Raw genomic sequence first — 106,754 nt, 5'->3', positions numbered from 1 at the left:
ACTTGAATTCATGACTCTGAGGTTGAGACCTGAGCTGAGATCAAGAGTCAATGCTTAACTGACTGAGCCACTGAGGTGCCCCTCATCTAACTTTTAAAGAGTAATACCAGTGTTACTTGAAATATCTCAGCCCATAGACTATGATCCCCAATTTACTTTATGAAGTCAGAGTAAGTTTTAACTCCAAAACCAAATCAAAGTAGTGGAAAAAAGAAAACCCCAAACCAGTCTTACCCATGACCTTAGAAATAAAAAATTATAATTAAAATAATAGCAAATGGAATTCAGCAGTATACCTAAGAACAATGTATTATAATGACCAAGGAAGAATTACTCCAAGAATGCAGAGTCAATGCAGTAATAGGAAATACATCAATAAAATTAATAGTATGAAAGAGAAGATGCCATCAATAGATGCTGGAAGATATTTAATTGGATTTTGCAAACATTTCCAATCTAATACAAGTTAAATTGTAGCATGTAATAACCACTTAAGAGTATCTTTACCAAAACTCTATAGCATATATTATGTTAAAACCATTTTTTGAAGATTAAGAATTTAATAGTATTAGAGATAAGGGTGTTCACTGCTGTCTATTTTTACTAAATATTGTCTTAGAAGACAATGGAAAATAAATAATTGGTATAAACAAAAAATGTAAAACTTTTCGCTGATATGATTTTATATCAGTAAATGAGACTAGTAATTGTTTTGAGTTAAAAGATAATTTTCTGAGAAGACAGTATAGAAATTAAAAGTTTCTCTCTGTAAACATCTAATAACTTAAATGCACTACTTTTGGAATTACACTAAGTGTCTGTGCCTTTTTTTTTAATCTTATGTGAAATGATCTTAAAGTCCTTATGGAAGAACATTTATTCTAACAGTCTAAACAAGAAAAATATGAAAAAGAAAATTGTATACCAGATGTCAGAATATAATATGAAGTCACTTTAATAAAGTATTGGCAGAGGAACCTGTTCATTTCAATGGAACAGCATAGAAAATCCTGAAATAGATGTTTATAAAGAATTCTGTTACAATTGGCTTTTAATCAGGAAGAAAGTAAAGTTGGGCTAGCAGCCCCACCCATATAAAAAAAATCCAGGTGGATTTAAGATTTAAATTTTTTTTAAAGATTTTATTTGTCAGAGAGAGTGAGCACAGGCAGACAGAGTGGCAGACAGAGGCAGAGAGAGAAGCAGGCTCCCCGCTGAGCAAGGAGCCCGTTGTGGGATTCGATCCCAGGATGTGGGGATCATGACCTGAGCCAAAGGCAGCTGCCCAACGAGCACCCAGGCGTCCCTAAGATTTAAATTTTTTAAATAATAAAGTTCTTAAAGGAAAATGAAAGACTACATGTACAATCTAGGAGTTAGATTAACTTTATCAACACAGGATAAAAACTATTAAAAAATAGGGCCCTGGGTGCTTCAGTACATTAAGAGTCTGACTCTTGATCTCAGCTCATGAGTTCAAGCCCTACATTGGGCTCCATGCCGGACATGGAGTCTACTTAAATAAAAATTTAAAAATAGGAAAAACTTGACTATGTAAAACTATGATCTTTTGTATGGCAAAAGATGCCATCAAAAAAGTCAATACATTATAATTTGGGGTGAAATATTTGCAAAGCCAATCAGTGGAGAAGTGCTTTTCAGATTGACAGGAAGGAGATAACTCAATGGCAAAACATGGTAGAGAATATGAATAGAAAGTTGTAAAAAGAGCAAATCCAAGTAGTTGGTGGGACTATCAAAAAATGTGTTGCCTTGGTAGTTGTTGGGGAATACAGATTAAAGTCATAATGAGATAACTATGCAACCAAACTGACAGAAAATAGCAGGAATGCTTTTTGCTGTCCCCAACAAAGGTTGTTCTTATACCCTGCTGGTGGACACACAGATTCAGCTCTTTCGAAAAACAATCTGGCAACATCTTTTATAACTTAAAATACTTATGCCACTTTGGGGAATCTTCTCTTAGAAGTAAAACCCCAATACATAAAGGACAGATGAATATGTGTATTACGAAATTGTTCCTACTGGCAATAAAACACTAGAATCAAAATAAATGCCCATCAGTAGGGAAACTGGAAGAGGGGAGAAACAGTATATCCATTCCATAGATTGTTTATATAACCATTAAGGTGGAAAAATTAAACCATGCTAGTGGACTTGAATAGAATTCCACAGTGTTTCCTTAAAAAAAAAAAAAAAGCACAAGTATATAAAATAGCCTGTTCCTATAAATCAGTGACAGAACTCCTCTAGCTATTTGAGTGAAAAACATGTATCCATATACGTTTGTTTATGATTTTCTATGCATGATGAAAAGTATGTAAGAGTATACATTGGGTTAGAGGGAGGTGGGTGATGCAGGTTGGTAATGAGGGAGTCAGAGAGGGAAAATGAAAGCCAAATAGAAAAATATATATATACCAAGTATGATATCTCAAATGTGTGATTAAGTAAAATTATTTGAGTGGGGAACTAGAACTCTGCTAATTTGTTCATGGTATACTGTTAAGTGAAAAGGGCAAATTGCAGAAAAATGTATATTAATCTATTTTTTTTAAAAAAAGTAAAACTCCTGTATGTGTATATATATGCATGTATGTTTCTATGAACAAAGAAAAGTATGGATGGATTTACAGCAAGGTCTTAATTAACATTGGTTATGTTGGTGGGAGGAAGGGAAAAATAAGCAGTTGTTTATCTATCTTTGTATTGTTTTACTTGTTAAAACGTATATTACTTTTGTAAGTGAAAAACAAAATAAAGGGGGGAAATGTTTCAAAATGCAGGAAGCATTGCAAGTGTTTCTGTTTTCCGACAAGGTCATGACACCATGACCTGGTCTACTGTCATTCCTCCAGCTCAGTCCTTTGGCTGTCACCAAAGTAAAAGTAAATGTCTCTGTGTTTCTGAAGAGCAAAAGTAAATACTTTGAGAAACTCCCAAGTATAGAGAGGTTTTTTGTTTTTATTTTGAAATAATATTTGATTTAAAAAGTTGCAAAAACAGTTCTTATATAGTCTTCATCCAGTTTCTCCTAATGTTAATGTCTTATATAACCTTTGTTATAATTATCAAAACCAGGAAATTAACATCAGTACAAACTAGTAATTACTGTAGTCCTTGCCACTGATTCCAGTTCCTGTGGTAGATTTACTTGTTATTTCTCTTTAGTCTCCAATTTGTGACAGTTCCCCAGTCTTTTCTTGTCTTTCATTACTTAGTTTTTTTTTTTTTAAAGAATACCGGCCAGTTATTTTGTAGAATATTCCTCAATTTGGGTTTGATTCAGTATTTTCTCTGACTACATTAAGGTTATGCATTAATACTACAGAAGTAATATATCCTCAGAGATAATTCCAGAGGACACACAATGTTGATGTGTCCTGTTGGTGATGTCACCACTGATCACATGGTTAAGATGCTTAGATTTCTCCACTCTAAAGAAAGGTACTATTTCTTCCTTTGTAGTTAATAAATCTCTTGGGAAGATAATTTTCAAAGCGTTCTTTAAAAATACATTCGAGCAGGTCCTAGCTCCAGAGATTCTGTTTGATTAGCTCTGGCTAAGGGTTCAAACATCTCTAGTAATTCTGATAGGCAGACAAGAGCGGACTTTGGATGTGCATCACACACGTAATTGTTAGCCCTGAAACAAAGCATCATCCTCACAGAAGCGATAGTAATGAGAAACACTGAGCTATGACATTTATGAATACTGGTCTCTGGTAACCTAGGTGTGTTAGTCATCTAGTGCTACCTAACAAATGATCAGAGACTTCGTAGCTTAAAGCAACACACATTTACTATCTTAGAGTTTCTCTATCAGGAGTCCAGATAAGGCTTAGCTAGGTCCTCTGATTCAGGGTCTTACAAGGCTGTAGTCAGATATTGGCCAGAACTGTGGTCTATCTGATCCTCAACTAGGGAAAGATCTGTTTGCAAGATCACATGGTTAGACTAAGGGCCTCAATCACTTGCTGGCTTTGGGCCAGAGGCTACCCCCGATTCCTTGCCATAGGGGCGTCTCTGAAGTCCAGCTCTCTAGAGAGGGTAGAGGGGCTGGATACAGAGTTGTTCATTGATCACACCTACTGAGGAAGCCTCCATAAAAATCACAACAGGACCGGGTTTGGAGAGTTTCCAGATTGATGACATTCACATACTAGGAGGGTGACACACCCCAGCTCCACAGGACAGAGAAGCTCCTGCACTCAGGATCTTCCTAGACCTAGTCCTATGAACCTACCCATCTGGATGTTCATCTATGTCCTTTATCTTATCTTTTTATAATAAACTGATAAACAGCAAGTAAACTGTTTTTCCTGAGTTCTGTGAGCCGCTCTAGCAAATTAATCAAATCTTAGAGGAGGGCATCTTGGGAACTTCTACATTATAGCTGATGGGTCAGAACCGTAAGTAACAACCTAGATTTGTGATTGCTATCTGAAGTATATGTGGGGGTTGGGGTAATGAGGGGACAGTCATGTGAGGCTGAGCACTTATGAGACCTGGTGCTATCTCCAGGTAGACAGTGTCATAACTGAGTTAAATTGTAGGCCCCCAGGTGCTGTCACAGAATTGCACGGGGTGGGGAAACCTCCGTACATTTGGTGTCATAAGTTTTATGAGTGTGGTAGTGATATGAGAGTAAAGGAGAAACATAAGGAGAATGACATTTTCCCAACATACCTTGTAAACAGCAAAGAGCCTCTTGTATTCCAAAAAAGAAACCTAAAATTTTAGTGTACATGAGAAGTGTTGGAGAATCATTTCCCTTACATTCTCACCTTCTGGTTGATTCTACTTTAAAAACTTACTTTGAAGCTAATTAAAGTAAAAACAAGCCCGTGGAGTTGGGAGTGGGGACATTGACCTGATAATACGGGATGCCACAGACTCCTAGTTAATAGTAATATGACCCAATATAAATTAAAACAGAAGCTTCCAAGGATTAAAATGTATTATATAAACTGTAATTTATAGAGGGGTGATTATCTCTGCTACTTCTCCATTTGACAGCCTAATTTTGCCTGCCTTAAACCTAGAAGAAAACAAATAAACACATAAATATATAAATAAAACATAAGTACATAAGTACATAAAGTGAATGAATGATGCTTCATGGTGAATTTACTACAACCTTAATGCTGTGGTCCCATCCATTAGAGGCCCCATACCCAATATCCGGTATTATTAAAACCACTGATTCTATTTATTCAACAACTGGTAAATATTTTGCTCTTATAGATTTGGCTAATGTGTTCTGTTTAATGCCTATTTCCACAGCCTCTCACTTGCAGTTTGTCTTTGGCTCCACAGGGACATTATAAATCTTTTCCAGGCTACCCAGGGGGTACCTCAAAACCTTTGTCATCACAAACTTTGCAAACAAAATAACTACCTGCTTTTCTCTAGGAGTACAAAGTATGGCACTACATTAATGACATACTCCCGCAAGGAGACTCACTTGACACACTCATTACAGGCATACAAGTCCGACATGTTTTAGTCCTTGTGGGGGTCTGTAGTCTTTATTTGTAAATTTTACTTTATCTAAATGATTTTGCCGTGGGTAAATCAGCCCTCCTTAAATGGGTCTCTATTCAACAAATGGCTTAAAATCTCCAAGTTAAAGTCAGCAGGCACTCTTATTAGTGTCCTCAGAGATTTCTTCACCATAGAGGCCGTGGTAACTTCTTCTCATGCCTCCTGGAGTCTGAGGACCCCTTAAAATGGCCATAAGTTATCCAATGACTTCTGATGCAAGAAACTGCTCGTCTTGGCCTCATGCTACACACCATTAAGACAACCAGGGACTGTTTACATATTGGGCTCTCCTAGAAAGAAAGGCATTCACAGACCCTGATGTTGTGACCCTCCACACCCAGCTTCTCATTATGCTTTTGGTAACGGAAACTGCCTCACAAGCTTGACACAGCTCCTGAGACCTCCTTAAGGCAGGATGGAGCCAAATCTGGACTAACATATGCAGTATAAGACTACAATATACTTGTCAGGACACACCTTATTTCTTTCAGAGTTCTAGGCATTACTGAGAGTAACCAAGGCACGTAATTCACTTCTGAGACTGCAAAATACTGGGCACTTGAAAGAGGCATTCAACAGAACTTTCCTGTCCCAAATAGGTCCCAGATAGTCAGTTTAACTGAGACATAATGGTGTCCTCAACTCTTTTTCAAATGCCAGTCTGACAAACAGACCCCCAAATGGGCCTCTCTCTTCCCCTGGGACTTAATCTCTTAATTCAAGTTTCCTTGGCTAATTTATACCTCATACCAACTCTAAAAAACTTTCTCTCATCACTGTTTCTTGTATTTAAAAGGGAAATGTGGGGCATCTGGGTGACTCAGTCAGTCTTGATTTCAGCTCAGGGCATGATCTCAGGGTTGTGAGATTGAGCCCTGTGTTGGGCTCTGCACTGGGCATGGAGCCTACTTAAGAGTCTCTCTCCCCCTCTCCCTCTGCCCTTCCCCCTGCCACCTCTCAAAAAAATTAAAAAATAAAAAATAAAAGGATACTGTGTCTTATCTCCATGTATATAAAGACTCATTATATATGAGGTCCTTTAATAATGTCTCTTTCTGTTTTTTTTTTTTTAAGATTTATTTATTTGAGAGAGGGAAAGAGCACAACCAGGGGAAGGGGTAGAGGGAGAAAGAGAAGCAGAGTCGCTGCTGAGTGCAGAGCCTAATGTGGGGCTCTGTCCCAGGACCCTGGGATCATGACCCAAGCCGAAGGCAGGCACTTAACCAACTGAGCCACCCAGGCACCCGTGTCCCTATCTTTATACGTTTTTTTTTTTTTTTGCCATAAGCACTGGAGGCCAGACTGAGGGCACAAACCCTCTTGAGATCTATTAACCATAGATTGTTTCATGAGCCAACTAGCTGCTAATCTGACATGGGACCCATTTGAGCTACATTTCCTTCATAATACAAAAAACCTGTGAAGTGCAGCTGCACAGCATCCTGTTGTCTTATCACTATTGGTCTGGGTGATTTCACTGGTTTACAGTTCAAGAGGCCCCAACCCTCCAAAAAAGCCACACTTTCAATAAAACATGGCAAATGCTAAGATTCATATCAATTCAAGTGGGTACCCACTTAGAAATGTCATCTCAGTCCCACATCCCAGATGATGCCACTTTGTTCCAGGAGCTTTCTGTGGAAGACGACATCACCTAATATGACATCACCCCACCCCAAGAATAAGATGTTTTTGCCCCTTCACTGCAGACAGTTATGCCCAGAACACCAAAATCTTCACTCCAGTGACACCTATGGACTGCCTCTCCTAAGGCAACATACTAAGGACATTTATTGCTTCTCCTCCTTGATATTAGGAATCCATTGTGTATCCTGAGCTCATCGTGTTTAGCTCATTATCTTCATATACTCTTTGCTCCCTGCCAAAATTTATACCTCTGGAGTCCCATGTGTAAAGGGAAATCTGATGAAAGTCGCTACTATTTGTGCCATTCTAAAAATTAATGGAGATCATTGCTTTCCCCAGGAGGCACCCATCTCGTAGTAGTCAACTCCTTGATTCGCAGATGAGAGGACCACTCGCTCCCCAGGGCTTTCTCCTGCTATCCCACCTCCAACTTTTCACCTTATCTGCCCTGCATCTCCAACCATAACTATTTGGTTACATACAAATACCACTAATTGTCACATATACTTCGCTAAATTATCAGTTCGTATCCTCCCAACAACATGATTGCTGGGCCTGAAGCCTTGAACCACAAAATACATTGAGATACCATTGTCAAAAAATACCTGTACATATATACTTGACTAGGTATGTATATTTTGTTTCTATGATTTTTGAATAACTTGGTTAGTTCATATGAATGGAATATGGTATTTGTTCTTTTGCAACTGGCCTATTTAACATAATGTCTTTTGGGTTCATCCATATTGTAGCATGTGACAGGATGTCCTCTTTCTTAAGGCTGCATGAAATTCCATTTATGTAGATATTGCATTTTCATTATCCATTCATCTATCAGTGGACCCTTGAGTTCTTTTAACTCATTGAGCATCCTTATGATAGTAACTCTGAATTCTGTGGCAGCTCATATCTGTTTATTTAGGTTTGGCTTTTTAAAGATTTAATTGGTTCCTAAATGTGTCATGGTTGCCTGCCTTATTTTTGTTGTGGACATTCAGCATCTGAAGAAGCAGTCAGCTGTCTCGGACTCTGTGGTCTCCTTTACTACAGGCAAGACTTTTCCCACATAGCCTGGCTAGAGATTCTGGAGACCTCTCAAACCTTCTCTGGGCGTGCATCCTTCCAGGGCTTGTGTTGTAAACTACTTGAAAAGGTTTACTGGTTTCTACTCAGGCGCTCCCCCTTGTGTCTGTCTATGATATTGCAGCTTACCTGTGGGGCTGTTAGTAAATCATGGTCTGGGGCTCCTCCTAGTGTTTATTAGTGGTACTGTAGACTCTAGCACACACTTCAGGTCTTTATTCTCAGAAATCCCCTCAACCTGTCGCTACATTCCTGTCAGTACTTGGATACAAGCAAGACAGACACTGGTCCCCTTGGGTAGGCCCCCTAAAAGTCACTTAGAGACTAACATTCTACTCCTTTCCATCCCCAGAGAGAAGATGGGAGTTGGGGATTTCCGATCCAATATGCCTTGGTTTGGGGGCAGGTGGGTATGCTCTGATGAGAAGAAACAGGGAATATCAGAAACTTCCTACCAGGCTTCTATGCCCTTGGCCTTGTGCTTGCCTGGGGTGTAAGGACCTCTTGACTGGTTTCTGGATTTCTCAGTTATTTTGCTGATTTGTTGTTAAATCTGTGTCTTCCTATTCCACCATCTTGCTGATGTTACCTTGTGTGCAAGTTTCTGTGTGATTACAAGTTTCAACTAGCTTGTAAACAGCAAGGAGCATGATTACTGGATTGTATACTAAGAGTATGTTAGTTTGCAAAAAACTGCCAGTCTTCCAAAGTGGCTGTAACCATTCTGTATTCCTATTAGCAATGAATGAGGGTTCTTGTCCCACATCTTAGCCAGCATTTGGTGTTGCCAGTGTTTTGGAGATTAGCCATTCTTACAAGTGTGTACTGGTATCTCATTGTTCTAATTTACAGTTCTTTCTTGACTTGATATTGAACATATTTTTGTAGGTTTATTTGCCAATGTGTCTATCTTCTTTGGTGATATGTCCAGATTTTCGCCCATTTTTTAAATTGGGTTGTTTCTTTATTGTTGAATGTTAAGAATTCTTTGTATATTTTGGATATTAATCCTTTATCAGATATGTCTTTCACAAATGTTTTCTCCTTGTATATGACTTGTCTTTTCATTCTCTTAACAGTATATTTTGTATAGTAGAACTTTTTAAAATTTTAATGAAGTATAGCTTATCAATCATTTCTTTTACGGATCATGCTATTGGTGTTGTATCTAAAAAGTCATCACCAAACCTAAAGTCATGTGTATTTTCTCTTATGTTATGCCCTATGAGTTTTATGGTTTTGCATTTTACAATTAGAATTATGATCCATTTTGAATTAATTTTTGTGAAGGCTGTAAAGCTCTGTGTCTAGGCTTTTTTTTTTTTTTAATTTTTATTTTTTGGCATGCAGATGCCTGGCTGTTCCAGCACCATTTGTTGAAGACTTTTTCCTCATTGTATTGCCTTTGCTGCTTTATCAAAAATTAGTATATGTGAGTTGGTCTCTTTCTCGGCTCCCTAATCTGTTCCATTGACCTATTTTAGTATATGTGAGTTGGTCTCTTTCTCGGCTCCCTAATCTGTTCCATTGACCTATTTGTCTATTTTTTCACAAATACACTATCTTTGTTACTGTAGTTTTACGGTCTAAGTCTTGAAGCTGGGTATTGTCAATCCTACACTTTTGCTCTTCTTCTTCAATATTGTGTTGGCGATTCTGGATATTTTGCTTTTCCATATAAAATTTGTAATTTCAGTCTTGTCCTTTATAGATTTTATTTATTTATTTGACAGAGAGAGAGACCACGAGTAGGCACAGAGGCAGGCAGAGAGAGAGACTGGGGGAAGCAGGCTCCCTGCCAAGCAGAGAGCCCAATGTGGGGCTCGATCCCAGGACCCTGGGATCATGACCTGAGCCGAAGGCAAGGGGTTAACCCACTGAGCCAACCAGGCGCCCCTATAATTTCAGTCTTTTGGTGAAACTGTTCTACTGGACTGTGAACTTCCACCAGTTTTCAGTTCCTCTCTCCCAATGTAGGACAGTGGGGTGGAGTTGGGCATTTCTCTTCCACAGGTCAGTTAGATGCTACTAAACCCCAGTAGATTACTGGGGGCATGCCTTGTTATGACTGCTCTAGGTAGGTGTATTTCAAAATAGTGAATTTCCCCTCCTCCTGCCAAAAGCACAGTGGGGATTCTTCTTCAATCTTTACTATGAGAACTTGGTTGGCCTCCTGCCGGTAAAACTCATAAAAATGGGGGGGGTGTCCCCTATGACTGGGAAACCTTGGAATCTTTCATTCTCGGGTGTGTCCACACGGAGCCTCTTGCAATTTGTCCATTTTATAATGTTTAGGTTTTTCTACCCCTGTACTTATTCACACACAGCTTTCTGCCATTGTGTTTCTGCACTGCTAATTTTTTTGTAAGGACATGTTTTGATTCCCTTCTCATTTCCTTTTGTGTATTCTACAGGAATTTTCTTTGTAGTTACCATGGGGATTACTTATAATATCCTAAAGTTATAACAATCTATTTTAAATTGATACCAACTTCAACTGCAGATGACAGCTCTACTCCTTTACAGGTTGGTATCTTTTTTACTGATAACACAAATTACATCTTTATATTTGTGTAGCCATTAAGATTAAATCTCATTAAGGAATTTGAGTTGCAAACCAATATTACAGTAGTTTTTATGTTTATCCATGTACTTATCAACTATCTTAGTATTTTTTAAAATCAGGCATCTTAGTATTTTTAATGGTTTCCAGGTACTGTCTAGCATCTTGTAATGCCTGATATTAGGAAGATGGGAAATGCACTATCCCCAAATTCCTAGCTTACCTGTAATATCTTCCTTAATTTCACCCTTTGACTCATGACTTTTGCCAAAAAACAAAACAGAAATCCCAAACATACACACTTCCCAAAGATGTTAACAGCAACTAGGAGCACACAGGATTTCATGTTAAATTTGTTTGATTTATGGTCATATAAACCAGTTAAATGGGTTTTGTCTTTTTTTTTTTTTTAAGATTTTATTTATTTATTTGACAGACAGAGATCACAAGTAGGCAGAGAAGCAGGCAGAGAGAGAGGAGGAAGCAGGCTCCCTGCCGAGCAGCCAGCCCGATGTGGGGCTCGATCCCAGGACCCTGGGATCATGACCTGAGCCAAAGGCAGAAGCTTTAACCCACTGAGCCACCCAGGCGCCCCAGTCTTTTTGTTTTTCTTAACTGCATTGTTTTGATATGCTGCTGTGCATCGTGAGATGTCGGATTAGAAGGTTATAGTTAAGATGCAGACATGGTACTTGGAGGAGGTACCTCATAAAGTTACTCATTATATCCACATTGATTTTATATATAGCATGTAACATATTATGTTTTTAATAAAAATATGTTATAAAAGATGATGCTGGGACTTGCTCAAATTCTAAACTGTTATGGAGTTTAGATATATAAACTCCAGAATTTGCCACAGAATTATCTTTCATTGCATTTCAAGAATCCCTCTTTATCCAACATCTACTTGTTTTCTCAGTTTGGATAGCACAGAATACTAAGTTAACCAAATCAATAGGACTTCTGTTTTTTAGCAAGTGACTATCTAGAGCAAGAATTGACAATTTTTTTCTATAATGGGGCAGATAGTAAATATTATAGGCTTTGCAAACCATTTTGTCTATTACAGGTACTCAATTATGTTATAGCATGAAAGTAGCCAGACAATATATGAATTTATGTGGTTTTAATGACTTTATGAAACACTGAAGTTTGAATATCATATAATTTCAGGTTACTTTTTTTTTTTAATTTCAACCACTTTAAAATGTAAAAACCATGCTTAGCTTGCATGCCATACAAAAACAGGTAGTGGTCTAAATTAGTTTGCTCTCTCCTGATTTTCAGTGTGATAGTAAGGTTTTATTTGAAGTATTTGTTTTCTGGGACGCCTGGATGTCTATCGGTTAAGCGTCTGCCTTCAGTTTAGGTCCTTCCTCAGAGGAGGGCCTGCTTCTGCTTCTCCCTCTGCCCCTTCTGCCTGCTGTGTGTACCTGCACTCTAATAAATAAGTAAAATATTTAAAAAACAAAAAATGAAGTATTTGATTTCTGATTTCAGGTAATGGGTTCAGATTGTGAATACTGGTTTTAATTTAATAGACTGAAGAATAAATTTGTGCTTTTAGTTCTATGATAATAAATTATGTTTTTGTGATCTAGTTATTTTGACATCAGCAGTATATAAGATTCATAAAAACTGATGGTGAGCTTGTTAGCTCCTTCAATTTGGAAGTTCCTTAAATATTTGATAAATTTTGGCCATAACACTTGGTTTGGTTTTTGATCAGAGTGCACCTATTTGACTACATTAAAACTTCTTCCCCCCTGCACTTATCATTTTACTCTATTAAGGGTTTATACCTCCTAATTCTGACAAATTACATTTTTCTACAAATATTGTATTCTTTGTCTAGATTTCCAATTATTAGTAAATATGATAATCTCCTAATCATGTCCATATTTCATGTATTCATCTGACTTCTATTTTTCTTTCTCAGAATTACCAGTTTATATCTGTATTTTTTTCTGCCAAAGAAGTAATTTTATTTTCCTTTGCTTTTATTTTTCCTAATACCTTTAATATATTTGAATGTAGTTTGCTGTTATTCTTTTTGCTTTTTGTCTTGTACATTTAGTTCATTTATTAATAATCTCTTGGTGTTTGACTATCAGCATCCCTAAAACCAGAAAATAGGTTAACTAATAAAGAACAAACTGAAGGTTACTGGAGGTGAAGTGGGCAGGGGATGGATTAAATGGATGATGAGAACACTTGATTGTTGATAACAGCTGATGCGTTGAACACTGGGTGTTTTATGTCGGTGATGAATCACTAAACTCTATACTAGAAACTAATATTACACTGTATGTTAACTAAATGTAATTCAAATTAAAACTTGAAAAATACAAAACACCAGCATGCCCATTGGGCTATACTTTATCTGAATACAGATTTAGCTGCTCTCAGGTTTTTCTACATAATGTGTTCATTTTCATTCATTTAAATATAATTCAGGGATTGATTTCCTTCTGATTCATGTTATTTGGAAGGGTATTATCAATATTCAGATATTGGTGGTGATCACATTTTAGTTTTTCCCATTTTGAAAAAGAATACGACCCACACGTCTTTGGGTGGAAAGTGATTTGAGTAAATATTTCCTATCTTTCCCTACTGTTTTGACAAATGAATTTTGTTATTCTCAATATGTAAATAGGTTTTTGGACAGGCATAAAATTATTGCACAGCATGAAATACAGGTGTAAATGTAGACTCATTCAACCATTCTTTCTCTTACTCGACTTTTATATCCTAGGATTTTTTTTTTCCTTTTTAAAACTTCATGCTGAATAAGGAATAAATGTGGGTGAGAAGCTTTTCTACAAACATTTGCACCTATTGGTCGTTTGATGTCAACTAAGGTGTATAACATGGTTAAAGTCCTTTCTACAAATAATAATAATGGTGGAGGTACTGATACTAGTATTACGTAACATCTGCTAGATAGTTACTACATGTTAGGAACAATCCCCCCTTTTTTCCCTTTGAGACAAAGAATGAGCTCAAGCAGGGGGGAAGTAGGGCAGAGGGAGAGAATTCCAAGCAGGCTTCTCACCGAGCATGGAGCCCGACACGGGGCTTGATCTCACGACCCTGAGAAGATGACCTGAGCCAAAATCGAGTCAGATGCTTAACCAACTGAGCCACCCCAGTAACCGTCATTTTACGTTTTTGTTGTCATTGTTAAAGATTTTATTTCTTTATTTGAGGGAGAGAGGGAGAGGGTATGAGCAGGGTGAGGAGCAGAGAGAGAAAGGAGGCAGCTCCCCGCTGAGCAGGGAGCCCGATGCAAGAGTTGATCCTGGGACTCTGGGATCACAACCTGAGCCAAAGGCAGAGACCCAAATGAGAGCCACCCAGGTGCCCCTCATTTTACATTTCTTAACTCATTTAATCCTCACAGCAATCCAACACATTACTGTGTGCGTACATGTGTATATACATTCATACATAAAATTATACATATCAACTATAAAGCAGCACTAACTTTTCTATAAGTATTGCACGTATTTATGTATTTGGTTGAGTGTGTACACATTTATAAGCAAAAATAGTTTTTTTAAAAAAGGGCCTGGGGGGCGCCTGGGTGGCTCAGTGGGTTGGGCCTCTGCCTTCGGCTCAGGTCGTGATCCCGGGGTCCTGGGATCAAGCCCTGCATCGGGCTCTCTGTTCGGTGGGGAGCCTGCTTCCCCCTCTCTCTCTGCCTGCCTCTCCGCCTACTTGTGATCTCTGTCAAATAAATAAATAAAAATCTTTAAAAAAAAAAAAAAAGGGTCTGGAAGGATAAACCAATAACGTGATTACAATGACAGAACTGAAACTATTGGCAATATTTTTCAAGGAGAAAATACTGAACAGTATTTTGACATTGAAATGTAATGTTTTTAAAGAAAAACAAACAAAAGCACTAACTTTGTATTTAGAAGGCAACTTTTATAACTGTAAAATTTCAGTGAGAACCATAGAGTATTCAGTAATATTTAGCAAAATGATAATCTACCACAGAAAAGATTATTATGATACCATTAAAAAGAATGATAAACAGGTTATGGTATAGCATGCACATCATGATTACACTAAAGTCTGGAAGGATATGTTGTATAATTTGAAAATAGTAATTTATTTTTGGTAGGCTTACAAATAACCTACTTTTTTTTTTCACTGTGTGTGTGAAGGTTTTGTTTGTATTTGTTTTGTTTCGTTTTGAAAACGTGAAAACTTTAGTGTTACAGAAGGGAAAGAAATAGAGCTGCCTTCAAAAACAGAGTTAGAATTCTGCCAGGAATTAGAAGATAGTCTATGTAATGTAACTTATAGTATGGTATTGGTAGAAACAGATCTATAGGGCAGAGCAATAGAAAAGATGGCTCTAAAACTAAGCTAACAAACTCAAACTCAAGCAGCATAAAACAATGGGGAGGAAAGAATTATTTAAGAACTAGCTTGAGACAGAATCTTTTTTGGAGGGAAGAGAGGTTTTACTTAAACCTTGAATTTACATTTTGAAATAGATTCAACAAATTATGTATACAAGAAAACTACAAATATGTTAGAAAAACATCGTTAACAGTGTTGTGGGTTAAACTATGTTGAAGTCCGAACTTCTGGCACCTGTGAATGTGATCCTACATGGAAATAAGGTCATTGTGCAGATGTAACCAAAGTAAGGTCATAAGGGTGAGCCCTAATCCAATATGACTGATGTCCTGTATGAGTCTCCTCTTGTATACAAGACAGAGACAAATTTATACAAGGAGAATGAAATGTAAAGATGGAGGCAGAGATTGGAGTGCTGCATTTACAAGACAAGGAATGTCACAGACTGCTATTAACAGAAGCCAGGAGAAAGACACGGAATAAAATCTTCCTCCGAAGGAACCAACCTTACCAAAAACTTTAATTTTGGATTTCAGAGCTCCAAAACTGTGAAAATACATTTCTGTTGTTTTAAGTCACCCCATTTTGGTGGTGACTTTGTTACAGTAGCCTAAAAAAACTACTACACTGTTTTGTTTTGTTTTTTTCCCTTGCCTGTTTTAAGTATATTGTTATAAAGATTATCAACAGAGCTTATCTTTCACCCAATATGAATTCCTTCATGACGAATAAGGTCAGAGCGACTACCAAAGGCCTTTCCACATTCCTTACAGTCATAGGGTTTCTCACCAGTATGAATTCTTTGATGTCTAGTAAGGTTTGAGCCTTTATTGAAAGCCCTCCCACATTCATTACATTCATAAGGTTTTTCATCTGTATGGATTCTCTGATGTTGAATAAGTTCTGAGCTCTGAATAAAGGCCTTTCCACATTCCTTACATTCATAGAGTTTCTTGCCTGCATGAATTCTATGATGGTTAGTAAGTGTTGAGGCACTACTAAAGGCCTTCCCACATTCCTTACATTCATAAGGTTTCTCACCAGTATGCATTCTCTGATGTTGAATAAGCCTTGAGTGTTGAGTAAAGGCCTTCCCACATTCCTTACATTCGTAAGGTTTTTCACCAGTATGAATTCTCAGATGTGGAAAAAGTTGAGAACTCTTAGTAAAGGCTTTTCCACATACTTTACATTCATAGGGTTTCTCACCAGTGTGGATTCTCTGATGATCATTGAGGTTTGAGCAATAATTAAAGGCTTTTCCACATTCCTTACATTCATAGGGTTTTTCACCAGTGTGAATCCTCTGATGCTGAGAAAAATATGAACTACAACTAAAAGCCTTGCCACATTCCTTACATTCATAGGGTTTTTCACCAGTGTGAATCCTCTGATGTCGAGTAACAAGTGAGCCACGGCTAAAGGTCTTCCCACACTCCTTACACTCATAGCTTTTGTCAGCAGAATGAGTTCTCTGATGTTGAATGAATTGTGAGTTCTGATTAAAGGCCTTTCCACATATCTTACATTCACAGGGTTTCTCTTCATTAACAGTTTTTTGATGTGGAGTAAGAAATGTGGGCTGAATAAAAGTGGGCATGTCTTCATGGGTAAATATTACTTGACTAAAATGTCTCTTCTTTAGGGATAGTATCTTGGTCTCACACATAGATTCCAGATCTGAAAGAAATAAAAATGCGTGTGTTCATTTTTCCTATCTTGGGAGAGACTGAAACTTCTAAAAAAGAAAAAAGATTAAAGTAAAAATAATATCTGGGAAAGTAAATGCTTAAACAGTTCTCGAATATGGCTAAGCAATTTTCAAAACTGGTAACAAAAGCATGGACATTGAGGAGAGCCAAGAGAGGAAATCTAAGAGGGTGATTAGAGAAATAAATGCCCTCTATTCTGAAACTCTGATGTCAATCAGAATCACCTGAAACTTCCATAAATATACCCTATTCAGGGATACCCTCTGTATTTTACAGTGATTCTAATCATATATACATGTTTATAAGCATATACTCTCACACACAGCACCATACTGAATACCTTAAAATTTGTGGATAATTGTTTGACCTACATAAGAAGACCATGGAGGAATAAGTGTGGTGAAATGGGGGCGTCTGGGTGGCTCAGTCGTTAAGCGTCTGCCTTCAGCTCAGATCATGATCCCAGGGTCCTGGGATCAAGACCTGCATCGGTCTTCCTGCTCTGTGGGAAGCCTGCTTCTCCCTCTCCTACTCCCCCTGCTTGTGTTCCCTCTCTGGCTGTATCTCTCTCTATCAAATAAAAAAATAATAATAATAAAATAAATGTGGTGAAATGTATGAATGGGGGGGTACAGTCTGAAACTGTGCAAAGGGTGTGTTGTTGGCAAATCCATATTGGGGGATACCCTAGTCTAAGCTGCTGAAACTGGCAAAAATGGTTTCAGGTAATTCTATGGATAGGGCTTGATATATTGGGGGTTCACTGAAAATAGTTTACCTTGGGATTCTCTGATGCTGACTTTGGGAGAGAAAGCAGGCAGCTTGAATATGAGAAAGAAGAATATATAAGAATGTTTATAAGATATATATATATATGAATGAAATATACTGTGAGAAGAAGATAGGTACTCCAAGTCCAATTTTCTGCCGTTCTGTACGTCTGCCATGAAAGCACTGCAAGTATTGATTCTGAGTTTACGAATTTCAGCAAGTAGGTGAATTCATACATATGGAATCTGTAATGAGTGTCAACTGTACATCTAATTTAAAAGGGGGACAAATGGGCACCTGGGTGTCTCAGTGGGTTAAGCCTCTGCCTTTGGCTCAGGTCATGATCTCAGGGTCCTGTGATCGAGCCCCACATCGGGCTCTCTGCTCAACAGGGAGACTGCTTCCTCCTCTCTCTCTCTGCCTGCCTCTCTGCCTACTTGTAATCTCTCTCTCTGTCAAATAAATGAATAAAATCTTAAAAAAGGCGGGGGACAATTTCTGTTAAAAATGACAGACTAGACCTATGAGTTTTCCATTGCCTCTTCATGAATTCAGAGGAAAATTAGAGTGGAAGCTTAACAAGAGGAAAGAAAAACCTCATTAGGACAGTGAACACTGGAGAAGGGACAGTAACAATAAAATCTGGAAGCTAAGAAGCCAATGAATGAGTGATAAGTGAGTCTGCAGACCAGAGAAAGTCAAACTGAGCCTGCAGCAGATGAATTCCACAGCACTAATTCATAGTGCAGATCCCCTAAAATGAACAAAAATTGAAGGTATCAGGCATTTCTAATAGTGGGATACATAGAGAATGCTGAAAGCTAAAGAATGAATTCAAGATTATATTACTAGTAAGACCCCTAGGATCCCTTCTCCTATCCCATACAGGATTATACTTCCTTATTCTCACAGAAAACTCGAAATACAGAAATATGGAACCAGAAGGAATCTGGATTCAGGAACATCAGGCATAGTTGTGGCTACCAGTATTGAATTAAGGACAAAGATTAACAGAAAATATATACACTTGTGATAAAATAAAGAATATATCTGGTCTCCGTTCCTGGTTCCCGGCACAGAGCCCCACAAACCAATGGAATTTCCTGACCAGAAAGTCTTTTGTTATTCACAAGCTCCTTTTGATCATACCTAAGTTTTCCTAATGCGGTGATTAGCTTCAAGGGAGGGTCTGGCCACTCATGACTACATAATCAATAAAAAACTCAGGGCAAGGATTGGGGTAACCTTCTGGTTACTAACTTCCTGGTTGGTAACTACATAATGTACCTGGAGGATAACACACTTCAATTTCTTGGTACCTCCTAGACTTCACCCTGTGTTATGTCTTCAGCTAACTTTTCATTGTATCCTTTACATAAAATGGCAATCATAAGTACAGTGCTTTTCATGAGTTTTGTGAGTTGTTCTTTTTGGTTTTTTAGTTTTGCAAGTTATTCTAATGAATTATCAAACCTGAGGAGGTATGTAAAACTCTAAACTTAGTCAGCCAGACAGAAATACGGGTAGCCTGGGGATCCTGGTTGCAACTAGTATCTGAACCGGTGGGCACCTTGCCCTTTAACTTGTGGAATCTGATGTTAACTCCAGGAAGTGTCAGAATTGAGTTAAAGTATAAGACATCCATTTGTTGCGAGAAAATTTGTCCAGGCCACAATACTGAAATAACCCTGTTGACTTCACCCCAATTTAACCACCGGAACACTGATAATAACTCCCTCAACTAGGAATGAAAGTAAAGGTCTCTTCTCTCAGGAAGATTATGCATAAAAGACCAAGTTACCAAAAGTGGGCTGTCCTCAGTATATTAACCCTACCAGATCATCCTAAAATCAACAAGACCCAATCCCTACTACACAGAAGTCAATCATCTTTTTAGCATCTCATACTTAAAAATGAGCAGTAAGTCATTATTTATTAGACATTTGAGAAATGTTTCTTAACATGAAGAAGCGCCCAAAAGAGAAAAAAGTATCTGTGAGAAAACGGAACAAGGAACACAAGAAAATGCCAAAACATATAATGAATAACCTCAGAGAGCTAACCAAATTAAAAGGGCTCAAGATGCTAAATAAAGGAACACTAAGAAAACATACACACACAAAATTCTTAGAAATTGATAATACAATAATGAAAATATATTTTTAAAAACCCCGAAAGTTTCTGTCTAATCTCAGAATGTACACAAAATTCTGGCTTTATTTCTCAATTAACCCTGGAGAAATTATAGAGAATTGGTTTTATATGGAACTGATGCAAACTGTGAAATATTCTAGAGAGACTGAAAACTGGTGCAAACTTGCGTGTATTTGAGGGTGGAGGCTACTTGCCTGGAGAAATGGTAACAGGAGGCAAGGAGAGGATGGCCTGGTCGTAAGGTCTTTAAATTCTGATTTAGCCTTTCCCTGAAATGCTTTGGGACCAATGTTGCCTGTGCCTTTACGACAGAAACTGGTGGCAACTGCTCAAGCAGCTAAGTAGGATAACCTAATGGTAAAGAAAAAGTCCTGCTGCACAGAATATGGCGGACCATCTGCTCTCAGGCATCTGCTCCTCTACCGTCTCAGCTATTAAAACCCCTAGAGCTGGTGGATTACAAAAAGAGAAGGCATACTCTTCCTGTAGATGCTGCTGCTTTGTGAATGTTGAAAGAGCAAACCCTGATGAGAAGAATTACCTGGTAGAGCAGTAGCAAATAAAAGTTATCAGTGGTGAATCCTGAGGTCTTAGGGCTTGTCATCCTGAGCTTATCTCCTCCCACTTCTTAAATCTACCTGGAGGGGAACAGGCCTGGATCTATCTCTTCACCCCTCCCCAGGCACACTGCCACACAAGGTGATTGATATCCTCTTGGGAACATGAACTCACAGGCCAAAATGGCCACACACCACAGGGTACAACTGTTGTTGAAACAGACCACAAACTACCATGATCATCTTGACAGATACAGAAAAATTGTAGGATGTGGCCAACACCTATTTATGATAACTCTGACCAAATTAGCACTACAAAGTAATACTGTTAACTTGGTAAAAGTTATCAGAACTATGGCAAAAACTGCAGTTAAGTGAAGAACTTCAGATATGCTCCTTAAAAGATGGGGAAAAAGAAATGGATGCCCATTACCAATGTTACCAATTAAGACAGTCCCGGCTACCATTATAAGCAAGGAAATAACAAGTATGAGGACTGTAAGGGAAGTGATAAATCTAACAATATGCAGATAATATGATGATCGAACTAGAAAAACCAAGAGAATAAAAAATTAACCTCAGTAAAGTTGTTGGATATTAAAGATCACTTACAAAAATAGTATTTTGAGTAACATTAGCAAGATGGTGGAATAAGTGCTAGATTCTCCTGACTCCCACAAACACATCAACTCAACAGCAATACATGGATCAATTCCCTTTGTGAGAAATCTAGAAACTCATTAAGAGAATCCTGTACACTAGGCAAGGGTAAAGCCAGCCATATCGAAACTATTAGGAAAACTGGAGACACCTTCTCACCATGATCCCCATTCGTGGGATAGTGCCATACAACTGAGAGGAAACCTCCAGCTTCTCCCTGAATAGAAAAGAAGTTGGAGTGCACATCTAATGACTCCACTTTTCTGAGTGCTGCCTGTCTTGGAGGCTTGATCAGACCTGGCATACCCTAGGCCCCAGGGACTACAAAGAACAGAAGCACTGGTTTGAATTAGCATGCAGGCACTCACCACAGCTCCTTTCCCTGCTCAATGCAGAGTGAGTGGGAGGAAAATTTCAGCTCCCAGCTTCTCCCTGGAGAAGGAAAGAGGTGGACTGTGTGTCAAACATTCCGACTTTTCTGGGGTTTGCCTAAGGGACTGGCTTCTATCTCATCAGTCTCAGTGCTGATGGGATCCAGCAGATTTAAGATATCTGAGGGCCACCAAGAACAAAGATGGCAGTTTGAACTAGCACACAAACTCACCATAGCTCCTCCTCCTGGCCTACTGCCAAATGAATGGGTAGAAAACTCCAGCTCCAGCTCCCACCATCTCCTTGAGATGGACCTTGCATCCAATTTTCTAACTTCTCTGGAAGCTACCCAAGGGACTGGCTTCTATCTCACTATCTCAGGACCTGGCACACAGTGGGACACCCCCACCCCTACCCAGGGACAACAAAAAACAAAGGGAGTATTTTAAACTAGCATGAAGGCACTATAGCTCTTCTCCTAGTTTAATTCATAGCAAATGGGAGAAAAACCCCAGCTCCCAGTTTCTTCTTACAGGGGGAGAGAGTGCATCAAATATTTCAACTTTTCTGGGGATTACTTGAAGGACTGGCTTCTATCTTGGAGCCCTGGAGGGACCTGGCATATTTTAGAAACTGGGAGCCACTGAGAACAAAAAAGGTGAATCGAACTAGCATGCAAACAACTGCCATAGCCCTTTCCCCCATTCTAGAGCAGAGCTGGCAAGCAAAACACTCCAGCTTCCACATTCTCTCTGGAAAGGGAAAGAACCTGAACCACACATCCAATGTTCTAATTTCTTCAGGACTTACATAAGGAATTGGTGCTGATGAGACTTGGCATACTCTAAACACCTGGAAGTCACTAATAAAGACGGTGGTTTAAACTAGCATGAATGTTTGAAAGGCTCATAGAAGCTCCGACTGGTGAAGGTCTTCTCTTCTATGAGGCTAATTCATAATGAACAGGACAAGTGGCATTTTTTTTAAACATGTAGATACCAACACAAAAAATCAAGGAAATAAAATGAAGAAATAGAGAAACATAATCCAAAGAAGGAAATAAAATAAAGCTCCAGAAAATTACCCTAATGAAATATAGGTAGAGGAATTACCTGACAGAGAATTTTAAATTACCATCATGAAAATACTCAATGAGCTCAGGAGAACAAGGCATGAGGGAAGTGAGAATTCCAACCACGAGACAAAAAATTTGGAAAAAAAAAAAAAAAAGAAAAAAGAAATCTTGGAGCTGAAGAATGCAATAACTTATCTGAAAAAAAAATATTTTTAAGTTTTTTTTATTTATTTCTTTGACAGAGATCACAAGTAGGCAGAGGCAGGCAGAGAGAGAGAGTGAAAAGCAAACTCCCCACTGAGCAGAGTCCAACGCGGGGCTCCATTCCAGGACCCTGAGATCACAACATGAGCTGAGGGCAGAGGCCTAACCCACTGAGTCACCCAGGTGCCCCTGAACTGAAAATTTCAATAAATGAACTCAACATTCAACAGACTAGAGCAAGCAGAAGACAGAATCAGAGAACTCAAAGACAGGTCTTTTGAAATTATTCAATCAGCGGAACAAAAAGAAAAGAGAATAAAAAGGAGTGAAGAAAGTTTAAGGTTCTTATGAGGCACCAAGGAATGGCCCAATATACACATAGGAGTTAGAGGCAGAGAAAGAACAACAAAACTTACTCAAATTAGTAATGGATAAAAACTTCCCAAATCTGGGGAAGGAAATGGACATCCAGACTCAGGAAGCCACAGTATTCCAAAAAAGATACACACAAAGAAATGCACACCAAGACACACTATGTCACACTGAAACATCATTATAATGTTTTTGTCAACAGTCAAAGGCAAAGAGAGGTGTCTGGCTCAGACAAACTGTCTGGCTCAGTTGGAAGAGTATTCAACTCTTGATCTTGGGGTTGTGAGTTCAAGCCCCATGCTGGGGGTAGAGATTACTAAAAAAGTAAAATAAAAACTTCAAAGGCAAAGAGAATTTTGAAAGCATCAAGAGATGACAAACTGTCTTATACAATGGAACCCCCATAGAACAATGAATAGATTATTTAGCAAAATTTTGAAGGCTGGAAGGGAGCTGGATGATATATTCAAAGTGGTGAAAGAAAAACAATTGTCACTCAAGAACATTATACCCAGAAAAACTTTCTTAATGAACAAAGGAGAGACTTTTCCCAGACAAACAAAACCTGAGGGAGTTCATCACCACTAGACCTGCCTAAAGAAAGTTTTCAACACAAAACATAAGGATGGTAAACAGCAACGTAAGGGAATAAAAAAGCATAAAAGTTCTGTTTGTAAAAGCAAATATATAGACAAACACAGAATACTGTAATACTGTTACACAGGAGGGTAAACTACTTTTAATTCTAGTATAAAAGTAAAAAGGTAAAAGTATTGTAAATAACTACACATACAAATATATTAATGGATATACTGATAAACTATAAATAGATTAAATTACAACATTGGTAACACAATATATGGGAGAATAAGAATTAAGTGTTTGTATGTGATTGAAATATGTTCTCAGTTTAAAACATATTGTTACAAGATATTTTATGAAAGCCCCAGTATAACCATAAAAAGAAAATACTTATAAAGATTACAAAAAAGAAAAATAGAAAGGATTCAAAGCATATCAATGCAAAAATAAATAAATAAAAGAAGCAAAAAGACAGGAAAAAAGAAAAAGAGGGGCAAAAGAACTACAAGAACAGAAAAACGACAAATAGTAACTTTAAGATTTCACTTATTTATTTGACAGAGAGAGAGAGATCACAAGTAGGCAGAGAGGCAGGCAGAGAGAGATGGGGAAGCAGGCTCCCCACCAAGCAGAGAGCCCAATGTAAGGCTCAATCCCAGGACCCTGAGATCACAACCCAAGCCGAAGGCAGAGGCTTTAACCCACTGAGCCACCCAGGGGCCCCTCAATAGTAACTTTAAACGTAAGTGGGTTAAACTTCCCAATCAAATGTCATAGTGGCTGAATGTATAAAATAAGAACCAATTATATGCTGTCCTCAAGAGACCCACTTTAGATTTCAGGACACACATATCAGTTGAAAGTGAAGAAACAGAAAAAGATATTCCATGTAAATGGTAACCTAAAAAGACAGCTAGGGTGGCTATACTTAAATCTGACAAAACAGGCTTTAAGTAAAAAACAGTCAAAAGAGAAGAAAGACATTATATAATAATAAAAGGCTCAATTCACCAGGAAGACACAGCAATCATAAATATATACAGATCCAACAACAGAGCACATACATAAAGCAAACACTGACAAAACCAAAGTGAGACATAGACCAAAATAATTGGACACTTCAATGGCCTACTTGCAATAATAGAAAAAACAACCAGACAGAAAATAAACAGTGACTTGAAAACTACCATAGATAAAATGGATCTAACAGACCTATACAGAACATTTCACTCAGTTGTAATAAGATAGATGCTTATCAAGTGCACATGGAAGACAGATCATATATTAGGTGACAAAACAAGTCTTTTAAGAAATTTAAGAAGAATAAAATCATCCCAAGTATCTTTTCTGACGACAGTAATGAAACTAGAAATCAATAGCAGAATGAAAACTAGAAAATTCACAAATATGTTGAAATTAAACAATATACTTTTGAATAAGCAATTGGTCAAAAAGAAATAGAGAAATTAGAAAATAGCTTGAGACAAACGAAAACATATTTATGAGATGAAGAAAAGGCAGTACAAAGAGGGAAGTTTATAGTTCCTACATTAAAAAATAAGAAAAATCATAAATATATGACCTTACACCTTAAGAAACAAACTAAACCCAAAGTTGGCATAAGGAAGGAAATAATAAATTTTAGAGCAGATATAAACCAAATAAAATAGAAAAACAGGAAGGATCAATGAAACTAACAGTCTACTGAAAAAATAAATAAAATTGATAAACTTTCGATTATAGTAAGAAAAAAGAGGAAACTCAAACAAATAAAATCAAAAATCTATAACTGATGTTACAGAAATTAAAAGGATCATTAAGAGGCTAGTATGAACAAGTAGATAACCTGGAAGAAATGGATAAATTCCTAGAAATATATAACCTACCAAGGCTGAATCATAAAGAAACAGGAAGTCTGAACAGACCTAGAACTAGTAAGGACATTAACTCACAATAAAAAATCTCTCAACGCAGGAGGCCTGGGTAGCTCAGTCAGTTAACTGTCTGCCTTCAGCTCAGGGCATGATGCCAGGGTCATGGGTTAGAGCCCGGTACTGGGCTTCCTGCTCAGTGGGAAGTCTGCTTCTCCCTCTGCCCCCACCCCATGCTCTCTCTCTTCAATAAATAAATAAAATCTTTTAAAAAAGAAAATTTCTCAATAAAGAAAAGCCCAGGGCCAGATGGCGTCATTGGTGAAGTCTACCAAACATTTAAATAATAATAATAATGCCAATCTGGGGGTGGGGAAGGGCTGCCAATCCTAAAACTCTTCCAAAAAACTGAAAAGGAGAGAACACATTCAAATTCATTTTACAAAGCCAGCATTACTCTCGTGCCAAAGCCAGATAAAACACACCATAAAAAAGAAAACAACAGGCCAATTCCCTAATGAATATTGATGCAAAAATTCTCAACAAAATACTAGTAAACTAAATTCAACAGCACATTAAAAGGATCGTATACCATGACCAAGTGGAATTTATCCCTCGGATGCAAAGATAATCCAACACGCAAAATCAGTTAATGTGATACACCACATTAAGAGAATGAAAGATTGGAGTGCTTAGGTGGTTCAGTAGGTTAAGTGTCTAACTCTGGCTCCAGTCATGATCTCAGGGTCCTGGGATTGAGCTCCTGCGTCTGGCTCCTTGCTCAGTGGGGACTCTGCTTTTCTCTCTCCCTCTTTCCCCATTTGTGCTCTGTCTCTCAAATAAACAAATAAAAATCTTTAAAAAAAAGAGAGAATGAAGGATAAAAATTACATGATCATCTCAACAGATGCAGAAAAAGCATTTGATAAAATTCAACACCTTTTCAGGATGAAAAACCCTCAATAAACTAATAACATGGACATTATCTTAACATAATAAAGGCCACATATAAAAAGTGCACAACTAATATCATACTTGATGAAAAATTGAAAACTCTCCCTCTAAGATCATGAAGGAAAAACACCCACTCTTGCCACTTCTATATCTGGTATACAGAAAACTCTAAAGACTTCACATAAAAACTGTTAGAACTAATAAACCATTAAGTTAGGGTTTCAGTTTGCAGTTTCAGGACACAAAATCAATATATAAAAATTAGTTGTTTCTTTACACTGACAATAACCTGAAAAAGAAATGAGAAAAACAATCTCATTTATAATAGCATCAAAAGGAAAAGGACTATTTAGGAACACACATAACCGATGAGGTAAGAGACTTGTACAATGAAAACTGCAAAACACTGATGAAGAAATTAAAGATACACAAGATAATGGACAGCTATTCTGTGTTCGTGGATTAGAAGAATATTGTACTGGGTGTGGTGCAAAAACAATGAATACTATTATGCTGAAAATAATTTTAAAAATTTAAAAAAAAAAGAAAAATATTGTGAAAATGTCCATACCCCCAAAACAATCTACTGATTCAATGCAATCCCTATCAAAATCCCAATAGCATTTTCTATAGAAATAGAAAAAAAAATCCAATGAGCCAAAATAATCTTCAGAAAGTACAACAAAGTTAGAGGCTTCACATTTCCTGATTTCAAAATATAAAGCAGCAGTAATTAAAACAGTATGGTACTGGCACAAAGACATACATATAAGTCAACAGAACAGAAGAGAACAAATAAATTCATATATACACAGTCAATTAATATGCAACAAAGATGCCAAGACTACATAACAGAAAAAGGAAAGTTTCTTTAACAAATGATGATGGGAAAACTGAACATCCATATGCAAAATTTGGCCTTTATCCTATCCCATACAGAAAAACCACCTCAAAATGTATTAAAGACTTAAACATGAGACCTGACACTATAATGCTTCACATAAGGGAAAAGTTTCATGACACTGGTCTTATTGATGATTTCAGGATATGACACCAAAAGCGAGACAAAAAAAGCAAACAGACATACAGGACTACATCAAATTTAAAAGCTTGTGCACAGCAAAGGAAACAAAAGTGTGAAAAGGTACTTATGGAATGGGAGAAAATATTTGCCAACCATGTATCTGATAGTGGTTAATTTCTAAAATATATAGCAAAAGAACTAATCTGATTAAAATATAAGTTGAGAACGTGAGTAGACGTTTTTCCAAAGAAAATGTATAAATGGTCAAGAAGTATATGAAAGTTGCTCAAAAATCTCAAATCATTACAGAAGCATAAATCAAAACCATGAAGAAACACTGCCTATTACTTTTAGGATGGCTGTCATTAAAACAAACAAACAAAAAAACAAGTCACAAATACTGGTGAAGACGCAAAGATATTGGAACTCTTGTATACTATTGGTGGAAATGCAAAATGGTGCAACCCTCTGAAAACAGTATGAGGAGGTTCCTAAAAAATTAACAATAGAACTATCATATGATCCATCAATCCCACTTCTGGGTATTTATCCAAAAGAATTGAAATCAGGATCTTTTTTCTTTTTTTAAGATTTTATTTATTTATTTGACAGAGAGATCACAAGTAGGCAGAGAGGCAGGCAAAGAGAGAGGGGGAAGCGGGCTCCCTGCTGAGCAAGAGAGCCTGATGCAGGGCTCGATGCGGGGCTCAATCCCAGGACCCTGAGATCATGACCTGAGCCGAAGGCAGAGGCCTTCCCCACTGAGCCAGCCAGGCACCCCGTTTGAAATCAGGATCTTGAAGAGATATTAGCACTTATGCGTTCATTGCAGTACTACTCATAATAGTCAAGATGTGAAAACAACCTAAATCCACAGATGGATGAGTGGATAAACAAAATGTGTTATATATTTATAATGGAATATTTTTCAACCTTAAAAAGAAGGAAATCCTTCCATATGAAACAACATGAAGACACTAAGCTACATGAAATAAACCAGTTATAGGACAAATACAGCATTATTTGACTTATATGAGATATCTAAAAAGGGCAAAACTCACAGAACAAAAGAGTAGTTACCAAGAGTAGTTGGTTACCAAGGGCTGGGGTTATAAGGAAACGAGCAGTTGCTAACCAGTAAGTATAAAGCTTTAATTATGCAAGGCAAATAAGTGCTAGAGATCTGCCATACAATACGGCGCCTAAAGTTAACAATATTTATTATACACTTAAAAATTTGTTGAGGGTTGGGACGCCTGGGTGGCTCAGTTGGTTAAGCAGCTGCCTTCGGCTCAGGTCATGATCCCAGTGTCCTGGGATCGAGTCCCACATCGGGCTCCTTGCTCGTCAGGGAGCCTGCTTCTCCCTCTGCCTCTGCCTGCCATTCTGTCTGCCTGTGCTCGCTCGCTCTCCCTCTCTCTCTCTCTGACAAATAAATAAATAAAATCTTAAAAAAAAAAAATTGTTGAGGGTAGATCTCATGTTAAATGATCTTATCACAATTAAATTTTTTTTAAAGATTTTATTTATCTGAAAGAGACAGAGAGAGAGACAGCAAGCACAAGCAGAGGGAAAGGGCAGAGGAAGAGGAAGCAGCAGACTCCCTGACAAGCAAGGAGCTGGACATGGGGCTTGATCCCAGGATCCTGAGATCACGACCTAAGTCAAAGGCAGATGCTCAACCAATTGACCCATCCAGGTGCCCTTCACAATTAAATTTAAAAAGAATAAAAAGCAATTGTATGAATTTACACCCTAACAGAGGCTTGAAGGTGCTGTTCTACATTGTCATCTATTCTTACTAATGTCAGACTTAAATTTTTGTCCATGTTACAGATGACATAATGGTATTCCACTGCATTTCCCTGATAATAAAATTAAACTTTCCACATGTTTAAAAAAAAAAAAAGCTTATAGTATTTCTCTGTACCAACAATACCAATTAGAAATTGTAGATGCTTACAATCTACTTGAAAAATCTAGAAAGTAACTGAACAAAGAACGAAAAATTGCTATGAAGAACAAGTTATAAATGATTTGTCTGGTGGAAAGACAGCCTGAAGGTTACAAATTTTTATTCTCTAAGACAGTAACTAGTTTTTGTATCCACGTTAGTGATGTGATTCCTGCACTGTAATATAATTACATATATATATATGTATATAATTATAATATAAACTCAGACAACTCTCCCAGACAACTTGAACCAGCTTTACCATTCCTCTGGTTCTCTCATTAGTGAGCTAAATAAATCTTTCAAATGTGCTTATCATATATTTAGAAGAATGATCTTTAATTTTTGAATAATTATTTTTGAAATGTTTTGAAAATGTTATACTCTTGACAATTCTGAAGGTCCCACTGAGATGTCCAAATGGACTTATTTGCAGGAGGCAATAAAGTGTGACTTGAGAAGTGTATCTCATGGGCTATTTAAGGCCCATTTTCTTCTTGGCTGCCTTAGTAAATCCCAAGCAGCAATAAAATGCTACTTTAATTCACTTTCTCTCCACTACACCCTCCTCAACGCATCTTAGGTTTTGTTTTTGGGTTAAGTCTAGTTTTGCTTCTGGTTTGTGCAAGGCTGGTAAGTTATAGTGATCAGGAATCTGATTTTATGGTAATTTCTTTTTTTTTTTTTAAGATTTTATTTATTTATTTGACAGAGATCACAAGTAGGCAGAGAGGGAGGCAGAGAGAGAGGAGGAAGCAGGCTCCCCGCCGAGCAGAGAACCCGATGTGGGGCTTGATCCCAGGACCCTGAGATCATAACCTGAGCAGAAGGCAGAGGCTTTAACACACTGAGCCACAAAGGCGCCCCGATTTTATGGTAATTTCTATAGGGATAATGGAAATCTGTTCCAGTTGTCTGGGAATCCCTTCATTCTCTGTTAACTGAGATGACAGAGAATTTATTATCTTCCTGTGGGTCTGTTTATAATATTTTGTGCCTCCTGGAAAAGAAAATATATCTTGGGAAATCTGCTTTGGTGAGTTCTTTAGTTCTTTGTTTATTCTATCTTATGGCTAAATTATAAAATTAAAGTTGTATCTACAGTTGAGAAAAGCTTTTTTTATTGTTTTATCTTCAAACTTTTTTTTGAGATATAACTGATAAAAATCCTTTATCTACTAATAGGATAAGTGTGAAATATTTTCCTACTTCCAGAAGGTATTAATAAACTTAATTATGAAGGGTCATAACTTAAAGGAGCTCACACCAAAAGCACACGCAACCAAAGAAAAAATAGATAAACTGGTTCTCGTTAAATTTAAAAATTTGTGCTTCAAAGGACAAAATCAAGAGGGTGAAAACATACCTACTAAATGGGAGAAAATACTCGCAAATCATATGATTGATAAGAGACTTGTGTCTAGGGCGCCTGGGTGGCTCAGTGGGTTAAGCCGCTGCCTTCGGCTCAGGTCATGATCTCAGGGTCCTGGGATCAAGTCCTGCATCGGGCTCTCTGCTCAGCAGGGAGCCTGCTTCCCTCTCTCTCTCTCTCTGCCTGCCTCTCCATCTACTTGTGATCTCTGTCTGTCAAATAAATAAATAAAATCTTTAAAAAAAAAAAAAAGAGACTTGTGTCTAGAATATATAATTAACTCAAAACTCAGTAATAATAAGACAAACAACCCAATTAAAAAATGGACAAAATCATTACCTATCATCTCACCTGAACAAAGGCCTCTTGTCAGCTCTCTTTCAACCATCCAGGGTTCTTTTCCTTGTTCCAATAAGGAAATCACAGCTGGCTTAGAATTGGAAAGTCCTGATCACAAGAAAAGACACGGGACATTGTTATGCTGTGGGTGTCCCAGAAATCAGATGCAGTCCCTTGGTGATCAAGAAAAAGATGCCACTATAGGAAGGACCAGAGAAAGATGAAGATGAAGCTTCAACCCACTGAAGGTGCTCATTTCCAATTCTTCCATTCCATTCCATTCCAACTCAAACCATTCCTTGAGGAACAGGGAGCAGAAATTTAGCTGGTTACTTGAAACAAATAATTCATAATGGAGAAAGGAGACATTCCGAAGGGCAGACTCTGAATTTTGGGGGATAGTTATCCTTACCCACTGAAACCAGGTTGCTGAAATTCTCCAACATCACTTCTTTGTATAAATTCATCTGACCAGAATCCAGGCATTCCCATTCCTCCTGAGAGAAGTTTATAGATACATCCCTGAACATCATTGACCCCTGAAACAACAAACATGCTTTCACAGTAGAAGGAGATTAAAGGAAAAAAAAAAAAAAAAAAAAATGAGGTGGGGGGGCCCCTTGGGTAGCTCAGTCAGTTAAGTGTCTGCCTTCAGCTCAGATCTTGATTCCAGGGTCCTAGGATCAACCCTTACATCACGCTCTCTGCTCTGTGGGGGAGCCTGCTTTTCCCTTTGCCTCTGCCTGCCGCTCCCCGTGATTGTGTGTGAGCTCGCTCTCTCAAATAAATAAATAAAATCTTAAAAAGAAAAAAGATGGTAGTAGAAATGGTGCTAGAGCTTATTAAACAAACTGAAGGGACTGGAACTCTATTATATCAGTAGAAAACACATCTTTTGTGTACAGAGGGATATATCAAGAAACATGCAAGTAAACTTTTCCTACAACATAAAATAGCAATCATACAGCTCAATGCTCGATGCCTGGCTATAGTGAAGTGTGCATATATGTGAATCCTTTCCCCCTTCCCATATCTTTCCTTTAAGACCCAAAAGAGGGAACAAGGTGATGTACTTAAAAAAAAAAATCTTATGATACATTTTGGAGTAAAATTTCAGAATATCAAGGAAAAACAGAACTTTCTAAAAGCTTGCAGAAAGAAAACATAGATCACATAAAAATTTTTAGGAATTAAAATCGCAGTGGACTTTTCAACAGCTCCACCTAAAGAAAAAAAAAGTGATTCCTTTAACATTACAAATGAAAATGAATTCTGGCCTAGAATTCTATACCCAGTCAAAGCTAGTGTGAAGATTATATACCGAGCGAGATTAAAAACAAACTGGTGTGAAGATTAAGTCAGATACTTCTAGATCTGCAGGGAAAGATAAAATTATCTCTCAGTAGCTTTTTTTTTTTTTTTAAGATTTTTTTTAAATTTATTTGACAGAGAGAGAGATCACAAGTAGGCATAGAAGCAGGCAGGGAGTTGGGGGGGGAAGCAGGCCCCCCACCAAGCAGAGAGCCCGACACGGGCCCAATCCCAGGACTCCAAGACCATGACCCAAGCCGAAGGCAGAGGCCCAACCCACCGAGCCAGCCAGGCAACCCTCTGAGTAGCTTTTAAAAGAAACTCCTGGGGGCACCTGGGTGGCTCAGGGGGTTAAGCCTCTGCCTTGGGCTCAGGTCATGGTCCCAGGGTCCTGGGCTCGAGCCCCGCGTGGAGCTCTCTGCTCAGCAGGTAGCGTGCTTCCTCCTCTCTCTCTGCCTCCCTCTCTGCCTACTTGTGATCTGTCAAATAAAAAAAAAAGAAAATCTTAAAAAAAAAAAAAAAAGAAAAGAAACTCCTGGCCTACATGCTCCTTCAAAAGTAGGGAGTAAATTAAGAAAAAGAAAGATACTATATTCAGAAATTACAAAACTAACATGAGAATACATGACAAGATCCCAAGTGTAACTGTGAAAGGCAAGTTCCAGGATAATATCTGGCAGAACTAGAGAGCAATGTCTAGGAACAAGAAGATAAAGGACTATGGGAAAGAGGTCTCCAAGGAAAAATAAAGACCTAGTAAGTTTGATCATACGGAAAATATTTTTGATAGGCAACTGGAAGCAACGTTGGTAGATTTGGGGAAAAAAAGAGCAACACATATATGGAAAAAGACAAATGAAGAAACAAAGTCATTTACCCTCAGAAAATTGTAAAAGCTGTACTGAAAAGAATTTAGGCTCTGGTGTACTACTCAGATTAATAATATCTGTGAGGTCCTAATTACATGAGTATCAATGATTTAAAGAAAATTGTGATATAATTCTTCTACAGGAACAGGAAGCGAGAAATGTGATAAGGGAAATCTCAACCCTTATTTACCTCAAGAAAGTCACCAAGAAATGTCTATAAAAAGAATAGCAATGGGGGTGCCTGGGTGGCTCAGTCAGTTAAGTATTTGATTCTTGATTTTGGCTCAGAGATGTGAGATCCAGCCCAGTGTCAAGCTCTGTGCTATGTGTGGGGCCTGCTTCAGATACTCTCTCTCTCCCTCTCCCTCTGTCCTACTCCATCCAAATAAATAAACAGCATATCTTTAAAAAAACAGCAATGTAGGAATATGAATTAGAAATACAGGGAAAAGGGGGTACCTAGGTGGCTCAGTTAGGCATCTACCTTTAACTCAGATCATGATCTCAGGGTCCTGGGATCAAGGCCCACATCGACCTGCCTGTTTGGTGGGGACTCTGCTTCTCCCTCTTCCTCTCCATCTGCTCCTGACCCCACTCATACTCTCTCTCTCTCAAATAAATAAATAAAATCTTAAAAAAAAAAAAAAAAGAAAGAAAGAAAGAAAAAGAAAAGAAGAAAGAAATATAGGGAAAAGGACACCTGGCTGACTCAGCGTGGAATGAGCAACTCTTGATCACGTGGTTGGGAGTATGAGCCCCAAATTGGCTATAGAGATTACTTAAAAATTAAAAACAAAACAAAAGAAATGTAGGAAAAGTACCAAGAGAAACAGGAAAAAATCTGAAGGTAGCCACCTGAGGGGAGTAGGATTGGGTACTGGGACAAAGTCCTGATATTTTTTATTAAGTCTTAAAATTTCTTGAATTTTTTTGAATGCAAAACTGGCTAAACATTAATTTAAAATATCACTATTGGGGTGCCTAAGTGGCATAGTAAGCTAAGTGTCCAACTCTTGGTTTCAGCTCAGGTCATGATTTCAGAGTTGTGAGATAGAGCCCCACATTGGGCTCCATGCTCAGCATAGAATCTGCTTCAGATCCCCTCTCTCTCTCCCTCTGTCCCTCCTGCTCAAGCTCTCTAATAAATACATAAATCTTTGAAAAATAAATAAAATATCACCATCTTAGACAAGAATATAATTTAAATTTCTTGAAAGTTACACTTCTCTTATGACTGTTATAAGAATTATTCCTTATTAACATAAATTCTTTAATTTCTATAATTTTGCTGGTGGCAGAATTTTCTACAATATAAACATTACCAAAGGAAACCTTTCACTTCAGCCATTTTGTTAGGCAAAATCCTTAAGAACCTTTCCAGATATGGTCCTCCCTCTCATACCTTGCCCTTTGCATCTCTACCATTTTGCTGTTCCTGAATTGCATTCTTTATAGTAAAACTATGATTAAATACAGTACTTTCCTGAGGTCTATAAGTCATTCTAATCAATTACTATACCTGAGTAGGGATCATGGGAATACCTCAGTTTGTGGTCTGCTGGGCAAAAGTGCAGCGCCATGGGGCTACCCAAGGCTTGGAGATGCTGTCTCAAATAGGGCAGTCTTGTAAGGCTAAGCCCACTAAACCTGTGGTGCTGTGTGTTAACTCTGAGTAATTAGTGTCAGAATTGAATTATATTGCAGGACACTCAGTTGGTGTCCAAAAACTGGTTGCTGAAAAATGACACACATTTTCCATCCCATAGGAAAAATTAGGTTCTTTCTTCATCTTAGACTCCAAGGTCCAAAGTAAAATGATGAGATTATTTAGGAGAATTTTTGCTGTGTTTCCTGAAGTTTAGAGGGCACAGAAACTGGTATCCAGTCCCCTTTTTGGACCAGATATGGACCCAACAGAAGGACAATATGATTCCTAACAAAGCAGCAAAGCACAGAATCCCCAAGTGTAAGACAGGTATTGTAAGTAGACATTTCAGGGGCACCTTGGTAGCTCAATCAGTTAATCGCATGACTCTTGATTTTGGCTCAGGTCATGATCTCAGGGTTGTGGGATCGAATCCCGCATTGGGCTCTGTGCTCAGCACCAAGTCGGCTTGTCCCTCTCCTTCTGCTCTTCCCCTCCCTCCATCTCTAAAATAAAGAAATAAAATCTTTTAAAAAATAAGTAGCAATTTCAAGGAGATGTTTTGCCCACATCACATACAATTAGAAGCTTCCCGCAGGGAATTCTCTGAGAATCCTAAAAAAGCACCACATAAGAAAATGAGTCAGTGCTGAACATCCACAAAACTAAGAGAGACCAAGACCAAAACAACAGCACCAGTCAAGTAAGACTTTTCTCCTTACCTCCTCTTTCCTACCTGCTGCAATCTCATAGGAGCCACAAACAGCCTATTGGGTGGGAGAAGAGAAATTTAGGCTAAAGAAATGAAAAAGTTTAGTGTATCCCCCTTTTCATACTGTAAGCTTCTAGCTTACAGCAACCCCGAACTCAAAGAAAAAGCTTTAAATGAAGCTTACATATTATTATATTCAACTAGAGATTGTAATTAGTAGAATGAGACTGACCTTTATCACTGAAAATAACCAAAGGATACCAAAGAGTGATCAAAACAAGTACAGAAACTGCACAAGTTATTTTATCCAGGGCAATAAAAAAATCAGCCCACAGAGAGAGCTGAAAGTAGAAAATAAGAAAACTAATTTATTTTACTTGCTTCCTATGGAGGCCTGCTTATTTCAAAGTGCTAGTTATACACTGATTTGGTTTTCAGGTACACATTCATATCATCTGCAAAGCGATTATCTTATATTCTCTTTTCTAATTTTTAACCAACTTTTTTCTCTTGGCTAAGTGCTTTGGTTAATACCAATGCAATGATGTTAAATAACATTGGTGATGGCATGTATTCTTGTGCTTTTTCTGATTTTATTATGCTTCAAATATTTCCTGATTAAACATTAGGTTAAAAAAAGGGGCAGGGGGCGGTGCCAGGCTGGCTCAGTTGGTAGGACATGAAACTTCTGATCTTGTGGTTTGCAGGTTCAAGCCCTATGTTGGATGTAGAGATTACTTAAAAATAAAATCTTTAAAAAACAAAAAACAAAAAACAAACATCTGATTAGCTTCTGAGAACAAAATTCAATGCATTCCTTTAATTTTCTACTATATTATACTAACCTCCTAGCATTATTCCCGTTAATATTGGGCAACAATCTTCACTACAGAAATGGCAAGTGTAATTAGAGGCCGATGGGAGAAGAACCAGATATTCTGGGTTTTGGCACAGAAGACTGGATTGGAAATACTCAGCCATCTTCTAAAGAAACTCAGAAAGGTCTTAAGCTCAATAGATTTGGGGTGACTGATTCTTAACGTGATTTCCTTTGCCTCTGTACCAAATACCCACATTTTAAAAATTGAGAGTAGGGGTGCCTGGGTGGCTCAGTGGGTTAAAGCCTCTGCCTTCGGCTCAGGTCATGATCCCAGGGTCCTGGGATCGAGCCCCGCATCGAGCTCTCTGCTCAGCAGGGAGGAGCCTGCTTCCTTTCCTCTCTCTGCCTGCCTCTCTGCCTACTTGTGATCTCTGTCTGTCAAATAAATAAATAAATAAATAATCTTTAAAAAATAAAAATAAAAAATTGAGAGTAGACCTACCTAGTGTATCAACTTTAAAAACCAAAAAGATTAAGATAAGAAATTCTAACCTATGTTTAATTAGAGCCTGAGAGGGGAGAGGAGAGAGGGGGAGAATAAAGCAGGGGCAATCTTTGAAGATGGCTCAGGAGTTCCCTACTAAACTAATAAAAAACACCTACCTACAAACTGAAAAAACTCTACAAATCCCAAGCATATAAAATTTTTAAAGGGCACACTTAGACACATTATATTAAAATTACAGAAAATCAAAAACTGGGAGAAAGTCTTAAACACAGCCACAGGAAGAAAATCCAAAATACTTTTAAAGGACAACAAAACTAGAATAATCAAGACTGTGATACTGTTTTAAAACAACAGAACAAAGAGCTCATGAACATACCCACTTATATATAGATACTGGATTTATATATATTTGGATATATCTGAAATGGGAACAGTGAACTAATATATGGTACTGAGAAAGCTAGGAAAAAATTCGTAAGTGGGGAAAATCTGGGCCCCACTTTACATTGTACACAAAAGCCAGTTACAGGTGGATTAAATATATAAATGGGAAATTTTAAGATTTTATTTTTAAGGGGCGACTGGGTGGCTCAGTGGGTTAAGCCTCTGCCTTCAGCTCAGGTCATGATCTCGGGGTCCTGAGATCAAGCCCCACATTAGGCTCTCTGCTCAGCAGGGAGCCTGCTTCCCCCTCTCTCTCTGCTTGCCTCTCTGCCTACTTGTGATCTCTGTCAAGTAAATAAAAAAAATCTTTTAAAAATCTTAAAAAAAAAATTTTATTTTTAAGTAATCTCCACACCCAATGTGGGGTTCAAACTCACAACCCTGAGATCAAAGTCACATGCTCCACCAACTGGGCCAGCCAGAACCCCAAAAAGCAAAACTTGTAGCTTCAGGCTCGCGTCAAGCTCCCTGCTCTGGGGGAAGCCTGCTTCTCCCTCTCCCACTCCCCCTGCTTGTGTTTATCTGACTCTCTCAAAATTTATTTAACAGAGAGTGAAATAAATAAATAGAATCTTTAAAATAAATAAGTAGTAAAAAATAAAGATTTTATTTATTAATTTGAGAGAGAGAAAGAAAGAGAGACAGCACGAGCAGGGGGAGGAACAGAGGGAGAAGGACAAGCAGACTCCCCACTGAACAGGGAGCCTGACCTGGGGCTCAATCCCAGGACCCCAGATCACAACCTGAGCCAAAGGCAGACACCTCAATGACTGAACCACCAGGTGCCCAAGAAAGAATTTCCAGAAACACAAAAAGCACTAACCACAAAGAAAAAAAAATTGATAACTTTGCATTAAAGTTAGGATTTCTATTCATAAAACCACCTTAAAGGAAATGATAAAACAATCTAAATGGAAAAATATCAATGAAGAACTCCTATCCAGATTATATAAAGAAACCCTATGAATCAACAAGAGATAATCCAGGGGCAAAAAGTTAAAATATTTGAACAGGCACAAAAGAAGAAATCTTAATAACCAATAAATATATGAAATGGTGTACAATCTCATTATTAATCATGAAGTCCAATTTCAAACCTCTGTGTGTGTGGGTGGATGGGGGTGTATGTGTGTTATTTATAAGCAAATAAATAAAGATTTCAAAGTCGGACATACTGACATGAAGAAAGGGAGAGAACATAACTCACAAAGAAATATGTATCTTTAAAAAATGGTATTTACAAAGACCATTTGACAACACAGGAGAATAATACTTTCTAGTGAAAATGTAGGATATAATATAGTAAATAAGTATAATTTGATTTTGGAAAAATAATAAAAATTAATTAAGGGGCACCTGGGTGGCTCAGTCAGTTAAACGTCTACTCAGGTCATAATCCCATGTCCTGGGATTGAGCCCCACATCTGGTTCCTTGCTCAGCAGGAAACCTGCTTCTCCCTCTCCCTCTGCCCCTGCTTATGTGCTCTCTCTCTCCCTCTCTCTCTTTCACTCTGTCTCTCAAATAAATAAAATCTTTTTAAAAAATCAAAATATTGGGACGCCTGGGTGGCTCAGTTGGTTAAGCAGCTGCCTTCGGCTCAGGTCATGATCCCAGCATCCTGGGATCGAGTCCCAGGTAGGCCTCCTTGCTCATCACAGAGCCTGCTTCTCTCTCTGCCTCTGCCTGCCATTCTGTCTGCCTGTGCTCGCTCTCTCTCCCTCTCTCTCTGACAAATAAATAAATAAAATCTTTAAAAAATAAATAAATAAATAAATAGAAAATCAAAATATTAACATTAGATATTTGAGTGATCACATTTTATTTTTTCTTGGTAATTCTGTTTTTAAAATCTCTAAGTGACAGTCATGTTGTGTTATGTTACGTGTTATATGTTGTATGCTGTTATGTGCTATGTTGTGTTATGTGTTGCATTATGTTATGTATTATTTTATTTTATTGTTTATTTTACTTTATTTTTTTTTAAGATTTTATTTATTTATTTGACAGAGACAGAGATCACAAGTAGTCAGATAAGCAGGCAGAGAGAGGGGGAAGCAGGCTCCCTGCTGAGCAGAGAGTCCGATGTGGGGCTCTATCCCAGGACCCTGAGATAATGACCTGAGCTGAAGGCAGAGGCTTAACCCACTGAGCCACCCAGGTGCCCCTATTTTACTTTATTTTATTTTAGTAGGCTCCATGCCCAGCACAGAGCCCAGTGTGGGGCTTGAACTTAGGACCCGGAGATCAAGACCTGAACCCAGATCAAGAGTCAGTCCCTTAACCAACTGAGCCACCCAGGCACCCCATGTTTTTATATTAATATCACAACAATTGCATTTAAATCATAATATTGCATTTAAAAAGAAGAAAACAAACAGAAGTGGAGCCATTTTCCAAATAAGTGAACAATACGTATAGGTGTGCTGTTGGGCTTTAAAACCAGGCTGGACCATCCTTCCCTTTAAAAGGGAAATTATAAGGATCTACAATTAGATGACATATCTTTATGAAGCATTTAACTTTCAGAAGAAAGCAAGCAAGAGAAAACCCCAACACACCTTGGACATTGCTTGTAGAAATTCATTGTGCATTCTTCTCTTCTGCACCTGGAGAAGGGTGGAACTGGGGAGAGGAAAAGGTAATTGCAAAACACCATGTTTTCCTTTTTTCCCCAAACTGGTCTGGTCAGAAGTCACCTCCAGTCACAGCCCCAGCCCCCACCACACGCAGGGAATGGAGATCAGAGAATGGAGCATTCTGCCTAATCCGTGTGTCAGGAAAAAGCTGAAGCCATCGCTGCCGAAGGGCTATAACCTGACCAAACTTCACAGAAGTTCCCTGGGGACAAAGTTCTGGAGTTACAATCTTACATATGACAGGAACCCCATACCCTAACACACAGTGCCCCATAACCTGAGCACGGACATACTGAAACCAATTCGACAAGCCCTCCACACGCGCGCACACAGAGCTACCCATGGTAACACGGTTACAATCACATACCCGCCACCGAACACTGTTACTCTCCTACAGCCTTAGGTACCCCCCCCAACAGTGTCTCGGGGTCACAACCGCCATCGGGACACATGCAATCACAACCCCACAATGATAGGCAACCGATAACCGCACACAGGTCTCAATCTCTCACACACACAATCCCCTTTACAGGCCGCTCCACCCGCACGATACAGGCCGGATGACCCACCTCGGTACCTATCTCCGGGCTCCTCAATTTACTACGCCTTTCGAGTCCTCCGCGACCCACCGACTCTCACTTCACCGATCTAACGGTCCCGCCAGGCGTGACGAAACGTTCGCGTTCTTGCGAGAAGAGCGACCGGCCCACCGGGCCCTCTGGGAAATGTGGTCCAGAGACGCACCCGCGGCCAGTTCCTCTCAGCGCCCTGCCTGGACCCTCCCTCAACGACTGTAACTGCAATTCTCAGCGTCTAGCCAGGTCTCAGGGTTGCGCGGCACGGTAGGTTTGCACCTTCCAGCCCGGCCTTCGGCGCAGGAGTTACGGTGCCTCCTCCTCACACAGGAAACGCAGACAGCTTTCTGGCCGGAAGTTGAATCGGGCCGCGAAGCCTTCTGGGAGGTGTTGTTGTCCTCAGGAACGTCCGTTGGGAGGCGGGCACGAAGGGATGGTTCGGCGTTACAGGCCCCTGGCTTGGGTCTTTCTGTGGGTCGCCTTCACCCATCCTCCCAGAAACCGCGCGCTGAATGCGCATTCGGGCGTTTCCGGCAGGTGACGCTACCGCGTCCCAGCAGCGGGGCATGGGGGAGGGGCTTGAGTTGTCTGGGCTGCACCGCGGCGCAGCTGACGGGGCGGAGCCTCTGAGGAGGCCCAACGAGTCTGGAGTGGCCGCCTTGCAAAGTGCCCAGGGTGGGAATACGCTCCTGGAGAGTGGTTGGAATTGTTGGACCGAGAAACTGTGGTGGGAGTCAGTGTGTGTGTGACTGCAGTGATGTGTGTAATTGCATGTGAGTGTGACCGACTAATTGTGATAGGATGTGTGATTGCGGTGTGTTGAGTTATGGTGATAATTTAGTTGCGTGTGGTTGTATAGTGTTTGGTTGTCGTGAAAGGTCTGTGGGTAGGTGTTTGTAGTATGTGTAGCGGTTCTTGTCTTGAGTTGACTTCTGTATAGTGTTTGTCATACTTGATAACTGCATGGAAAAAGATCTGTGTAAAATTTTGTGTTTGGTTTTAAGTCGTCCTCCCTGCCCTTTGGCCACCCCTTAGTCTCCTTTGCTTCCTTTTTTTACCCCTGGAAGTTCTTGGTTCTCTTCTGTTGTTTTCCAGTTTTCCTGTTGATCTTTTCCAGAGTCAGCATCTCAACATCATATGACCCGCATCTTTTATCATATGTATTACCTAGCTATTGCCAGAATAGTAATGCTGCCTAACAAACCACCCCTAAATCAGCGGCATATAACAGCAAGCATTTATTCTCATGTTCACCTGTTTCCTGGTTCTCTGTTCAGCCTATTTAGGCTGGGGCTGACTGAGTAGCTAGACTGTAGGGTGGTTTTAGATCTGCTCCTCCACATGTGTTCTTTCTGCTGCTCACACTAAGAGGACAGTGCCAGGACCTATTCTCATCATGGATCAACAGAGCACAAGACAGACTGTACAGTCTTAAAAACCTCTGCTCCTCAGTATACTGATAGTTCTCTTGTCCGATAATATTCCTTTTCGGGTCTTGTTATCGTATTATCCAGGAATTTCATTTTCCAACCCCTTCTTTTTATGATTTTATACTTCAGGTCTCTGGTAAAGAGTATATTGCTGAGCTTTTTACCCCCTTATCCTGCTTGAATGTTATTTTAATAGGTGAGTTTGATTCATTTACATTTATTGGGATTGCTGATACAAATTTGTTTTCTATTTACTTGTGGCTTTTTTATTGTGTAGATTTAGCTTATTCCCCTTTCTTTCTCCACTGCTTTGGTTTCTGTTGTTTTCCTTGAATTTTTAACATGCATACTTAACAAAACCCCACCTTAAGACTCTGGAACACTTGAACTCCAAACTACCCACCTATTTCGGTGGTATTCTTGTCTAATATATTATTTAACTCTGATTTTAAATTCCCCAAATTAGTAGAATTCATTTGTTTAGGTATGTATATATGCATCTTTTGTACATAAATGTGTATATATGTCTTTTTATACTGATGTGTATATATGTATATGTATTTTTTAATAGTGATCAAATAGAGATTACATAACACAGAAGATAAAATTTACCATCTTAATATCTGCACCCCCATTTTCATTGACTATTTACAATAGTCAAAATAGGGAAACATTCATCAATAGATGAATGGATAAAGAGAAAGTGGTATATACATACAATGGAATATTAGTCAAAGAAGGAATGCCTGCCATTTGTGACAGCCTGGTAAACCTGAAGAACATTATGCTATGTGAAATAAGCTAGTCACAGACCAAATACTACATGATTCAATTTGTATGATATATCTAAAATAAATTCAAGAAGCATAAGAATACAATAATGGTTGCCAGAGCCTAGGAGTAGAGGGAAATGGGGAATTATTTTTCCATGGGTACAAAGTTTACACTATGCACGATGAATAAGTTCTAGAGATCTGTACAACACAGAACTTGTATTAATAATAGAGTATTATGCACTTTACTAAGAGTATATATATTGTGTTAATTGTTCTTACCATAGAAACAAAACACAAAAGAACACAAGGAAATTTTTGGAGGTGATGGATATGTTTAATACCTTGGTTATGGAACTGGTATCATGAATATATACATATGTCCAAACTCATCAGGATGTATACATTAAATGTGTGTGATCTTTTGTACCTTAATTATATATTGATAAAACTAAAAACATTTAACATTTTAATTATTTGTAAGCGTAGAGTTCAATGGCATTACATTCATATTGCTGTACCACTGTCACTACCATCTGTCCATAGAACTCTTTTCATCTTGCAAAACAGAAACTTTGTACCCATTAAACAATAATTCCCCATTCCTTGGATCTCCTAGTCCCAGCAACTTCCATTCTATTTTTCTTTCTATATGAATTTGACTACTCTACATACCTCATATGAGTTGGATCATGCAGTATTGGGTTTTTTGTGATTGATTTATTTAACTTCGCATAAGGTCTTCAAGGTTTATCCATGTTAAAGCACATGTCAGAATTTCCTTCCTTTTTTAGGCTAAATAATACTCCATTATATATACACACCTCATTTTGTTTATCTGTTCATCTGTCAGTGCATACTTGGGTTGCTTCTACCTTTTGACTATTGCAGATAATGCTGCTATGAACATAGGTGTACAAATTTGTTCAAGCCCCTGCTTTCAGTTCTTTTGGGTATGTACCCAGAAGTGGAATTTTTGGATCGTATGGTAATTCTGTTTTTCATCTTTTGACTGCTATACTGTTTTCCATAGTGGCTACACCATTTAAATCAACATATTTTTTTGAGCACCTACCATCAATGACTAAGATTTAAGAAATCCCTGTTTTCATGGAGTTTATATGAGGGGTTACACAGACAATATGAATGGTAAATAAATTATATAATTTGTGATAATTTCCACAGAGGAAAAAAATGGAACTTGTATGAAGGATATTAGGAATATTTCAAAATTTATTACAATTGAATGTTTCTGTCTTATTCTGTTCTATCATACAGTGCAAGAATTAGTCTACTCTCTTGTATAATTATTTTTTTACCTAGTAAAGACTCAAAGCAGATGAAAAATTAATATTTCCTAACTTAACCATTTTATTCATCCAGTATCATTGTGATGTGAGTATAATTCTCATTTCAGATGAAGAGTATGGGAATTCTAAGTTGCACATGTCTTTTACCTCAATTGCCAAAGATAAATAGGCAACAGAATAGCTGCAACTCTCTTTTACTCCAAACCTAGGGATGTTGTAAATATGAATCTTTTTTTTTTTAAGGTTTTATTTATTTATTTGACAGAGATCGCAAGGAAGCAGAGAGGCAGGCACAGAGAAAGGAAGAGAAGCAGGCTCCCTGCCGCGCAGAGAACCCGACTCGGGGCTTGATCCCAGAACTCTGGGATCACGACCCGAGCTGAAGGCAGAGGCTTTAACCCACTGAGCCACCCGGGCGCCCCAATATGAATCTTTTTTGACTCAACTTTGTATCTGTGACTGCACTGGGTCTACACCTTTATTCTCACAGAAGATATTTGAAGAGCAGATATTATGTGAACATCACTATTGTGTTTACCTTGTTTCTAGAGTCTTGGTGTTTTCTTGAATGCCTGGTTCAACCTAAGGTGCTGAGTCTTTGAGTTTTCCTCTAAATTCTTGCTGTCTTTGTATCCAGCATCTCTGGGCAGTGACTCCAGGGAATGTGAATTACAAGCAAGGAAACTAATTGGGACTGTATTAATTATCTACTATTGTGTAACAAATTACCTCAAAATTCAGTAGTTTAAACAACAATAAACATTTATTATCTCGCACTCTATGGGGGTTGGGGAACAACTTAGCTGGATACTCTGGCTCATATATTTTGTGAAGTTGCAGTCAAGATGTTAACAAAGCTACAGTCATTGGAAGGCTAGATGGCTGGAGGATTTGCCTCCTAAATGGCTGGCAAGTTAGTGTTGGCTGCTGGCAGGAGCCTCTCCCCAGGCCTGGTTGAATGTCTTCATCGTATGGTGGCCGACTTCCTTCAATGTTCATGATTCAAAAATACGCAATACAGAAACCACCATGTCTTTCATGACCTAACTTTGGAAGTCACACACTGTCATTTTTTTGCAGTATCCTATTGGTTAAATAGGACAACTCTATTTAGTGTGGGAGGGGTGTATAAAAAAACCATGAATACCATAAGGCAGTGATCATTGGAAGCCATCTTAGAGGCTGGTTACCTTAGAGATCTAGTGAGGAAACATCAAGTAAATTGAATTTATATGATAAGCCCACAGGTCCTGCTTCCACGGAGATAAGAAAGATCTGTGGTGGAGATCTGGAGAGCAGGTGTCCATCATGGAAGGAGACCTTCTGACCTGAGAACTCTCCTGGAGGCTGGAGAAGCCTGAGATAGAGCAGACCCTGGAATTGCTGTATCTACAGCTTACCTTAACCTTTCTGCCCTTGGTGGGCAAGGCCTGAATGACCTCTCAGCCTTCAGAGATCAGCAAAAGCTGTGTGACAATGGAGCGTTTAACCCAAATGATGGAAAGGAGAGGTAAGGTGGCTCAGAGATGGGGAAAGTTTAGGAGAGAGAAGCTGTACATTTAGGGGTTAGGAAATTCAGTACCCCTACCAAGAAAGTTCACATGGGTGTTACTGACTGCAGGGTAGACATTTGTTTTTTTGTTTATTCACTTGACTATTGTTTGAAATTTCTGTTTTTCTTACATTTAGATTTTTTTAAAGGGCTATTAAGTATATAACCATAAACAAAATCTCCTACTCTATCCTTCCTCATCCCCTGATCCAACTCCCCAGAGGCAACCATTTTGAACATTTTGGTATTCAGCTCCACTTCCCTGAATATCCTCATACTGCTCATTCATGCTTGATTTTTCCTGCTGACATTTTTGACAATGGAGATAAGGATTTATCTCTGTTTTCTACCTAACCTCTTTCTTGTCTCCCTCACCCCACCCTTCCCCAACCCACCTTCTTGCCCTTCTTTCTAATATGGTGTTTTATTAGTGGTTGAAAGTTGACTAAATGTCAGGATCTGTATCTGTTTGGGGGGAGGGGGTGGCGCTAGTCAGTTTCCCCAGCAAGAAATCCTAGATTTTGCTTGAGAAGTATAAACCAGAACTGCTTTTGGAAGGCAAACACAGTAGGAAGTAGGGGACTGTGGGGGGGACATACCTCATCTTTCAGTATTACAACTTTCACTTAATTCCCTTATTTTCTCTACATTGTTCCAACCCCTTATATTCGGTTCCTATCCCACACTCCTGCCTGCAGAAGTATTTAGAGCCTCCATTCCTAAGCCTTTCAAGGGTTCTGCCATGTTTCCCCCCCCATTCCCCCACCCTCACTTAAGTTTCAGGTTTCTCTAGTTAAATTAGATAACAGCCATCTGTCTAATCTCTAGCTTCCAAAATTTTGTTGACATCTCTTATCTGCTGAAGTCTTCTATATTCTCTATGAGACTCAGCTTCCTTTGTTCCTTTCATTTTGGTTGGGTTTGGGAGAGAGAAGTAAATGCAAATATTCATTCTTACATTTTTTACCTGAAGGCCCTGAATTTTTTAGATCAAAAAACAGTTGCTCGAAAATGTCATTAGAATCATGACTTCATTTTATTCCATCATATAAGTGGTTTACAATGCCTAAACCTATACTTGATTAAAGTTTTTTCCATATTTTTACAGTGCTTTATAAACTGTATTATTCTTAATCTTTGTGGTATTTATTATTATGTACTTGAGATAAACTTTCTATTAAGAATAAAATACCAGGATCCTAGGGAAAGCTTATATTGTCAGTAGATTCATTGGGCACCCTATACTTAGTCCTCCAGAAATTCCCATCCAATCCTGTATGGTAACATTAGTCTTTCATGTACATTTCAGCATCTCTATTGCCTGATGGTGGTTAGCATTTATCAGTGCTCTAAGTATCATTGTAGATAATATTATAGCCACCTGCTACTGAAGATTTCTATATGCCTTTGTCTGGAGCTCTGAAATAAATCTGCTTTATTTCTCTTCCCTCAGCTTGGCATCCTCAGGACTCTGCCCTTTTGGAGGAAGAAGAGAATATGACCAGGTCTCTTGTACGTTTTAAGCATATTTATTTGTTTCCTGCATTATTTTGCAATGCAGTTGCAGTGGGTTACCTTAACCTACCAGTAAATTGGAAAAACTAAATTGATGAAAATTAAGGTGAGGGAAAATAGAGTAGCAGAACCAGGTGAAATTTGGGATGTGGCTATGCAGGAACAGGTCAATACAAAGTTCTTATGTTGATTTCAATTTGAATGTCAAAGCAAACTGGAACACAAAGTTTATGCCATAATTTATACTGTTTATGAGGGAAAAACTAATAATTAAGGAAAGAGAAAACTTCTCAAAGATTTTTTAAAAAAATAATTATTATACCCAACATGGGGCTCAAACTTAACAATCCCAAGGTCAAGAATTGCATGCTGTACCGACTGAGCCAGCCAGGTGCCCCTGGAAAGAGAAGGCTTCTCATTGGCCTCTAGGTCAAAAAGAAATGCTGAAATAATTCCATAATTCTTATAATTTTAAGCTCAGTTTTTTAAAAAAGTCTGTCCTGGCCAAAGATTAAAAACTAAAATTATCTGGAAGAGTAAATGGAACATGTCTTTCAAATGAGCCTGCATATATATTTTCTTCAGTTGAGATTTTAGTCCTTTTTCTACTTGAAATTAGGGAATTTTAAAAATGCCTTCTTTAGGACACCTGGGTGGTTCAGTCATTGAGCGTCTGCCTTCGGCTCATGTCATGATCCCGGAGTCCTGGGATTGAGCCCAACATTGGGCTCCCTGCTCGGTGGGAAGCCTGCTTTCCCTCTTCCACTCCCCCTGCTTGTGTTCCCTCTCTCTCTCTGTCTCTCTCTGTCAAGTAAATAAATAAAATCTTAAAAAAAAAAAAAAATGCCTTCTTTAGCATTAGGATTTATATAGATACCTTTTCCTAATCTGCCACTTTTATGTTGATATGTATCTTTTGTTGTATAGACACTTTATTTATTTTTTTTAAAGATTTTATTTATTTATTTGACAGAGAGATCACAAGTAGACAGAGAGGCAGGCAGAGAGAGAGAGAGAGAGAAAGAGAAGCAGGCTCCCTGCTGAGCAGAGAGCCCGATGCGGGACTTGATCCCAGGACCCTGAGATCATGACCTGAGCCGAAGGCAGCAGCTTAACCCACTGAGCCACCCAGGTGCCCCTGTATAGACACTTTAAATTTGGATAGTTACATTTAGCTTATTCATATATGCATACAATAAGAATTTAGTCAACATTAACATACAGCATCAGTATTTAATCGTCCTTTTCATAAGTTGCCAATGGTAGTCTTTTCTAAGACATCTTTCATGTTAGGTTATATAGATAGTCTATTTTCAAAATTTTTTCATATTTCATCTTTAGTCCAATTGGAATTTAATGTTGTAATGGATTTCAGGTAGGAATTTACTGATGATTCTATCACTAGAATTATTTGTACATGTAGAAGACCAGTTGTTCCAACACTTTTGTTAAATAGATATTTCTTTTGTGATGCCACATTTATGATGTGCATGCTTAATTGTTTCTAGGCTCTTTATTCTGTTCCTTTAGTCTATTTGTCTATATCTATACCAGTACTGTACTCTGTGTGTGTATGTGTGTGTGTTTACAATGTTTTAATTACTGTACCTTTAAAATAACCCTGTTGCTTAGGCAAGGATTTCCCCACTTCCGCCACACACAACTAGTTCCTAGTCTTTCAGAAATTTCTTAGCTATCTTGGGACCCCCTAAATTTCTATTTGAATTTTAGAATCAATTTATCTGGTTCTAAAGGAATAAAAATTCTGTTCACATTTTAACTGGCATTGCAAAGAATTTACAGACTAATTAGAGAAGAATTGAGTGAAATTTTTTTCTTGATGTTTCAAGTTAAGGGAATCTATTAATATAATTCATCATATTAAAGAAAAAAGATAATCAGCTTCATAGAGCTGCTAATTTTTTAAAAAATCAGAACTTCAGAATTTAAAAGAATCTCTTTAATAGGAGTAAAAGGACACTTTAATATGATATTATTAATTTTTCCACACATAATAAGCTAAGAGCCAACACCATGTTTACTAGGGAAAATGAGATGCATTCCCACCAACACAACCAGATTGCCAATACTACCATATTTATTTACTATAATTCTGTGTCCCTAGGCATACAACAAAGAGAGAATAATGGGGGATAAAAATTGGGAAGGTGCATGCAAAATTATGATAGCTAGATAATATAGTTATAAATGTGGGCAGCTGAAGAAAAATAATGACTGAATCCAATATGGATTTTTTAAACAAAATTTATTTACACAAAATTAACTTACATAAAAACCAATAGCATTCTCTATATAAACCACAATCAGCTGAAAAATAAAATGGAAGATGGTAAGAGTAGACTCGAAACCATAAAGAAAAAAATTATCTGATGTGTATGGGAGAAAAAAAACTTCTAAGATATTGATGTGGCCTGAAAGAGGATTTAAGTACATTTTTAAAACATCCTTTTTGGATAGGATCTATCATTATTAAACTAATACAACTTCTTTTTTTTTTTAAGATTTTATTTATTTATTTGACAGAGAGAGATCACAAGTAGGCAGAGAGGCAGGCAGAGAGAGAGAGAGAGAGGAGGAAGCAGGCTCCCTGCCAAACAGGGAGCCCGATGTAGGACTCGATCCCAGGACCCTGAGATCATGACCTGAGCCGAAGGCAGAGGCTTAACCCACTGAGCCACCCAGGCGCCCTATAACTTCTTTTTAAGTTAATCTTCAGACTTATCTGAATAAAGATTCTGAATATTTTGGGGCACCTGGGTGGCTCAGTTGGTTAAGTTTTAACTCAGGTCATTATCTCAGGGTCCTGAGATCAACCCCAGCAACTCACTCAGTAGTGGAGAGTCTGCTTGAGAGTCTCTCCCTTTCCTTTTCCCTCTGCCCCTCCTCCCACTCACACTCTGTCTCTCTCTCAAATAAATAAATCTTTAAAAAAGGATTCTAAGATAAGTCAATCGGAGAAAGACAACTATCATATGATCTCCCTGATATGAGGGAGAGGAGATGCAACATGGGGGGTTAATGTGGTAGGAGAAGAGTAAATGAAACAAGTTGGGATTGGGAGGGAGACAAACCATAAGTGACTCTTAATCTCACAAAACAAACTGAGGGTTGCTGGGCAGAGGGGGGTTGGGGGGGGTTATGGACATTGGGTAGGGTATGTGCTATGGTGAGTGCTGTGAAGTTTGTAAACGTGGAGATTCACAGACCTGTACCCCTGGGGGAAAAAAAATATATATATATATGTTTATAAAAAATAAAATTATAAAAAAAAAAAAAAGGATTCTAAGTATTTTTCTTAGAATAAGGCAAGTCTATTCAAGCTGAGTCTAGAATATATTTGAAAAATAAGAATATAAAATATCCAAGAGGGCGCCTGGGTGGCTCAGTGGGTTGAGCCTCTGCCTTCAGCTCGGGTCATGATCTCAGGGTCCTGGGATCGAGGCCCGCTTCGGGCTCTCTGCTCAGCGGGGAGCCTGCTTTCTCCTCTTTCTCTATGCCTGCCTCTCTGCATACTTGTGATCTCTCTCTGTTTCAAATAAATAAATAAAATCTTTAAAAAAAAAATATCCAAGAAAAAAATGTGTCATATTCCAAATTTTAAAGGCATATTTAATATTTATATATCTTTAAGAAAAAATCCTTTCTTAGAAAAAGTTGGCATATATATATATATATATATATATATATATATACTGCAGAACTGACATGTAATTGCCTTTATGCTCTTACTATAAATGTTACTAAAAAAAAAAAAATTTGTCCTGTTAAGAGTCACACGCTTTACCAACTGAGCCAGCTAGGTGCCCCTCCTCATTTTGTAAATGGATAATAGTAGCCATTGCATAACCTTTTCAGGTTATTTTAGTAGTTAATATACCTAAAGAAATTATTATATTACCTAGTATATAATAACTACTCAATAGATGAGAGTGATGGTAATGATGATGGTAGTAATGATCATAGATAATAGAGACAGTGCCTCAGAAACAAAAATTACAGGGGTGCCTGCATGCCTCAGTCAATTAAGGTCTGACTTTGGCTCAAGTTATGATCCCAGGGCCCTGGGATGGAGCCCCATGTCAGGCTCCCTGCTCAGTAGGAAGTCTGCTTCTCCTTCTGCCCCTCCTCCAGCTCATGTGCACACATGCACTCTCTCTTTAATAAATAAATAAAATCTTTAAAAAAAAAGAAACACTAATTGCAATCAAGCGTTTGGTGATTTTCATTTGTATTTCCCATTTTGCTTATCTTATCAGTACTGTTTCTTGAATAAATTCTCCCAAATGTGGGATATAGGGTGCTTTTTTATCTTAGAGCCTTTACAGATAAATAATTTTTCCTTACTTCCTAACATGAATATTGAAGTTTTGTTGGTTTTTTTTTTAAGATTTTATTTATTTATTTGATAGAGATCACAAGTAGGCAGAGAGGCAGGCAGAGAGAGAGGGGGGAAGCAGGCTCCCCGCTGAGCAGAGAGCCCGATGTGGTCTCGATCCCAGGATCCTGAGATCATGACCTGAGCTGAAGGCAGAGGCTTAACCCACTGAGCCACCCAGGCGCCCCAATATTGAAGTTTTTAAGTGGGGGGAAGAGTTGGATATATGTGATCAAGTAACGTTCTTTTCCAGAAATTTATTAGTTTCTTGACTTTTGTTACATTGCTGTCATGGTTTTAATTCTCATCCTCTGTAAATAAAACAAATAAGAAACAAAAACCTGAGCCCGTTTCCCTGATGCCTAACTATGATTCCGTCCTTGGACCTTTACCCACTATGTATGTTCTCTACAACTATTCCTATCCTTTAGCCAGGGATTCAGCTCTCAATTTTAGGTTGATGACTAATTCTCATCTTTCTTTATACCTCTAACTACATAGTGGACATTTCCATCCAGAAGTTCTATAGGAATTTCAAATTTTGCATATTCAGATTTTCCTTTTTTTAAGATTTTTTTTCTTTTATTCATGACAGACAGAGAGAGGTAGAGGCAGAGGGAGAAGCAGGCTTTCTACGGAACAGGGAGCCCGATGCAGGACTCAATCCCAGGACTAGGATCATGACCTGAGCCAAAGGCAGATGCTCAACCAACTGAGCCACCAAGGCCCCCAGGATATTCAGATTTTCATACCTCTCCTCATTCCTCCTGCCTTATTTCTCTTCCATCCCCATTTTCTCCATGTCCCCCTTCTCACTGGGTCACATTTTCATTTGGACAGGTTCTGAGACAGTTACCTGCGAGTCCTGTCTAACTCTTTCAGTTCTGTCACAGACCAGTACAAATTTATCAGTGACCACTATCTTTAGTTTTCCTGCATAATAGATGAAGAATGTTTAAGTTTGCTAACTCAAAAAATCAACATCTTACAGGATATTTCTATTATGGTTTGTTTTCCCTCACACTGTAAAATAAGATTAGGTAAATATGAAGACTTCATATATAGTTTGTAATGAACTCTGATCCCTAAGTTCATGATGTACATGAGTTCTTACATACTTTCACCACTGCATTGAAGTTTGGTAACTTCATATTAATTAGGATTGGTTTTTACAGGAAACAGTGACATTTAAGGATGTTGCTGTGGACCTCACCCAGGAGGAATGGCAGCAAATGAAACCTGCTCAAAGGAACTTGTATCGGGATGTAATGCTAGAGAACTACAGCAACCTAGTCACAGTGGGTAAGGGTAGTTTTATAATTTTTCATGGAATTCCTTTCCATTTCGAAGTGTGTGAAGACTTTTAACTTGCCAGGTGAATTTACCCTTCCTTGACTTCACATGATTGTGTGTACTCCTCTTCAGGGTAAAGCTTGATTACTTTGTCTCACTTTTGAAATTCCTTTGTCCTCATCTTTCATAGGCCCTCAAGCCCCTAAGACTCAGCCCAAGGTATGGATGGTGGTCCCCAGCATTAACATCCAAGTCTTTTGCTGTTTCCTGTAATAGGTTATCAAGTCACCAAACCAGATGTGATCTTCAAGTTGGAGCACGAAGAGGAACCGTGGGTGGTAGAGGAAGAAATGCTTGGAAGGCACTGTCCAGGTGAATAAGTAAAAAGGCAGCTCTGAATAAGAAAGCCACATGACAGTAGTTCATGTGGTTGATACCATTTCACATTTTCCAAGATTTTCTTAAAGGCCCTAGTGTTCTAGGTTGACAAATAGTATAAATGGATTGGATTCCTGTGACGTTTCCAGATATATTTCCAGATTCCACTTCCTATACTGGAGTTTTCTTCCTTTTCCAGATTTTAAAGGATTGGTAGTCCCAACTGAATTCAGGATGCCAGCCATCTCTAACTCATTTATGACCTTACTTTCAAGATTATTTTCCTTCACTATGATCTCTCTTTTTCCTTAGTGCTCATAGTTTTAGATTTATTTCCTTATGCATTCAATATTTCACAGATGTGCAGTATTTGTTTTTAATATTTTATTTATTTATTTGACAGAGATCACAAGTAGGCAGAGAGGCAGGCAGAGAGAGAGGAGGAAGCAGGCTCCCCGAGGAGCAGAGGGCCTGATGCGGGACTCAATCCCAGAACCCTGGGATCATGACCTGAGCCAAACGCAGAGGATTTAACCCACTGAGCCACCCAGGTGCCCTCCCCCTTTTTTTTAAGATTTTATTTATTTATTTGAGAGAGAGCATGAGAGGGGAGAAAGTCAGAGGGAGAAGCAGACTCCCCATGGAGCTGGGAGCCCAATATGGGACTCGATCCCGGGACTTCTGGATCATGACCTCAGCTGAAGTCAGTTGCTTAACCAACTGAGCCACCCAGGGCCCAGAAGTGTAGTATTTTAAAAGTATATTTGTTTCACACTTAGATTTCATTCAGTTTCTTTCCATTTTGAAAAGCTATAAACATGTATTCTGTAACAGTACTCACATTTTCCATTGTACTTCACAACCCTCACATCCCATGTAGTTTTAAGTTTCTGGATTAGAAATTGGTGCCCTATTCCTACTTATTCCCACCTTGCATTACATTAATTATTTTTTTTAATGTAAATATGCGTCCTTCAGGGCACCTGGGTGGCTCAGTTCGTTAAGCGTCTGGCTCTTAATTTTGGCTCTGGCCATAAACTCAGGGTCATGAGATCAAGCCCTGTGTTGGGCTTCATGCTGGGTGTGGAGACTGCTTGAGATTCTTTCTCTCCCTCTCCCTCTGCTCGTCCCCCACCTGCTTGCTCACTCTCTCTAAAAAATATATATATATGTACATATATACATATATATATGTACACACACACACTTGGTTAAAGAACATAAAAAATCCAAAAGACACATTAAAAAGTAAGTCTCTTACATTAAAAAGTAAGTCTCTGGGGCGCCTGGGTGGCTCAGTGGGTTAAGCCGCTGCCTTTGGCTCAGGTCATGATCTCAGGGTCCTGGGATCTAATCCTGCATCAGGCTCTCTGCTCAGCAGGGAGCCTGCTTCCGTCTCTCTCTCTGCCTGCCTCTCTGTCTACTTGTGATCTCTCTGTGTCAAATAAATAAATAAAATCTTTAAAAAAAAAAAAAAAAAAGTAAGTCTCTGCCTTATCCTTGACACCAAGTCCCTTTCTTTCCCAGTTGCATACACTTCTTTCTCAAGAGTTGTGCTGGCTCTTTTTGATTAGTATTATTTTACCATATGAATTTTAAAGAGTTTTATTTATTTATTTGACGGAGAGAGATATCACAAGTAGGCAGAGAGGTAGGCAGAGAGAGAAGGGGAAGCAGGCTCCCTGTTGAGCAGAGAGCCCGATGCAGGGCTCGATCCCAGGACTCTGAGATAATGACCTGAGCTGAAGTCAGAGGCTTAACCCACTGAGCCACCCAGGTAACCCTACCATATGAATTTTAGATACAACTCTCTATTTCCGGAGAAAAACCTATTGGACTTTTTATCGGGAATGTATTAAATACATAAATTAACTTTTGGAATTTTTTTTTTTTTTTAACAGAGATCACGGGTAGGCAGAGAGGCAGGCAGAGAGAGAGGGAGAAGCAGGCTCCCCACTGAGCAGAGAGCCCGATGTGGGGCTCAATCCCAGGACCCTGGGATCATGACCTGGGCTGAAGGCAGAGGCTTTAAGCCACTGAGCCACCCAGGTGCCCCAACTTTTGGAAATTTGACATCTTTAGAATGTTGAGATTTTCTATTAAAGAACTTGCTCTGTCTTCTTTCAAATCTACTTTGTATCCTTCAGAAATGCTTTCCAAGTTTTCCCTTTATAGCTTTTGTATATTTCTGAAGTTTATACCTAAGTATTAGATAACAGAAAAAAAATCAGTACTGTACTTTCTGTTTGTGCTTTCAGCACTGGTTTCTGTCTTTGGAAAGAAATCTATAAAGTCATCTTTATTTTAAGATAAAATTGTATCCCTGAAAAACACAAGAGAATCAACTGAAAAAGTATAGCAAACAGTAAAAGAATCCAGTGAGATGGTAAGATACTAAGTTAACAAATAAAAATCAGCAGGTTTCATATATACTTCAACAACCAAGTAGAAGATATAAAGGAAAGAAAACCACATTTATAGTTGTAACAATAAAGGTAATACTATTTGGGGCATGAACATATAGCACCCTACAAAACAAAGTCCTGTCCTCATGGAACTTATAAATTTAGTGGGAACTAAAGTCCCTCAGTTTTTGCATGTAAGAAAATACATTTTTTTCTTACCCTTTATTATTTGACTGTGTATAAAATTCTTAAGTCATACTTTTTTTCTAGACTATTTTCTTTGTAGACAGTTCTCTGAAGACTTTAGATAATCCTCTCCTGTCTGCTGGCTTTGAATATTGCTTGGAGACTTCTGAAATCCAATTGGTTCCCCTCATAGGTGACTTGATTTGTTTGCCTTGGATGCCCATAGGTTTCTTTTTCTTTAAAGCTTTAGGATGTTTGAGTCCTATTGATCAAATGATTATCAGTTTTTCATTTTGATTTGTATATTCATGGTTTTTGGTTCTAGTTAACATTATTGCATAGAGCTTATGCAGATTCCTTTTATAATCACCACTACTTATCTTTAAATGAGGTTACTTCTTGCTGGACCAACTATTTATAGGAGAGTATTGAAAATTGGCCAGAAAAATGCTCTGAGTGAATAGGAAGCCCTTGTCACTCATATCAACCTACTTTAGCATTAAGAGTTTTGTATTGAGAGTTGGTTTGCCCTTTACTTCTTCCAAATCAAACATTATCAGTTACATGTCTCCTCCAGCCTGAAGTGTCCCTTCTACTCTCCTATGCCAACAGACTCCTTATGTAAGAATCATGGCTGTTTGCATCTTCTTATTTAGCCCTGTCTTCCCTACGATTTGACAGGGCCAGATGAAGGCTATCATGTTCCTGCCACCAGTGTCCACACATCTAGATCCCACTGTTGCAAAAAATAACTAGTTCATTCTGCCCACAGAGTGTGCCTTCTATTTTGGGGGAACTCTGTTCACTGTGTTTCCTGTCTGAGATAAGGAAGAACAGCCACTATCTCTTGAGTTTCTTTCCTACCTGGTCCAATCTATCCTTTGCTCTTTATTTTCTAGAATTGGCATTTAGCAACCTTTTAGTTCAAGATATATTGTCTTTTTGTTTTCTTCTTCACTTTTGCAGAGAGAGAGGAGAGGAGACAGTGATGTTAAATTTGACCATATTGAAATGGGAAGTCCTCGATGCTATATTTGATCACATGGATCTCCCTTCTTAGAAATATCTTTCTTTTTGCCCTGTCTAAAAGATTCTGATATCTCCTCAGTTCCTGTTTATTGTTTATTTCCTGTTCCTTTAGGAAATGTCTTTTATATTACTTCTTTTTTCGGCCCTCACTGGACATTATCCAGAGCCATTATAAATTACATATAGATCCTTTATCCTTTTTGTACCTTCATGACATAGGTGTGTTCATGTCTTTTTAAATCAGTATTTAACTACAGAAATGGCAACATTTAATGTCTCCAATATTGTGAAATGCTTCATATCTTTGCTTTTAATGATGAGGGTTCTTACCTTTTCTGGTTCTGTTATTTAACTTGGAGCTCAACTTCTAATAAATGGTCCCCAACACTGGGGCACCTTGGTGGCTCAGTGGGTTAAGCCTCTGCCTTTGGCTCAGGTCATGACCTCAGGGTCCTGGGATTGAGCCCCGAATCGGGCTCTCTGCTCAGCAGGGAGTCAGCTTCCCCCTCTCTCTATCTGCCTGGCTCTCTGCCTACTTATGATCTCTGTCTGTCAAATAAATAAATAAAATCTTTTTTTAAAAAAATGGTCCCCAGCACTTCTAGCCATTATAGATCTGCCTTCATCTTTGAGTTAACTTTCTAGTTTATATCTACCAGAGTGATTTGGAGTCTTAAAATCTACTGTTTATATGTATGTTCATACTTGATTTCTGAGGTTTAATCTACCAAAGAAAGACTATCTTATTCTTCATGTAATGATTCATAAATTGGTTGGTGTAGAGCTATATTTGGAGAAATTTTTCTTGTTGCTTTTGTTGTTTTAAAATATTTATTTGGGGCGCCTGAGTGGCTCAGTGGGTTAACCTCTGCCTTCAGCTCAGGTCATGATCCCGGGGTCCTGGGATCGAGCCCCACATCGGGCTCTCTGCTCAGGAGGGAGCCTGCTTCCTTTCCTCTCCCTCTGCCTGTCTCTCTGCCTACTTGTGATCTCTGTCTTTCAAATAAATAAATAAAATCTTTAAAAAAATAAAATAAATAAAATATTTATTTGGAGTGCCTGGGTGGCTCAGTTTGTTGAGTGTCCCACTCTTGATTTCAGGTCAGGTCATGATCTCAGGGTCATGAGATTGAGCCCTGCCTGGGGCTCACGCTCAGCAGGGAGTCTACTTGGGATTCTGTCTCCCTCCACCCCTCCTCCTGCTTCAGTGCTCACTTACTCTTTCAGATAAATTAAATAAATCTTTAAAACAGTGGCACCTGGGTGGCTCAGTCATTAAGCATCTGCCTTCGACTCAGGTTATGATCCCAGCTGCATATTGGGCTCCCTGCTCAGTGGGAAGCCTGCTTCTCCCTCTCCCACTCCCCCTGCTTATATTCCCTCTCCCACTGTCTCTCTGTGACAAATAAATAAATAAAATCTTAAATAATAAGTAAATCTTTAAAATATAAATAAATAAATAAAATATTTATTTGAAGCCCTTCCAAGTAAATGTAGAGGATTTCAGGTCAGAGTGAAAAGACAGGGCAGAGCCACATAAGATATTGTTGAAATCTTAAATTCCACGTGAAGCATTTATTTAGCAAATGAGGGACTCAGACAGAAAATACCTTAAAAGTTTTAAGAGAAGGGGTATAGAAGGAGTAATCAGATTGAGGAAGTTTATGAAAAAAATTTTTAAGCAACCTTGACATTAAAGCTGTTTTCTTGTAAGATTTATAGATTCTTTAGACTTATTTTTTAAAAATGAGAAGAATGAGGGTGCCTGGGTGGCTCAGTTGGTTAAGTGTCCCACTCTTTTTTTTTTTTAAGATTTTATTTATTTGACACAGAGAAATCACAAGTAGGCAGAGAGGCAGGCAGAGAGAGAAGGGGAAGCAGGCTCCCCACTGAGCCGAAGGCAGAGGCTCAACCCACTGAGCCACCTAGGCGCCCCAAGGGTCCAACTCTTGATTTCAGCTTGGGTCATGATCTCAGGGTCCTAAGATAGAGCGCCACATTGAGCCCCTTGTTGGGTTCATGCTGGGCTTAGAACCATAGATTCTCTCCCTTTCCCTCACCCCCACTCGTACACACACAATCTCTAAAAAAAAATAAAAAAAATAAAAATGAGAAAACCATAACATTAAAATAAAAGCAAAACTTAAAAGTTTGGAGAGTAAAATTAGCATGACATGTTCATGGGGTAAAATTTGAAGCATAGCCTGAATTGGAAAAGGGGAGACCTTAAGGAATTAGTGAAATGGAGGCTGGATTATCTAGTGTAGAGAGCCAGAGAAGTCTGATCTTTGCCAACCTTCATGCCCTCTTTTGTATTTTTAAATTTTGTTGGTAATTTAGTTCAATTTTTTCCCTTTTTTATTTTTTAAAAAGATTTTTTCCCTTTTTTAATCACTGAACTATAGCTATAATTTTGCCTTATATATAGTGACAGATTACAACAGTAGTTTATAAGCAGGGACTTGGAAGATAACTGAATATAAAGATTAAAAAATATCTAATTATCTGAATTCTAAGTTACCCACAGTTGAATCTAGAGAAGCCATTATAGAGCTAATGATGTAGAAAAGAATATTATTTTGGGTAACAGTATGTCCTCCATGAAGAAAGAATAAAAGCAAAACACAGCAGGATTTGCTGGTAAGGACAGTTTCAGCATCGAGACATGAACATAGGATAAAATGATAGTACCTGCTATTAGCACAATGCAGTGAATCAGATATTGAACAAAGATGACTTGCCTTGTGATCTTTTCATTGGATATTTACTTATATGCCTTGTTCTTTAAACACATATGAGAATGACTTGCAATTAAATTGAAAGTTGAAGCTGTCTCCATCATTATTACCAGTTTGGGGCTGGATTTAGTTTGGATACCCTAAGCTTCAAGTGTTTTTATACAGAAATAAAGGAATTAAAACTTTACGAAAATTGGTATACCTGTCATCTGCAGATTAGACAAGTGCTAAATTTCCTAGGATCATATGGCAGTTAATCTAGGCAAAAGTAATGAGAACTTGGGTTATACTTTGCTTCTATGTTACTGTTATTATTTTCTTTTTATATTATTTCTTTCCTTTTTAATATATATTTTTAATTTTTCTCAAAGTTATACATGTGCTTCTTAAAAAACATAGAAATACAAGGCTTATGACAGCCCCTTCATCTGACCTCATGTTTCACCTCATTTAGGCAATTTTTTTTTTTAATAAATGTGTTGGTGGGATAATGCTGCGATATTTTTTTTTTAAGATTTTATTTATTTGACAGAGAGAGAGAGATCGCCAGTAGGCAGACAGGCAGGTGGAGGGGGAGCGGGGAGCCGGGGAACCCATTGCGGGGCTCAATCCCAGGATCCCAAGATCATGACCTGAGCCAAAGGCAGAGGCTTAACTCACTGAGCCACCCAGGCGCCCCCATTTAGACCATTATTTTCATTTTAATTTACTTAGCTATTTCTTTTAGTATTGATCTTTGTTTCTAAATAAGTACTTTAAAAATTTTATTATAGTCATTTTCAGACATTCAAAAATAGAGTATAAAGAATCCTCATGGTATTCATTACTTAGCTTCAGCAGTGATCAACATTTTGCCAGACTGGTTTATCTGTCTTCCCCAGTTTTGTTTTAGTTTTGTTTGCTGAACTATTTTACATTTCACCTTTAAATACTATTGTATGTATCTCTAACAGGTGAAACTATTTAAATATTTACAATATTATTATCACACCTAGTAACATTAATAATAGTTTCTTATATCATCTGATATTTAGTCTCTGTTCCTATTTCCTCAGTTGTCTCAAGAATTTATTTTTATAGTTGGATTATTTGATTCAGGATCTAAATAAAGATTAGCACATTGCATTTGGTTGATACATCTCTTAGGTCTGTTTTAATCCATAAGAGTTTCTCCTCCGCCTTCCTCCCAACCCATTTTTCCCCACATATTTTATTTGTGTAGAATCCAGGTCATTTGTCTTTTAGCACAAGGGTCAGCAATTTTTCTCTTTAGAAGGCCAGATAATCAATAGGCTTGAGGGCCAGATAAGGTCTCAGTCTCATGTTCTCTTTCTCAACAACCCTTTAAGAATGTAAAAAACATGGGGTGCTGGATCGAGACCCAGCTGGGGCTCCACACTAAGCATGGAGTCTGCTTGAGATTCTCTCTCTCCTCTCCCTCTGCCCCTCCCCTTGCTCTCATTCTGTTTCTCTCTCAAAGTAAATAAATAAAATCTTTTTTAAAATTGATGAATGGATGGGATGCCTAGGTGGCTCAGTGGGTTAAAGTCTCTGCCTTCAGCTCAGGTCATGATCTCAGGGTCCTGGGATCAAGCTCCACATCGGGCTCTCTGCTCAGTGGGGAGCCTGCTTCCTCCTCTCTCTCTGCCTGCCTCTCTGCCTAGTTGTGATCTCTGTCAAATAAATAGATAAAATCTTTAAAAAAAATTGATGAATAGATTCATGTATTATGAATCAGAATCCCATCTATTTTAAAGATTCTAATTAACTTTTCATTTAAGGCTTGTAGCAGCCATTGGTAATCTTTGGCTAGATCCTGTATTTTATTAGAGGTTCCTTCTGCTTTTATTAGCTGAAATTCTCCCATAAAAAAGAACTCAAAGAGTGCCTGGCTGGCTCCATCAGTGGAGTGTGCAACTCTTGATTTGGGGGTTGTGAGTTCAAGTCCCACACTGGGTGTAAAGATTACGTAAAAAAACAAACAATCAAAAAAACCTTAAAAGAAAAAAGACCTTTGTCAGTAAGTGTTTGATTACTCTGAAATATAGTTTTTATAGGGCAGGAAAGAAAAATACTTGACTCCTTTCCTTCAAAAACTTTTTTTTTTTTCCAAGTAGTCTCCATTCCCAGCATGGAGCCCAACATGAGGCTTGAACTCACAACCCTGAGATCAAAACCTGAGCTGAGACCAAGAGTCAGACACTTAACTGACTGAGCCACCCAGGCACCCCCCTTCAGAACCTTTGAGAATGATTGGTGTCCTAGCATTCTCCAGTTTGCCAAGTTAAATCATTATAAATTTACATAATGAGCATCAAAATAAATATTATTCAGCACATATAAATGATATATATGGAAAACATTTTAAAATATGCGTATGTATTTATAAAATATATAAATTATGTTTTAGATATATTTTATATGTGTTATTTATTAAGTCTATATTATTAACAATATAGTATTTATTTTAATGTTCAAATTGTCATATCATTAGCCAGAGGATTCTTTAGCTAATTTTATGAAATTTCCTGCTCCAGACATAAAATAGCTATTTCTCTAGAAACTCCTGCTTCCTTTAGTGGGAAATGATTTGGAGACCACAATCTGGACACAATAGTTACTCATTAGTACTAGGTTGTCATTGCTTATAGAGCTTGTAAGTGGACAAAGCTAGGAAAATACACTTTTTAGAAAGAAAAAAATGTAGTTATATTGATACATCCAATTCAAATTAAAGAGTGTAGGGGTTGTTACTTACCTTTTTTGTTTTGTTTTTATATCATTTATGCTGAAAATCCTGGCTCCTTACTGCATTAAAATATTTATTTGCTTAGTACATATATATTTCTCAACCTTGGCATTGCTGACATTTTGGTTCAGATAATTCTTTGCTGTAGGGCACTATCCTGTGCATTATAGGATCTTTATATAAGGTGTAGAATGTTTAGCAGCCTCTGTGGCTTCTACTTTATTTGGTGCTAGGAGCACCAATCCCCTTTCTCCCCACTTCATTGAGTTGTAACAGCCAAAAATGTCTCCAGATCTTTCAGACATTGCCAAATATCCCTTGTGGGCCCAAACTGGTATTTCTCTCTCTCTCTCTCTCTCTCTATATATATATATATTTTTTTTTTAGTTAGCTAGTTAGTTCCAAATTAGCAGTAATACCAATTTTACTAATAATGAGAAAGACTACTGGAGTACCTGAGTGGCACAGTCAGTTAAGAAGCCCACTCTTGGTTTCAGCTCAGGTGGTGATCTCAGGGTTGTGAGATGGAGCCCTGTGTGGGCTCTGTTCTCAGTGTAGAGTCTGCTTGAGATTCTCTCTTCCTCTCCCTTTTCTCCTCCCCTGTGCACATGAGCACTCCTCTCTCTCTCTAAAATAAATATATAAGTGAGGGGGGGGCGGGGGGGGAGGCTGCTGGATGTAGTTTAAGGTTTCTTTTGTTGTATTTTTTTCTCCTTTAGGATATAGTCAAATTACTGTGTTTGAAGTCACTTGAATGATTATGGTCCTAACTTCATATGTAGATTTACCCATTTCTATTTGTTTTCAATTTTTAAGAGTTATTTTGGTTTTTTCCTCCTCTTTTGATTTAACTTTTTTGTTATGTAAAACACTTAAATGATTCCAGTGTCAAAACTATAAAACAAGTCAGAGATGTCATGCTTCCACTCAGGATATATAAGTGGAAAAAATCAATGTGTAGAGCAGCATTTAGGATATGCTACCTTTTTTATAATGAGTGGGAGAGGCATATGTGTATGGATATATATATATGCATATATATACACACATATACATATATATTTAATATATGTATTTTAAAAGAATATGAGACTAACCCCAAAATTAATAAAAATGCTTACCTGTCAGGCAGTAGAAGAGGAATCATTGTTTCATGGATAGGATGGAAGCTGTTACTCTCTGAATATGCTGCTGATTGGTAATTCCTAATTATCATCAACTTGATATTAATGAATGATGAGGTTTAGTACTCTTACTCCACCACCACCACTTCCCCTTTCCTTTTTCTCTGGATATAGATGTATCACAATTTTTGGCCAAATTGGCTTTCACGGTTTACTTTGTTCTTTTGATTGATATACTGTTATACTGAGCCAAGAAATGACTATTAATTACATATCCTTATATAGATTTTTGTCATTCCTGGAGTTACTACTTGCCTAATTTTTCTGTTTGCTTTGTTTTCTATATGTATTTAATTTTAATGAGACTCAAGTCTTTGTTTAAATAGGGAATTCATCAGTGTTACTAGTTTTCCTCATTTTGATGAATGAAAGGATAAAAAAGAAATTCTAAAAATCTAACAGATTTTTGATGCTTTTTTAGTAGAACCTAGGAGTTTTTTTGTGGAGCTGCAAATGCCAGTTCTAGAATTCCAGTTTTGTGAGTCTTTTGTTTTTAATCTTCTCATCTCCTATCTGGAGGTAAATGCCAGCATTCATGAGGGGCAAGCAACAGAAAGCATACCACTCAATCTGACAAGTTTACATAATTCCTAGTGCTTTTTTTTTTTTAAGATTTTATTTATTTATTTGGCAGAGAGAGAGATCACAAGTAGGCAGAGCAGCAGGCAGAGAGAGGGGGAAGCAGGCTCCCCGCTGAGCAGGGATCTTAATGTGGGGCTCCATCCCAGGACCCTGAGATCATGACCTAGGCCGAAGGCAGAGGCTTAACCCACTAAGCCACCCAGGTGCCCCTGTAATTCCTAGTTTTTTAGTATGAGCCTCCCTTTACATCTGCTTCACTTGTTCCTAAATTTAGAGCCTGTATAGTTCATTTTCTCTAAAGAGGTAAGCCTTCCTTTTCCTGCTCAGATGGTGGATACATGGACACTTCCTGTGTGGGTTGTATGTGGAGGGTGGGGAGGTAATGGTGAAGATGCAGTTACAAAGAGCTTATTAGCAGCTAATTTAAGAAGGAAGGGATTTGCATAAAGGTATTAAATGTCCTAGAGAACCTTTGAGAGGACTGATTAAGCTTTTAGGAATGAGTTACAGCATTATATCAGAGAGTAAGCTGCTAAGTGAGTTCCTTTTCCCCCATGATCAAGAAATTGCTTCTGATGGGGCACTTGGCTGGCTCAGTTGATGGAGCATGCAACTTTGGATCTCCAGGTTCAAGCTCCACATTGGGAGTAGAGCTTACTTTAAAAAAAAAAAAAAAAAAAAAAAAAAGAGGGGGCCTCTGGGTGGCTCAGTCAGTTATGCATCTGCCTTAGGCTCATGTCATGATCCCAGGGTCCTGGAATCAAGCCTCACATCAGGCTCCCTGCTCAGTGGGGAGTCTGCTTCTCTCTCTACCTGCCCTCCCCCCGCAACCTGCTCATGTTCTCTTTCTCTCAAATAAATAAATAAAATCTTTAAAAAGAAAAAAAATGGTTTCTGATTGAACCAGGAAAATGCTTCTATAACCATGAGCTGTAGAACCCTACCACTTCTGCTATAATATTTAGGTAAAATGCCTGTTTTATTTCTACTTTTAATTCATTTCTTAATTTAAAAATTGTATGATTAATCTAAATCAGATCCAGAACCCTATATGCAAGTATGTCTAGGAAATACAGTTATAACTCACCCTTTGCAGGTTGGAAAAACATAGAATGAGGTTGGAAAGATGTTACTTAGGCAAATATGAAATATTTGCCTAGAAAGTATAAGTGTTCCCTATTCAGACCTTAAATTAATCCTCTTCAGACATCTTCCCTGTACCTTTTGAGTACCTGAATCCTCTAATTTGTTAGCTTTTCTTTTATTTTGTGGCTAAATCACTTTGTTGCTTGAGATTTTCATTTTTATGTACTTTAACTTCTTAGCTCTTCCATTAGTTAATAGTTCCCTTTATCCCTTTCATCTCTGTTCTCTTGTTGAAATCTCTTGTTCACCCTTCTTTACACTCCTATTTCCTTTGTTCTTGCGGGTTTGACCTTTTATTTTTTTACTGTCATTTTAATGGAATTTAAGGGAAGAGGAGAAATAAGCATATACATTCAATCTACTGTGTTTAACCACAGTGTTAATTTTATCCTCTGATCATTTTGACTCCCTATCCATTTATATGGTCACCCTTTCATCTTAATTATTCTGTTCATGTTACTGATTTCTGCATTGTATAAGCATACTTTTAAAAGCAGTCAAAGCTATTTAGGCCTATCAATGTCAGTTTTCTCTCCAAAATATTTTCTATAGCAGTTAACCTCTTAAAACTTAGAAACTAAGGTAATTTGCACTTTGGATTTCTCTCATATTGGGAAACTAGAATCAGCATAAAAGATCAACTCCATAAGAGCAAATTTCTGAAATGTTATTAATAGTGTAGTAGCAGAAAAATTCAAAAGTAATAATTTTTGGTCCTCCATTTTAGAAGTTTGGGAAGTTGATGAACAGAGCAAGAAGCAACAGGAAACACTTGTGAGGAAAGTCACATCCATCTCCAAGAAAACTCTGATTAAGGAAAATGTCATTGAATGTAAAAGAGTTACAAAAATATTTCCTTTGAGCTCAGATATTCTTACTTCAAGACAAAACTTCTTTGATTGTGACTCATTTGATAAGGGTTTGGAACATAATTTAGATTTACTTAGTTATGAGAAGAATTGTGTAAGAGAGAAAAACTATGACTATAATAAGTATGGGAAACCTTTTTACCACTGCTCATCCCATGCTCTAACCCCCTTTAAGTGTAATCAGTGTGGACAAGACTTCAGTCATAAATTTGACCTCATCAGACATGAAAGAATTCATGCTGGAGAGAAACCCTATGAATGTAAGGAATGTGGAAAAGCCTTCAGCAGGAAGGAAAATCTCATTACACATCAAAAAATTCATACTGGGGAAAAACCGTATAAGTGTAATGAATGTGGAAAAGCTTTCATTCAGATGTCAAACCTTATTAGACACCAGAGAATTCATACGGGGGAGAAACCTTATGCATGTAAGGACTGTTGGAAAGCCTTCAGTCAAAAATCAAATCTTATTGAACATGAGAGAATTCATACTGGAGAAAAACCCTATGAATGTAAAGAATGTGGAAAATCCTTCAGCCAGAAGCAAAACCTTATTGAGCATGAGAAAATTCATACTGGGGAGAAACCTTATGCATGTAATGAATGTGGTAGAGCCTTTTCTCGAATGTCATCTGTTACTCTACACATGAGAAGTCACACAGGGGAGAAACCTTATAAATGTAATAAATGTGGAAAAGCCTTCTCTCAATGCTCAGTATTTATTATACATATGAGAAGTCATACAGGTGAGAAACCCTATGTGTGTAGTGAATGTGGGAAAGCGTTCTCTCAAAGTTCATCCCTTACTGTACATATGAGAAATCATACAGCTGAGAAACCCTATGAATGTAACGAGTGTGGAAAAGCCTTCAGCAGGAAAGAAAATCTCATTACACATCAGAAAATTCATACTGGAGAGAAACCATATGAATGTAATGAATGTGGGAAAGCTTTTATTCAGATGTCAAACCTCATTAGACACCAGAGAATTCATACTGGTGAGAAACCTTATGCATGTACAGTATGTGGGAAAGCCTTTAGTCAGAAATCAAATCTCACCGAACATGAGAAAATTCATACTGGAGAAAAACCCTATAATTGTAATCAATGTGGAAAAGCTTTCAGTCAGAGACAAAATCTCCTTGAGCATGAAAAAATTCATACTGGAGAGAAACCGTTTAAATGTAATGAATGTGGTAAAGCCTTTTCTCGAATCTCATCTCTTACTCTTCATGTGAGAAGTCATACAGGGGAGAAACCGTATGAATGTAATAAATGTGGAAAAGCCTTCTCTCAGTGCTCATTACTTATTATACATATGAGAAGTCATACCGGTGAGAAACCTTTTGAATGTAATGAATGTGGGAAAGCATTCTCTCAAAGAGCATCCCTTTCTATACATAAGAGAGGGCATACAGGTGAGAAACGCCGAGTGTATTAAATGAGGGAAAGGTCTTTTCTTAAATTCCACCCATGCTTTGCTTTATGAAACATACTGGCATAAACTCAAAAAAATGAACAAGATCTTTATGGAAAAATTGTAAAGCTTCATTGAAGGGCATAAGACTTGAATAAATCGAGAGAAATACCGTATATACAGATGGAAAAACCCAATATCATAAAAATATCAGTTCTCCCAGAATTAATTTATAGACCTTATATAGTTCCAAACATCTAACACGAATTTTCTAGGATCTTTGCAAAGTAATTCTAAAATTCATGTGAAATGGAAGTCCCTGGATTGCCGAGACAATTTTGAAAAGGAGGAGACAGGACACATCTTCTACTATATACTACACAAAAGTTGTGGTTGTTAAATAGTGTCTTATATTAGAGCATAAATAGATAAATAAACAGATTTTACAGAATAGAATGCCTAGAAATAAATCATTGAATATACATGAATTTGGTGTAGTAGATATGATATCATGAATCAGTAGAGAAATGAAACCGCCAATAAAATTTGTTGAAGTATTTGGTTCTCCATATTAGGGAGAAAATAACTACATGCAACCTTACAATATATAAAGAAACAGAATTCCAAAGGATTTAAACACTGGAATCTGAAAAGCCAAAATGAAGTTCTTGGAAGGAAATACAGGATGTTGTCTATGACTTTGAGGCAGGGAAACATTTTTTAAAAGATGAAAGGACTCTGCAGTTCCATTTCTGTATGTTCATTCTAAAGAAAAAACACCCATAAGAAATATATATATAAACTGAAAACAAGCTAAATACTGATGGGGTAATGGATAAATAAAGTGTGATACAGTCAAGTAATGGAATAATATACAACTGTTAAAAGTAATAGACTAGATCTGTATTTTGTAACATGGATAGTTATGTAAAACAGTGTAGAGTGAAAAAAAAAAAAAGACCCCCAAATGAAACATTGTATAATGACATTCATGTAAACTGGAGTTAAATCATGAACAGTTTTTAGTATTGAAATATGTTTCTAGTATTGAAATATGTATGTATTTAAAATAGACTAGAAGGGTACATACCAAATTATTGTTAGTATTGTCTCTGGCAAGAGATTAGGTTTGAAAGTGTTGATCAAAAGGGGCTTTAGCTTTATTTGTAATTTTTATGCCTTAAAAAAGAAGATTGATAGCATATAAAATCTTAATGATAAGCAGTGGCAATATGGATGTCTTGTCTTAATGGAGTTTTTTTTATAGTTATTTCTTAGAATTTATGGGCTAGGGGAAGCCTGTGCCCATAGAAAAAAATATTATGATGGATCCCTATGCCCTATCAGATGCTGAACTATTTTATCAAAAATATTTCCAGAAAAGTAGTAATTGGAAGTAATAGTCCTATTTACTACATATAATATGAAATTATCATACTTTATCAATCTTTTGATGCTTTTATTCACATTTTAACATTTCTAAAATTGTGATCCATCTTTCAACCAATTATGTCTTAGATTTAAGTAAATAGGTACTTACTAAGAATTTGAAAATCAGATGGCAGTGTGATACATCAAGTGTGATTTTATTTACCATTTTAGGGCATCATTGTCTACTAATGATCCCTATTCTCTCAGTATGTCTCACGTTACTTGGCAATAGATTTATTGTATTTGTAGTGATTTAATTAGTAATATATTTAAAGTCATTATGGAGACAATAATATTGTCCTGAGAAATTGACTATGTGACATCAGTTGTCTTGCCCTGTAAGTTTCCATACAACCAGGATAAACATTAATACCGTTGTTAATCATTGCAACATTTTGAAATGAGAAAACCTTTTATTTTCTTGAGATGGCCCTAAGCAGTTTTGTAACATAGCTTCACTTTAAACCTACAGATAATTTTATTCCTTTCTCAACCCTTGATTTACATGACCTATCTCATTTTGGATGGTTGGTCTCGGACCCTGAGCAGTGATAACAGAATTCCTCTAAAAAGATCTCATTCTCTATAACAATATATGAACCAACCCTTACTTAAGGTAATGTTTTATTACAACATCTCTACAATATTACTTGATATACAGAAAACCATTAGTGCCTTTATAAAAAAGAGATTAGAATTGAGGCTGTTGATCAAAAGGGAACCTTAGCAATGAATGTTTAAATGTTAAGTAAATTTGTTTGAAGGTGATTTTGCAAAACAAAACCTCAAACTACAGTTGTGATATATAAGCATGACTGTTTCAATTTTTACTTTTATTAGCTTTTTTTAAAAGCTTGACAGTGATTTATTACAGTTACAAATTGCAGGGAGTGATTCTCATGTAAATAACAGTTTTTCAAAACTTAAGTATCTAAATGAGTTTTGTCATTTCATAGTCTCTTCTTTAACAGGTTTTATGCTAAGTCCAATTTTGCCAGCACAACTAATTTTTGTGGACTTTTTTAAAAAAATAATTTTCAAACTTTGTTATCTGCATAACAAGACCTGTGTTTGATGAGGACATGCAGAAATTGGAAATCTTGTGCATTTTTGGTAGGAATGTAAAATTGTATGGCTTCTGAGGAAAACAGTTTGGCAGTTTCTCAAAAAGTTAAACTTATAAATTACCATATGATTCTGCATTTCGGTACCTAAGTAGAAATCCAGAAAAATTGAAAGCAATTTCAGTTGCTCTCTCTCAAATTGATCCTTGTACACCAATGTTCATAGCAACATATTTGGTATAGCCAAAAAATGGAAACAATCCATCTGTCCCACAGTGGATGAATGGATAAACAAAATGTGAGATAGAAATATAATGGTATATTATTCAGCCATACAAAAGAAAGAAATTCTGACCCATACTACAATGTAAATTTACACCTTGGAATCATTATGCTAAGTGAATTAAGCCGGACTTTTATGTTCTTTTATGAGCAAAAATTGTATGATTCCACTTATATGAGGTAACTGAAATAGGCAAATTCATAAAGTAGAATAAACAGATTACTGAGGTGAGGAAGAAGAAATGGAGAGTTATTATTTAATGGGGACATTGGTTCTGTTGCATATGAGAAAATAGTGATGATGATTATATAACATTATGAATGTATTTAATGCCACTTAATTGTACACATAAAAATTGTTAAAATGTTGTCTTATTTTATTTATATTTTAACACACATGCACATACACAAGCTTAAAAATACCCTATTTTGTAATGCCAACATCTGAGTTAAGTCATTCTCTATTGATAACTTTTTCTCTTGATTCTTTCTCACCTTTCCTATATTTTTGCTTATGTAGTAGTTTTGATTGTATACTGAACATTGTAAATTATGTGTAGTAGAGATTCCCAATTTTTTTCTAAGATTTTATTTATTCATTTGAGAGAGACAGAGATTAGCACACAAGCAGGGGGAGAAGCAGAGGGAGAGGGAGAAGCAGGCTCCCTGCTGAACCAGCCAAGAGCCTGATGTGGGGCTTGTTCCCAGGACCTGGAGATCACGACCTGAGCTGAAGGCAGATGGCTAACCATCTGAGCCGCCCAGGCACCCGAGATTCTCAATTTTTTTGTTATAATTTTCTGGAGAATGTTGACTTTTGTCCTAAAAACAGTTATCTTGGCTCGATTTAAAATCCTGTCTCTCTCCCCTCAGGAAGGCAGTAGCTGAAATATCTGCTATTCTTTCAGTCTTCTGTTGATTCCTATAGACTATGGAGTTTACATAAATTTGTGAGGTTCAGGCATCTGTCAAAGATTTGGGCCAAATTTTTATGTTGATATTGAATCTCCTCTCTGTAGCTCCCTCCTTTCTGGGATTTAACTATTTTGAACTACTTTAGCAGCCTCGAACTTCGTCCTCCCAACTTCTCAGGCCATTTAGACTGTGGCTTTCTACTTGAATTCAGCTACCCTATGCCACAGAGGCTTGGAAGTACCACTATGTGATAATCTGTATAAATATTAATGTCTCATAGTATACTTTTTTCCAAAGGTCAACTCCCCTTCATTTTTTTGCCTGCTTTTAGTTGTTCCCCAATGCCTTCACATTGTACTTATGTGTGTGTGTGTGTGTGTGTGTGTGTGTGTGTAAAATCTGTGTAGTCTAGAGTTTATTATCTTTTATGGTAGTCTGAAATAAGGTAGTTTGCCACTAGCAAAAGTAGAACTAGAAGATGACATTTGAGCAAAGGAAGTGAGGGAATGAGTGATGGAGAATAAAGAACACTTAAATATAGAGAACAAACTTCAAAGACCCTGCAAGGGTCCAGGCACCTGGGTGACTCAGTCAGTTAAGTGTATGCCTTCAACTCAGGTCATGATCCAGAGTCCTGGGATCAAGCCCCATATTGGTCCCCCTGCTCAGTAGGGAATCTGCTTCTCCCTCTCGCTCGCTCGCTCTCTCTCTCTTTCAAGTAAATAAATACAATCTTAAAAACAACAACAACAAAGACCTTGCAATGAGGACATGCTTGACATATTCAAAGAATCGTAAGGAGTAGGACATGTGGTCAAAGTAAAAGATGATAGTAGTAAGTGATGAAGTTTAGAAAGAGGTTGGGGATCAGATTAAGTAGTACCTTGAAGAGGAGTCTAGGAGAGAAAATAGGTTTTGTAAAAACTGGAAAACCATTGGAAGGCTTTGAGCAAAGGATTGACACAATCTGACTTATGTTTTAAAGGAATTGCCTTATAGGACCTAATGATAATAGAATGTAGAGGAGGAAGTATGGAACCAGAGGTAGAAATCAAGAGGCTTGAGGTAATAGTCAATTAAATCTGGGTGATAGTGGTTGATGTATTGAGAAGTAGACATTTCTTGAGATATTTTCAAGGTAGAGCTTTAAAGACTTGGCCATTAGGTTTGGTGTGGTTCATCAGAGGAAGAGAAGAATCAAAGCCATTGCCAAGATTTTTGGCCTGATCAACTTGAAGGATGCAGTGTCCATCTGTTGAGATGGAAGAGCTGCAGGGTAAGCTGTTTGTAGAGTCTAGATGGATAGGAAGACATGCCTAGATTTCCAAGCACAGGAATATCCTAGACAGAAGGATCTAGAATCCAGGGGAGAAGTATGCTAGTGATACACTTTCATGAGTTGTTAGAATATTCATTGTAATTAAAGTCAATGGACTGGATGAGAAAAGATCTAGCGACTGACTGGTGGGGGGAACTCCAGCATTTAGAGGTCAGAGAAATAAAGAGGAAGTAGTATAGGAAGCAAGAAATTGAGAGCCAGGGAATTAGGACAAAAACCCAAAGAGGGTAACGTACTGGAAGAATAGTGAAGGAAGTGTTTTAAAAAGGAGAAAATAATGAACTTTATCAAATTTTGTTAGTTGGTCAAGTGAAGACAAGACTGGAAAAACTGTTGAGTTATTTACCAATGTTAAAGTCACTGGTGACCTAGTAAAATTCTGAGAGTAAAGAGGTAAAATGACTATAGTGATGGGAGACTTTATAATCTCTCTAATTGCCTGATTAAGCAGACAAATGTTATTAGGCTTATAGATAATTTGAACATCACAGTTAACAAATTTGATCTATTGGGACATACCTAGAACATGTAGCTGGCAACTTCAAAATACACATTCCTTCCAAGCAAATACAAAGCATTTATGGAAGTTGACCATTCATTATCAATTTCACTCATGTAATTTAAGAAACAAAGGAAAGAAAAAAAGAAACCAAAAAGAAGAGTCTTAAATACAGAGAACAAACTGGTGGTTGCCAGAAGAAAGATGGGTGGGGGAAATGGTGAAATAAATAAAAGGGATTAAGGCTCTAGTTATCATGGTGAGTACTAAGTAATGTATAGAATTGTTGAATCTTATTGTACACCTGAAACGTAACACTGTATGTTATTTATACTTCAATAAAAAAAGTATCAACCAAATATCAGTAAATGGTATCTCAAACTGCATTCATCCACATTGCAGTTAGACCAGCCATCTGTTACAAAAAGCGTAGGACCTCTCAGTGTATCAGAAAACAAGTTATCAAAGACTCCTGGGGTCACTCAAAAAGACATAGGAGTCCATTGAAAGGACTTTTACTGGCAAAAGATAATTATAACAAGAAAACGACTAATAACTACAGAGAATTGAAATATAGCAATTTGTAAAATCCGTAAGATCAAATGCTGGAAGAAAGCAAGAAATCAAAACTCACTTTTTGTCACTAATGGTAGTGGTACCAACTCCTTATATTGAAAACATGATAATTAAAATGAAAGAAAAAATGTGGGGCACCTGGGTGTCTCAGTGGATTAAAAGTCTGCCTTCTGGGCGCCTGGGTGGCTCAGTGGGTTAAAGCCTCTGCCTTCGGCTCAGGTCATGATCCCAGGGTCCTGGGATCAAGCCCCGCATCAGGCTCTCTGCTCAGTAGGGAGCCTGCTTCCTCTTTCTCTCTCTCTCTGCCTGCCTTTCTGCCTACTTGTGATCTCTGTCTGTCAAATAAATAAATAAAATCTTAAAAAAAAAAAAAAAGTCTGCCTTCAGCTCAGGTCATGATCTCAGGGTCCTAGGATCTATCCCTGCATCAGACTCCTTGCTCAGCACGAAGCCTGCTCCTCCCTGGCCCTTTGCTCCTACCCCCGCTGCGTGCGCTCTCTCTCTCTCTCTCTGTCAAATAAATAGTAAAATATTTTTTAGAAAAGAATTAAAAATGTATCCTGCTTTCTCCATATGAATTCTATTTCATAGTACCAAATAGTCCTAATAGAAGTATCAAATAGCTCAATAATCTATATGGAAAAGTTCTATGCAGAAAAATTTTAATTAATAATTGTAAGAAGGCAAGAATTAGAAAAATCAGTATTTTATAACCACAACAAAATACCCATTCAAGCATTAAGCATCAATGTATGCTAAAACTAAATAAAAGGTGATTGAGAAATGGATATTTTTAGGATACCAAAATGTCACTCTACATAAAATGCAACTTTGAAGTGGAAAGATCAGTTTCACCACTGGCCAATCTCAGCCTCAAAGTAGAACAATAAAATATTATGTACTAATTGATGTTATATAAAGACAGAGCCAATAATTTTTAACATCTAATCAAACTTTTAATTTCATTTAATTAACAATATACATAAAATGTGGAGGGAAAAAATAATGCCATGGGACGCCTGGGTGGCTATCAGTTAAGCATCTGCCTGTGGCTGAGGTCATGATCCCAGGATCCTGGGATTGAGTCCTGCATCAGACTCCTTGTTCCACAGGAGGCCCGCTTTTCCCTCTGTCTGCCACTTCCTCTTCTTGTGCTCACTTGCTCACCCTATCTGGCAAATAAATAAGATCTTAAAAATAAAAGTTAATGCCAAAAAGAAGCAATCAGTTAAGTCCCAAATATATTTTTTTTTTGTACAACTCACTTACCCAATTCATTAAGGCAATGACATGAAAAGAGGAATATTCTAGATTAAGAGACTTGAGAGACCACAATCAAATGCAATGCATGAACCCTATTTGAGTACTTTTTTTAAAAATGAAAACAATAGCAAAAAGATATTTGCAAGTATAGTGGTAACTTACTGCATCTTTCTGATGTAGAATACCTTTTCATATATTGTTGGCCATTTAGATATCTTCATTTGTGAAGTGCCTGTTGTAGTCTATTACCCATATATTTATTGGCTTGTCTGTCTTTATTAATCTGTGGATATATGTTCTGGATATATAACCTTTGTCAGATGTATGCATTATTTTCTCCCAGTAGCTTGATTTCTTATTTTTTTTTAAGACTTCCTTTATTTATTTGACAGAGAGAAACCCAGCAAGAGAGGGAACACAAGCAGGCAGGGTGGGAGAGGGAGAAGCAGGCTTCCCACCGAGCAGGGAGCCCAACTCCACGTTGCATGCGGGGGACTCCATCCCAGGACCCTGGGGTCATGACCTGAGCCAAAGGCAGTCGCTTAACGACTGAGCCACCCAGGCATCCTGATTTTTTACTTTTTTAACGGTGTCTTTTGATGAGCAGAATTTTTTAGTGACATCTAATTTATCAATATATTTTATTTTATGGTGAGTGCTTTTTGTGTCCAGTTTTAAATATCTTTGCCTATAGTGGGGCACCTGGGTGGTTCAGTTGGTTAAGCATGTGCCTTCAACCCAGGTCATGATCTGGAGTCCTGAGATGGAGTCCTGTATCTGGCTCCCTGCTGAGCAGGGAATCTGCTTCTCCCTTCTTTCTGCCCCTCTCTCTACTCATGCTCTCTCTTGCATTCACTCTTTCTCTCAAATAAATAAATAAAATCTTTAAAAAAAAAAGAAAAGACCATCCTTTAACCATTGAATTTTAGTGGCTTCTTTGTCATAAACGAGGTATCTAAATATGCTGTTTCTGGACTTTCTATTCTGTTCTGTTGATCTGCTTACCTATTCTTGCACCAAACCAGTCTTATTTACTGTGACTTCAGCACAGTCTTGATATCTGGTAATATTAATCCGTCAGCTTCTTCATATTTCCTTAGTTTTATAGATCCTCTGCATTTCTGTACTTACTTTGGAATGAGCCTGCCAGTTTCCACAAAATTGTGCTGCAATTTTTATTGGGAGCACATTGAATTTATAGATCAATTTGAATGAAAATTGGCGTTTTAATAACAACCTTAAAATCGATGAATGTGGGGAGTATGGGGGGGCCTCAGTCGGTTGGGCTTTAAACTCTTGATTTCAGCTCTGGTCATGACCTCAGGGTCATGGGATTGGTCCTCCCTGTTGGGCTCCCTGCTTGGTGCAGAGTCTGCTTGAGATTCTGTCTTCCTCTCCTTCTGCCTCTGCCCCTGTTCCTATGTGCTCTATGAATAAATAAATAAATAAATAAATAAAATAGTTTTTAGAATTTTTTTAGGAATCAATGAATGTGGTATTTCTAGGCCACCATTCATTCCAGTACTGATGGAGAAACCATATCAGGCCAGTGAGGAAAGAAGGAACAGTTGAATCAGTGGAGCAGGAAAATTTGGTATTTTATTTGCCAAACAATGAAATCTGACCTTCCAACAATACACAGAAATAAAGCCATAGATGAAGGGTTTTCATGTTAAAAAGAAAACTTAAGAGGCACCTGGGTGGCTCAGCTGGTTAAACATCTGCCTTCAGCTCAGGTCATGATCCAACGTTGTGGGATCAAGCCCCACTTAGGGTTCCCTGCTCAGCAGGGAGCCTGCTTCTTCCTCTGCCTGCTGCTCCCCAGATGCAGTGGGGAGTCTGCTTCTCCCTCTCCCTCTGTTCCTCTCCCTGCTTGTGCTCTCTTTGTCTGTCTCTCTCAAATAAAAAAATTAAAAATCTTAAAAGAAAAAGCAATGCAAGGGATGAATGAACACAGGATTCAGGATGATATTTGATCCTTTGGGAGCAGAAGGGGGATGGGAAGGGGCTATATATAATTATATATAGGTTATTATCAAGGTTATAGATATTATGCTGGGTGGTGGATTCATGAGTGCTTATAACATTATTTAAAATAAATAATTCCATCAATCAGTTTAGGATAAATTATGATATTGTGACAATGTGTCGAAAGTCTTAATGACTTACAACAACAAGGAAATATTTCTCATATTCACATCCATTGTAAATTGGCAGCTGTTCTGCTCCATATATCACCTTTATTGCAGGACCCAGATGGAAGCAGCAGCACTTCATAGAACATGACAGTCTCATGGCAGAGGGAAAAGACAGATTAAAACCATTTAAAGCTCTAAAAGCTTCTGCTCTGAACTGGCATATTTCATTTTTACACAGTTCCATGTCTGGTATCAGTGCACAGGAAGCATAATACTGATATTATGTTTTAATATCGAAATCTACCACACTAACCAACTAAATAACCCAATGTAGGCCCTGAGTGGACTTGATAGCATTGTATGTGTATAACCCAAGGGTTTTTATTTATATATTTATATTTTATATTTATATTTTATATATTTATATAGAAAATATATATGTAAATATAATAATCTATATAAAAATGAATATATGTTTGTTTTTATATATAACAGCACAATTTATATATATATATACATATATATATGTATTTATATATACATATATATATGTATATATATATATATGAAACTATAACTATGTGCACCTGAGGGACACCTGGCTGGCTCAGTCAGTGGAGCAACCTTGATCTCAGGGTTATAAGTTTGAGCTCCACATTGGGTGTAGAGATTATTTATACTCTTAAAAAAAAAACTTAAAAAAATTTTGTGCATTTCCTATGTGCACCTGAAGTAAAAGTATCAAAACCCAGCAAAACAAAAGATAACGTTAGGAGGCATGGATCTGATATTTACATTTATTTTCAATTAAATTACATTCCTTATCATTCTCAAATCCAAACAACGTCCTAAAACTTGGCTGAATGAGCTCTAAAAGAAGAAGTTCTGGGAGAGAAAAAAAATACATATATGTATATGTATATATACATATATATATATGACCACCTACTTCCCAAGCTGTGATTAAGGTATAATATCTGTAAAGTCAAAATTTTCAGATGAAATTGTGATGCAAGAGTGCAGTTAGGTGCCCTCTGATTTTCAAAAGGTGAGTTGGAAGTCTCCATTTCTATATCGACTGTGTCCCAAGAATTACTAGGAAGGGTTTGTAGGATTTTGCTCAAGTAAGAAGGATGAGTACATGGTTTATTTAATCATGTTAACATTAGCCTTTCTTTTTGGATTTAATATAGTGGGTCTCAAAGTTTGCCAAAAGGCAACCTAGATTTTAGTTAGTTTTGTTTGTGAGAAAGTTTGATTATTTTGAGGTCTGTATGGGGGGGAAATGGGCAAGATCTCCAACAGGACAGAATCCCATGACCTATTGATCCCTACCCAGCCTAGAGGAAGTCCTTTCACCAATTGGATGGGGACTGAGTATGCTGAAACACTCTAAAATGTGTAGGGCAGAGGCCAAGATCCTTGGGGTCTAGGGTTATTTCCAATTCAGAAGTGTGGGAATGAGGGCAAAGAGGAAATGAAAGGTCAGTGCTATTTTAAGATTGAAATAAACTTTCAGGACTTATGAAGGCTTCAACACACTTAAAATCAAATGTGGCAAAAAAAAAAAAAAAGCCTACGTCAAGATTATTTTTATATGTCTACAGAAAACTGTTGAGAATTAAATCTGCAAATTGAATTTTAGAGACTTGAGATTATAAATGGCAATTTTTATATTGTAGTTCTCATACCTTAGCCTCTACATAGGTCCAAAATATTTGTAGGCCCTTGATTAGTCCACAGGTGTCAGGCTGTTTGCCCATCATTGCTTTTTTCCTTTTCTCAACCCTGACTCATGTCAGGGTTGAAACTTCCCCACCCATTTATTTAATGACTGAAGTTTTTCTTTTCTTTTTTATTCTTTTTAAAATTGAGGTATAATTTACATACAGTAAAAATAGAAAAATCTTAAGTATGCATTGTATGTATATAATTGTGTATTTACCACCCGGTCAAGAAATAGAGTATTTCCATTCCCTCAGAAAGTTCTCTTGGCGGGGCACCTGGGTGGCTCAGTGGGTTAAGCCTCTGCCTTCGGCTCAGGTCATGATCTCGGGGTCCTGGGATTGAGCCCCACATTGGGTTCTCTGCTCAGCAGGGATCCTGCCTCCCTCCCCTCTCTCTGCCTGTCTCTCTGCCTACTTATGATCTCTCTCTCGGTCGAGTAAATAAATAAAATCTTTGAAAAAAAAAGTTCTCTTGGCTTCTTCCCAGACAATAACCATCCCCTTCTGAGATAATCATTCTTCCCACTTCCATTTCCATAGATTAGTTTTGCTTATTTTAGGGCTTTATGTAAATGGAATCGGACAGTGTTTTTGGTATCAGGCTTCATTTGCTTAGACACTGTGAGATTCATCCATGTTTCTGTGGTGGCAGCAGATTCTTTTTATTGCTGAGTAATCAGGGCATAATTTGTTTATCCGATCACCAGTCGATGAATAATTGGGTTTTTCCAGTTTGGGACTATTACAAATAAAGCTGCAATGAGCATTTATATGCAAGTCTTTTGTATAGATCTATGTTTTCATTTCTCTTAGATAAACACCTAGGAGTGGATTAGGTGGATCCTACAGAATGTATATGTTTATGAAAGTTCTCAATTTTTGATACTGTTAATTCAGTGTCAGTAGATTCATTTTTCTTAGCTTGGCAAGCCATGGAAACTTAGCCACTGATTTATACTGATATCTTTGTATACCAACAAATACAGATGAACATCAGCTGCACTGGCAGCTGCTTTGGTTAGAGTGCCAGGGCAAAAGCCAGGGCAGAGCTTCAGCAGCTGTTTCTGGAGCATAATTAATGACTAGTCTAGTGTTCCCAGATAACCAGCTGCTCTTTCTCCTCTACCTAAATTTAACAACTGAAAGCAACATGAGCAGACATTTTAGGTAATACTCCCAATATAGTTTCTGCTACATGAGCTTGGTAGAGAGCTATGCTATGACTGGTGCCCCATTCCAAAGTTGTTTCTTCCCATTGATGATACCTCTGCAAGTTTTAGAGAGGTTCAAGTCACAATCAAATTTGTATTAGCCTCAGCCTTTCTGATTTTACATTCTTGTTGCATGTTGGACAGTAACTTTCTAAGATCTGGTGTCTAAGGTGCAAGTGTGATTTCTGCTTTGTCTGGGAGTTGTTTGAAGGGACAAATACTGAGGGGAGAGAATAAGCCGTTAAGTGTTATTTAAGTGGGAGGCATCAAAAGTGATCTGATCTTTAAATCAAAGTGATAAAGTGGAGGTGGACACAAAGGTGGATGACTTTGCAGCAGAAGGCAATAAGGCATATCCCATAGGATGACTAATGTCTTCATGTTAGAGGTACAAGAGAGGCACCTCTGAATAAAAGAATTTATCTCTTGCACTTTCTTAGACACTGGTCTAATCTTTAGTATACACCCCAGGGTGGGACAAACAAGTGCTACAAGAGGAAGATTATAGCCAGCCTTGAAATTTTCATTAAGGATGTAAATGTGATCTTATTTTCTTGGGAGTCTTTGGTCACATTAATTAATACAGAAGGCCACTTAGCTATTTCTTCAAAGACCAAGTGAATATCCAATCACATCATTTGTTTTTTCAAGTAGTGCTTCTAAAATTGTCTGTGATGAAATACAAAGATTTTTTTTTCCTTTTTTAAAATCTGCAATCTGTTGTGAACTAAGAATTTTGGAAAATATAATAAATACAAATTGCTTTAAAAGGAAAAAAAGAACACAAGCTCCAATTTTTTTTTTTAGTTTTAGCTTTAACAGACATAAAATTAGATTTCCATAAATATAACCAGAACAAACATAACATAGGGGAAAAAAGAATATAAATATCTGTTCACATTTTTCATTAACTTGTGCATAAGGATGAATGATATCCAGAATTCTTATTATACATAATTTTTTATAGATTCATAATCATAAGCAAATGAAGTATGAAAAAAATAACAATTGTCCATAAGGTGTCTATATGCACACATTGAACACAGTACATAACATTTTTCAGAGTTTCTGTGACAAATGAGCTGTTTAATTTGTGGAGTAGGAACTTCTCTCTCCTGTGCCACCAAATCCCCAGCCACCTTTCACTCTCACATCTGTCCACAAGCCCCAAGGTCTACACTATTTCTTCTACCCTAGTAAGAAATGCCTCTGTCACTTCCAACAGTCTTATCCACCTCACAAGTTTCACCTGGGGTTCTTCTCAAGAGTGATTTCTGTTCCTGAAGCATTGTCCTCTTCCTTCCTTCCAAAGAATCTGATTTGCAGGTATCTTTAGTTCTGTAATTTTTGCTGATGTTTAAAGCCAAAGACATTCATTCTCTCTCTCTCTCTAAGGATTTTATTTATTTTTTTGACAGAGACAACGAGAGAGGGAACACAAGCAGGGGGACTGGGAGGAGAAGCAGGCTTCCCACTGAGCAGGGAGCCCGATACCTTAATCCCAGGTCGCTGGGATCATGACCTGAGCCAAAGGCAGGCACCCAATGACTGAGCCACCCAGGTGCCCCAAGATATTGTCTCTTTATGTGGAATCTTCACTCTGGGGCTTAAGTTCATATCTTTTCTAAAGGAAGCCAATTCTCTGGTGGTGAGTGCTTGTGTTCAGCACAACAGACAGCTCCAGTCTATCTTTTCTCTGCTAATTTCCTTCAGAGATGTTGGAAGAATTCAGTATTTTCTTTCTTTTTTAAATTTTATTTTATTTTGTTAAATTTATTTTTTTCAGTGTTCCAAGGTTGTTTATACACCACACCCAGTGCTCCCTGAGATACGTGCCCTCCTTAATACCCACCACCAGGCTCACCCATCTCCCCACCTCGCTCCCCTCTAAAACCCTCAGTTTGTTTCTCAGAGTCCATGGTCTCTGATGCTTCGTCTCCTCCTCCAATTTACCCCAATTCACTTTTCCTTTCCTTCTCCTAATCTCCATGTTATTCCTTATGCTCCACAAGTAAGTGAAACCATATTATAATTGACTTTCTCTGCTTGACTTATTTCACTCAGCATAATCTCCTTCAGTCCCATCCATGTTGATACAAAAGTTGGGTATTCATCCTTTCCAATGGCTGTGTAATATTCCATTGTATATATGGACCATATCTTCTTTATCCATTCATCTATTGAAGGGCATCTTGGCTCTTTCCACAGTTTGGTGAGCCTACCTGTGATTAAGGGCAGCCCATGTATCATGAATCTGGCCATTAGTTATAAGCAGAAATATTTGGGGGTAAGGGTGTTTAAAAACATTTTCTTTCTTAATAAAAGGGATATAATCAGCTAGCACAGTCCTTCCCCTTAATTTTTGCTAAACAGTGGTGACCAACCTTGAGTCCCTTATAAGGCATCATTCCCTGTGAGGAACAGACAACCACCTGGTAGAAGGTCAATTATATTAGATGTCTCTTTCCATCATGGCTGGGATAGAGAGTCACCTCACAAGTATAGACACATATTATCTTAGATTTTCTTCTCTGCCTATGATGTTTTTGCCAACATCACCAACCACAGATGCAGAATGCTTTATCTACCTCTATGGCATCCTGCACAGCATTTTGTCAGCAATGCATTCATGCCTGGGGAATTAACCGGTCTTAAGACAAATTCCATTACCTAGAATCAGCTAGACCAACTGAAAGTGCCAGTGGGAGACATCATTCTAAAAGGCAGGAGTTCTGTATTATAGGACATAGAATATATTCTGAATTTGAGACCATTATGGCCTCCCCGCATACTCAAATACATGCTCCAGGAGGGGGTTAAGTGGGAGTGGCTTCTCTCACTATAACACCTAATGGCCTACTCATAGAATTTGAGCTTTGCTTGTATGGAGGTATTAGTCCCCTAAGGGCAATGCTTGCACCTGGAGATACACCTCTAGCAATAGTGCTACTGAATTGGAAGATGAGACTTACATCTTGAACATTTTTAACTCCTTTAATTAACACTGAACAAGATAAAAAAAAAAGATGATCCACTGCCTGGAATGACTGATCCTAATTACCAAGAAGGAATCAGGTTAATGATATGCAATGGAGGTAAATGGGCCTGTATTTGAAACCCAGGGGATTCTCTGGCATTCCTTTTAGACTGTCTATGTCCAATTATAAAGGTTAATGGGAAAATGACAGCAATAAAAAGAAAAAAAAACATATAGAATGATTGAGGACTCAGAATCTTCAGGAATGAGGGCTTGGGTCACTCGACCAGAAAATGAACATAGAGCATTTGAGGTTCTTGCTGAAAGGAACAGAAATAGGGAATGTATTGTCAAAGAAGGAAGTCATAAACATCAACTGACCTCATATTCAATTACAAATATGAGGACTGTAGTAGCCTTGCATATTTTCTGATTGTTATATCTGTTTATTTGTATATACTAACTACCATGTTTTTCTCTCTCATTTTGATTTCATATTCTGTACAATTTACTCTTTAGACAATAGAATATTCAGTGGCACTACAAATGAATATGAGGAGTAATCAATAAAGCCAAAAATTAGTGAGTTAATAATTAATATAACCAACTGTTAGAATCATACATTTTATTTGGATAACTGTCTTGCTAGATAGAAATAGAGTTGTTTTGTTGTTGTATGAGAGCTCATATGTGTGTAGAAGTGTAGAAACTGAGGGCCAGAGGTTTCCAGTGTGCCATTATCAATTTATTGCCTCTCAGCCTTCAATACCTGCTCTGTAAAAAGGGAATGGATTCTGTAAGCATTTCTTCTTTACAGTGAGTATGATGTGAGGCTATGTTAGTAGAGGGAACTGGAGAAGGAAAGGGGCTTCTCTTCCTGGCTTCTCTTCTGGTTGGTTGCTGCATTTTGCTTTTTCTTGTTCTTGCTTCATGGTCTATGGGTTATGTGTATGTGAAAATATTCAGTGATGCTTAGCCTCAGCTGTGCCCCAGAGCATGCATGTCTTAGAGACCTCACAGACCTGACCTGGACCCAGTGACCACCTTGCTGAGACCATCCTGATGACACACTGTATGCTCCAGGTCACATATGCACAGTAGCACCTCAGCTTTCTCTGTATGCCTGCCCATCAGCCTTGGCTTGTATTTGCCACAGAGGGGTATCTCCTGCCACCTTCCTGATGTGGATACCATGCATCTTGGTTGTTAGGTTATAGTCCTGCTCCAGCTCTCTGAGCACTTGGCAACCCAGGAAATTTCTCTGCCATCCATTGGGATGCAATCGCATCTTCTCCAATGAGGTCTGAAACCCAGCCTCTGGGAAGGATCCAAGTTTGTCCTTCCTAGGGACTCTCCTTCAGCCCTAAGGGGCCCTTCAGAATTCTTTGATGTCTTTATATTACTCATCATTGCTTAACAGTTCTTTATATTAAAACTCTGTTTAAATTCTGGTGGGATTTCTGTTTCCTGAATGAACCCAAGTTGATGCAAACTGACTATAGGAATTAGATGTTGGTACAAAAAGCTTCTCTCCGTTTTTGGCAGAAGCCTACCATCATTCACCAAGATCTTCACACTTAGGTTCTCCATGACACCCAACTCCTAGAAGTCTCAGAAGGCAGGACAGCTTGCCATCTGTTTCCTTGGCAGATGAGAATCTCCACATTAAAAACTCTCATCTTTCTCTCCAAGATATGTATTTCTGCCTGTCAGAGCTCTAACAGAACCCAGGAGATGGAGAAGCTCAACAACTTAAAAGTGAAGATCTTTTAACAGTGTTGTTATATTTTTAAGGGGTTTAAGTTCTAAAGTCAGAAACAAAATAAAATTTGTTGTATTCTAAATTATTCTATAAAATATCTTAAATGGTCCACAAAACATATAGCATATCCAACACTAAAGAATAATATGTATATATGTATGTCAAAAGTACACCATCACCATCAAAATGCATATATAATTGTATACAAAATATAATTTCATGATTCATATTTATATGAAAGAGTAACACATATTAATTTATATGAAAGAGTAATATATACCTTATAGTAAATATGCATATGATTGTTGGGAAATGGGGGATTCATATGGTCCTAAGTTATCAGTCCTCAGGTTACTTACCAATTAGAAAGGAAAAAAATATTATAACTTTACAATGGAGATATCTGGCCATTACCACCTTAACCAAATGATCAGATTTATTTATTTATTTATTTATTTTTAAAGATTTTATTTATTTATTTGACAGAGAGAGATCACAAGTAGACAGAGAGGCAGGCAGAGAGAGAGAGAAAAAGAGAAGCAGGCTCCCTGCTGAGCAGAGAGCCCGATGCGGGACTCGATCCCAGGAACCTGAGATCATGACCTGAGCCGAAGGCAGCGGCCTAACCCACTGAGCCACCCAGGCGCCCCAGATTTATTTTTTTTTAAAGATTTTATTTATTTATTTGACAGAGATCACAAGTAGGCAGAGAAGCAGGCACAGAGGAGGAAGCAAGCTCCCTGCTGAGCAGAGAGCCCAATGTGGGGCTCAATCCCAGGACCCTGGGATCATGACCTGAGCCGAAGACAGAGGCTTTAACCCACTGAGCCACCCAGGCGCCCCCAGATTTATTTTTTTAAGATTTATTTATTTATTTATTTGACACAGAGAGAGAGAGGGCACAAGTAGGCAGAGAGGCAGGTAGAGAGAGAGGGGGAAGCAGACTCCCTGCTGAGCAGAGAGCCGGATGTGGGGGCTCGATCCCAGGACCCTGAGATCATGACCAAAGCAGAAGGCAGAGGTTTAACCCACTGAGCCACCTAGGTGCCCCCAAATGATCAAATTTAGCATTGCTAATAGTGAAATGACACAACCTCATGTTTCCCCTAATGTGATACAACAAGAGGACAAAGGTGTTTTATCTGGATTTTACCATAAGGAAATAACTAGACAGTCCAGAATATAAGACATTTTGTACAACAAATGATCTAGATTCTTTAAAAAAAAATCAATGGAGAAAACCAAAAAGTGAAGGCATTGTTATAGATTAAGAGACTAGAGACATAACATTAAATGCAATGCTTGAACTTTGTGTCCTACTTAAAAACCTGTACAAGACATTTCGGGGACACTTGAGGGAAATTTGAATATGTGAATTATGGTATTAATCATTTCCTTGGATCTGATCATAGTGTTGTAGTTAGAGGTACATGGAATGTACTACTGTGTCTACTGATGTAAGTGTGAAACTGTGTTTTGTGGAACATAGTGAGACTATATATATATATATATATATATATATATGTGAGATGTGGTGTTTAGTGATGTGTGGTAAGAAAATGTCCTTGTTTTTAGGAGATATATGCTGACATATTTAGTAGTGAAGTGTCATGATGCTTGAATTTATTTTCAAACGGTAGAGAGAGATTTTCAAAAATGGTAAGTTGTTAACAATTGGTGAATCCAGGGATAGGCATGTATAAGAATCCTTTGTACTATTTTTTCAATGCTTTTGGAAACATGAAAATTTTCAAAATAAATAGTTGAAGACAATGCGCCTACCAGGTGACTCTATCATATGGGAGAAATAAATGTGGGAGGTCACTGAGCTGCTTGTGGATGTTATCCATAGACCCCACTAGCCCAGGAGAACTAGGGAACCAGATCCTCAATCTGTTTCTATAAAAGAAGTTTCAGGAGAAGGAATGCAGAATATCCTGGTTGGAGCAGGAAGGAGTGTATCTCAGGAAGGCAGATGGACTAATTTATCAAGAACATGGTTTTCTGATGACTGACACATTAGTCCATCCTCCTGTTCTGAAGGAAGATTTCCTCACTCAGAGATTGGGGTCAGAAGTCTGAAATGGATCCAGTGGGCTAAAATCAAATTGTTGGCAGAGCTGCATTTCTTCTATAGGCTCTAGAGGAGAATCTATTTCCTTGCCTTTTCCAGCTTCTAGAAGCTGCCTGTATTCGTTGGCTCATGGTCCTTTACTCCATCTTCACTGCATGTCATCCCAAGATCATCTTCTGTCTTCACAATTCTTTTCTGGCTCTGATGTTCCTGCCTTCCTCTCTAAGGAGCCTTGTGATTACATTGGATCTACTCAGATATCCAGAATAATTTTCTCATTCAAAAAAGTCCTTAATTTAAGTGTATCTGCAAAGTTTCTTTTGCCATGTAAGATAACATAGTCATTCACAGGTTCTTTCTGGGGATTAGGACTTGGACATCTTGAATGGGGACATTATCCTATCTACCACATTATCTTATTGCCATTGATTGCTATGTATATTTTCTCCTTTGATTTATTCATACATTTCATATGCTTTTAATGTTCTTCAACATAGGAAATCTATACATAATCCCTGTACAAAATTTATAGTACATGTTGATATCAGCCTTTTATTTGGAATTTTTGCACCTATAACCACAAATGTTAAAATAATTAAGGATGCCATTAGACTTAAGTAGTTCTTATGCACTGCTAGCCTACAAAAACAAACCAAAACCTAAGTCAAAATCAACGCAACCCAGTCAGAGAAAATAAAACTTAGGAACAATTAATAACAAAAAGCCAACTTAGCTTTGCCAAACAGGGCAACTGCTTAAGCTATAGCTAATCAAATAATTTCCTTGGTTTGCTTCAGGGTCTTCTCTGTAAAAACCTCTCCATTAGCTCCTGTTTGTGGGGGCACTCCTAACACTTTCAGTTTGATGCTGCCTGATTCAAGTAGATGTATGCTCAAATAAATTCCTGAAACTTTGAGTGCCTCAGTTTATCTTTGAACCCAAAGGAAACTAATCAATACTTTTCTTTTGACCTGTCTTTATCAGATTTTTGCCAGTTAGACAAAATTAATTAGAAAGCATTCCATCTTGTGGCACCTGGATGGCTCAGTTGGTTCAGCAACTGAATCTTGATTTCAGCTCAGGTCATGATCTCAGGGTCCTGGGATCAAGCCTGGCATTGGGCTCTGCACTCAGTGAGGAGCCTGCTTGGGATTCTCTTTCTTTCTCTCCCTCTGCCTCTCCTCCCACTCATAGTCTCCGGAGAGTTCTCTCTCGCTCTAAAATAAATAAATAAAATCTTAAAAAAAAAAAAAAAAAGGCACTTCATCTTTTTCCAGAATCTGAATAAACTGAAAATTCATTATTCAAAAAGTAGCTAAAAATGAACTATAACTATCTGGTACCTTTCTACCAGTACAGTTTAAAGAGATATTTAAATTTTATTTTAGCCCGTTAGGCTGAGACTACATTTCCCAAACGCCTCCAGGACGGGCACTTACCTGGAGTCCCTGGGGCCCCTCCCGAATTTGGTGGAAAGGTCGGGATGCCGGGCTGCTAACTTGCAGCGGTATCGACTAAGGGAGTACTGCACTTTCTGGTGGCGCCCGGGACTGGAGGATGAATTCTCAACCGAAACCTGAGCACCCAAACTCCACCAGGCAGGATCATGGGGCGGGCTGAATAGCGCGGGTCGGGGAGGACTCCTGGTTCATGGTGTAGCGGGGATTCGTCCCCTCCTGATCCCGCTCTCAGAGCGCGGCTCCTGGCGGAGAGAACTCTGAACCGTCTGCTTCCCGGCTTTTAACTACGGTTGCCAGAAGCCTCTGTGCGCTGCGCAGTTTGCAGCGAGGACTGTTGCTCACGGGTTAACTTTGAGGTTTCGGGTTGTGCCGGTGCCTGACCAGCCCACCCTTTCCTCCGCTGTGGGCTACATTTCCCAGAAGCCTCCACGGTCCACAACTTTTTTTTTTTTTAAACCCCTCTGCAGAAAACTCCTGCTGCTTGGACCTGTCGGTTCGCCCAGGTCCTCAGGATGCTCAAGCTAGCGTGGGCCGTCAGTAGTACTGGCCTGAAGGCTAAGTACACGACGTTCCCTGGGCGGTGAAACCTTGTACCGGCCAGGCTCTGGGTGGATTTTTCCTCCCCGGGACTACATTTTCCTGAGGGCTCTGCGGCATTTGCCACTTCCGGCCGAAGTTGGCTGGCGGTTAGTGAGTTGGCGGGAGTTCGGGTGCGAGGGGTTGGGGCGTTGCGGTCGGCCTGCGGATTCGACCAGACTGGTGTGTGAGGACCCGGAGGAAGTGCAAGGTGAGGGGCTCCGGGGCGGGGCCGGGGTCTGTCTGGATTCTTACTTAGGGGTGGCCGTGGGGCATTTCTAGGCTGCGTCCTCGCGCTCGAAAAGTAAAGGACGTCGGAAAAGTTGGGAATGTCGAGGCCGCTACTCTTCCCTCGGGGGAGGGAAGTATCAGCCATGCACCTCCACCGGGTGGGCGAGCGGTTTCAGGCTGGATCTGGAGCTGGCTGGCGGTGTCTGGAGGTCAGAGGTGTCGCTGCCGTGTGATCTGCCTGCACGCAAAGTCCGTGCGATATTCCCTGGACTGGATTGTGCGCCCGACCTCCAGTGCGCTGCGACCACTGCCGGCGGGGCCGTGGTTAGGACACTAGGAGTCTCTCTCTATGGCCCAGTGTGAGAGCCCCATGTGGCCGGCCGCGTTGCCGGCTCTGCCTCTGGAGCTAGAACTGGAAAAGAGCCTCCCTTTGTACTTTTTTGGTCGACGTTGAGCCGGGTCAGCGAGTGGATGGTTCTGGGTCAGTCTCATAACCCGCCCGCGTTTCGAGCCTTTTTAGTCCTTGTTGTTCCTGTTGGATTCTGAATTCCAGCCGAAACTGACGCAGAAACCGCCACTCGCTCTTCAGCGCGGTGAATGGCCTTCTCCCCGGGGCTCTTTCTGGTGTCCCAGAGTTTTCCAGAGCTTGGCCCTGGGAGCACTTCCTTCCACTCCCTGTGCTTTTACTCTGAGAGCTCAGGGGATCCAGGCCCATAATGGTGCCCCAGTTTTAGAGGACAGGAGTGTGAGATTCTGACTGATGGATCCACGTATGTTGTGTTTTAGGGCCACAGATCTGGGCTCAGTCTAAGATGCAGGGCCTGGAAGAACCCAGACAGGCTCCTGTGGAGAACTCCACAGGCTGGAGTTCTCTCCCAGGACTCCCATCTGGGCCGCTAAGGTCGCCTGCTTTGTGTGATGATGATAGGAGTGGGGGTGGGGTTACAGGCTTCTTTGGCTTTGGGCTCACCCTCGGTTCCTGGAGTGGAGCCAGGGTTTGCTGTGATTTGGCCTTCTCTGAGCTCCTGAAAGGTCTGTTGTCTCATAGTTTAACCCTTTTCCATCCTAGAAGAATCCAGAAGAGGAGAGAAAAGCCACTGTACATCAAAAGTCATGGCAGAGGTAAGTTGTATTTGGCACTCTTCTTGGAAGGGGCTTCCTGGTTTTCAGAACAATGTTTCATTTCAGGATTCTATCCAAAAGATTTACAATAGTGATTTGGAAAAAGGGTAAGAGAGAAGGAAACTAAATTTATGGAGGAGTTTTCCTAAACCAGACAGAAGTCTAAACCAGGGCTGTCTGCTTTGCATACATTGTCTCATCAGTCTAGAATTTCCATTTCCCTGGATTTTATTAATTCCCAGAACAGCTGTGACACATGTGCCTCACTGATTTGGCAGGAAAGTTAAAGAACAGAATGAGGTTACTCGCTTCAGCCTCACTAATTTCTTTGTGGTCTGCTTCAGAGTCACATGCAGTAGCCTGTTTGCTTCCAAATTTCTAACAGCCTGGAAGGCCTGCCTGCTCCTATCAGCTCTACGTACTTTTTCCCCCCAAGATAGAAATAACCTAATTGCTCTCTTTTTAATGACTAAAGTAAAACAGGATTCATGCAAAAATTTCAAAACTTGAGAAAGTTGATTAAGGAAGTTTGTCACCCATGGTCCCACCATCTAGAGATAGTCATGATTAATATTTTCAAATTTTGTCTATACATATGTGTAGGTATGTAATTTTGTTTTCAGAATGGGATCATGCTACTGATAGAAGCAACCAGCTTGTAGTTTCAAGTTCTTTACATGTGTTATCTTGTTGAATCCACATTAATAACCCTTTGAGACAGGTATAACTGTGTTTCTTCAATTCTGTTAAACTTCTTTGAAATCAGGACTGGTTTTATAATTCTTGGCAAGTCATAGTTTCATCAGTGGTATTTTTCTTTACTGGTGTAACTAATGGTGGCTTTACAATCATTGGTACCCCAGAATTGATGAAATATGGTATTATTTTAAGTTGACAGATAAAGAAATAAATTCTATTAAGTCACTCCAAAATTACACAGTTAACAAGTAGTACAACTAGGATCCCTCTATTTTTGCCCGTTTGTCAGAGAGCGTTACCTTTTTTGGTTTATGTTGAACAACTTTATATGTTAAACATACTCTCTGTTGTAAGTTTTGAAAATATTTTTTCACAGTTAATCTATTTTGCATCTGTTTTAGATTCAGAGTTTTCAAAAAATGTTTTCTCCCTTTATGCCATGGCCCTCTCTACTGTAAATATGGAAAAGTCATTCAGGGGTGCCTGGGTGGCTCAGCCGGTTAAAATCAAGAGTCAGACGCTCAGGTCATGATCTCAGGGTTGCAAGGTTGAGCCTGTGTCGAGCTCCATGCTGAGCATGCAGTCTAGTTGAGGTTCTCTCTCTCCCCCTTTCTCTCTGCTCCCCTCCCCATTTGCATTCTCTAAATAAATGAACAAATAAATAAAATCTTTTTTTAAGGGGCGCCTGGGTGGCTCAGTGGGTTAAAGCCTCTGCCTTCGGCTCGGGTCATGATCCCAGGGTCCTGGGATCGAGCCCTGCATCGTGCTCTCTGCTCAGCAGGGAGCCTGCTTCCTCCTCTCTCTCTCTGCCTGCCTCTCTGCCTACTTGCGATCTCTGTCAAATAAATAAATAAAAATCTTTAAAAAAAAATCTTTTTTTAAAAAGTCATTCACATTTTCCTAAAGTACTTTGTCTTTTGCCTAAGTGATTCAATCTTTAAGCATCTGGTGTGAGATATGACCAGCAAATGTTGGCTGTAAAATTCCTAATTTGGGGTATTTATTTAGATTTTTCTTTTCTGTGACTTTGGAGTTTTAAAGAATGGCATAATATTGGTAGTATGTTCAGGGTGTTTTCCTTGGATGTGTCTGAGTGTGGCTCTTCATTCTGGTCAGTTGGTTCTCAAGGGTTCCTTTCTCTCGAAAGACTAATAAAATACTTTTTGTATTCTGGATTAATTTGTTTCTTTTCTCTGCCTTTTCTTCTGAATTCTGTGAGAACTTGTTAAGTCTGCTTTCCCATTCCCATCCTGGCTAGAACCTTCCTCAGAGTCTCAGAGGAAAAACTACACCCTCCCCATCCAGTCTTAGCACATTTTGGTAAGGAAGGAACTCGAGCTTCTCTTGCCCTAAACCCTGGACAACTGTCCATTTCCCTTTATTTCCTCTCCTCAGAGTGGTGGATTGTCCTTTATTTATTTATTTATTTATTTATTTTATTTAATTAATTTATTTATTTGTCAGAGAGAGAGCACAAGCAGGGGGAAAGACAGAGGGAGAGGGAGAAGCAGACTCCCCATGGATCAGGGTGCCCAATGCGGGACTCGATGCCAGGACCCTGGGATCATGACCTGAGCTGAAGGCAGCCACTTAACCTATGGAGCCACCCCGGAGCCCCCCTTTCTGTGTCTTAAGAAGCTATGCACTGTTAAAAAAAAAAAAAAAGGTAGAGTCTTACCTATTTTTCTATATGACTATGGACTTCCTCATAACTTCCTCTATATAATGTCATTATACAAGGTTTGGAGAATGTGATAGTGATGGAAATTCACCTGAATGTATCCTTTAACTGGCAACCTGGAGTTCCCCCCACTCTTACCTCCTGGTCTCAATCCCATTGCTTCTGTGCCTTTCTGGTTCCCTGATCTCATGCCTTTAACCTCACTCCACTGTCTGCATGCCACATCAGACCTTTGTGTAGGGGTGGGTAGTGTATTGTCCTCTAATGGGGCTCCCTGGCTCTACTTTTACTCCTTGCCTATGAAATAGTCCAGTCATGTCACATCCTTTTTTGAGTGAATCCCTGTTACTTTTAGGACAAAGCTCCAACTCTTTCACATTTGTTATACATTTTCTATAAAGCACATTCTATATTTATTGGAGCACCAATCCTAGTGTTGGAATAAAGCAGTAAGTGAGGATGCATTTAGTCCTGCCAGGGATGACCTGTCGTCCAAGACCTTTCCATTCCATTTGCCACCGCTGCCCCCAGGCAATCCTATTAATGTGCATCTTTTTATTACTGCGAGTTCAGTTCATGCAAAATGATTGTCTTGTGTTAAGACCCAATGTGATCAGTTTTCTGAATCCTCCAGATATGTCTGAGAAGAATGTGATAGTGATGGAAATTCACCTGAATGTGTGCTTAAACTGGCACACATTTGAATTTGGTGCATTATTCTATATGTTACCATTAAATCAAGCTTGTTAATTTTGTTATTTTGTAATTTAAATAATTTCTGTTTTTACTGATTTTGTCTTGTGTCTATCAGTTATTTCAAGTGATGTGTTCTCTCATAATTATGACGATTTGTCATAATTTTGTTCTTTTATTTATGTGTATGTGTGTCTCAATATGTTTATTTTTTATTAGGTGTGTATATTTTCATCTTTTACCTCCAGTCTTTTTGGATATTTATGTTTTGGTTGTATCTCTTATGAACACCATATATTTGGGCTTTTGTTTTTGACCTTTGTCTTTTAATGAGATCATTTAGCCCATTAATACTAATTGCTGAGATAGGAGCACCTGGCTGTCTCAGTCAGTGGAGCGTGTGACTCTTGATCTTGGGGTTGTAAGTTCAAACCTCATGTTAGGTGCAGAAATTACTTATAAAATAAAGTCCTTTTTTAAACAATTGCTGATATAATTGAAAGTATCATTATTGGCTTAGTTTGTGCTTTTTAACCTACTTTTTCCATATTGTTTTAACTTCCTTTCACCCCTGTGTGAGTTTGAAAATTATAAACTAGTTTCAATTATTTAGTGGTTACCTTAGAAATTTTAATGTATTTTATTTTATTTTTTTTTTTTTAGATTTTATTTATTTATTTGACAGACAGAGATCACAAGTAGGGAGAGAGGCAGGCAGAGAGAGGGGGAAGCAGGCTCCCTGCTGAGCAGAGAGCCCTACGCGGGGCTTCCGATCCCAGGACCCCGGGATCATGACCTGAGCTGAAGGCATGACCTGAGCTGAAGGCAGAGGCTTTAATCCACCGAGCCACCCAGGAGGTGCCCCAAGAAATTTTAATGTATTTTAACTTAGTGTCCAAAACTAAAGAACATCTTTATGCTCTTGCTGAATAGTATAGGGAACTAGGATAATCTAACTGATTAAACAATTTATATTGTTGTCAGATTTTTTTGTTGATGTTTTGTTTTAAAGATTTTATTTATTTATTTGACTGAGAGAGCTCACAAGTAGAGCAGCAGGCAGACAGTGAGAAAGTAAAGCAGGCTCCCCACTGAGCAGAGAGCCCAATGTGGGGCTCGATCCCAGGACCCCAGGATCACGACCAGAGCTGAAGGCAGACGCTTAACTGACTGAGTTACCCAGGCGCCCCTGTTGTCAGATGTTTTAATTCTACCTTTTTTTTAATCCATAAAACATTTTTATTAATTTATATATTTCGATGTTAGCTTATCTCTCCACATATTTACCGCTTTCTTTGTTCATTATTCTTATATCTTAAACCCTCTACCTTGGGATCATTTTCCTTCAGATGGAAGTGCATACTTTAATGAGTTTTGTGAGGGTTTTGATTTGGGTTTTTTTTTAAATGTCTTGATTTGCCCCCATTTGTGAAAGGTAATTTTCTCTCAGCTAACTGAAATAGTTTGCTGGCTTCTGGTTTATATTGTTGCTATTGAATAATCATCTGTCAATCAGACTGGTGTTTCTGTGTAGATAATCTGTCTTTAATCTCAAATTGCTTCTAACATATTCTCTTTTGTTTTTGGTGCTCTGCAGTTTTGGTATAATTGTCTAGGGTTTCTTTCTCTTTATTCTCCTTGAGACTCGTTGGGCTTCTGAATAATGCTTTTTTTCTTTTTTTAAGGTAGTAGATTTTTTTAGATTGTAGGAAGTTTTATAGTTCTGTTCTTTTTTTTATTTTTTAAGATTTATTTATTTACTTGTCAGAGAAAGAGAGAGAGCATAAGCAGGCAGAGTGGCAGGCAGAGGCAGAGAGAGAAGCAGGCTTCCTGTTGAGCAAGAAGCTCGATGTGGGACTCGATCCCAGGACCCTGGGATTGTGACCTGAGCAGAAGGCAGATGCATAACTGACTGAGCCACCCAGGCATCCTCTGAATAATGCTTTCTTTTGCTAGTTCTGAAAATTTCTTAGCCATTAGGCCTTTTTTTTTTTTTTTTTTTTTTTTTTTTTTTAAATAAGCAAGCTCTGTGCCCAGTGTGGGGCTTAAACTCACGACCCCAACCAAGATCAAAAGTCGTATGCTCTACCAACTGAGCTGCTAGGTGCCCCATTAGTTCTTCATTTACTGCCCCTGCTATCAAAAAGGACAACATGGGAATGAAGAGAGCATTCTGCACAATCTCTTTTTGTATCTGTAGTCCAGTAATTTTTCTCTTTGGAGGTATTTATTCTAGCCTTTGTATGACTTAATTTTAAATATTAGGGTTTTTTGCTCTAGAAGTAATTTTTCCTTTTTTTTTTTTTTTTAAGATTTTATTCATTTATTTGTGAGAGTGAGAGAACACAATGCAGGGGCAGAGGGAGAAGGAGATTCCCCACCAAGTGGGGAGCCTGAGGTGGGGCTCAATCCCAGTACTCTGGGATCATGACCTGGGCTAAAGGCAGACGTTTAACTTATGAGCCGCCCAGGCGCCACTATTTTTTCCTTTTAAATCTACCTGTCATTTGGAGTGCCTAGGAGGCTCAGTCAGTTAAGCATCTACCCTCAGCTCAGGTCATGATGGGATCCAGTCCAGCTTGGACTCCTTGCTCAGCTAGGAGCCTGCTTCTCCCTCTGCCTGCCACTCCCCCTGCTTATGCTCACTCGTGCTCGCTCTCTCTGACAAATAAATAAAATCTTTAAAAAAAAAAAATCTACCTGTCATTTTTGTGGTTTTGTTTCTCACCATCTTGCCCCTTTTTTTTGTAATATACCTGTTTTGTATGAATCTTTGGAGATACAACATTTTCCCCTTAACATTTTATTTTGTTGTGGAAAGTTTTTAAAATATAGTGGAAATTTGAAACAATTGCATGATTGATTTTCCTGACTCTCTGATCCTGGAATTGTGCCTCTGTGCATGTTTTACTTTTATTTAGGGGAAATTCATGTAACATAAATTAACCATTTTATAGTGTACATTTAGTGGCGTGTAGGCATTTTCCTTGAAATTCTGTTTATGGATTCTTGAGGCCTGGTTGAAGGTTGTTCTTCTAGGCCAGGTCTTTGTTTGCTTCCGCCAAGAGAACTGCCAAACCAGAGCCACCTTAAAGTAGGTTTATAGATGGCAAGTTTTATGGATTCACCTTTGTAATGTACATGTGAGCCACAGACCTGTGGGAGAGCTGACTTGTGATTATAATTCCTCAGGAGAAAATATTTTTCTTCTACCAACTGCCAGGATTCAAGTCAGGCTGTTTTCCTTGTAGCGTCCAAAACTGGGAGTGTTGCTTCTACTTTTTCTGTATTTTGTGGGGATGGTCTAGATGTCCCCGGTCTTTGCAGTATAGAACCGTTTAGACTCCCATCTTCACCAGCTATAGGCTTGGTTTTCTCTCCACTGATTCTCTGAATGTCAAAGCTCACAGTCATCTTGGCTCTGCACACTCCTGTTGGTTCCCAGTTTGACTCAATTTTAGCTTCTGAAGATTACTTTCCTTCTTTGCCAGATCATCATTGCAACCCAAAATGTTTTTAATATTCAGAACATTTATTTTTCACTGGTGATTTGGTCATGGTAACCAGTCTCCGCAGAGCTTGATGTCCTGTGATTGTCTCTACTTTTCTGTTTTTCCTTCCTGATTCTGAGCTTTTTAAGGGCAGGTGCTGGATCTAAATCATCACATCCCCAAGTCCCCACTCAGAGCCAGAGTCATGGGGAATTTTGATATTGTCAGATAAAGGCATTTTGTTTGCAGAACTGCTTCTTTCCTTCCTCTCCTTTCTACCTTTAGTTTTCCCTCATAGAAGTCTGTGCTCTGTAGTGACACGCAGAGCAGACCAAGCATCTTCTGCTCGACAAGTAGAGAGCCCGGTTCAGGATTTTCTTGAAGGCTCTTCAGAAATGGCTGCATCTGTAAGAGCCAGAAATGGAAGACTGTCAGCTACAGAGTTGGAGAAATCCAGATTCAAAACCCAGCAGTGCCACTGCTAACTGCAGATTTGAGGAAATGACTTCACTTATTTGAGCTCAAGTTTCCTTTGAATTAGGATTTATGGGCTTCTCCTGAGGATTCAGACTTATAAGTCACCAGAAACTTAAACTGCTCAATATGCAATAATTGTTCTTGAGATGCAGTGAACACTGACTATCAGCAACAAGGCTAAGGGTAGCAGTGAGAGGGAATAATGTCAATTAGGAAAGCCAAGTTTAGAGAACTTGTGATCTTCATTGGGAACCAGAATATGTTGGCCATGAAAATTCTGAGAATTGTGGTTTCTTGTAAAGCCAATGTAGCCTGTGTCCAGATGGTTGAGCTTTGCCAAGACTACTTAGGACCTGCTGGTGCTGGTGGATTGTCTGGCTCAGTAGTGGTGATTCTGGACAGGGTCTTTGTGGAAAGAGATTTCATTTGGGGATTTTAAGGGCCCCAGTTCTGGCATGTGGGAACAAAGCTGAGGAGGTACCTAATAAACTGAGTCTGTTAGGCGAGGGAGAGGCCGGAGACCTCTGTTCCAGAAACTGTTGTCCAGGGCTGGGCCTGCCAAGTATTCTGTGCTCCTGGGCCTGGGGGCTCCACCATATCTTTGGGATGCCTGCATGGCTGAGGAGCTCAGTGTCTTTCAGGTCGTAGAACAAGGATCTGCCTGGGGCAAGTCAGAACAGGCCCTTCTGGGGCTCAGGTCAGTTGGGAAAGTTGGTTCCTCTAAATACATTATATATAGTTGGATTCTCAGGGGTTCAGGGCAAACAAAGTATTGTAACCCTCCCTCAAATCAAGAAAGATACTCGAGAGAGAGAGAAGGAGAGACACACACACACTTCTGTAGTATATGTTCATCCTGGGTCACATCATTGTGAGTCTGGATCTTCCTCCCATCAGTTCTGGCAGATCAGGAACATGGAGAGTATAGTGAGGGACAATTTACAGGAACAGGAACGTTATAGCCAGATAAGTATAAATTGTTGAAGAGAGAAGACTCATACTGCAAAAGAACTTTAGAGAACTTGTGCAACCTAGTACCCCAAAATAAGAATATTGTTGTCTATTTTAGAATTTTTGGTCACATGGAAAACTGATCAGGCTTTAATATTCTGGCATATTTATGGGCATATGTTTTTAAGAAGTTATTAAATCGTAAGTTACAAAGCATCATAGAAATCACCAAGTTATATTCAAATCCTATTTTCAGAAATGGAAATTTTATAAAATATTTTTGAATGATTCAGTTTTAAGAAGTTTTTCTTTATTGGGAGAATGGAAAGGAGATAGCCACAGGTGGTGTGCAGTGAACATAGAGTATGCTTGCATGTATAGTTTTATTTAATTGAGAAACACCAGTTGTCTGAACTTTGGTTATTCCCAGACTAGGGGGAGGTTAATGGAAGAGGATAGAGCCCAAGAGGTTACTCCTGTAGTCCCAGGCATGCTTAAGCATGATGTGTGCACCAAGAATAGTGTGTACCTTGGTCTCTCTTGTTTCTACACTGAAGGGCCCAGCACGGCCTGTTTTGTCAACATTGTTACCTTACTAAATTACCTTCTCCGTTTTTTTTTTTATTCTGTTGTAAAGATTTTGCCTGTCAATTTTAAAAATAATAAATATATCGATCTGTGGTTTTAGGGCTTCACGTTCAAAGATGTGGCCATTTACTTCTCTCAAAAGGAGTGGGAATGCTTGCACTCTGCCCAGAAGGGTTTGTACTGCGATGTAATGTTGGAGAATTATAACAACCTCATCTCACTGGGTAAGTTATGTGTCCCTCCCCCCGCCCCCCGCCCAAAATTCAGCATTGGTCTTCTGGAATTTTACGTTCTTTGTTATGAATTTCTCATGAGTGCTTCTCAAATGCCTGGCTGAATTAATGATTCTTGTTGCTTCCCAAAGAAGGGATTATCCCTTATGAAGTTAGAATTGGCCGCTCCAGGGGTGTCTGGTGGCTTAGTTGTTGAGTGTCTGCCTTCAGCTCAGGTCATGATCCCTGGGTCCTGGGATTGAGCCCTGCATCAGGTTCCCTGTTCAGCGAGAAGCCTGCTTCTTCCTCTCCCACTCCCCCTGCTTATGTTCCCTCTCTCGCTCGCTCACTCTCTTTCTCTCTCTGTCAAATAAATAAATAAATAGTCTTAAAAAAAATAATAATTGACTGCTCCATTGGACAACTTTTCTTTTTTGTTTTGCTCCTCTGACCTTCACCCCTTCTGTTGATCTTTAACCTGCTTACTCTTTCTTGATAATCATGGATTGATTTTAGGGGCGTCTGGGTGGCTCAGTGGGTTGAAGCCTCTGCCTTCGGCTCTGGTCATGATCCCAGGGTCCTGGGATCAAGCCCCGCATCAGGCTCTCTGCTCCACTGGGATCCTGCTTCCTCCTCTCTCTCTGCCTGCCTCTCTTGACTACTTGTAATCTCTGACTGTCAAATAAAGAAATAAAATTGTCAATAAATAAATAAATAATTTTAAAAAGGTAATCATGGATTGATTTTAATTCTGGTGCACATACAATAACATTGTCTTTTTTTTTTTTTTTTTTTTGAGCAGGACTTTCTGATTCTAAGCCAGATGTGATCTCCTTATTGGAGCAGGGGAAGGAGCCCTGGATGGTTAAGAACCAGGATAAAAAAGAATGGTGCCCAGGTGAGTGATGGTGACTCCTATTAGGACGACTGTGGCAGGGGGCCAGTGAGAAAGCAACATGGCTGAGCTGTTAGTAGGAAAGCTTGCTAAAATGGTCCAAGATCTGGAGAAAAAAGGAAGGATATGTCAGCATGAGGGCTCAAATTTTCTCTCTACTTACCACTCTTGCTACGCTTCCTCATATTTGCTTCTGATTTCCGGAAGGAAGCACTTTCCTCCTTCACAAGAGACAACCATTTTCCCAGCACTTTGGGTCCAATTTTGTCATCTTTAAAGCAGCTGGCTCTATTAATAAAGATAGAAATCACATATCCTAAAATTCACTTAAAGTGTCCTGTTTAGTGGTTTTTAATACAGTAACAGAGTTTTGCAACTGTGACAACCATCTAATTTTAGAACCTTTTCATCACCCCAAAATGAAATCCCATACCTATAAGTAGTCAGTCCCCACACCTAGCCCTAGCCCTTTATTTCTCTAAGGTTGGTAGTGTTATCCCTCCTTCATTCCTGATATTAGTATTTGTCTTCTTTCTTTTTTTTTCTCTTGGTCAGTATGGCTAAAAGTTTGACAGTTTAGTTGGTTTCCCTGTTCCCCTTTTTCTATTTTGTTTATCTGCCCTCTAATCTTTGTTATTTTCTTCCTTCTAGTATCTTTGGGTTTACTTTGTCCTTTATCTAGTTCCATAATCTGATTTGAGACCTTTATTGGGTTTTGTGGGGGGAGGTTTAATATAGGCATTTTAAGCTATAAATTTCCCTTTAGAATCTGTTTTAACTGTATCCCATACGTTTTGGTGTGTTAAGTTTTCCTTTCATCCACCTGAAGCATTTTCTTATTTCTCTTCTGATTTTTTCCTTGACCCATCAGTTATTTAAGAACATGTTGTTTTTTCTTGTTGATCTTCTGGCTAGTTGATCTATCCGTTATTGAAAGTAGAGCATTAAAGTCTTCAATTTGTTGAATTGTCCGTTTTTCTTCCATTCTGTTTTTGCTTCATGTACTTTGGGGCTCTCTTATTAGGTACATACATGCTTATAACTTTTACCATTTCTTTTTTAGCTTTTTATTTTGAAATAATTTAAGATTCAAAGGAGTTACAAAAATAATACAGAGAGTTCCCTTATACCCTTCACTCATCTTTCCTAATGATAACATCTTACCTATTCCTAGTACACTGTCAAAGCCAGGAAATTGATGTTGACAGAATAGTAGTGGTGAAACTATAAGTAGACCTTATTCAGATGTCACTGATTTTCACATACACTCATTTATTTTTATTTATTTATTTATTTATTTTGGTGTATATTACTATGAAATTTTATGACATGTATAGATTTATATAACTATTACCACAATTGGGATACAGAACCTTTGTCATTTTAGATATTTTTATAAAATATTTTTGAAACACGGGGTGCCTGGGTGGCTCAGTGGGTTAAGCCTCTGCCTTCAGCTCAGGTCATGATCCCAGGGTCCTGGGATCGAGCCCCGCATCAGGCTCTCTGCTCAGCAGGGAGCCTGCTTTCCCTCCTCTCTCTGCCTGCCTCTCTGCCTACTTGTGATCTCTGTCTGTCAAATAACTAAAATCTTTAAATATATATATATATTTTTTGAAACAGTGGTATAAGGCTTAGTTGAATAAAGCCAGATACATAACTTTTAGAATCAGCATTGTTTTGGTTGTATAAAAAGGATGCTACAAAATATTTGGAATGAAATAAAAGGTAACAATGAATAACCTAGGAAGTAGCTGGGGTCAAGAAGTATGCTGATTTAAGGACTGATTTAAATCCCTAATCACTGATAACCCTGCAGTTTTTCTTTTTTAGAAAACTGGCCTGTACAATGGCTGGAGAAATGAGGGTCTTTGGGGGAGATGGTTATAGGTAAGGGTTTGCTGTGAGAGAATATTAGGAGCTGAATATTACCAATATTAGTAATATTACTAATATTACTAATAGAATATTACCAGACTGTTAAGTCTTTTCAGATCTTGGCAAAGGATACAAAGCTGGAAGGAGCAGTAGTAGGATCTAGGTGGTATGGTGGAAATGCTATAGAAGGTAGAAGAACCTATTCATTGAAGGCCCTGAGGAGAATAGTAGTGGGTGGGTGTCCTGGTCGACCTGAATGGAGGTCCATATCATGCAGACCCTTCTCAACCATGCCTAGGACTTTGGATTTTTTTCCTTAAGGACACTTGGCAGCCATTGAAGGTTTTCAACAAGATGAGAACATGATCGGATTTCTAAGACCTCTCTCTGGCTGTCCTGTACAGATTGAATCAGAGGATTCATGAGTGAAAATGGTGTAACTTGCTAAGAAGGAGCCTGTTTGGGAAGTCCAGGTGATTTCGCCTTGTGCTAGAATGAGACCACGGAGTAGGGAAAGCAGAGACACTCAAGGTCGATTTAGGGGAATGATTCTGTAGCTCTGAAGAGTGCGCAGGAGAGGAGCAACGGAAGCATCCTTGATGAATGTTACTTTTTGATTTGTGCATTCCTTTAAGGTCCAAATTTATTATTTGAATCCATGCTTTTTTATAGCTTTCCTTTTCTACCAGATTGTTTTTCCAGAATATTTGAAATAATAGCATCTTCTGACATCTCTCTGGAACTTCCCGTACAGCATAAAATACCAACATCATTTTACCAATCATTATATAGACCTTGCTTCTCCCTCTCCTGCTCCCCCTGCTTGTGCTTATTCTCTCTCTCTCTCACTCTCTCGTGTGCCAAATAAATAAAATCTTTTTATTTATTTATTTATTTATTTATTTTAGATTTTATTTGTTTATTTGACAGAGACACAGTGAGAGAGGGAACTCTCTCTCAAGGAACAAGCAGGGGAAGTGGGAGAGGGAGAAGCAGGCTTCCCGCTGAGCAGGGAGCCCGATGTGGGGCTCGATCTTAGGACACTAGGATCATGATGCTTAACGACTGAGCCACCCAGGTGCCCGAAATCAATAAAATCTTTAAAAAATAATGTTGGAGAAATAGATAAAATGATACATGATAAGTGCACTGCTAAAAAATAGAGTAAGTAGGGGGCGCCTGGGTGGCTCAGTGGGTTAAAGCCTCTGCCTTCGGCTCAGGTCATGATCCCAGGGTCCTGGGATCGAGCCCCGAATCAGGCGCTCTGCTCAGCAGGGAGCCTGCTTCCTCCTCTTCCTCTGCCTGCCTCTCTGCCTACTTCTGATCTCTCTCTGTGTCAAATAAATAAATAAAATCTTTAAAAAAAAATAGAGTAAGTAGAGTAATAAGGGGCGTGTTTTGTAAAGAGTGGCCTCATGTTTGAGTAGAGGTTAGAATGAAGTACTTAAGCCATATGGATCTCTTAGGGAAGAGGCAGAGATTCTGAAGGAGAAATGTGCTTCACAAGTTTGAAGAACATCCAGTTGGTTAAGGAGCTGGAGCAGAGTCAGCTGAAGGGAGGAGATTGGCAGTAAGGTCAGAAAGAAGGTAGTGTGTGACAAATTCAGGGACGATTTTAGAGACCACATAGGGACTTTGACTTTTACTCTGCGAAAGAGGGAAATCCAGTGGAGACTTTGAGGCAGACAAAAGGCTTAATCTAACTTAACAAGAACACTCTTGCCACTGTGTTAGGTATGGGATATTAGGAGGGCAGCAGGGAAAGTAGAGAGACCTGTTAAGAAAGTGTGTTAACCTTGGTGAGAGATGGCTTTGGACAAGGTGGTAGAGATACTGGTAGAGAGAAGTAGTCAAGATCTTGATATATTTTGAAGCCAGAGACGAGAAGACTTGATGTTAGATGTAATTCATGTGTTCCTCCTTTAGATTCTCATTTCGTTGGTCTTAGGTGGTTCCTGGACATCGTATTTGTAATGTTCCTCAGCTGATTCTGATTTTCTTTTCTTTTTTTTTTTTTTTAAAGATTTTATTTATTTATTTGACAGGCAGAGATCACAAGTAGGCAGAGAGGCAGGCAGAGAGAGGAAGGGAAGCAGGCTCCCCGCTGTGCAGAGAGCCCGATGCGGGGTTCGATCCCAGGACCCTGGGATCATGACCTGAGCCGAAGGCAGTGGCTTAACCCACTGAGCCACCCAGGCGCCCTGATTCTGATTTTCACCAGAGGTGAAGAACTATTTCCTTCACAAGTTCCCATCATATTCTCTATTCTCTTCTCCCCTGACCCTTGACCCTGGGCTCCCCCCGCCCCCAATCCCCCACCAGACTTCAGTGCTGTGTTAAGAGTTATTTAAATTATTCACTATGTTTAGTTTGTCATTTCTACCTTAGAACTTCCCTTCTCCTGCCACATGAAAATACCTCCTATTTTCTCTCTTGTTAACCTTACAGATTGGGAGTCCAGAAGAGAAACCAAGAATTTATTTCCAGAGGAGCACAGTTATGAAATTAAATCATTGCACCTGGAGATAAAAAGACTCACAAGCTCCGACCTTGAGTGTACTAGGTTTGGAAATAACAGAGAAATCAAATGCCACTTGGAGAAACAACAGGAGGGACATTTCAAACAACCTGTTATAACCTCTGAGGAAAGGTCCGGTTCCACTCAGAACGCAGTTCAGAGAGCGCCTCTGACAGTTCATACCAGAGTGAAAACCTACGAATGCAAGGGATGTAAGGAAACTTCCAGGTGCCAGTCACACCATATTCAACATGAAAGAAATCATAATAAGGAAAAAGACTCTAAATGTGGAGAATGTGGGAAAGCCTTTAATAGTAAGTCAGGCTTGATTAAGCATCAGAGAATTCATGAAAGCAAAAAAAGTAAAGAAAATAAGAAATGTGCTGTTATCCATGGCTCTGAAACAACTAAACCTCAGAGCATTAATACTAGTGAGAAACCTTATAAATGTAAGGAATGTGGGAAAGCCTTTCATTCTAACTCACAACTTAGTAAACATCAAAAGATCCACATAGGTGAGAAACCCTATAAATGTAAGGAGTGTGGGAAGGCCTTTCCATCTACCTCACAACTTAGTTTACATCAGAGAATTCATACTGATGAGAAATACTATGAATGTAAGGAATGTGGGAAAGCCTTTACCCGTCCCTCACATCTTCTTCGACATCAGAGAATCCATACTGGTGAGAAACCCCATAAATGTAAGGAATGTGGGAAAGCTTTCCGTTACGACACGCAACTTAGTCTTCATCAGATAATTCATACTGGTGAGAGACGCTATGAATGTAAGGAGTGTGGAAAGGTATATAGTTGTGCCTCACAACTGAGTCTACATCAAAGAATTCATACTGGTGAGAAACCTCATAAATGTAAGGAATGTGGGAAAGCTTTTATCTCTGATTCCCATCTTATTCGACATCAGAGTGTTCATACTGGTGAGAAACCATATAAATGTAAAGAATGTGGGAAGGCCTTTCGTCGTGGCTCAGAACTTACTCGACATCAGAGAGCTCACACTGGTGAGAAACCCTATAAATGTAAGGAATGTAAAATGGCCTTTACTTGTAGCACAGAACTTATTCGACATCAAAAAGTTCACACTGGTGAGAGACCCCATAAATGTAAGGAATGTGGGAAGGCCTTTATTCGAAAGTCAGAACTTACTCATCACGAGAGAAGTCATAGTGGTGAAAAGCCCTATAAGTGTAAGGAATGTGAAAAAGCCTTTGGTCGTGGCTCAGAACTTAATCGACACCTGAAAATTCATACTGGTGAGAAACCTTACAAATGCAAGCAATGTGGGAAGGCCTTTATTCGTGGTTCACACCTTAGTAAACATCAAAGAATTCACACAGGAAAGAGGAGTGAATAAAGTTATGTGGGAAGGCTCAAAATTTTATGGACATCTGCAAAGTCAAACTAGTAAAACACAAAACCCCCTGTGATTTTAAGGAATGTGGGATAGCCTTTGAAGATAACTTAATATCGGAGCTTACACTGTGGATCAGGGCCTTTATTTGAGGGCCGTAATTTATTTGACATGTGTTAATGTTGATATACTTTATAAATGTCAGGGATTGGGAGGGTTCTCTTTATGTTTCAAAATTTATTAGATATCAAGGTTCAATTGATATAAAAGTGAAAAAACTCCTTGAATGTAAGGAAAGTGGGAAGGCTTTGGAAGGCAGTTAATGTGTCAGAGACTGTCATACCAACGATTCGCAACATCGGGGTCATTTGGCCTGGGGGAAATCAAGAGGATTTATAATATAAATATCATAAATATAGGAGACCAATTTGCTTTAGCTAACAAATTACTCATCTCACTTCATACTTGAGGAAGACTGCAGTAATGTTAAAAATGCAGCTGATTCTTCCATCCCGCTCAGATCTTAAATATTTGCAAGCTTGTCCTCTAAAATTAACTTAAACTGAGGCAGAGTGGTAAAGGATTTAAGCAATGCTCAGGTATAGGGCAAATTACTTAACTAGATCTAAACTTTCTCAGTTATAAATTAATAATGTTAGCACCATCTTATTAGCATTATAAGATTAAATAATTACATTATATCCCATGGAATACTGTATGGCTCATATTGAAAGTGAGTTAAATAGCTGCTTCTATTTATTTTCATATTTGTGGATAGAGATCATAGAAGAGGAAGGCTTTTATGTGTACCATGACTATGGGAACATCTTATATCATCTTTTGAATGTCAGGTAATTCCTTCTGGAGAATAATTGAAAACTGAACTTTTTGTTCACCTTGCCCTCTTGCCTCACTAGGGGAAAGGAAATCAAGGCAAGTTACAATTTGGAGTGAATGACAAACAA

At 38.5% G+C, this 106,754-nt stretch overlaps 2 protein-coding genes across 12 annotated transcripts; one reads left to right on the top strand and one right to left on the bottom strand.

Moving 5' to 3' along the window:
* Nucleotides 1-15,839: 15,839 nt before the first annotated feature.
* Nucleotides 15,840-41,211, bottom strand: ZNF829 (zinc finger protein 829). 11 transcript variants are annotated; one of them, XM_032842134.1, is made up of 5 exons: nucleotides 40,733-41,211; nucleotides 40,086-40,365; nucleotides 31,630-31,756; nucleotides 31,230-31,325; nucleotides 15,840-16,924 (listed from the first exon to the last, which is right to left on the bottom strand). In XM_032842134.1, exons 2-5 carry the CDS (start codon nucleotides 40,116-40,118, stop codon nucleotides 15,945-15,947), a joined length of 1,236 nt encoding a protein of 411 aa, XP_032698025.1. In that variant the 5' UTR covers nucleotides 40,119-40,365; nucleotides 40,733-41,211; the 3' UTR covers nucleotides 15,840-15,944. The 11 variants fall into 11 exon arrangements, with proteins under 11 accessions (XP_032698025.1, XP_032698031.1, XP_032698027.1 ...); XM_032842140.1 differs by having other exon boundaries at nucleotides 31,630-31,714; XM_032842136.1 differs by having other exon boundaries at nucleotides 40,086-40,149.
* Nucleotides 41,212-45,545: 4,334 nt separating this feature from the next.
* Nucleotides 45,546-106,382, top strand: LOC116857595 (zinc finger protein 850-like). Its single transcript, XM_032841839.1, has 11 exons — nucleotides 45,546-45,761; nucleotides 47,257-47,315; nucleotides 52,890-53,016; nucleotides 53,284-53,379; nucleotides 66,132-67,711; nucleotides 88,337-88,470; nucleotides 88,963-89,195; nucleotides 90,285-90,337; nucleotides 99,018-99,141; nucleotides 99,929-100,027; nucleotides 104,351-106,382. The coding sequence occupies exons 1-11, from the start codon at nucleotides 45,686-45,688 to the stop codon at nucleotides 105,790-105,792; spliced, it is 4,023 nt and encodes a 1,340-aa protein (XP_032697730.1). The 5' UTR covers nucleotides 45,546-45,685; the 3' UTR covers nucleotides 105,793-106,382.
* Nucleotides 106,383-106,754: the final 372 nt, after the last annotated feature.

This window comes from Lontra canadensis, unplaced genomic scaffold, assembly GCF_010015895.1.
Source record: "Lontra canadensis isolate GAN:19392208 unplaced genomic scaffold, GSC_riverotter_1.0 scaffold125, whole genome shotgun sequence".
Classification (NCBI taxonomy): domain Eukaryota; kingdom Metazoa; phylum Chordata; class Mammalia; order Carnivora; family Mustelidae; genus Lontra; species Lontra canadensis.
This window is presented reverse-complemented; position numbering and strand designations above follow the sequence as displayed.

Coding starts and splice junctions, on each gene's coding strand:
- ZNF829 (XM_032842134.1), bottom strand. CDS start 40,118: ATGCACAATGAATTTCTACAAGCAATGTCCAAG. Junction 31,326..31,629: donor CAGCAACCTGGTTTCAGTGG/GTAAGGATAACT, acceptor TCTTGTGATCAG/GACTTTCCAATTCTAAGCCA. Junction 16,925..31,229: donor GACAAGAGGCCTTTGTTCAG/GTGAGATGATAG, acceptor TATTTCTTTCAG/ATCTGGAATCTATGTGTGAG.
- LOC116857595 (XM_032841839.1), top strand. CDS start 45,686: ATGACCTCTCAGCCTTCAGAGATCAGCAAAAGCTGTGTGACAATGGAG. Junction 47,316..52,889: donor AGAATATGACCAGGTCTCTT/GTACGTTTTAAG, acceptor TGGTTTTTACAG/GAAACAGTGACATTTAAGGA. Junction 53,380..66,131: donor GCTTGGAAGGCACTGTCCAG/GTGAATAAGTAA, acceptor CCTCCATTTTAG/AAGTTTGGGAAGTTGATGAA.